Consider the following 144,179-nt stretch of genomic DNA (forward strand, 5'->3'; position numbering starts at 1 on the left):
CTCCCCTTAGTGTGACACATAATCCCATTATGCATACAGTTCAAAATATACTTTTACACAACTTTCATAACTTTAAAACCATACATCACATTCACATAAAAATACAAATTCACAATCAATCCATTCGGGGGAACAACATACTCAAAAATTGCATGAATCAGACCAGGGGTTCAAAAGTTAGTAAAAGTATCTTTTGGGCCCTGGCTTGCAGCATGGCAAAATCTGGCTCAAACAGAAGAAAAACATCCCCACAATGCATCCCGGTTTCCTCCCTTCTGCCCTGGCGATAATTGGAGATTAATCCAATTATCCAGGACTAGAGGCAGACTCCATTAACCACATGGTTGCAAAACGACATAAAACACTTTAAAATACATGAAGTCACATTTTACACATAACACACAGACATTTCACATATCCCCAGATAGCTCAGGTCTGAGTGCACATTATTAGGTGAATGGCACTCAGACCAACCGAATACAGTTTAATCGCCATAGAGCCAAAGTCTTTAATCACACGAATAGGCTCCATGGCATAGCTATCTGGGTTACCACAGCTCACACAGGGCAAGTACCAAATGACCCCACTGTATTTAAAGGGCCAGAATGAGTGACATACACTCTGGTATGGCCGCATACAGTTTTTAAAGGGCCCAATCTCCCAGGGCCATAGACCAAAGGCAGCAGGCGGGCAGCCAGGCTTCTCCAATGCAATGTGGCGAGATTGCTCTCGTCACACATAGAATGTGACGGGAGATAAGAACCATTTGGCCCATCTAGTCTGTCCAATTTGTTAAAATACTTTGGGAGAAATAGGCCTTTTATGCACATAGAAAAATGTTGGCAAAAACAAAAAATGTTGCGTTTATAATTTTGTTTAGTGTGTATATATATATATATATATATATATATATATATACACTAAACAAAATTATATATATAATATTATGTTTTTAAAACAAGGGGCTTTACAGTTTATTTATTCTGACACCAAAACAATTAGTGCAATTAACATAATGCGCTAAAGTGAAATAATTTTCATATTCACAAAAGACAATCAATTATTCTCATGGCAATACCCCAACTCTTTCTTCGTCACATGATGGTAATTGCACAATATATTTACTGTGTTTACAAAGGTGTTTTGAGTAGTGTACACCTAACAAAGGGCATTAATGGAACACATCAAGCACCATAATGGGTTACTCCAGTGGTTATGGTGTCAAGAGTGCCCTGGCACCCTCTCGTAGTCAAACTCTTTTAGAATGGTTTGACAGCTTACCCACATTCCCTAGGCACAAAGCTGCATCCAGCTTCTCATGCAGCAGAAACCAGATGTCTTCATTGAGCTAAGCATGATTGATACAGTACCGTACTCATCTGACACTCTCAGCCAGTGTGTAGCTCAGTGAGAGCAACTGGATTCTCTTGCAATGAGAATCCACAAGCAGGACTACACCCTTGAGCCTCTAATACAATTTTGCAGACTAACCTGGGAGAGTTCTAGTGGACTCCTGGCCCTGGCACCATAACCACTATGGCAGACTGTAATAGTTATAGTGGCTGGAGTGTTTTTTTAAATTATTACTATCAGTATTCAGTGTTCAGCAGGAAAATAGGTCTGGATTGTGTAAAAATGAATTCTGGAGGAAAAGAAAATGTAATGGAGTTCCTTCTTCGTGACTGAAATATCTTACATGGCAGGAAGTTACAAATCATATATCTGTATGAACTAAATATAACCTAGTACAGTTTACATTTTAGCTCAGTTGAGTTTGACTTCATAAATATGACAGTTTAGCGGTATGTGGGGCAGTGGACAATGTGTTGTTAGGGGAACAAAGTAGGTATAACTTTATTTGCAATCAAACATCCTTATGTTTCATGGATTTATTGCAGACATCTGTGATTTAAAAATATGGGCATCTGACTCAAAATGAATGTATTTTTTCTTTTGAATTTAGTTATTCTTTAACATTTAAGAATTTTAATAATTTGGAAAAAACTTAAAACACTTGCATTTTAAAATCTTGCTATAATGCTGTAAAAATTGCTACTTACTTTGCAATTAAAAATTTTGTTATTTTGAGTCTTTTACGTAGAGAATGCTAAAGAAAACATACAAGAAATGTAAAAAAACAATTGTTCCCAGAAAGTGGCTAGGGACTTCTCGTGAGGATATTGGTGAATCTGTAGCTTCATAGGGCAAGTGCTTAAATTAGGCACACCTCTTTGTTAAAATATTCAGCACTCCCTTTTATTGGATGACAATTAGCAAAGATATGTGCCTAATTTAAGCACTTTTCACTGCCACACTCACCCTATTACATTAAACACTAATCATTTGACGTTCATCCCAAATCCTTTCACACTCACCCCCAACTCTCTCATTCACCCCCCCTCGCCTTTTCACACTGACCCTGCCACAGTCACAGTCACCCTGAAGACAGTCATCATTCACACACAAAGTCATGAAATACAGCATCACCCTAAACACAATGCACAAAGACCACAAGCAGCTAACCCAGACACACATGGCCCCAGACAAACAATGGGGTGGACAGGGATGGGGGCTATTAAACCCTCAGTAACCATGGATGTATCAGGAACGTCCGACAAAAAACGGTCCTTTAGGACAGCAGACATACCTGCTACGTCCGCGGGGGAATTACGGCGCTGGAAGCGACCATGATCGCAGACTAACCTGGGAGGATTCCAGGGGACTCCTGGCCCTGGCACCATAACCATCATTGCCTCCAACTGCTCTTATGGTATTGCAACGATGTCTCGATGTTGAGGCATTGCTGCAATACCCCCTCACTGCCGATGGCCACCAAAGAATACCGGGTGATCGCTTCGAAGGGTCGAGGCACTCAGTAAATATAAAAGAATACTTACAAAATAATTTAAGTTAAAAAAAATAATTAACTCCTACCCTCCCTCTCTCTCCCTATGTACTTACTGATCACCGCCGTTCTCCCGCCAGCGATAGATTTTCTTCTTAGGGGGTCTGTCTGAGCTTTCCAATTTAGGACCCCGAGGGGACGTGTGATCGCTCTACAAGAGCGGTCACATGGCCGCAATAGGTGTCCACAGTGCTGCCAGCTGAACTGACAAAAAGTAAAAAAAAAAAAAAAATGGTAATAAAGTAAATATATATATATATATATATATATATATTCAGAAATACATACACACACAATATCACTGTATATACTCGAGTATAAGCCGAGTTTTTTGGCACATTTTTTGTGCTGAAAAAGCCCCCCTTGGCTTATACTTGAGTCAGTGTCTTTATTATGGCAACTTACATTGCCATAATACAGACCAGGTCCTGTTGGGGGATGGCAGCAAGCTGTTACTTACCTTTGTAGCAGCTCCGGTCAGCTCTCTTGTAAGTCTCGCGAGACCCGCGGCCGCCAGAGCGTTGCCACGGGTTACCGTGGCAATGCTCCGTGCGGCACGCAGACCACGAGACTTACACTGTGAGAGGAAGGGAACGGAGGTTCTACAAAGGTAAATAACAGCTTGCCCCCCCCTGCGCAGTATACACCACTGGACCACCAGGGAATCATATAGCCCCCCTCACTGGCCAGGTATCAAGCAGGGAGGGGGGACAAGAAAAAAACATTAAACAATTAAATGTTATAATATTAAAATAAAAATAAAATAATTTTAAAATAAAAAAATATTAAAAATAATAAAAAAGCCCTCCCCCTCACCCAGTTTACACACACTACACTAACACACACACTCTGCATTATATACACACACACTCTGCATTAAATACACACACTGCATTCATACAAACACACACTGCATTCATTATATACACACTACATTCATACAAACACACACTGCATTCACTATATACACACACAGTGCATTCACACAAACACACACATTCTGCCTTCATTATATACACACACTACACACACTGCATTCATTAGATACACACACTGCACAAACACACACTCTGCATTCATTATATACACACACTACACAAACACACACTGCATTCATTATATACACACACTGTAAATAAATATTCAATTAATGTAATTTTATAGCAATCTAATTTTATTTAGAAATTTACCAGTAGCTGCTTCATTTCCCACCCTAGGCTTATACTCGAGTCAAAATAAAAATGTTCCCAATTTTTTGTGGCAAAATTAGGTGCCTCGGCTTATATTCGGGTCAACTTATACTCGAGTATATATGGTATATCTATATATAATATGTATATATATATCTTATATATAACGCCACACTAAGTGTATTTTTTTATTAATATATACATATATTAATATAAAAATACACAGAGTAAAATTACACACACACACACACACATATATATATATATATTAACTATATTATAAAAAATAAATAATAATAAAAAATAAATAAAAAACTAAAAATAATTTAAAAAAAGTATATATATGTAATTTTATTCTAACTGTATTTTAATATTAATATATATATTTATATATATATATTTATATCAAAATACACTTAGAATGGAATTCCAGGGTCATGTGATCACATCGCCGCAACAGGAGTCTGGGAGCTGCAAGCAGGGGGGCTGTATGAGCTGTCAGACAGTCCCCCAGGCTGGTAAATAGTAATATATATATATTACTATTTATGACATATATATGTATAATATATTATAAAATGCTCTAATTATAATATATTATACATATATAGGAAATAAAAGAGTGTGTGTGTGTGTGTGTATACACACACATACACACGTATTATTATGTGTGTGTGTGTGTGTGTATATATATTATTATTATTATTATTATCAGGGATTCCTGACAGATATCAGTGTTACAATGTAACTTGCATTCATTTTGAAAACAAAATGGTTTGTAAATGGTTTGTAAATAGCATAGTGCTACTTGTACTTATAGCCCTATAACTTTCCAAAAAAAAAAAGCTAAGAACATGTTAACATTGGGCATTTCTAAACTCAGGACAAAATTTTGAAACTATTTAGCATGGGTATTTTTGGGCAGTTGTAGATGCGTAACAGATTGTGGGGATCAAAGTTAGAAAAAGTGTGTTTTTCATCATATTTTATCATTTATTTTATAGTAAATGATATGATATGATGCAAATAATGGTATCTTTAGAAAGAACATTTAATGGCGAGAAAAATGGTACATAATATGTGAGGGTACAGTTAATGAGTAAGAGAAAAATTACAGCTAAACACAAACACTGCAGAAATGTAAAAAGAGCCCTGTTCCTTAACGGTAAGAAAATTGAAAAACGGTCTAGTCACTAAGGGGTTGATGAAATTCCCCTCAATGGTTAGTAGGTGGAGACAGGGGGAAGGGGTGGGGAGAATCTAATGACCCACCCTAGCCCTCCCCCACGAGCAACTGGTTGGGGCTCTAAAAATAATTAAAAGGGGGGGCTTTGATATGCCATTCTCCATCCAGTGTTGCTAGGGGTCCTCTAGCCACCCCCTCAAATTAAATTAAATCTACCTACCCCCTCACCTTATACTGAGGGGACATTAAACTAAAAAGGGCAAAACAAATTCCAAAATATATGACACGATTCTTGAAATTAAAAACTACAGAAAATAATTCACACAAAAAAGCAAGAGAGAAAAAAAAGATGCAATAAAATAAATCCAATTGTGTAGCGGGAAAATACGTTATAACGGCAAGTTTAGTCACATCGCTCTTAAGTGCATGCTCCTTTGGTATATGAACTCCACTATTGATGCACACATTTATACTTATTTGCAATACAGTGAATGGTGGTAAATTGCAAAATGTAGGCTGCAATAGTTGTTATAGAAAAAAATTGAATTACTGCTGTAGTTACAGCTTAGCTAATTCAACCTACATTTTGCAATTTTGTTTTATTAGTTTTATTATCATTTGCCAAAAGTGAGAGTAAGCCACAAAGTGTTTTTGAAGAGATCTGGTGTTCTTTTTATGGTATTTACAACCATTTTTTTTTAAGTGAAAAAGACTGTACTACAAAATTGATGTAGTATACACAAATATTTTTCTCCCAATATTCAACACCCCAAAAAAGTTATAATATGCTGCTTTGCATTTGGAACTATAGTTATTCAAAGTAGATTTTTAAAGGAACAATCTAGATACCTAAACCACTTCATCAAAAGAGTCCAGTGGCATTATCCCATTGTTCAATGTCAAAGCCTTTTCAATCAGTTTGAGATGAAATGTAAGTCCTGGCTAGGCATGACTGTTCCTCGCTCACTGGTGGGTATGGCTAATGAAAGGTTATACTACATTAGCCACAACTATTTATAGCATCAATCAGCAGTAGTGATTATCTCAGCCTATCACTGCCATCACTGGTCAGGCTCATGCAGAAGCATTAATCTAAGCAATATAGTAGCACCACACTACATACAGCAGTGGCTTTTGATGCATTCAGCATCAAACAGAGTGAAATGGTTGACATACAGTGGAATGCGTCAGGGAACTCCAGTCATTAAAGCCAGTTCAATAAGACAAAGTAGTTATGGTGGATAGAGTGTGCATTTAAGTTGTTTTCTGCCTGCAACATAAATTTTAGTCCTGACGTGACATCTACTCTCTGGACACAACATGTAGAAATGTCTGGGGGGTTATAACTTTCTAAAGTACCATTTTTAGTTAAAAAGTTTAACTGAAGACTATGTCTTAAAAAAATAAAAGGCACCAGTAAAGCCATGTAACTACATCCTAACAAAAATAAAATGGTGGTTAAGATAATAATGAAGATTGCCCTGGGTTTTATTAAACCAATATTCACATCTAAGGCCAGTGCTTTCGAGTCAAAAAGCAACATAAGTTGAATAGTCAGAATAGCCTAAGGGGCTTCTCTCACCTAAACATACACACATTACAAGGATGCTACTGGGACTAATTGATACCCTATGCAAAAAAAAAAAACATACTCACTCAATTTTAAACATGTACATATAAAGATGTAGCATTTCTATACAGCCCAATACGGGAAACAAATCCCACATTAGAGGAAGGAAGGGGCTGCAGATAAGGGGGGAAAGAATAGGAGGAGAGAGGAGTAAAGGATATTCCAGCGCCAAGTTGCAAGAGGGTAACATTTTATAAAAAGACTCAGGTATTTTAGGAACCAGAGCTGTTAATCTGTCCTTGTTCGTGGTGTCAGTAACCTTAAAAAAGCATTGGTAGGTCCTAAGTTCCACTATGACCCTACATGCCATGAACCCTAACGGGAAAGTGAATTTGATTTCTGGAGACTCCTGGCAGATGGTATACAGGGCCCCAGTTCACTGCTTTGCCCGGAGACCTGTAATGCTGTTAAGATGGCCGTGCCTGTCACTAACTTTATTCCTGTTACAAAAAGGCCAGAGAAATGCCAAAACGTTTCCGCTAACTCCAGTGTAATTAAAGATCCACTAAACTTCATAACCGGATAAAAAACACCTGTTAAGCAATTCAAGTATGCAAGCACATGTCAAAGTGGCACAAGTGCCAGCTTAGCACTGAAATTAAATACGAACCTACACAATAAAATACAACTGCAAATAAAACAATATAATATAGAGAATTGCAAAGGATTCCCATGTAGTAAAAATGGAACCCAAACAAACAGAGAGGGCTTAGGTAAATTGGAATACTTCTACAACTTCTAACATACTCTTAGATTTGGTAGTACCTATAATGCAACCACCTCAGTAATTGCTTCATTGACACTACATTCATAGGTGGAACATCTCATGTAGATGTGGATTTCCAGCTAGTTATGAACTCTACATTTCTGCATACACATTTCTCTACCTCTACAATTAGTGCATGAAGTGTGTTATCAATCTAATTACTGTATCATATAACTCTGTTCAGTCTGCACAAGATCTTTGCCACTTTGCCCCTTCCAGTACCTCCTCCCTTTCATATCCTTCACAATTCTCATCCATCACAGAGAATTCTCATTCTCTTTCAACAGTGCTATTAAACTGTACTTTTTCCACGCAATTTACCATGTCCCTGACGAGCCCCCAGAGCCTTAGCATTATATACAGTACATCTATCCATCTGTTTATTTATATGACAGATCTGGCAGTTTTCACCTGTTAATTCTTCCTGACTGCAAAGAAAAAATAACATGTGACAAACAGCAGAAATGTCTAATGGGCAGGTTCCATTCAAAATAACTTTTCTCTGTATGTGTTGTATTGCAATAAGTAGATATATGTATGCAATAGATCCAGTGCATCTCTTGGCTCTATTGTGGCAGTTATCTTAAAGTTCGGTTTTGTTAGAAGCACATTTCCCCCGACCAAAAAGAGTTCATAAGTCAAATTTCAGTGTATTCACTTACTCCGAAATCATGTACAAAGGTTAGGTACCTAAAAAAAAATGCATTATGGGTGGCCTGTGTGCTCGGACAATTCACAAAGTGTGAGCACCTATTCTCAACATACATGGAAGTTAAAACGATATGATGCAATGATGCAGAAATGATGCAATGTAGTTTCCTTATTTAAAACCCATTTTGTTTAGTAGTGCCTTTAAATAGTTTTAATTTGGCCCAACAGTGCATAGTTCCACATTTCGTTGTCTGCTTGTTTTTTTAGCTAACTTGTCCTTATGTTGGTATTCTTGACTTGATGGCTTAACTAATCATTATTGACTAATTCGGGTGTACTTTGATTTAGGTTTGTCTCTGACTATGATTAATTTCACAACAGAAGAAAGCCGACTACTCAATGCAGGTGTAATTGTAAAGAGAACTAAAAAAACTGTCAGGATTACTAGTTGATCCAGCACGCAGAAATATTATCACACCAAGGACTAACATCTTACCGGACCTTTAAAATGATCGGACTTAACGTACCAAAGAATAGTCAAAATACTTACCGAGGTCAGAGATACAGAATGAGACACAACGATGAGGGAAAGCCAAAAAGTCAAGGATACCAAACTTCAACCTCAGGAAGCTAAGTTATTCGTTCCCTCTGTTATACGAACTTTTTCTCTCAAAGACTCCTGAGCACTCATCCTTAGGTCTGCTCTCAAGTCCTCCAATCAATTCTGCTGTAACCTGCCCACTAAACTTTCAGGCTCCAGCTGATAACGTATCCTGCTAGCTTAAAACCTTATTCAATTCACTGTTGTTTAAATCTTCATTATAGCTTCATTCAATTAACTTAGTTCTTGCAAAAGCAAGTATACTTGATTGCACTAAGGAAGCCGCTTACCAATATTGAAGTATTTAAAGATACAGTACCTATATTCTCCTTCAACCAAAATAATTAATGATACAGTAGCCGTATTTCTTATATTGAATTGCCAGTTCCTATATTACTCTCTATAAATCTAATTCTACATCTAAATCCAAGAAATCTGCAGTTGAGCTCCATCTCAATCTATGTAAACGTGACAGCCACACTGCACTAATCATCTCCTCATGGAGATACATTATCCCAAGGAGATGCATTATCTAAGGAGAGCATTATACATCTTCATGCTGTGGGTGAAGACTATGAACATTGCAGGACCAACATGCCTCTGGTGGTTGTCTGAGTGAGGCCACTAGTGGTCCTTAAAAAACAATGTAAAAACTAAATGTATTTTCATAGAAAATACAGTGTTTACATTGCTGAGACTGCAGAGTCAGTGGTACTGGTGCTTACAGTGTCCCTTTAAGAAACACTGGCTATGTAACTGCTTTTTTAATCTTACTTATCTTATTTGGATAGTCTAGATGTTTTCAGTATGAAAAAATAAACCGCAACACATTTGCTAAACCTCTTAACATTGTTGGTTTGAAAGGTTGAACCACTACATTAATTCACAGAAAGGGTGTTTTCTCTCTAGCTACGTTATCTCAAACGGTAGTTTTTAGGGGGTGTACATTTAAATGTCAAAAGTGTAAGTGTTACACATAACTCTGACATATAAGAATGATTATTAAGCTACTGAAAACACATCCGAGGAGAAGGTGCTTATTTGCTTTGATGGTAAGAGTAATGTCAGTCGAAGGGTTATGGAAAGGGAGGGTTACAAATAGTGTACAAAAAGCAGAAAAGGCTTTACCAAGCATTAAAAATACACATACAGTAGTGTGAGTGCACAGAACGATTGGAGTTAAGATTTAGGAGAACAAGGCTTTCAAGGGGAAGTGGTGAATCTTTTACACAGATTTTATTGGTTTTCCTATTCATAGAATTTTTTTTAAAATGACTACACAATTTGAATGCCTTCTGAATTGCTTCTCAGTCATAAATCAATGGCTGAGAAAACTAGGACATGAGTATATATAGGGCTTTGTGTATTTAACGTTTGTAAATACATATTTATTTTATCCTTTATTGAATGCAAAATAAACCATTTTCAATGTAAATTAAGCTTTTTATGTTATTTTTTGTTTAATATTGTATTTTAACCATTAGATTTAGCCCAGTCATCTGGAGAAAAGAATTTCAGACAATAAACTTAGTGATTTGATATACAGTGTCAATTTACTGCCAGTTATAAGGCTTAGCTGCTAAAAGTTATAGCAGTCAAATATAGGGGAAATAGAAAAAAAAGTTATTAAATTCTCTATACTGATTTCAAGATGGTATTAAAATTATACAAAATATCAGCTAAAATTTCTGCCTGACTTGTACAATTTATTTTTTTGTACAATTTATTTTTTTGTACAATTTATTTTTTTTGTACAATTTATTTTGCCCTTCAGTTCTTGAAAGGCAATATAAACCTGTTATTAAAACAGCCCTATACATGCACGCTAGAGTAATCCTAGTAGAGCTTCTGAAGAGAGTGATATGACTCTGTCATCTGATGAAGTAATGATGCCAATGTTTCAGAGGATCACAACTGGTAAATATTTATCTGATCAAGAAAGAGTTAAATGTTAAAAAACAGAAATACGAAGTATGTATTAAATCCATAACAGGCCAACCCTACATCCTCTTGATGTCTAACAGGTAGAGGATGGTCAGAGAATCGACAAGTCCTATCACAGATGTCCAAAGCCAGAGAAGAAAATGGTGTGTTGCATCAAGCTAGAAGGAATAAAACAGAAAAAAATGTGAAAGTATGGGAGCATTCACCAGTAAGGTTATGCACGATAAACACAACATTAAGCAACGTAGCAAGTCATGCAACATAAAAAATGCAGAGAATCACAAAGATGTAATCGTCAGCATGGGAGTGCAGATGAAAATAAGAGGTCCGAATTGTGGATTCCCACGACCAGTCCTCCGCAGAAAAAATGTCGGAAAGAGTGCTCAGTGATTAAAAAGCAGATGAAGCCACAATACCTCAAACAGAGTAGGCATCCAATGATTCCTCAATGCCAGCCAAGTAGAGAAGTCAATGGATGCACTGAGCCACAGTGGTGGTTGAGACAGACTTCAAAAGACCGAAAGAGTACCTGAGTGAGAGGACTGAAGAGAGGATGTAGGCATCAGGTAAGTGCAAACACAGCGAGCCACGCACAATTTAGGAAATGAAAAAATAGAAAAGGGTCAGTGCTAATAAAAATAGAAATAGAAGTAAAGTAGGCAGCGGCCCAGCAGAAGGTAACCCTCAAACCCTCTGAAGAGAGAACATGTGACACAAAAAATTACAGGAAAAGGGCCGCGCCAAGAGGTAAATGGTAAAAATAATATTAACAATACAATACTTAGTATAAACAAGTAGGACAATACAGTTTGTGTGGTCTCACTGAGACAGTGGGACTAAAGTTCTGGTAAAATCACCGAAGATAAAATCCAAAAATATTTAAGGTAAATGTCTATATAAGGTGTTTGTTTTGGGTGTAGTGTCCTCAATGTCTTTAGTGGTCCAACCGTCCCGCGTGTACGTAAAACAAAAGCGAGGAAAACCAGTGGTGCAGTATGTACAAGCCAGTATAGGTAAAATAAACAGATATGTGCAGTCAACTCACATTTAGAAGAGCTATAGCCAGCTCAGGTGCGGAGAGCGTACAGCGGTATAATCCCTGCTTTAAAGGATATGTTATTGGAGTCCTCCAGAGGGATGGTGTCCAACACTCAGGAGAAGGATATATAAAAGACAACTAATAATGCTCTCAGTAGAGTAAAATATGCAGTGAACATAAATAAAAATGTACTCACAAGTGAAGTGTAGACCAACTGCACTGTGGTGTGAGCGTTGGTGGTATGATCCCCACCTCGGATATACTTTGAGTCACACAGGGGTAAAAGGAAGCCAGGTAAAACAAATTCCAAATATAAAAATGTGTATTAAAAAGATGATTGGCACAAAACTGTAACCAAAAAGGCTTTAAAAAAAAAAAAATACACAATCAAAATAACCATAACGCGTTTCGCCACTAGGGCTTTTTCAAATGGGATAGGATTTAAGACCTGGCTGCTCAGAGTTTATATAGGTATCTAAGCAATTAAAATTGGTGCCAAAAAGACATCATAGATCAGCAGCCAATGAAATGAAAGAATATAAACACACATAAATGTTGAGGAAAGACATAATATAAGGATTATAATTGTAACTGTTTCTGAAATAATCATAAAGGATTGTGCCTAGTATTAATCAAATATAGCTGGTCATGTTACTCACGAGTATCTGACGTCATCAATGCAATATATCTTAGGAGCTGTAGTCTGAGGCAGGGAATGTGCATCACGGACAGGGGAGGTGAGTCACATGACTCCCAGAAAGATTAATAGGATATTAAGTGATACATCTTGCATCTTTGGGATTGTAGTCCCAATAACGATATAAATATGAAATAAATAAATAAACCCCAGACATCTTGTAGGCAGCTATTTAATATAGTAATATAGGTGGGCGGTGAATAGAAATATGGGGAAATGATGCAGATTGCATCTGGTTCATTATAGAGAGGAAAGAATGAACAGGGACATAAAAATGATAAGAGGAATGTATGTGATAAAAATATATATCAAGATTATAAATCTAACAAATAAATAGAGAACAGTAATGGATAAGAGGACATATAGACAACATATAAAAATACAGAAATGTTAAACTACTGAGAGACAATCATGTATAATAAAACTTTAAAGGGGACCATAAAAGCAAAGATATAAACCGAATAAAAACCGAATTTAAAGGGAAAAAGATCATAAAAGGTTCTGCAAGTCAAAATCAGCATTTAGGCCATTGGGGCAAGGGTCTACAAATTAAAAACCCACTCCATTTCCAATCTGTCCGAAATGTTTTTAATATTTCCACCAATTTGAATTTCTACTTAAACATGGTTGGGAATTTTGTAATTTAGGTACTGTTCCAAAGATCATTTAGACAGTTTTGTCAGTGTTTCGGAAAAACAATTAGGGTATTGCTCACTACACAGCGCTTAGGTGGTATTTTCGTCTGAGTTTGCAGAGTAGTAGGCATGTAAGAGATCATACACTATTCCTGCAGGAAGCTCAAGGGGACTTGCAGCAACCCCTAGGTCAGTAAAGGAGGTGAAATGTGGCAGTTTTACAAGAGTCTTCCCTTTACCTGCATATTTTTTGAAGAGAAGGCGTCCAGTAGAGACGTAAAAAGCGGTCAGTTCACAGTTTAATTTAGTGTGTTTCTTTTGTTCTCCCCATAAACATGTATTTCTGACCCTTTAGTGTTAAAACCACCATCACTGCCCCAGAAAGCACCTCTAGCAGCCATCTGAGGAGTGGCCAGTGGAGATATCACTAGGCTGTAATGTAAACACTGCATTTTCTCTGAAAAGACTGTGTATACTGCAAAAAGGAATGATTCTACTCACCAGTACAAATATAATAAACTGTAGTTGTTCTGGTGACTTTATTGTCCCTTTAAGTTCTTTTGAGTGCTGTGCTGCTAATCTGGTTGAATTTTTAGAATCGGAGGGACATTGCTGCCCGCACTGTGAACTTGGAGCACATTTACTGCCAAGGTAGAGTGAGTAATTTGTTTCCTGCTTTAGTGACATTTTGTATACCCATTTTCATTTGTGTTCAACAAAAAAAAATTCCCCCTTATTTGGAGTAGTGGCCCACACTTTTATTTTGCTTTATTCCATGAAGTGCAGAAACCCCTAGGACGGGAAGGGAGGTGAAACATGACAGTTTCACCATATACATCATATATTTCTGTTTTCCTGCATCAGAGCACTTATCCTCGAACGGCATTTGCATGCAGAGGAGGAATGCTCAGAATCTGAAGTAGTGCGCTTACTTTGGGGTGTCGATGAGGATTTTGGCCAGGAATTAGCAAGGGTTGACTGAAGCAATTGCTTGAATGTCTCAGGTATGACAGTGTCATCCTCAGCCATAATAGAGGAGAAGCTAAGATGGAAGAGAACAGACCGTTGTTTGTGAAGTAGGTGCAAATAGCCATATAAGACAATAGCCATAGGTAAACTGTCGGAAATAATGAGAAAAGGTTGGCCACACCCATTCACACCTCAGTTAGGAGGGTCACACCTACAGGATATCACTAAAACTCTCAGGGTATAAAGTAGTAGTATGCTGGATAACCCACAATTCTAACCCTAAAGGATGATCACTGAAATAAGTGGGTTAGTAGAATAAGGTGGCATACAGGTAAACTAGGTGGTTGGGTCACGCCCTGTGGGACTACATATAAAAGGTGCAGTGATATATGCTTTTAATGTATGTAACCAAAGTGGAAGGATCCTCCAAGATACATATCATATGTAAAGATAAAAGAGAATAATATCCAAAGTAACAGTAGAATGGGGTTCACCCAGGTCATAATACAGTAGACAAATAATGATAACATTACAGTCATATAAAATACATTCAGTATATCCAGAAGTAATCTATAAATAGTATGCCAAACAGGGTTCCCTGAAAGACAATATATAGTCCCAGAAAGATCCTGTAAGAAAACCCACATATCGAGATTATATATATATATATATATATATATAATAGAAGGTAGTGTCAGGAAGCAGCGCCTATAGTAGTCTTCTCAGGCTCGGTGAAATATAGGGGAAAAGGGAGAAGAAACTGATATAGTGTAGTATGTTGGATTGCTTGATTGTGATAAATAAAGAAAAATATTGCACTTACAATTTTCAGGAGCTTATATTCAGCTTCAGATATATGCGCCTGGACGGTACAATCCCCGTCTAAGAATATGATGATGGTCCTGGTATACTCTCAGTGGCTTCTTTGGGGTCAGGGTGTTCTGATGTCAGTGCCACAAACCTTGTGGCAAACATTGTGTCACTGACATCAGAACACCCTGACCCCAAAGAAGCCACTAAGAGTATACCAGGACCATCATCATATTGTCAGGGGTGGCGGTCCGGTGCCCGGGACCCAGACACTGTCCGGGCGGCGGAGCGTGGACCAGGACCCAGTATGCCTGATATTCAGAGTAGGAGTCACAGTGTGGAGGTGGATTAGCAGGGTCTGGTGCAGGGTAACCGCACGCCCCCTGGTGTTGAGCACCAGCGATTGTGCAGCCACATACCAGGAACCTGATGCAGCTTAACCCCTTAAGGACACATGACATGTGTGACATGTCATGATTCTCTTTTATTCCAGAAGTTTGGTCCTTAAGGGGTTAAGCGGATCCCAGGAACTAGGAAATTAAGCAGACCTCCCAGAAGCTAAATAGGGAGGCTCTGCAGCAAGATTGTATCCAGTACAGAAACAAGGCAAGCCTAGAGATAGACACCAAACATGGAAACAAGACAGTACTAATAGAACCCAGAACCAGATAAGGATAGTAAGCTAAACCCAGAACATGTACACAAGACATGAGGGAAACATGAACATAACATGGGCATGACTGGACAGGACTGTACATGGACTGGGTATACAAACTAGAACAAGACAAGATAAGATAGGCAAAACAAGAGGAGAAATAACTAAGCACTATATATGAAAATCATGGGGATTTAGTCACATTATATGATCATATATTGCATAAGCCTGCCAACAACACCAATGTACCCCATATCTGGCAGGTCCTACACTGCCTAATGTTCGCTAAAACAACTAAAGAAGACATATATAGCACTTACCTGCAAGAATATACAGAAGCCTTAAGCAGCTGCCTGCAGGGACTCTGAAACAAAAAGGAATGATGGAAAACAAACGGGTGTGGCAACATAAAACAAACATTTAAATGAATCCAAGAGACTGGGAAATCCAGGGACGGAATATAAGAATGAACCCAGAAACCCAGCATAAAGAAAACCAGACATAGAATAGAAAACCAAAAAAACAAGAAAAACTAAACAAGAATTGTAAAAAGAGTACTGGATACCAGAAGCCATTGTCAGAATGATCTGCAGCGAGGAACAGGATATGACACATATCCTTAGACGGGGATTGTACCGTCCAGGCGCATATATCTGGAGCTGAATATAAGCTCCTGAAAATTGTAAGTGCAATATTTTTCTTTATTTATCACTATCAAGCAATCCAACATACTACACTATATGCGAGTCTTCTCCCTTTTCCCCTATATTTCACCGAGCCTGAGAAGACTACTATAGGTGCTGCTTCCTGACACTACCTTCTATACCTACCATTCCGCCAGAAAAGAAGAGACTCTGGTTCCAGGGAACTACTAGCAGCCATATTACAAGCACTGATACATTCCATCCCCCACTTTCTTACACACATATATATATATATATATATATATATATATATATATATATATATATACATATATATATAAGTACACAAGTACACTCACTTTAATTATAGTATTCCGGTGTATGACAGGGATCGCTAGTGAAGTCTTGCTAACAAAATGGCTGATGCAAGATTGCAGTCAGCGCAAGTAATGGAAAACGGAGGGAAGAGGTGAAAGCGCGCCGAAAGTGTGCTGAAAATGAAGGATGAGGCCCTGAGGCAGTCAAAGATAAAAGGGGGATAAAAGAGAGAAACACCTGACCAAACTACCAAGTCCAGGGAAAAAGTTACAGATCAGATGTGAGAGTAGAAGTCTAGTAGGAAACTAGGGAGCATACATAAAAAAGAAAAGAAGGGCAAATGTAAAAATCGTAGGAAAGAGTGTGCATCTAGAGAATAGTCAATAATGACCAAAACAAGGACAATAATAATAAATAAAATAAACAAACAGATAAGAAGAGGGGGTAGCGCTTTGGTGTACTTCTTGAGGTAGGGGTGTTTCCAGATGCAGTAGAATAAGTGGATACAGAAAATATAGCAAAATATAGTGTAGTATATCCTGTAACAATTAAAAATAAGTAATTGCACTCATAGTTTGTAGAGCTAAGTTAGCTCTATCTAAATGCGCCTAGGCGGTATATTCCCTGCCTAAGGATATGTGGTGTCTTCTTACCTTAAAGTACCATAGTGCAAAGAACCTTCAACTGTATACAGTAGGTCAGGATTATATCAGCCCCGCCTTATGGGCTCACTGGCTTGTTGGTAAGTAGGCCATATATGCAAAACACAGAATACAATATATGGTGTTCACAAATGCAAATATATGTTTAATAAAAAAAAAAAAAAGGAGAGGTACTTACAAGTATGGAGTAAATTGTATTGTTCACTACACAATGCTCAGGTAGTATTTTCCCCTCCAAAGGAATATGTGGCCCGAGGCTCTGCAAACAATCAGGGTAAAGTCCAATAAAGTTTAAAATATTAACTACTTTATAACCAACTGCAAAAGCTCCTTCATATACAACACTATTATGATGCTTGACGAATTACACATACCCAAGAATGCTCTTATACACACTATTCCCAAGTGCATAACTCATACTCTCGCATTGTCGGATTCTACATACACGGATCCGCACTCTCCCAAATCGCACGGTGTGAGATAGGTAACATCACTTTGTCTGACCATGCCCCGGTCACTCTGGAATTTAAAGATCGATATGAATTCCAACATATGTACCCGGAGGCTTAATGAGACCTTACTACGAAACTCCACTTTCGCACAAGAACTACAGACTAAACTCACTAACTATTTCACAGATAACACCACACCAGGACTGTCTTCTTGCAAGATCTGGGCAGCACACAAAGCTGTAATAAAGGGAGAACTTATATGACAGGCATCCTTCCTACGAATGAAAGTGCATGAATCACTCCATCAGTGGCAATCTGAGTTGTATTGTCTTACCATTCAGAACCAAACTACACTGTGACGAAAACCACTTCGCCACTGGGTTTTGGAGAGGGCTACTTACCTCTTGACTATGGCCCCTGTGACTTATTTGGTTCTAAGGCACTATTTCCGCCTACTTGGATTTTTACCAGCATCACTTCGACCTTTCAAAGTGATTCAAAATGGTACTTCGAATAGTTGAACACCCGAAGTACCGGACCACCCATAATTGGAAGTGTGCTGCTTGTTAACCTCCCAGAAGTTGTGGTTAACCGCAGCTTAATTGACAAACGGCTGGGTGGTCGCCGTTCGTATAGTTGAACATGTGGCGGCGGCCATCTTGATTAGTCAAACGTGGTCAGCTGTGTTTTGCTGTTGAGTTTATGGAACTAAAATTGGACACTCGATGGCATGAACACCGCTGGGATTTCCACCTCCAGTTAAGTTCGACTAAATCCCCACGAACAGAGCGCCGTTCGGTAGAAGTAATCTACCAAACACACTTCAACACTGACTTTGTGCACAAACGGTCCCATTCGACTAATCGAAGTGCACTTTACTTATTGGAAATAGACCGGCCCCACAGCCTAATTCTCTGGAACTGTTTTGGGCATGAAAACCATGCGTGCGGTCGGTCGGTCAAAAGGAATTTCCAGGAATTTTCTGAACTCCTGCTCTGATCTGGGTGATTTTTGGATATGTTGGTCACCCAGATCAGGGCTATCAGGGGATATAACATTTATGGGGATATGTGATGTTTTTGGGTGGCTTTCTGTACTTTGTGAAAAACATCTCAATTATCTCCCAAGTAGAGGGGAAGGATTGTGTGCTTTATGTCGGAGTGTCAGACATTGTACATTGTTTTTATTGGTTTGTACATCTTGTAATTCGGTGCTTCATCAGGTCCAGGGGGTGTTCCCCTGGCCTGAGGAATTGTATAAAAATCCAACCTGGCCCATTAAACTGGGAGACCTTCTTACCCTCAACTCGCAGCCTTGTCTCGTGTTGTAGGGAACTGCTATATCACTGCAAGGGATTGCTATGATTATTATACTCCCTTGGATAATCACTAGCTCTTGTAAGAGCTGTTCCTGCTATGCTCTCTGAAGGAAGAGAGGTTCCCCCACTGGAGCCTGGAGTCTTGTCGTAGGTCCAGGGTGGCTAGGAGACGGCGAGACCCCAAAGAAAGCCGCGGCGGTTCATGGGGTCTGCAGTGCTTATGGTGTTTGGAGCGGTGCTGATGGTCCTTGGTGAGAACTAGGAGCATCGATTGACACAGCTCATACACCGTCAAGCTTCAGAACAAATGGGACACAATCTCAAAAGACTAAAACTTAAATATTACACACAGGGGAACAACGCAAGCAAATTGCTAGCATCACGCTTCAAAACCAGGCAAGCTAACCAGAAATTGCCATATTTACTTTCAAAAAAGGGGACATAAATCATGATCCTTAAAGCTATTAGTAATGAATTTGCAGGGTATTATGTAGACTTATACAAACTTAAACACCATGCGAATTCCCATCAGCAGGTAGACGAGACCATGAACACATATCATAACAGTAGCCTGCCCGTCCTCACTCCCCAGCAAAAGGCAGATCTTATGACACCTCTCTCTGTTGAAGAGGTCCTAGCAGTGTTAAAAAACCCTACCGACCAGGAAGTCCCCAGGCCTTTTGCAAAATCTTAGCCCCACATCTAGTGCAACTGTTTACAGTGAAGGACTGTCTGTGCTCTAATCAAGACTGATCCAAAGCTGCACCTATACAAAGCACACATGTCGTAAACCCTACCTTTGACTATCGAGTATGTACGGAGGGAGGATGTACCAATGTACATCAATTATTTCAGGTCAAACATATCCAATCGATCTCCGACCTACAAAATAAATTTCATCTCCCAAATAGAGCGATTTTTTTTACTATTTACAGAGCAAGTCTCTACTAACTGATGATGCCTAACAAGGGTAAAACGATCGTCTGGGGTTGCTGTGTCTCTGGTGCAGAGGGAACTTCAGATTTGGACTGCCCATATGGGTGGGACCAGTCTGATATGCTTCAGATATGTTCTCTCTGTAATGGCACATGAGCTAAAATCAGCTTGAGTTCTGAGCGGGGACCCACCGAAGGGCAGGCTATTTCAGTTTCTGTCCCTTCTCAGAATACTCTTGCGACGTGTTTTTTGCTCTCCATAGGTCTCTACTAACCACCACCTTCCGACACTACACTAGTTTGGTCCCCCTATCGAAATTTAAAACAGCATGCCTAGCCCCAGCTAAACCTAAAAAACGTATTTCTATGATATATGTAAAGGCTTGGCCAGCAGTTGTGGGAGGGGCATGTTACCCTACTTAAACCCCCTACTTACCTTCCTCCGTCCCGTACATTTCTTTAGCGATTCGCATGTCGCTATTTCCGGTCGCCATTACCTCCCTTTTAGTGATGTCCCGAACGGTTCGCTGGCGAATAGTTCCAGGCGAACATAGCTTTTTCGCGTTCGCCATGGATGGCAAACATATGCGATGTTCGGTCCGCCCCCTATTCGTCGTCATTGATTAAACTTTGACTGCTGACTGTGTAACCTCACAGTCAGCAGACACATTCCATCCAATCAGCAGCAGACCCTCCCTCCCAGACCCTCCCACCTCCTGGACAGCATCCATTTTAGATTCATTCTGAAGCTGCATTCTTAGTGAGAGGAGGGACAGTCTGCTGCTGCTGATTTAATAGGGAAATCGATAGCTAGGCTAGTGTATTCAGTGTTCACTACAGTTCTGAAGGACTCATCTGATCTCTGCTGTAAGGACAGCACCCAAAAAGTAGCCCTTTTTAGGGCTAGAACATCAGTCTGCTTTTTTTTTTTCCTGTGTAATCTAATTGCAGTTGCCTGCCTGCCAGCGTGTGTGTCAGGCTCACAGCGTATACTGTGCCCACTTGTCCAGTGCCACCACTCATATCTGGTGTCACAATAGCTTGCATTTAAAAAAAACAAACACTTTTTTGACTGTAATATAATAGCAGTCAGTTTCCTTCACACATGTGCGTTTCAGGGCCTGCCAGGGCACAGTGTCACACCAGTGCAACTCATATCTGGTGTAACAGTAGTATACATTTAAAAAAAAAACTAGAAATTTGACTGTAAAATAATAGCAGTCAGTTTCCTTCACACGTGTGCGTTCCAGGGCCTGCCAGCGCACAGTGCAACTCATATCTGGTGTAACAGTAGTGTACATTTAAAATAAAACTAGAAATTTGACTGTGAAATAATAGCAGTCAGTTTCCTTCACACGTGTGCGTTTCAGGGTCTGCCAGGGCACAGTGTCACACCAGTGCAACTTATATCTGGTGTAACAGCAGTGTACATTTAAAAAAAAACAACACTTTTTTGACTGTAATATAATAGCAGTCAGTTTCCTTCACACGTGTGCGTTTCAGGGCCTGCCAGGGCACAGTGTCACACCAGTGCAACTTATATCTGGTGTAACAGTAGTGTACATTAAAAAAAAAACTAGAAATTTGACTGTGAAATAATAGCAGTCAGTTTCCTTCACACGTGTGCGTTTCAGGGCCTGCCAGGGCACAGTGCAACTCATATATGGTGTAACAGTAGTGTACATTTAAAAAAAAAAAACTAGAAATTTGACTGTGAAATAATAGCAGTCAGTTTCCTTCACACGTGTGCGTTTCAGGGCCTGCCAGGGCACAGTGTCACACCAGTGCAACTCATATCTGGTGTAACAGTAGTGTACATTTTAAAAAAAAAACTTTTTTGACTGTGAAATAATAGCATTCAGTTTCTTTCATGCGTGTGCGTTTCAGGGCCTGCCAGGGCACAGTGTCACACCAGTGCAACTCATATCTGGTGTAACAGTAGTGTACATTTAAAAAAAAAATACAATTTTGATTGTATAGCAGTTAGTTGTCTGCAAGCGTGTGTGTCAGGCCTACAGCGTCTACTCTGCCAACTTCTGCCAGTGCACAGTGCCACTCATATCTGTTGTCACAGTAGCTTGCACGCATAGTACCACTAATCGAAAAAAATGACAGGCAGAGGCAGGCCACCCCGCAGGGGCCGTCGTGGTCGTGGTGCTGTGATTCCCTTTTGCCCTAGAATAATGCCCAGTTTTCAGAAGCCACGTACCCTGAACTTGACAAGTTCTGAGGACATAGTTGACTGGCTAACAGAGGACACCCAATCTTGTACAGCCTCCGCTCGGAACCTTGACGCACCAGCTTAGCTTCAGGCACCTCTCAAGATACCACTCACCCGCCTGCCGCCACCACCAAAACTAGCACCACAGCCGCTTTACTTGGTATGTCAGAGGAGTTATTCACACACCCGTTTGAAGAAATGAGTGATGCGCAACCATTATTGCTAGAGGATGTAGATAACAGGGATATGTCTCAGGCAGGCAGCATTAAACACATGGAGGTACGGTGTGATGATGATGATGTTGTACCCGCTGCTGCTTCCTTTTCTGAGTTGTCAGATACAAGCGAAGCGGTTGATGATGACGATGCGTCCATGGATGTCACGTGGGTGCCCGCTCGGCAAGAAGAAGAACAGGGCGAAAGTTCAGATGGGGAGACAGAGAGGAGGAGGAGACGAGTTGGAAGCAGGGGGGGGGTCGTCGCAAGGAGCTAGTGGCACAGTCAGACAGCATGCATCGGCACCTGGGGTCAGCCCGACAGCACGCCAATCAACGCATGCTGTGTCCACCACCAGAATGCCGTCATTGCAGAGCTCAGCAGTGTGGAATTTTTTTTGTGTGTCTGCCTCTGACAACAGCGATGCCATTTGCAACCTGTGCCAAAGGAAACTGAGTCGTGGGAGGTCCAACACCCACCTAGGTACAACTGCTTTGCGTAGGCACATGATCTCACATCACAAACGCCTATGGGATCAACACATGAGTACAAGCAGCACGCCTACTCTAAGCCGCCATCCTCCTCCTGGTCCAGCATCTTCAGCCACATCAACCACTGCTGTCCTCCTTGCCCCCTTTCAACCATCCGCCACTCCGTCTCCTGCCTTGAGCAGTTCCCGCTCATCTGCCCACAGTCATGTGTCTGTCAAGGACATGTTTGAGCGTAAGAAGCCAATGTCACCAAGTCACCCCCTTGCCCAGCGTCTGACAGCTGGCTTGTCCGAACTATTAGCCCGCCAGCTTTTACTATACAAGCTTGTGGAGTCTGAGGCGTTCCAAAAATTTGTAGCTATTGGGACACCGCAGTGGAAGGTACCCGGCCAAAATTTCTTTGCACAAAAGGCAATCCCCAACCAGTACTCGATTGTGCAAAAGGAAGTAATGGCATGTCTGGCACACAGTGTTGGAGCAAGGGTCCATCTGACCACTGATACCTGGTCTGCAAAGCATGGTCAGGGCACGTATATCACCTACACTGCGCATTGGGTAAACCTGCTGACGGCTGCCAAGCATGGAATGCATGGCTCTGCAGAGGAGTTGGTGACACCGCCACGACTTGCAGGCAGGCCTGCTGCCACCTCCTCTACTCCTCCTACTCCGTCCTCTTCCATAACCTCCTCGGCTGAGTCCTCTGCTGCTGCTGCGTCTTGCTCCACATCAACGGCACCCCCCAGCTCCCCAGGTACTATTCCACATCCCGGATACGGCAGTGTCACGCCGTCTTGGGGTTGACTTGCCTGAAAGCAGAGAGTCACACCGGACCAGCACTCCTGTCCACCCTGAACGCACAGGTGGATCAGTGGCTGACTCCGCACCAACTGGAGATCGGCAAAGTGGTTTGTGACAACGGAAGAAATTTGTTGGCGGCATTGAATTTGGGCAAGTTGACACATGTGCCGTGCATGGCACATGTGTGTAATCTAATCGTACAACGCTTTGTGCATAAGTACCCAGGCTTACAGAACGTCCTGAAGCAGACCAGGAAGGTATGTGGCCATTTCAGGCGTTCTTACATGGCCATGGCGCACTTTTCAGATATCCAGCGGCGAAACAACATGCCAGTGAGGCGCTTGATTTGCGACAGCCCGACACGTTGGAATTCAACACTCCTAATGTTCGACCGCCTGCTCCAACAAGAAAAAGACGTTAACGAGTATTTGTATGACCGGGGTGCTAGGACAGCCTCTGCGGAGCAGGGAATTTTTTTGCAACGTTACTGGACGCTCATGCGCAATGCCTGTAGGCTCATGCGTCCTTTTGAGGAGGTGACAAACCTAGTAAGTTGCACCGAAGGCACCATCAGCGACATCATACCATTTGTTTTCTTCCTGGGGCGTGCCCTGCGAAGAGTGCTGGATCAGGCCGTAGATGAGCGTGAAGAGGAAGAGTTGTGGTCACCATCACCACCAGAAACAGCCTTATCAGCATCGCTTGCTGGACCTGCGGCAATGCTGGAAGAGGATTGTGAGGAAGAGGAGTCAGAGGAGGAATGTGGCATTGAGGAGGAGGAGGAAGACTAACCACAACAGGCATCCCAGGGTGCTCGTTGTCACCTATCTGGTACCCATGGTGTTGTACGTGGCTGGGGGGAAGAACATACCTTCAGTGAGATCACTGATCACGAGGAACGGGACATGATTAGCTCGGCATCCAACCTTGTGCAAATGGGGTCTTTCATGCTGTCGTGCCTGTTGAGGGACCCTCGTATAAAAAGGCTGAAGGAGAACAACCTGTACTGGGTGTCCACGCTACTAGACCCCCGGTGTAAGCAGAAAGTCTCTGAAATGTTACCGAATTACCGCAAGCCGGGAAAGGATGCAGCAGTTCCAAAATAAATTAAAAAGTATGCTTTACACAGCGTATAAGGGTGATGTCACAGGACAATGTGAATCTAACAGGGGAAGAGGTGAAAGTAATCCTCCTCCTCCCACGACCACACCGGCAAGGACAGGACGCTTTACAGACGTCTTGTTGATGGAGGACATGCAGAGCTTTTTAAGTCCTACGCATCGCCACAGCCCTTCGGGGTCCACCCTCAGAGAACAACTCGACCAACAGGTAGCAGACTACCTCGCCTTAACTGCAGATATCGACACTCTGAGGAGCGATGAACCCCTTGACTACTGGGTGTGCAGGCTTGTCCTGTAGCCTGAGCTATCCCAATTTGCGATTGAACTTCTGGCCTGCCCCGCTTCAAGTGTCCTGTCAGAAAGGACCTTCAGTGCAGCAGGAGGTATTGTCACTGAGAAGAGAAGTCGCCTAGGTCAAAAAAGTCTAGATTACCTCACCTTTATTAAGATGAATGAGGGATGGATCCCGAAGGGACTGACAGTGGGCGATACATTCGACTAAAAAAGGCCTGATGAGGGGGACTACTTAACACACCACTCCTATCTGGTGGTACATTAGATTACACGCGCAGTGCCCCAAATTTGAAGTAGGAGGACCAACCAAGCATATTTTTCCATCTCCCGGTTCCTAAAATCGATGCCATATACACGTCCCCTGATAGGGGACGTAACAGGGTTTAAACTGATAAGAATAGTACTACTTAACACACCTTATAAGAACGCAGAGAGAGGCAACGCAGAGAGAGGAGTCTGAAGAAGAGGAGTCAGAGGAGGAAGGTGGCTTTGAGGAGGTGGAAGACCAAACACAGCAGGCGTCCCAAGGGGTTTGTTGTCACCTTTCGGGGACCCTTGGTGTTGTACGTGGCTGGGTGGAGGAAGAGACATCAGTGAGGACAAGGAACGGGACATGGCTAGCTTGGTATCCAACCTTGTGCAAATGGGGAGTTTGCGGTTGTGCAAAAGGACTGTTTGTGGTTGTTTGCGGTGCGTTAAACGGGGAGTTTGGTCTGTCACTGTGAAGCGGGCGTAACCCTTACACTACCTGATCGATACAACATCATACCTGATGTTTTAAAGCATGTTATTCCAAATAATTTAGGAATGTTAGATGATTTATGCCCTTTATGGATTAAAACCAGACTCTGCATCAACTATGTAATTTTCCATGGGAGTTTTGCCATGGATCCCCCTCCGGCATGCCACAGTCCAGGTGTTAGTCCCCTTGAAACAACTTTTCCATCACTATTGTGGCCAGAAAGAGTCCCTGTGGGTTTTAAAATTCGCCTGCCTTTAGACGTCTATGGCGGTTCGCCTGTTTTCGCCCGGTTCGCCCGGAAAATGTTATGTTCGCGACATCACTACTCCCTTTACCTGGTCCTCGTGGCTTCATTGCCTGGCCTGCTGTCTCCCTGCTGTTCATCTGTCCAAGGTCCTTCTGGGCTCTCTTCTGGCTTTCGTGGTGTCCCTGGCGCTCCAAGCCTCCACTGTCCGTCCAGCCGACACTCCGTTTTTGTGAGTTACTTACCCTGACGCTGCGCCGCGGTCGCTGTCCCACGGCGTCTTCGCGGTTGGGTCTATCCCCTCTCAAATCCTTTCGCATGTTTTTTTTTTTCTCTCATGTTGGGTTGCCGGTTCGGGTGTTGGTTTTGTTTTTCCCCTCGTTCCTCTTGTTGGTGTGTTTTCGTGTAGTTTTTTTATTTTTTTTTTACTGCGAATGGCCCGCTGGTTCCCTGCACGAAAGCCCGCTGGCTTTCGTGCAGTTTTGGTCACTACTGTGCCCTGCTACATGCCTCGCTTGTCTCAGTACGGGAGTTTTTGTTATTGCTGGCAGCTAATGGGGGTTTGCAAACCGTCTAGTATTTGTTTAAACAAACTGGAATTAATCAAGCATAAGTTTCCTTATTTTGCTAGATAGTTATTTAGGGGGGGTCTCCAAACCATGCATAAATGTATGTTTGGGACCGGCCTCAGTCCTTGTTGTCTCAAATAAAGTAGGAGCTGGTATGTAGTCGTACCTTAGATTTTATTAATACTGCAGCAGGCTGATGGCAGTTCGCCATCAGGGTAACTCCTTCATGCTTGTTTCCAGCAAGGACTGGGAGGGCCGGCTGCAATTACCCGCCTGGATCAGAAATTCCAGTTCTTTTACATTGCTGCCGGTTCTCCTAGGCTTGATAGCCTAGCCTACACAATATCCGGTTCTTGAAGTGGGCTTTTGTAGCACCTTGCAAAACGAACATTTCTCATACCTGGATGTCTCTACCTTTTTGACTTCATTGTTAATTCTTCCTTTACCGGTCCCTAAACAATGCTTACAATTAGAGAGGTCCCGAACAGTTCGCCGGGAGCTTGTTTGCGGTCGCCGCGGCGGGCGAACATATGCGATGTTTGGTCCGCCCCTATTCGTCATGGAGGTGGGAGGGTCTGAGAGGGAGGGTCTGCTGCTGATTGGCTGGAATAGGTCTGCTGACTGTGAGGTACAGGGTCAAAGTTTACTCAATGATGACGAATAGGGGGCGGACCGAACATTGCATATGTTCGCCCGCCGCGGCGACTGCAAACAAGCTATGTTCGCCAGTGAATAGTTCCTGGCAAACTGTTCGGGACATCTCTACTTACAATACATCAGTACATGAACACAGTTTTGTTTTCCCTTTATGTATGAACCGTTGTCATGGTGTGTGGATGGAAGATTCTGACAACCCAATTTTCACACTCCCACTCAAAAAAAAAAAAAAAAGTATAAATTGGGGGAATATATATATTGAAGATACCCGGTGTATCGCGTTCGGGTTTCTTTTTTTTTTTTTTTTTACTGCTATGTCAATGCGCGGTCTTAAGCTGCATAATTACCGTTATAGAGCGGTTTTCGGTCCCGTTGCGGAGTCAGACCTGCGTTTCACTACACCATGCTCATGCTTCATCATTTTCCGGATGGAACGATATGTGTTTTTGTTCCCGGGCCCGCAATCTGGCCCTCATTAGGCTCGTTGGGCTATACACACATACGCGCGTTCTATTTCCTTTTTTTCTTTCCATGCGTACTCCCTACAGCCTGACCACCTGGTCTCCGATGGGCTCACTCTGCCCTCCAGTTACAGTCGACCTTATGATTTTCCTCATACCCCCGCATCATTTTCATCACACAGTACGTACCCTCTCTCACTCATTACTTTCCCCTCTTAGTTTGCTGTTGCTTGCTGTCAGGGTCTTAGGTGTCCAATAGTTGTAATTCCCCCTGGCTGCTTTGCCTTAGGTTAGTGGTCCCGCGAGGCCAACACCCATCCTCATACTCGGAGGTACAATGCCCCTCGGGCCAAATCATAGTTAGTGGCCTCGCACTGTGGCATAGAGAGGGCCTCATCTGTCACTCCCATTCTATCTTATGCTTAACTGACACTGTGAGGTCAACACCCCGCCACAACATTCAGTGGCCACGTTATCCCCTCACGCCAACTCATAGATAGAGCTTCTCACGCCGCTTGGCATCTAGCAGGGCCTCACCTGTCACCAATCCTAGTTTTAATTGTTTCGCCTTTTTTGGCATTAGCTAGTCTGCCGGCACACAGTTGGTTCTATACGCTGCTTCTTCGCTTCCTTTTCTTACTCCTGACAGCCTGACTACCTGGACTCTGACGTGCTTGCCTGCACTCCAGTTCCGGTCTGCCCCACGGTACTCACATGTAAACCCCACACATTTTCGACACACGTTCCTCAGATACATCCTTTTTCTCACTCCCTTCCCTCCCCTCTTAGTTAGCTGTGGCTGGCTGTCAGGGTCCTAGGTGTCCACTAGTTGTAATTCCCTGGCTTCTTCGCCTTAGGTTAGTGGTCCCGCGAGGTCAACACCCATCCTCATACTCGGAGGTACAACGCCCCTCGGGCCAAATCATAGTTAGTCGCCTCGCATTGTGGCATAGAGAGGGCCTCACATGTCACTCCCATTCTATCTTTTGTTTAACTGTCACCGAGAGGCCAACACCCCGCCACAACGTTCAGTGGCCACGTTACCCCCTCGCGCCAACGCATAGATAGAGCCTCTCACGCCACTTGGCATCTAGCAGGGCCTCACCTGTCACCAAACCTAGTTTTAATTGTTTCACCTTTTTGGCATTAGCTAGTATGCCAGCGCACACACTCACACACACACACACACTCATTGAGTCGCTTATGCACTGTTTACTCATTTTTGGGTTTTTTCTTGCAGGTCTCCGCTGCCAGGCACTGGCGTGGTATTTGTTCGCCCCCTGTTTGTCTTTGCTACTGTTGTTTATGGGGTGGTTCCAGATGGCATTTATCAGGTACTGACCTGTACATCTCTGCTGCACGAACAGATAGTTTGCCAGCCAAGAGTGGTACCCAATCCTCATGGCTGATATTATGCAGGTGCTACAATCTTTCAAAATCTTGGAGAAAGCTGTCTATTTCCTCCTCCGTGTCTGAGAATGTTTTGAATGCATTGTATGGTATCTTGGGCTTACCCTCTTGGTTGGTGAACATTCCTGGGGATCCTTGCCTGTATTGTCGGTCTGCTAGTCGTGGCTGGTTTGCCTGCTGCTCTCTGGTCAGCATGTATGCCTGTGCTTCTGCCATCACCCTGGTCACTGTTTCATCTGAGGGAGTTCCACTGTAAAATGCGATTCTTATCCTTACTTCCCTCTGGAATTCCTTTTCATCAATAGCTGGTAGAGGTGTAGCACTGCTGGCTCGGTCTCCCTCCATTAATTTGGCGATAAGACTAGCTTTTGCTTTATTGCTGGCTACCTTACCCCTTGCTTCCAAAATCTCTTTTAATATTGTTCATTTGAGAACAGAGTAATTTGTCTCCATTTGCCTTCCATTCATGCTGTTGCTTTCCACTGAATCGTGTCTTCCTTCTGCTGTAAAATATGGATCCCGTCAATGCCAACCAATTGTAGCAGAGCTGCAATGCTGAGATTGAATATCTCCGCTGTAATCCTCTGGAGTTGGAAGGGAAGCGCTGGTTAGTATATATAGCCCATTCCCCCAGTACTGGACGACACCCAGTTCTGGGAGTCAACTGATTTTTATTAGCCCACACACAGCTTTTTGTGCACAACCCCATAGTATGGAGTCTCCAGGACACGTTGACAGAGAATTTTCACAAGATGCACTGGGTCTGAGATGTAATTGAGCTGGGAATTTTAGATTACTTAATTATCTCTCAGTTACATTAAATGTATACTTTTTATAAAACACCCCAAAAACATGATGAAACAGTACAGGAACCCCACAATTCTATATCACCGAATAGCCTGAATCTGAGTGCACAAAATATCCGAAAAGCGCTCAGATTGGTTTGGTGGAACGCGATCGCTATTTATGAGAAGATTTCACCTGGGGGGACCACACAAGTTCTGTTCGGTTACCGAACAGGGGGATCCAGAATTGTTCGCAAGAACTCAATATGGGTACAAGCAACCCCAGGGACTTGTGCCAGGTCCGCCACACAAGCAACCATGCTTTATGCATAAAAATATATAAATACAAGTAACTCTTTCAAACACCATAAAAAATAAAGTAAATAAATAATAAAATAAAAAAATAAAAATATATTAATTTAAGTGTCTATTTGGTTGCACTAATTTAAATACCAACAATATGTAAATTGACATATTTCCATTTGATCAATAGAGGGCACTGGAGAGTTATCAAACTAACAATGCATAGTTTGTAAATCGATTGCTACGATCACACATACATAATTTCCTTTTCTGGTTTCCCAATAAATCCTGAGAAGTTACCAACTATAGTAGACTGGCCCCTTTCACAGGGCCTTAGAGCTATCCAAAGATTAATTGCACATTATTATTACAGGTTCATTATGGAGTTTTCCTCCTTTTTTTTTATTGTGTATTTTTTTTTTTTTTTAATTCTTTATTTTTGTTGTGCAAGTTGTACATTTTGCTTGAATAGCCACAACAGCTAGGTCAAGCGCATTCGTAACAAGTATAACATTAGCATGACATTTGCTATTACTGCACACTTTTAAGTTATGTAGATTAAACATTAAGGAAAACAGGAGCTTGTAAATTAAAAGATGTTACGACAGCTGTGTCATGTGTGTTTATTATATTTGTGCCACGTCTATGTGTCACTGATAAGGACTGTCTTCTAGTGCCAGGTGTTAGTGGAACTTAGAGAGGGACAGTGACTAGGAGGTTTATATGAAAGCTCCACCCAGTTGGTGGCGTTATCTAAGGCGGAGGTGCCGCGGTGAGCGCTGTACGCTGAGCGTACCTTATCAATAACCGCTCTCAGAGAGTGTGCTATCATGGGGTAGGGGAAAAGTACCCATGTTGGTCCGGGTGCGTGGGAATTATCGTAGTCGGCCGTCAGAGGGGTTGGTAGATTAGGTTTGGGATAGGTCGTAACTTAGCCCAGGCCAACATATGTACTTAGTCAGGAGCGTAGTGCCCAGGACGGCGTATAATACAACTCCTCGTCTTTGAGCCAAAGCCTGCCGTGTGTTGTTAGGAGTTGGGGGGGGGGGGGAGGTGATATATTGGAGCCAGCTTTCCGGGCCATCCCGGTAATTGTATTGTTAGGGACAAAAATGAAAAACCAAAGATAAACATGAACATATTAAGTAAAACATTTTGAAACTGTGAGCCTTGCTAGACTGGCGGTGGTGGTTCACGGGTTTTCCTCCCTCTGTGCGCCCCCTGACCTGGAATGAACGGAACAATGTTGGCTGGGTCCCATGTCGTTGTGGCTGAAGGGGGGTTATGTAGTCCCAGTTTTGCCATCACAGTGTCCATCTCCGATATGGCGTTGACTCTGTATTCAGCATCCTGGTGTTGTACTATGAGTACATGAGCAGGTCCCCAGTGGTACGTCGTCCCTCTGGCCGCCAGTGCAGTCGTCAGTGGGCGAAGGGATTTCCGCCATTGCAGGGTGGTGCGGGATAAGTCAGCATAAAATGTGATGTCCATGCCCTCGAAGCTGTAGGGACTTTTCCCTTTAATGGCGCCCATGAGCGCAGCTTTATCTTGCCCATTCAGTAGTTTGACCAGGAGGTCCCCGGTAGCGGTGCCAGTGAGTTGTGGTGGCTTGGGTAGCCGAAACATGCCCTCCAGCTGTATCCCTTTTGCTTGCTTGGCGGGCAGCAGGGTTGCAAACAGCCTGCGGAGAAAGTGAGGTAGCTCTGCCTGGGTCAGGGAGTCAGCTATGCCTCGGATTTTAATGTGTTTCCATCTTCGTTTGTCCTCCATGGCAGCTAGTTGGTGGGACAGTGCAGTGTGAGCTGTGGTAAGTTCCCTCACCTGTGTCTGGAGGTCCGCCACCTGGGTAGTGTGAGCTTGGGTGAGTTGTTCAACGGTGGTTAAACGGGCTGTAAACTCCCTGACATCTTCTCTCACCTGGGATATTTCGGTCGAGAGAGACTGGCGCAAGCCTGCGAGGAGCGAGGTGAGTATCTCCGTGGTCACCGGGTGTCCCCCTGCCGGCTGGCTTGGCTTTGCCGGCTCTCGGTGTTCTAGAGCCTCCGGGCAGAGTAGCGGGAAATCATCCGTGCTATCGGAGTATTCGTCCATGTCGGCCGCCATCTTGGGCCCCACGGCTCCATGCGGCCTTCGGAAAAGTTCGCTTATATCTGTGGATTGCCGCGGCCGATCAGGTCGCAATTTTTTCGTTTTCTTCCCCATTGGTGTTGGGGTGCCGTAATGCATTTTGCAGAGCAGTAGGCCGCTATTTTAGTCAATTTTGGAGGTGTTTAATGATCCGAACGTCGGAGAGCTGCAGAGATGCGACTGATCGGGTCGAGTGCTGGCTCCACCCCCTTATTGTGTATTTTAAAAATATATTATTTGCTATATATTTCTACCTCACTGAAGTCTGTATTTGAAGCAGAGCAGATGGTTCTGGATGTGCAGTTGGTATTAGCCCGCCAGAAATCGAAGGAGGCACTTTCATGCTCTGGTACATCTTCTTCTTGTGAGTGTAATCATACATCAATGTTATATTTTATGTCCTAAATATTACACCACCGTTGTGCATTCTCCATTATGTCTCCAACTATTACACTATCGTTGTGCATTGTTTTAGATTACAGCTGTATCTCCTATTAATTTGGTATACTATCCTCTCACCCAGGGCCGGACTGGGGATACAAAGCAGCCCTGGGAAAAAAAAATCAGTGCCAGCCCCTTAAGTCATTGCGCCATATATTGCCGTATGTAATATGTAAGGCAATGTCTTGCCACCCCAGATGGTTGAGTAATATATATATATATATATATATATATATTACTCAACCATCTGGGGTGGCAAGACATTGCCTTACATATTACATACGGCAATATATGGCTTTTTCTAATATATAATACTCTAAAAGGAACAATATTATATATTAGAAAAAGCCATATATTGCCGTATGTAATATGTAAGGCAATGTCTTGCCACCCCAGATGGTTGAGTAATATATATATATATATATATATATATATATATATATTACTCAACCATCTGGGGTGGCAAGACATTGCCTTACATATTACATACGGCAATATATGGCTTTTTCTAATATATAATATTGTTCCTTTTAGAGTAAAACGTTTAATTATACATTAAGCATACTCACATGCAGTGTTTACATTGCTTCCTAGTGACACCTCTAGTGACAGTCACTAGAGGTGCTTCCTGTGTCAGTGCTGCACAGCATGATTGCACAGTGTGCAGCACCTACTATCAGGGCCTTTGCAGCCAATCCTATGGCAGAGCATTGGATTGGCTCAGATCATCATGCTTGATGATCTCAGCCATAGAGGCAGGGCCAGTCGAGGGGAGGCCAGCACGGCGTGGGGAGAAAAAAAAGGTGAGTAAAAACACTTTTTAAATACACACAGATACACCATGACACAGACACACACACCATGACACAGACACACACACACCATGACACAGACACACACACACCATGACACAGACACACACACACCATGACACAGACACACACACAATGACACACACACACAATGACACACACACACCATGACACAGACACACAATGACACAGACACACACCATGACACATACACACACACCATGACACAGACACACACATAATGACACATACACACACACCATGACACAGACACACACACACACACACAATGACACAGACACACACACCATGACACAGACACACAATGACACAGACACACACACAATGACACAGACACACACACACCATGACACATACACACACACACCATGACACATACACTGACAGAATTACACATTTTACCTGTGGGTGACCGGCTGGGTGGGCCAGTGGCCGCTGGCTGGGGGAGGTCTGCTGGCAGTCGCAGGGGGAGCAGGCTGTTCTGTCTCTGTTCCCCGCCCTCGCGCGGAGCTTAATGAGACTCGGGCAGAGACAGAACAGCCTGCTCCCCCTGCGGCGCCAGCAGACCTCCCCCAGCCAGCGGCCGCCAGAAGACCTCCCCCAGCCAGCGGCCGCCAGCAGACCTCCCCAGCCAGCGGCCGCCAGAAGACCCGGGAAATTTCCTCTCTCCTGTGCCAGTTCCTGAATGCCCCTTGTCCCACCTTTACATGTCCCACCTTTAAATGCCTGAAAGTAATAATTATACTCACCAGAACAACTACATTAAGCTGTAGTTGTTGTGGTGACTATAGTGTCCCTTTAAGGTAGGGGAAGAGGGGTTTGGGGGACCTTCCTGTGTAGTGTGTTCAATTGGGGATAGGGTGCAGTATATTAAATTGGGGGAGGGAGAAGGTAGTATATTAACTTGGAGGAGGGAGGGGGCAGTATTTTAATTTGGAGGAGGGAGGGGGCCAGTATATTCATTTGGAGGAGGGAAGTGGGTAGTATATTAATTTGGAGGAGGGAGGGGGACAGTGTATTAGAGTGGTAGGAGAGGGGCAGTTTATTCGAGTGGTGGGAGGGTGTTAAATTAGAGGGAGGGTAGTGTCTTAAATTGGGGGAGACAGGCTGTGTATTACATTAGGGGAGGGAGGGGCAGTATACTAATTTGGAGGAGGGAGGGGGCAGTATATTAATTTGGAAAAAGCTGTATATTAATTTGGAACAGTGAGAGGGGGCAGTGTATTAAGGTGTAGCAAGGGGCCAACTTTTTGGAGAGGACACAGAGCTGTATATTCTGGATAGACAAACATAGTAGGATGGGTCTGCCCAACAATGTTGGTATACATGTTGTTATGAAGCAATAATGTCTTCTCCAGAATAGCTAGGATCTGTCCCCAGTAATACTGTAAAACGGCTAAATGAAATTCAATGCAGGCATCCTTTGTTAGCAAAGGAAGTCAGAAGGACTGCAGGATGAAATCAATAGTTATTGAGAAATGGGTTGTGACCAGATGTATCATGGTCAGCATTGTTACGAGTGAATTCAGCTCAGGAAAGCAGGTCTGCCCAGTTGTCCTGCAGGTTAGACACAATACAACACAGGTATTGTTCTAATTAGCACGCTCAGCAACTCTATTAATTTGTAGGTGATATGCTGAGGAAAAAGGCAGAGAAATAACCATCAGAGACAATGACCTGGGGAATGTCATTCAACCTCTTGTAAATATCTTGGCTAATTCAGCTGATGACGGTAGATCAGAAAGAGGTATAAAATGGGTCAACCTAGAAAAATTGATTCACCATCATCAGAATAACTGTATTTACCCTTGATGGTGGTAGATCAAACATAAAGTAATTAGAAAGATGAGTCCACGGCTTGTAAGATTTAGGTAATGGATGTAACAGCCCACTCAGGGGGTTGTTGAGAAGGTTTAGCCTGAGCCCAAGTTTTACTGACTGGAATGTTTTCCTTGACCTCCTTCCTCATAAAGACCACCAAAAGGCATGAGAGACTAATTTATGTGTCTTGTTAACCCCCACATGCCCTGCTGATTTTTTATGATGAAGGAAGGTAAGTACAGTTAGTCTATCCTCCACAGGAACAAATAGCTTACCATTGGGCAGGTCAGATGGGGCTTTAACGTGGGCTCTTTGTATTTTGTCTACTAGTTCACTGGATAAGACTGTCCTGCTCATAGCTACTATCCTATATCGTGAGAGAGACATCTTTATCTTCAGTTTCAGTGTTTTCAAGTTGCCTGGAAAGAGATTAGGCTTTTACATTTTTTATTCCCAGGTCTGCACATGACGTAATTTAATTGAGTCAACATTTGCTTTCTGGAATTCAAATGCTTAACAACACAGATGTAAGACTTATTTTTGTGATGTGTTATTATCAACACTAGTACATAGGATTCCTCCAGAAGAGGAAGTTTCCATCTCAAGGACAAAATGTCTTAGATGGATCCAATTGTACCAGTATGGTGGCAGAAGAAAAATATGTATTTAAGGTTTCAATGGCTTGTTTAGCTTCAGTGGTCCAGAATTTAGCGTCTTCCCCCTTTTAAGTCATACTTGTTATGGGTACACCCACTTTAAAAATCCCTGAATTAATCATCTATAATAGTTTGTGAAACCAATAAATCTCTGAATCGATTTGAGACTTATTGGTAGAGACCAGTCAAGAATTAACTTTAGTTTGTCTGGATCCATTTGTAATCCATATCCAGACATATTGTACCCTAGAAGATACACTGTAGTCTGGTCAAACAGACACTTTTATAGCTTGCAATAAAGTCCATTCGCTAGTAGTGTCAGTAGAATTGCACGGACACGAGAGTAGTGTGTCTGTAGGTCTGAGGAATGGATGGGAACGTCATCAAAATAAACTATTAAGAAGGTATGCAAATAATCTCTCAAATCCTATTCCTTAAACTAATTAATACAGAGATTATGAGCACAGAGCCAGGAAAGCCAGGACAAGTAGAAGAGGAAATAACCTGGAGTAGTGCCTACATGGTTAAAGTGATAACCTTGGATTAATTAATGGTCTACCATCTATGGCTTCAATGGCCAAGGGTGTTTACCTTTCTAAAATGGGGATGTTACACTTCTCTACAAAGGAAGAGTCTATAAAGTATTCAACAGCTCCAGAGTCTATCAAAGTGCTAGTATGGAAACAACATTATCCCAACCTAAAGTGTATGAGGCACTGGGGGGCCTTTTATGGGACATGGAAAAAACACCCAAGAAAGGCCCCTCTCGAATATGATTTAAGTGCAGGAGGTTTCCGCAATGGACAGTTGTTCCTAATATGTCCCTTCTTCCCAAATTGCATACAAAGTCTGAGTCTTTATAACTTCTCTGCATTAGACAGACCCAACTGCTAAATTCTGGAGAGGCTCAGACAAATTAAATGTTGGTTCTAATCAAACTAATGGTTTGCACACTTTCTCATTCGTTTCATACAGCCTGTTATCGATATCTGAAATGAAAAAAAGTGAGGTCCTCCAGGGAAGATCTCTGGCAGCAACCTAATCTAGTAAAGTGTCAGATAAACTCTCATTAAAAGCACAGACCAAAGCACTGTTTCAGGTTGTCTCAGAAGTTAAAGTATGATTTTGTATGGTGTACTCTGCAACTGGTCTGGAATCCTACTTTATCTTCATGAGTTTTCTTCCAGTACTTGTAGCTCTACAGGCGGACTAAATATATGCTTGAATATGGCAAAGAAACTGAGGAAGTCATACATGAGGGTATCATCATGTTCCTACAAGGGATTCATCCCAGCTAGAGCATTTCCTTCTAACAAGTTAATGATAATGCCAATCTTGGCTCTATCTGAAGGAAAGGTCTTAGGAACCATTTAAAAATGCATTTTTACTTAATTTAAAAAAAAAACTGCACTGGGCAGAGCCTACTCAAAAACAAGCAGGTGGGGTAAGGTGCATGGATGGACCTGGCACAGAAATGGACAACGATGTAATCTAGGCAACCATATGAGGACACTGCTTCTCAGGCTGGAAACACGCAGCAAGTTAAGAATAGTCTAAAGTGACTGTGCAAACACTTCCAAATCTCCCACATGTGTTTTGTAAAAAGCAAACTGCTGACCTAGGTTTGCAGGGTCCATGGCCCTGTCATAATGTGATGGCTAACCTAACCCTAAAATGCACACCTAGTCAGAGACAGGACAGAAGTGCGTACCAGTCATGAGAATTACTGGTCTAGCACTAAGGATAAACGACAAAGTGGAGTTGTGAACAAGTCAAGGTCAAGGAGCACAGTAAGACACAAGACCCGGCTTTGTCCTTACATTTTTTTCTTGTACTTTCTGATTCATGTATTCTATTTTTTAAAACGTATTTGTTATTTGCTTTTAGTCGTGGAATGTATTTAGACAGTTTAGAGCTGATATTTCTAAGGTCCAGTAATACACCTGTCTATATCCTTTCTTACTGTGACCTTGGTTAGGTTTCTAAATCTTGTTGAGGATCCTTCCGTATCCTGACAATTGTCAGAGGAACCATTTTCTCGCCATTTTGTCGCTTATTTCCCCACTTGTGCTTTTTGGTGATTAAACACATTTTTATATAAACTGTAATGGTTATCTAGACGACCAGTTAACGAAATTCATGATTTATAACTTTCAAATTATTTATCACCTACCTTCATACTCCCAAAATTTTACAGACTGATTGCTAAGATTATAAATGTGTATTGCTAACACTATAGTGCCCTGTTACCAATCTAAGTGCACCCAGCCTGAAAGCAAAATCTTTTATTTACCCTTCCTCTCTTGCAGCACAGGTCTCAGCGCGGTTTTCTCAAATGTATGACTGAGATCATCAAGACTGATTGGCTGAGTCAATCCAAAGCTTTCCCATAGGAAATTAGAGAAAAAAGCTAGTGTGCATCTTCTTATTATTCTGACCCTTACTGCAGAGTAGGTAAATAGGAGTTTTTAATGCTCATCACAGAAATATATGCCCCACATCATTTCCATTGACATGCATACCTGCAATGTGCCTGTTTGTGAAGGTGGCCTGTTATCTTAGCACATAAGCATGTCAGGAAGCTGATGGTGTCAATAAAATAATAAACGATTAATAAAACTACAAATTCCATAAACCCTGCTGAACATAAATTTAGGAATAAGATCAGATTGTTGGGGGCCGAGAGAAATAGTAGGCAATCCGCTAACATCAGGCGCAACTGTGACAATGAGGAATCCCAAATGATCCTCATCTACCCACCACACATCAGGCAAACAAGCTGGGGGTAAATCGAGCGCTCTGACAAAATATTTAAAAGATAACGTTGAACAACAGGCCGAGGCACCAGGCCCCAACATGGCGCCAGACTCACCTCCAGACTTTCTCTCCTCTATCCAGCCCAGCTAGTTTTGTGGGATCGATACTCACCCTTGACCAGGACATAAGGGATACTATAAAAAAAATCTCCCTTCCAGGCAGGATCTTGCCACGATGTTACAAAATCTTGAAATGTTATTTCAGATCAAAATGGACACCATATCGACGGACATCAAACACATGGGCGACAGGGTTAAGAGCCTGGAGGACGACAGAGACCTCATCCATACACAATTACATCAACTTCAACCTCACTGGAAGCACAAAACTCCCAGATGTCAGCGATGTACAGGTCCCTGAACAACCTTGATAACTGTGGGGAGGCGCAACAACCTCCAAATCAAGGGCACCCCCGAAAGAGACCAAGAAGATCTCCATGCCACACTACAGGATCGCTTTAATCTGATCCTCAACAGAGCCACAGCTGAGACGATACTATTCGACAGAGCACTCCGATCAAGAGGCAGAAGCACCACAGGATGTAATCTGCAGGCTTCACTATTTCAGAGTAAAGGAGGATATCCTCCAAACAGTTAGATATACAACACAGCCCATGCTCTTCCACGGTACTCTAATACAAATATTCCCTGATCTTTCCTGGATGACCCTTCAGGCAAGAAGGGCGCTAAGGCCTATCACGGATCAACTCTGTACGACAAATATACCATACTGGTGGGGCTTCCCCCTGGCCCTAACAGCCTCCAACAATTGCATCTCCACCACCCTGTCCTTAGTCAAGAAAGTGGCTGTATTCACGCAAGCAATGGGTATTCCGGAGGTCCAGTTGTCAGATATGTACGAACCACATATATAGACAATAGAATGGCTCTACAGTGAGAGAGAAATAGAACTCATAGTGTAATATCATAAGTACACCATATACTTAAGTCACCTGCACCTTTTCTTAGTGTATCTTAAGTGTTATTGTTTAATATCGAGATCTGTTTAAAGGAATACTATATGGTCGGGAATGCAAACATGTATTCCTGACCTTATAGTGTTAAAACCACCATCAAGCCGCTAGCTCTCCCTAAATATACTGCAGGTTTATTGGCCCTGATCTGCCTGCTTGGCTGACATCATCAGAAGTGATTCCCTGAGCCAACCACAATGCTTTCCTATAGGATTGGCTGAGACTGTAAAGGAGACCGATCAGGGGCAGAGCCAGCAGAAGTCAAACACAGCCCTGGCCAATTGGCATCTCCTCACAGAAATGCATTGAATCAATGCACCTCAATGAGAAAAGTTCAGTGTCTCCATGCAGAGATGTCAGTGCTGCACAAAGCACCTTTAGTAGCCATCTGGGTAGTGGTCAGTGGAGTTATACCTAGGCTGTAATGTTAACATTGCTTTTTTACTGCAAAAACCTGAAGGGAATGATTTGTCACAGCGCTGGTGGTTCATATAAGCATGACTGCGCCTGATCAATGCGGTCACGCAGATACTTCCACCACAATGAAGTCCCTGATCAGCGCGGTCGCACAGAGGAGGGAGAAAGGTTCTCACCTGGATCGCGGCGGATTGCCGCCCGATCCTCGTGTAAAACGGGTCCCGGCTGATGCAGCGTTCTAAGGGACGACGGCTGCTGCGGTCCCGTTCTTACCGATACATTACACAATTACGCATGCGTGTGATGTCACGCTGTAGACGCACACGCACGTTTTGGGGTCAAAGGCCACATACTGACCAATCACAGAATTTAAACCCTGTAATGCCTTTTCTTGTGCCCTGTCGTGGTTTCCACTTGTTGGTTGTCAGAGAGCGCATTCTTGGAAATATTTTCTGGTGTTTGACTTTGGCTTGAATTTGACTTTCCCTACTTCTGGTATCCTGACATTTGGCTAGTATATTTTTTCCTCTTTCTGTATCCCTGATCCCGGCTTGTTTATAGACCTCTCTTTTATGTTAAGTCCGGCCATTCTAAGGCTCAGTATTTGTTGTTTGTGTTATCATAGTTTTGCGTGTTGGATCATACAGTAGTCGTGACATGAGTATACTCAGCAGAACAAATACAATAAGCTGTAGTTGTTCTGGTGACTATAGTGTCTCTTTAACACTCTTTTGTTCAATGGGTGTAAATGAGTTTGATCATCTTTTATCAGGCTTTTGTTATTGTCTTTTATATTTTCTTTACATTTGTTTAGGTTCCTGATTAACCTTTTTACTAGACATTTTTTGCAAAATGATTAAGGGAGAAAAAAATTGCTCTGTTTCTCGTTTGTTACAGTAAATTTATTAGTCCCATTAGTTATTTATCTAGGTTTCTTTGTTTTCTTCGGAGATAAGTGATTATAATATCACTCAGCCAGTTCAAATTTTGTCTCTAACTTATACTGTTTCTTTGTATAACAGGGGATAATTCTAACTTTATAACAGCAGTAAGGGATTCTTTTATAAATACAGGAGAACCGTTCACATCACTCTGTTTTATTTTCCACTTCTCTACAATTGTATCTTCTTTTTGTGTCTCCTTTAATTCATTTTGATGTTGTTAATGATTATGTTCACTCATTTTTCCCCTTTTCTTGTTTATTTAGTTTCATCTCCTTTTTTCCCTTTTCTTTCCCCTGCCTTTTATAAATAGGCAAATAGAAAAAGAAAAAGTCACTCACCGTTATAGTACTTTGATTTTCTTTTGCTTTGCGACTTCACCTTCAGCTAATCTTCATCTTCTTTTCCATCAGACCCTCAGTCTCTTTCCTGGGATACAAATGTTAAGGTTCTTGTCCACACTCTCTATGTATTTCATCCACTACCGTTAAATCACTGCGATCAGCTCTAGGACTCTGCTTCTCATGGACCATTTCTATGGCGCTAATAATTTCCTGTTTTTTCAAAACAAAGGTTATCACCTGGGTCTCTAGGCGGCACACTCCCCCCACTAGAGTAGGACTAAACCCTGCAAGGTAATTATTGCAGTTTAGAAAAACTGCAATAATTACACTTGCAGGGTTAAGGGTGATGGGACTTGGCACCCAGAACACTCCAATGGGCAGAAGTGGTCTGGTTGCCTAGAGTGTCCCCTTAATTATTAATCTTCACCCTTTTTAATGCAGCTCTCCGTGTCAATGCGTCTTAGTATGTTCTGCAGTGAGTCGTATTTCTTGACCGTCGTTTCTCGTTAGTTTTAGGGTCTCCTTCATGTCTCTCCTGCTCATCTCATCCAGCCTTCAACCGTGCGGTGAAGCACACGTAACGTCTGTCACTACGTCATCCCTCATCCCCTCAGTATGACATGGAGACACCCATTTACAAACAATTAAGCCCCATAGTGCATGATGGCCTCCCATTGAGAAAAATGCATTAGAAACCCATACATGTTTCTAATATCTCTATACCTAAATACCACCTCTAAACATATGTATGTTTCTAATGCATATTTCACAATGGGAGTCCAGTGATAGGCTGAGACCTTACACGGTTTAACTCATTAAAGAAGGACAGCACCCAATACCTCCAGGTAACATAAGAACTTCATTGAGATGTTCACATTAACATAGCCCCCAATCATACATCATTTATTACAAAGATACGAGATGTATTCAATGTACACTTTTGAGATATTAACAAACATCACATATGATCCGGCTCATTTTCTCATATTTGCTTTGCTTGAGACGACTTCCCTAAGCAGAGCGAATCTTCATTATGGCACCGAAACACTGGCTTTATTGCCAGCATGCTGGCATCTGAACGAGTGATGTCCATTATTCAATTCCTATAATCCCTAGCTAAAGCAAGCACTGTGGATGCTAGACTTAGAGAGCAAGACTACGGCCTATGGGAGGTGTCTTCTGCTTTCCCTGTCACATAATGAGGCTCTGTTAATCCCCCCCACACCGCCTAAGAAATAGCATTTTACAAATATAAAATATTTATGAAATGATCACATTGACTACACTGGAATTTCACTTGAATTCTTATGCAGTCAAAAGATATCATAAGACAAAGTAGGGACGTCTCTTATGTATTTTTCCTATGATTGACAAAAAGGCAGAGCTGCCGCTGTCAAACTTTGTCAACGGCTTAGGGAAAAAAGGCTTTATCTGTGAAGACTCCCATGGACTTGCGAAATCCTCCGTAGACATTAGTGTTGTACTCTCGCATTGTGGTGGAATCTCGGTAAAAATGAATTTAGTAGGCCGAGATTACCACGTGGCATGTATACGTGCATATACTGGTGTATCGGTCGGTTGGTTGCACGTGGCAAAGATACAATCAGTAGTGTACGGAGCATGTGCGAGAATACAGGATGTAGTATTCCCCTCCTCCATTGTGCTGGGCAAGCCATGTGGTCAAACAGGAAGTTAGTTCTTGTTCGATTGATTGGGTAAGAGTATGTGTGGGTGGAGCTTATTATGGGAGGAGTTACATGCTTATATAAGGAGCCTACACTATTGTCCGGGGCTCAGAACTTGTGGTATTTTGGTGACATTAGTCCCTCTGAGTCCCGTTCGGTGAATCGAATAAAGAATCTCTTCCTTCCTGAAGAAACCTGTGTCCATCTCTCTGTGCTTGGCTTCCGTCAGTTTCTCCGGTATCAGCAGATGCACAAGAGTACAGCACTGACAATGGGCTCCTGGAAGATGAAGCACCAGGTGCTGAAGAGATTACCACGGAAGAAGATGGCGTTGTGGTGAAGATAAGTTCAAATACTTAAAACTCACCTTTCCCTGCAACCCATAGCCACTGAACTGCAAGATGCAAGTCACCAAATATGCTAAAAACGCCAAAAAATTATTGATTAACAGGTGATTGATTAACAGGTAGGAAAAAAAAAACTTTTTTTAAACAGTTATTTTTTTAATTAAATATCAAAAATCAATAAATATTGATTTGCTAAAAATGTTGGTAACACAATGTATAGACAGAACAAAAAGACTTTTTTTTTTTTTTTAGATATAGCTGTTAGTATGATGTCAGGTAACTTTCAAAGGTTCCCTCTTTTTTAGAAGTTGAATCAGTTTTTTGTTTCTGTTTATGCTGCCCTAGCCACATCTCCCATGGCTGTGATTCATACAGTCTGCATGAAAAAAATGGTTTCATTATCAATCAGATGTAACTTACTTTTTTTTTTTTTTTTTTTTTTTTTAAATTCTTTATTTTTGTTGTGCAAGGTAATACATTAGGCTTACTTAGCCACAACAGCAGTTGTAAGCGTTAACATACAATGATGCAAACATGGCATAGGAAAATACGGCACAAATTTTAGTTTTTGTTGAGATAAAACATAGATAACATATTGACATAACACTTAAGGGCTTTCCTGTCTGGTATGCACTCTTTCTTTAAGAAGGTAATACAATAAAAATTGACTGTTGCTAGGTTAAGGTGAGTGGGTACATGCTAGTGAGGCTATACACATTAAGCTTCGTTATGGTAAGATCCAGTAGTACGGTTTGCGAGCGTTGTCATGCAAAGAGTTAACAATAAAAATGAATTGAGACAATTAAGCATATACTTAGCGGGCGCGTACATGCTAATGTCCGGGTACCCCCTGTCGTTTATCGTAGCGATAAGATAACTCGGTAACGTTATTCTGAGTAAACATCTGCTAGTAAAATTTTTATTTAATTAAGCTCAGCGTCGTGTGTGTAATCTCGTTACCTCTACTGGGCATTTTCCCTACCAAGAAATACAGTATGGGTTTGTTTATAGTGAGGAGAGTTCAGGCCTAGATAGTGGGCCCGTGAGTAGGGGTCACTAAGGCAGATAGGATCTGGCTGTTAGTGCTCAGGCATGCTAAGACATTGTTTGGTGTGCCCGATTTATAAAAGCCTGCTCAGTTAAAGCAATCTGCACATACTTAGGCATTTATAGGCAAGAATGAAAGTAAAAATAAATCATGTAGAACTATATATAAAAACAAAAGCTGAACGATTGCCATAGACCTGTGTGAAGGAAAAGTAATGAAATTGAGTTAGTGGCCAGTACGGCCTAGCAGTCCTCTGGGAGCTCTCAAGTGGTGGCTACAGTCTGTGCAGCGCTGGCGGGTCCCCCCGGAACGAAGGGCTTGGAGGTAGCCGGGTTCCATCTGTGTGGCTTGTAGGTTGTGTGGCGTCGCTGTATGGCATCCGTCGGTAATCCCAAGGCAGGGAGGTGGGTCTCCGCTTCCTGTAGGTCCGCTATGAGATAAGTGGCGTCTCCGTGGTATATTTGCAATTTGTGCGGTGAGCGCCACCTATATTTAACATCCCGTTCGCGGAGCAAGGTGGTAAAAGGCCTCAAAGTGGAGCGCCAGGCCATAGTCCCCTTGGAGAAGTCTGAAAAGAATGACAATGACATGTCCTCAAAGCTATACGGTGCGGTACCCCTGCTTGCGGCCATTACTGTTTCTTTGTCTAGTCGTTTCTGGAATCTTATTATCAGGTCCCTGGTTGCTGATGGTGGGGCCGTTGGTGGCTTAGGGAGCCTAAACACGCCGTCAAGGCCTATCCCTTTGGCCTGTTTTGGCGGCAGTATCGTAGTTAATAGGCGCCGCACAAGGTGAGGGAGCTCAGAGTCCGGGACGGAGTCGACGATGCCCCTAACCTTAAGATTCTGGGCGCGTCGGGAGTCCTCCATAGCAGCCATGGCCTGCTCCATTTTCACTTGTTTTTGGTGTAGTATATTCATCTCCTGTCGGAGTGCGGCCACTTGCCCAGTGTGCGTGTTGGTGGTCTGCTCCACTGTTTCCATGCGGTCAGTGAGGCCCTTTATGTCCCTCCTCATGCCTGCCACGTCCTCTTGGATATTCTGGCGGAGCTCTGCCAGCAGCTCCCTCATTTCAGCTTTGGTGACTGGGGCCGAGTCAAGTGGCGTGGCAGGTTTCGGATCGGGTTTCCCCGGTGCCCTTGTCATGGGCTGGTATAGCTCCTCTGGCTCAGAGAGTAATTCGTCGGAGTCCTCGATGCCCTCCATGTAGGCGGCCATTTCTGGTTCGTGAGCGCCATGTGCTCGCCTCCACAAGTCTCCTATGCTGGCGCCTGGCCGAGGTAGGTCAGGCTTAGGCTTCTTACTTTTCCTACCCATGTTTGCTTCCTACGTGGATAGGTAGGGTGACTTTGTTTGGGGGGTGATTTTTCAATATTTAGGGTTTTAAAGTCGATTTCGCCGGGAGCTCTCTGAGGATGCGACCTGTCGGTTCAGTAGCTGGCTCCGCCCCCGTAACTTACTTTTAATGTTTTTATTTTTTGTTCTGTAAATTGAACTTTAATCACACACAAGATGCTCCTGCATAGTCTAGCAAGCTATTAACAGAACAGGAGATACGAAATTCTAAATGAAACATAATTTTCAATAAAGGAAGTGTAAACATTAGATGACTCTTTACAGGAAGTGTTAAGGAAGGCTGTGTAAGTCACGTGCAATTTAACTACCAAATAGCAGAAAACTGAGCAATGAGACAGCAGGGGCATGATCTATTCACCAAAACTGCTTAATTAAGATAAAGTTGTTTTGGTGATTATAGTGTCCCTTTCATTTCCATTGTACGCATAGACAGTCAGACAGGGCATGAAAATAAATACATTAATTAATAAAACCAATATAATAATTTCTAGTGAGAATTAAAATAGCAAACCTGCTCATCTATCCTGTCTGCATATATGTCACAAGTTATATTTCCTCTTCACACTACACCTTGCCCATGTGATGTATGGAGTCAGTTGTTGGGACTAAAAGTGCTAACACAAGCAATATCAATCAATGAAATAGAAATGCCAGTTAAAATGAGAATGGCACGAAAGGGGGAAGAGACTCTTACAGCCACAGACATCTCCGAAGCCCCCACACTCCTCGCCAAACTAGGCTTATCAGGGGACACCCCCCACAGACCCAGCGACCAGCCGACGACATCGGCGACTCACCAATGGGACGTGACAAAGACCAAGCCGTTCACCCCAATGGGGGCCAAACCGGCGACAGCAGCTAACAGCGGGCAGTGAAAGGCCGGCACCACTAGACAGCAAAAAAACGGGACTCACCCAAGCTGATCAACCCCTGACTCGGTCCAGTGACCATTGCAATCACTGTTTAATCTTTATTGTTGGTTCTTTTTCAAAAATTTTCGATTCCTTTTTTTTTTATCTCTCCCGCCTCATATCTAATGTCATGCAGTAACTTTACAATTTAAGGCCCATTGAGCCCAACCATAGGCCAAACTCACTACGGCCACAACTGGCCTTAGGCCAGAGCCTTAAGCCCCACCCCCACCACCATCGATATCCCGCAATTAACAATCAGAATATCCATGGAGATGAAATGCAACCCTTGCGGCCATTATTTCACAAACCACGATTTTACTTTGGGCCAGCCTGCACTAATTATCCTTACTATTCACTCTTTAAACCACACTAAATATTATGTTTATGCATGCTATATACATTACTAATTATAAGTTACTGGCTTGTTAGTTTTCGAAAGTATAAAATGTGCACGATTTTCTTTTGTCTGATTTCTGGAGAACCAGGTCGACCATTTAGCCAGATTGTTTAATGACTAACATTGTTCCTCTTATCGAACAGATCTAGAAGCCTTGCTTTAATAATTGTAAGTTTGCTGACTTGACTCCCTGCAGATGTTGTTTGCTAGACGTGAACTACACCCCCACCCATATGCGTACAGGTAGCATATTGCTTATTCATTTGAACCCGAATCTCACAGTCACTCCTATACCTAGGGTGTGCAAGAGGAAAGTCCCTGACCTATAGGCAATTCAAAAGTTGTGAATCCAACCCTGTGTTATGGATGACACCTAACCGCATGAAACTTGTAGCCTCCTATTTAACTTACGTATGTTACAGTAGGTAACCTAGCTAGGTCTTCCTATGCATAATAGATATAAAGTACAGCTTAACGCGAACGTGATTTATGTCTATCCTTACTGTCCCAGCGTACAGTCACCCTAACTTTTAAGCCATGTTGAACGACGTACTAATTAATCAATACCCAAACACTGATATCTCGACTCGTTATACCTTACTATTTTAAAAATTATATGCAAATTCAACAAGCCACAACGTTGTTATATTATGTGAATGAAACTTGAGCGTGCGGATGCCGTTGTGGCAATACAGGCACTGTTGTAACTACCTGCATATCAAAAATAAAGAATTAAAAAAAAAAAAAAAATGAGAATGGCAACTCGTCACACAGAAAGCAATATATCGCTGCAGGACCCAGGATTGGTTCTCTGGCTGGCATCCACTGTCAGGCATGTTACCCTTAACAAAGATGGCGGGAGCGAGTTTTACGCTCCGCGACGTAGAAGCGCCCAGGCATCCATGCCTCCATGCCTCCCAGTGCCCTGGCCGCTGTGTGTAGGCACACGGTGTCTGTAGTCGGGTTGTATCCGGTGCTGCCGTTACACTGCCGGTCGGCTGCTTTGACCCCATGGATGTCAGTCCGAGGGCTCCATGCACCCAGGCAGCGTTGTGTTTCCGGGCTGAGGCCGACAGCCGCCCCTCCTCCCGCTGTCATCTTCCCCCGCCCCTCACGTGTTTGCCGGGTGTCAGTGAGTTGCGCTGCCCGGTGCCGCTCTGTCTGCTCCGGTGTGTGATTTGCAGCCATGCTTCTCTCCGCCGTGCTGCACACCTACTCCCTGCGCTACATGCTGCCGGCCGCTCTCATGCTGGGCACGGCGCCCACCTACCTGCTGGCATGGGGCTGCTGGAGGGCCCTGAGCACCATCCTGCCCCAGAGACTCTACTGGAGGGGGGACGACCGGCTGTACACCATGTACCAGAGCATGGTGCTCTTCTTCTTCCAGCACTACACCGGAGTGCAGGTCAGGGCTCCACGGGAGGCAGGGGGGTGTCAGCAGCTCAGACAGGCCCCCATAGCACTGTGTAGGGGTCTGGGGTGATAACCAGGGGCTATTGCAGTGTCTGAGTCTAGAATTGGTTCACTTATACGGGGGCAGTGATCATCAATATTGGATGAATGGGCTCATAGCTCAATAATTAATCATCGAAAATATCTAACTTTATTAACGGTCATAATTTTATTAAAACTCTCAGTAAACTGTATTAATAGTTTTTTTTTTTTGTTTTTTTTTTTTATGGAGTAGGAATTGTGAGTGAATATTTTACCCCCCAGTTCACAAAATGGTCAAAACATATATAATATAAGGCTCCTCTTCTTTCTTTTTTTTTTTTTGGTTCAGTTAAACTTCATAATCCAAACCGTGCCAGTTCCCATTCAAACTTTTTGTGTCAGTGGTAGATGGCAATAGACTACACTTTTGGTCGATAGGATGCCTTGTAGTTGTACTATCATTGTACAGTAGCAGTTGTCATATCCATGTATAGTGTTCATGACCTTGGGCTATAGCCCAACCCATTGATTATGGCATCTGAAGGTATTCTAGAATCTAGAGTGTCCTTGCTTGCCAAGTATGAACATGTGCTTGTGGCCATCTGTGTAGTGTTTTCCTGGACATAGATATTTTTTTAGGCTGTATGTTAAGCTAAATCTTATTTAAAGAAATTCCATGACATACAAAGGAGTGACTGTAACTGCCATATTCATCAAGGAAGAACGTGGGCAATTATGGGGCAAAGTGCTATTATACAGAGCAGGAAGAACATTTGGAACTGTATTGCAGATACTGCACGTGCAAATTAAAGTAGTACAAATAAAATGAATGAAATGTGAACAAACCGTGCTGCAAGATTTTATTTTATCTCAAAAATACAAGTAATCTTACCTCTAAAATTAATTATACGGTGAGACTTATTTGCTCTACCAACACAAACTTTAAACATTGTTCACTGGTTACTAAAACATATTCTAAAGCTTTTCAGCTTGCATTAGGGGGTTCCCAATTTTTAAAAGTGCTAATTTAAACAGAAAGTGACACTTTTTTTTTTTTTTTATAAAGTGGATTCCATCCTCCTAGCTGTCGGGAGAGCCGCCAGGATGGCGTTCTTCCTGTCTGCTTTGTTCTAAAGCACATAGAGAAGTTTCTCCTGGAGAAGTCTTGGTGGCAATGCGTCTCTGTGTGAAATGATATAATTGTGGTGCATTCACCAAGTGCTTCTACAGACAGGAACATTGGATTGGCTGAGAGATCATCAGTACTAATGTGGAGCAAAGCTGCTGCAAGAGTCTGTCTCATCGTTGGATTAGGGGTAAGTAACATCTTATTTGAGTCGGGTGGAGAGTGCAGTAATCTAAAGGGGCCCACTAAACTTTCCCAGTGTTACAGGAAAATGTAATGCATCAGAACTAGTGAAGCTCACTGTAGTGGTTATAATGCCAGGAGTGTCCTATCACTCTCCCAAAGTAAGTAGTCAGTCCTTTTTGAGAACAGCTTAAAGGGACACAATAGTCGCCAAAACAACTTTAGTTTAATGAAGCAGTTGTGATGTATAAATCAATCTTCCTGAGCACTTCCTTTATTGCACAGTCTGTTTGATTTCAAATGTATTCATAGCTTGGTAGACCTTCCAGGAGCCACTGTATATGACTACATTTTTTCCACACAGGCTGTGTCAGTCACAGCCTATGGACTGAAACAAAATTTAACTCCTAAATGGCAGAGAATTGAGCAATAAGACTTCAGAGTCGTAATTTATACACAAAAACTGCATAATTAAGCTAAACGTTTTTTGGGGGACTATAATGTACCTTTAAAAACTGTTTGACAACTTATTTGATTCCTGCTGCTGGCTCCCCTGCTCTTGCAAGTAGTTTCTGTTAACTGTACTGAAGTAACCATCTCTTTGTAGAGTTGCACGTATTGACTAAGTGTGTCATTTGAGTGCTGCAAGTGAGCATGGCTGAGCTTAGCTAAGTGGCATGAGCTTCCAGTAGAAAGAGAGGAGGTTATGAGGCCTAGGTAAATTATCACACTGCTTTTAAATGTTTTGACTGCTTTGGAAACGTGCCAGTGCACTTCTGGAACTGGAAGCATTACAGTAGGCTGTAGTAGTTATGACATTCTGGACACGAACACGATGAATTTAATTTTATTAAAGGTACACTATAGCGTTAGGATTACAAATGTGTATTCCTAAAGCTGTAATGACCTTTTGGCCATTTAGGTTCTGGCTCCCACCTGCAAGAAGTAAAAAAAGGGTGTTTCACTTGCCTTTTTTCCCTTGCAACACAAGTTTCTGCAGGGAAGCTCCGTCTCATTGTTTGAGATCACTGGTCTTGGACAACCTAGTGCTTTCTCGCAGGTAAGCCATGGGTATCTTGTGTGCACAAGCAGCGAATGAAGCACTTATGGTGACTGAGTGACCGTTACTAGAGGCAATCAAAACATTGCTTTTCTGATATTTTTTACTTGCTGGGATTTATTTTGTGTGTGTGTGTGTGTGTGTGTATATTTGGTTTGTGTAACATGTTTTTTTCAACCCACTAGCGACCACATGGTGGTCATGCAGTGCAGGACCTTAACACCTGTTGACAGCATAGACCGTTATGCATTAAAAGTTCCTGCAGGCTTAAATAAATGTTGCTACTATGGAGCCTTGGGTATAATTTGGATTACTGAGGGTCCCCTCTGTCAGTTACTGACAGGCCCTCCTGTAAAAGCTACAAAACTCAAATTAATACCAGCAACAGCATACACTCCGTGCGGCAGCCCAGTTCTCCCACAATTAACTTATTTTAATGATCTTTGATTCAGTCAGGTGCTTCTCATAGAAGCCTAATCTGCTTGTACAGATATAATGCTTCTCTATGATAAGCATGAGTTGTGTGTGTGATGACTGAATGGGAGGTCCTAAGGAAACAATGCCTCTAGTGTCTGTCAGTCTTACAGCCACCCAGTGTGTGTTTTCTAAAAAAGGTAAACATTGCTGTTTCTCAAAAAACATTGTTTATTGTGTTTTTTTTGTTTTTTTATTATTATTAAAGTAACACTCCAAGCACAATTACTTCAACAGAAAAAATAAATATATATATTTTTTTTATATCATGTGTTATTTAAATTAATGGATAAGCAACACTTTAGCAGGAAAGGGTTTGAAATGGCAGTAAAACACTAGTGATAAAAGAGGAACTCCCTTATCTTCCCCAAGATATACCTAAACACAGAAAGTACACACCGGTTGTGCAGAATACCATATAAAAGCTTTATACAGTCCGCAATATTCTTGTGTTCCAGATTCCAGTAACTTAGGGCTTGGCTCTACAGGCACATAAAACAAAAGTGGAGATTTAGTGCAAAGGGGTGATAATAAAAGCGTACTTGAAGAATGCTCACTCACATTTGTTAGATGGATATTCCACAAATCCTAAAAAGGAAAATAGTGTAATACTGGAATTTTTTTTGTATAAAATATAAAAAAGTGAAAATACACAAATAAAAAAAGCTTGTAACCCAAGTGTTTCAGGCGTCTGGTGGTATGATCCCCACCAAGTGGATATACGTAGACAATTAGGCTTCTTAATCTCGAATTACATGTAATTAAAAAGAAAGCAACATGGTGTACTCCATAAAAACTTAAAACCTTGAGAGGTGAAATTGTACTCACAAAAAAAAGTATCCTCTGCTCAAGATGACCAGCGCTGGTGGAGGAATTGATGATTCTCAACCCTGAGGTAGTGTCTTTTCCAAGTGTCAGGGCCTGAAGGAATGCTTAAAACATGGTCCTCAAACTCCAGCCCCCCTGATGTTGCTGAACTACAACTCCCATGATTCTTTGAATTACATAGATAGCCAGAGAATCATGGGAGTTGTAGTTCAGCAACATCCGGGGGGGCGGAGTTTGAGGACCCATGGCTTAAAACATAAAAAGTCATATATCTGCAAGTATATGGCCAAACCCAGCGATAAAGTTTAGCCAAAATTACTTGATTAGATATCATTAAAAACAAATGTAAAAAACAGCAACAGGTTTCACCAGCAATGGCTTTATCAACATTCTACACTATATTTTATCATTTGTTTATCTGTGCCTGTGGACCTAGCCCCATCTTACTGGAAGACGAGAATTGTGTGGATTGTATAAATTGGACTATTACTTCTTTTATATCATAATTGGCAATACTTGTGTGTTTTTGCTGTTGTTCTTACGATGGCTTCTACAGCCTGATGGGTTATGATGCCATTATGGCCCTGGCACCCTCCCAATGCAAGTAAAGCCATTTGTAAGTGGTTTGACAGTTTACCTGGGGTTTGCTGTTTGCTGTAGTGGTTGGAATGTTCTTACATGCTTAATAATTTGGTTTTTGGTGTCCCTTTAAGAATAGATTGATGGAACAACCTGTGTTTAGACCACATTATCCCAGTTTGCATAGTAAAATAAATGTTCATCCCCCCCCCCCCCCCCCCAAAGAGTCTTGGTGAAAGAGTTACTCCAAGACCATGACCACTTCTGTTATTTGAAATGGTCATGGTGCTTGAAGTTTGTATATGCAACATTTTGCTGTGAAATGCTGCACATAAGGAGTTTAACCCATTTGCTACCGGGGGTGTAACTAAACCTCAGGCAATGTCTTTAGCCAGGCCAGAACAGAATTCTGGGCTGGCTAATGTAAATTATGTCTATATTTGTATGCACAAAGGGTCATTAATTGGCAGTGAGTGATCAGCTGACGCTCTGTGTGCCAATGAATGGCCAATGAGCTTAGCTTCTTCATCTGTGCAAAAGCTGGATGCACTTCTCCCGGTAGTAAGGAGCCTCATTGCCTAACGGGATCCATGTAAGACAGGGCTTGACAAATATGCTTTGAATCTAGGAGCCAGCTAAAAAAAACTAGGAGCCATGTTTTTTTTTAAACTTGCAAAGCATTATTTTCAATGAAAAAATGCAATTCTTAAAGAGCCGCTATAGTCACCAGAACCACTACAGTTTAATGTAGTGGTGATGTCTATAGCCTGTCCCAGCATGCTTTTCAAAGTGAACACAGACTTTTTAGAGAAAAGGCAGTGTTTACATTGCTGCCTAGTGATACCTCTAGTGGCAGCCACTCAGACATCCACTAAAGTGCTTCCTACATTCAGCGCCTCTACGCTCTGCATGGAGGCGCTGAACATTCCCCATAGAGATGCATTGATTCTTTAGGAGGAGATGCTGATTGGCGAAGCGTTTTTCAGCATGTGTGCAATTGTTTCTCAGTGCTTTCCAACCAGCCGTGGGGAGACCAGTACGATGTGGGGAAAAAAAAGGTGAGTATTATCATTCCCATGTGATCGGATGGGGGAGGGGGTTCAACTAAACACATACATTGACAGATGCACACATACAGACACATGTACTGACAGACCCACACAAACACATCATTTGTTTTAATGCAATTCTATTCAAAAGTGAAGGCAGGTGGGGGGCGGGGCCTGACCGCCGGCGGGATCAGACGTGCTTCGTCTGAGCTCCCGCTCCAGGGCCCAACAGATGGCGCAAATTGAAGGCAAACTGGGACCACCAAGCCACGCCAAATCCGCACTGGCCCCCAGGAGCTGGGGCAAATCGGGGAAACTGATTACCCAGGTGCCGACAGTAACCCGACTGGGGCCCGGAGCTGGATGGAGCTTGAGCCGGGTTGAGACGGCCGCTCTCTCGGGTCTCCGGCCGGGGTCGTGCTTCCCCCCCCCTCTGGACCGGGGGGGGGGGTCATCCCGGTCTGCAAGGGCATCAAGCAGTGGGTCACCTCGGGGCCTAGTCACCCGCCCTGGCGAGAAATGTTCACCGGCGACAATCAACAAAATGGCCGCCGCACACCAGCCATGTGCGAGAGCTGCTGGACCGATCAAGCTGAGTGGGGGGAAACCATCACCAGACCACCAGGATAGCTTAACCCAGGCCTCTGCTGCAGAACTAAGCTGGCAAGACTAAGGTACAGGCTGTGAGCAAGTATTAAGGGGAATCCACAAAACGGGACCCTATTGAACCGCCCCTATACAGCAGATCCACAGAGGTCCCTAGACCCTAGCACTGCCAAACCTGACAAGACAAGTCAGAGGGAACAGCGAGACACCCACCCTGCATCCTGCTAGACATGATTCACCCTACCTGCCCTGTCCCACGAAACCACGACTACCGCTACAAGCCAACGAACAGCGCAGGACAACTAACAACTGCACCACCAGGTCACAAGCAGCACTCACCAGGCAAACGCAGAGCAGCAAGAGCCACAGGAGACCCTCCCGCTGGCCAGCCTCGGTGCCGACGCAAGCACAGACGACCCCACAAACCCTGCTCAACTTAAGTGGACTCATGCAACTTTGCTCGAACCCAGGGACATTGAACTATGCTCACTCATAGTATTACTAACTTCAACTGTGCTCAGCCAGACGCACTGCATTACACCCACACAGCATGCTTGACACACTATATTAAGCGAGGAAAACAATCTAGAATGCCACACTAGCAAACATTAGGGCTCAGGCACCCACTTTGACTCATGACAAGCGTCACCAAACTTAACCCTAATGTACAAACGTATAAAACATTGAATTTGAGGCATTCCAATATGCTAACACGTTCACACTAGAGCCAATCACTCAGTGCCCAGGGCACACACGTCAGTATAGATAACCTGCTAAGCTATGGAGATTTTCTCAACTACTGACAAATAACACTCTACTAGTACTATCTGTTTGATGTTTGGTATTACACCTTAAAAAATGTGCACAGTTACTCATGCCATTACATTGTATTTACCTGTCAACTAAATTCCTGGCGATAGCTATTGTGGCATGGCCAGAAAAATGTTATCTGTATAATCTATGCACACAAAAATAAAGAATTAAAAAAAAAAAAAAAAAGTGAAGGCAGGTGGCTGGCTGTGAAAATTGTGGAGCTATGATCTCTGCTCCCTCGTGGCCTGCTTAGTAATGCTGGCATAACTAAGCGGCTCGCGAGGGAGAAGAGCAGGGAGATCGTCTGTAGGTCGACTGCAACGGAGCTATGATTTCCCTGCTTTTTTTCCCTCGTGCGCCGCTTAGTGATTCCGGAATATGTCGCTCTGGTCCCGGAATTACTAAGCGATACACCAGGGAGAAGAGTAGGGAGATCACATCTCCCTCACCATCGGCCTACAGAACGTGCAGCCGACCGGCCACCAAAATTCCTGGTTGCCCTGGCGTCTGGAATTTGTTGAGCCCTGATGTAAGATGGCAAGCCATTGCAAGTTAGGCTGTAGTGGTTATGATGGTTGGTGTAACCTTTTAAGACTACAGAAGTTCTGGTCAGCATGTACATAACTCCAATTTTCAAAAGACTATATCAAAGACTATTGTTTTGTTTTAATGAATGACTGACTGTATCAGTATAAGCCCTGGTCAGCATCATTGTTTAAATCCTAGATAGCAGTATTGAAAAAATAAAATGCAGTTCAATAATATAAACACAAATGGAACAAGCAGAAAGCACATTTATCTTGTTCAAGGACATATACTGAATATATAATGATTAATAGCTGCTATAAAATTACATATAACATTTTCTGTACCTTTTGAGCATTCTGTAGACCATTTTATCTTCCTCATGATCATTTTTTCAATATATTCATTAAAATAACTTTTAACCGCTTATTTTGACATCAAATTTGCTATTCTTTGTCAGTTCTCCACAATCCCCCGGTTTATTGAACACCCTAGTATTTTAGGGTATGCAGGGTCCTGTTCACGATTTGTATTTTAATTTTTTTTAAAAACGCATTTGGAAAGTGTAAAAGCTTTTAAATTCCTTAGTGTATGTTTTAGTATTAGAAACCAATGTGTTCTATTAAACAAAAAAAAATCAATGTGTCAATGTGTTTAAAATTGTGCACTCAGAAATTGTCAGGGTTAGTTACATTTTTTTTTTGTGGGGTAGGGATAGCAATGCTACTCACATCCGTTGGTATTTTTATACAAAGAAGTCTACTCAAATAATGTTTTTTCATCTTGCCATTTATAGTATGATTAGCAATGCTATCAGCAGTCATTATCAGAGGGAAAAATGTCAACTGATGTTTGTATAAAGACACACCTGTTACAGTGTATATACTTTTAAGGAAAGGCATTTCTTTTAAACGTAATTAAAGTGTTAGTAGTAAGCACATCATATATGGACATGGGTCTAAAATCTCTCTCTCTCTAAGCTGGAGAGAAGCTGGAGCCCAATGTTTCCATTTGGATTGATGTTGGTCTGGAACAAAGGAGGTGGTCACTTATTATTTCTGTAGGTACCCCTTAACTCCACCCCTGGGCAAGACTTGGTAATCCACAGGGTATATATCCAATGATTTGGAGGGGTGTGAGTGTACTTGCTTGGGGCCAAAGATCTAATTTTGAGTGAGTCACCATCATCCTTCCTTGCCAGAGACACCCTAGGCAGAAGTTGTACTTTGAAAACCTAAGACTTCTGTATTTTATCCTTTTTGTTTTTATATGTTGTTGGTGTAAATAATTTGTTTATCATATATTGTTATATGCACTGTGACTATATTTTGCTCATAATAAACATTCATTTATTAAGTTCTGCCTTTGTCTGGTTAAGAATCACGTTACCTGAAGAGACTAATTAGTATTTTTGCAATTCCTTAAATATTGTGCTAAGTAATATTTGGTGGGTTTTATTATTGATTTACCTGGGGGACCAAGGCAACCCATTTATAAATTGTCTTGGTGGTGGCAGCGTTAAAATAGTAATAGTTTTATTATTATTATTATGTTTAAGTGTGGGTGGTGTTAAAAGGGGGATTTTGTCATTATTTCCAGTCTAGTGCAGACAAATAGTGAACTTTAACTGTCTCGCACACAAATGTGTTGTATCTTAAAAGAGATTTCGTCCTTGAGGGGTTAAACATAGCCTAAAAGTTTTGCTTCCCTTATTTCTCAGTTTGTTTTATAATTTATAATTTCTTAAAGGGACAGTCTAAACACCAGAACCACAGCTTAATGTTAAAGGCACTCCTTAGATGGCCACTGGAGGGTCTTCCTGGCTCAGGGCTGCACAGTAAGCAGCTCTGCATGGACACGCTGAATTTTCCTTATAGAGATGCATTGGTTTAATGCATCTCTATGAGGAGTTGTTGATTATCATACCACCCCTGTCGTCTTTCCTCCAAGCTATACATATTAAGGTCCTTTAACCTTTCCTTGTAAGTTTTATCCTGCAATCCATGAACCAGTTTAGTAGCCCTTCTCTGAACTCTCTCTAAAGTATCACTATCCTTCTGGAGATATGGTCTCCAGTACTACGTACAATACTCCAAGTGAGGTCTCACCAGTGTTCTGTACAATGGTATGAGCATTTCCCTCTTTCTACTGCTAATACCTCTTCCTATACAACCAAGCATTCTGCTAGCATTTCCTGCTGCTCTATTACATTGTCTGCCTATCTTTAAGTCATCAGAAATAATCACCCCTAAATCCCTTTCCTCCGATGTTGAGGTTAGGACTCTATCAAATATTCTGTAGTCTGCCCTTGGGTTTTTACATCCAAGATGCATCATCTTGCACTTATCCACATTAAATATCAGTTGCCACAACTCTGACAATTTTTCTAGTTTACCTAAATCATTTGGCTTATCCCTCCTGGAACATCAACCCTATTAAATATCTTACTTAGTATCATTGGCAAAAAGACACACCTTACCATCAAGACCTTCTGCAATATCACTAATAAAAAATATTAAAGAGAATGGGTCCAAGTACAGATCCCTGAGGTACCCCACTGATGACAATCCCATGTTTCGAATATACTCCATTGACTACAACCATCTGTTGCCTGTCACTCAGCTACTGCCTTACCCATTCAACAATATTGGAATACAAACTTAAAGATTGCAGTTTATTGATAAGCCTTCTATGTGCAACAGTGTCAAAAGCCTTACTGAAATCTAGATAATGTTGTGGTTATGGAGCAAAGATTACATGTTCCTGCAGTACATGTTTCTATTCCTATGTTAGTGTTCCATTACTCCTGCACTGTTAACAGCCTACTATATCCTACCTGTGAAGAGTGGATAAAAAATTATGTCAAAATAAATAAAAAATGTTTAATATTAATTAGATTTCCTTTAATAAAATACTTTTGGTGGAATAATCTAAATATAGTGTTCTATTTATAGGCCAAAGGTTATTCAGCATGAAATATGGATTAGTTATGTAGCATGACGCTGCATATTTATGCAACATTTACATTTTTGGTAAATTAATTCCATTAATCCAAGTTAGTTAAACTTGTGTCTGTAGAGATAACATGCAAATTTTTCATAAGCTGAAGTTGTTTTGTTGCTTAAGGGATCCCTTTACCTCCTTATAGGGATACTATAATGCCAGTAATACAAAATTGGATTCCTGGCACTTTAGCTTCCCATGCAATCCCCCTTTCTCACGCTCACTCCTCCCCCATGCGGTAAGTAAAGGGCTAAAAACCCTTTAATTATTTACCTGATCCCAGCGCCAAGCAGTGCCCGCCACGAGCGGGTGCTAATACGCATGCACGGCAAATGCCACACACATTAGACCTTCCCATAGGAAAGCATTGATTCAATGCTTTCCTATGGGGAAAAATCTGGTGCTGCATGTTCTCATGCAGAGCATGAGGATGTCCAGCATCAGATACCAGACCAAAGGTCCGTTTCGATTCAGGAAACCCTCTAGTGGCTCTCATAGGCAGACTCGAACTGCAATGTTTAACATTGCAGCACTAAGTGCATAAGGGACACTTCGCTCAGACCACTTCACCCAGACAATTGTAGGGGTGCCTACAGTGTCCCTTTAAGGATAGAGGCACTTTTCCAACTTCTGAACCAAAACAAAATGTAGAATTTGTGAAATTCGTTTGTACCACTGTAATTTATGGATTTCCCTTTAAGTATGCCCATACACATTATATAGGACAGAGCGAGTTACTTTCAATATGGTAACAGAACATTAAATAAGATGTTAAAAAAAACTGGGGGAAGCGGCACTTTATCATAGTTTTGCTTATAAGAATTGTTATACATCAAGTGCAACTAAAGAAAAATAACTCAAATTAGGTTAACATATCAGTCCTAATTGTTAAATACCTCAAGACTAGGATCTAAATAAATTGTTGTTAGTTCATTCTAACCCTATACCAACTCTACCCCTAATCCTATGCTTTCTCGATCTCAACCCTTACACCTATCCTACCCCTGCCCTAACCCTACCCTACACCAACTCTAATGGTAACCCTAACTCAGAGTCTGCTGATGTCCATGCTGACTTCAGCAGAGGAATTTTCAAGCTCACACTATGTTGCAACAGGAGAAACGTGTTTAGAAAATGTCCAGCACTAGCAAAGAATAAAGTGTTGGGCAAAAAGATGGTGGATTTCCATTAGCTGCAGATGCCAGTTCTACTGCTAATGAAAGGTACATTTTAGGAATTACAAAATATTTTTTTTCTTTTAAAGGGACACTTTTCTTTTTTGGGAAGCATTGCATTTTTTTATTTTTTTTAATATGTATAATGTATTCAAAAATTAGGCAATAAAAATAGAAAGGTGCTTACATTTGACAGCAGTATGATTTGCCAAGAACATAAAGTCACTCCGCTAATCATGATGCTCACTTCAAAGCGTACTCTAAGCACTGTCACTCGGTTTCTACTGCTGTGGACTCGATAGTGAGAACTTGGACTTACTCATGAGCATTTGTCTGCATAGAGGACATTGTTATTCCATAAATAAATATTTTGACGTTCTAGAAGACTGATGTAGGAATGAAGGTCACTCAGTAATTTTAGTTGGGCAAAGTAGAATGTGTAAATAAACTCTCACGACAAGGTCCCCTTTCCTATTACTTCTTTAATCATTGCCACAAACTCTAATTTATACTTTATTTATAAACTATTATCCCTTGCCAGACATTGCACATGTTGTATGGCACCCCGTATATAAATATATACATCTCTAGAGCATTGATTGTACTAACAGACTAAATGCCTATGTTCCTGCAGGCACGTCTGAGATTATTTTATTTATTTGGTGTTTTCTAGATTGTTTATGATCATAGCATTTGTAAGTAGGACATTTTACACCTCTAAAATCCAAACTACTATTTTGCTGAGAGGTTTTTTAGAGCAAAACCTCTTGTCTATTGATTAGTTTGTAACGCTTTGATCCTATTAATTGTTTTTATGTAATAGACTAATTGAGAACTGTGGTCTCCATATATTCTTATGTCAAGCAAGAAAACATAAAAACAAATTTCCTGTCGCTCATTTTCATGCAATAGTGCTAGTCCCTATCTGTGCTTATCTTGGCGTTTTCTCTTAACAGTTGATTTTTTGGTGGCCCCTCAGGCTTCCTTCTGACCTGATGGAATGTTGTATTATGCTTCATTGTATGATGTGCTAAAGCTGCAGGCTTCAGAATGTGACATTCAAGCCTATCAAGCATAGGAGAATGACTGACTCCAAGGTCACTGGTCAAGGCACCTTACACTTATCTCCCCTCATCAACCCACCTAACTTCAAAAAAGGTGCATTATGAGTGCTGTAAATAGGACAGGCATCTATAGGCAGGTGTTTACTCTCTAACCAGCAGATTTGGCAGTGGCTGTTATTATAAAAATACTTTTTTTGGGGGGGGGGCGGCTTTGGGTACTGTGACTGTAATTAAAGTTACGAGCTGAACAGATCATATTTTATAAAGTTTTATCTTTAAATCAACACTATAGCGTTAGGGTTACAAATTTGCATTCCTAATGCTATAGGCTCCCTGTCCCTCGTTATATGCAGGGCTTCCACTATGTGCAGTGTAAAAAAAAAAATTGGGAAAGGGAGGCATCCATATATACAGTGACAATCACTCCATTGTGAGCCTGATGTCTAGGTTTTTAAACCTGAGAAAATACTAGTTATTGGTTGTATAGCATTTTTCTCTAAAAAGAAATTGAAAATCTTCTTTTGTATGTAATTAAAAGAGAGCACATCCTGTCAGTCAGGCCGGGTACAGGAAACTGAAGCTCCTGTAGCGTTGCAGAGCGCTGCGGACCGCGGTACAAGAGAGAAAATGACACACACACACACCACAAACCCCAACCCCCCCTCCCCCCCACACTGGCATGTATATTTTATACATTAATCACTTAATAAAAATGCTCAGTCAACAGTAGGTTTGTGTAGAAATTGTTTTTTTTTTTTTTCAAACCGGTAAATGTACAGAATATTGGTATTTGTAAGTTATCAGCTATCGGCCTAAAAGTTCACAGATTATCTGTATTGCTATCGGCTCTATAAAAAAAAAAAATCAATATCGGTCGATCCCTAGTTAAAATACAAGCTTAGGCGGTGAGTGCACCCGGCGGGATCCCTCCCCATCCCCCCTCCTCCCTCCCCTCCCCCCCTCCTTACCCTAAAATCAGTTTTGGTTGGGAGCAACAGCCTACACGGTCATAAGCAAGACGCACCCTGTACACCAGAGGCAGCAGGTGAGCGTACCAGACACCTATTAACACGCGGTCAGATATGACCTACAGCAGTAGGCATACGCACAAACACTGCTCATAACAGGGCAAAGACGCACCAATGACACTCCGATCACAGGACAGAACAGTGCACGAGCGAGCCATGCAGTTAACTGGCATTTAGATAGGTAATCCACAGCGGTACACACCAAGGCAGAATGTCCAACGGGAAAAGGGCAAAAGAAGAGGGGTGAGATATACACTTGTACAGCCCGAAGAAACGGAACAATGTATGTCAACATTAAATTAAACAGTCACTTATTGCCTTTGTAACTGTAAAAATGACATGGTGCATGTGAAAATTGAAACGCTCCTTGCCTTAACTCAAAAATAAAGAATTAAAAAAAAAAAAAAAAAATACAAGCTTAGGTATTTATCATTTCTTACTTACTGTACTATTTGCAGTGACTGAATTAAAGAGGTTTTTTTTGTCAGTTTGGGGTACGTATTCAGTGGGAGAAACAAAAATTGCCTTGTTTTCCACTGGCTTACAGATTCCGATATAAGGTCTTCCTAAGTATAAAGGATTCACTATACATTCTACTTTCTTGTACTGATTATTATATATATGGTTTGTTTTTATTTTAGATCATCCTTTATGGAGATTTGCCAGAGAAAGAAAATGTTGTCTATATAGCCAATCACCAGTGTACAGGTTTGTATGATATTTACATTTTGTCACAATTGATTTGTTTCTGAAAGTCGCTTTGAGAATTTTTTTATTTATTTTATTTTATGAGAACTTTGTCTTCTTAGAGTAACTCTGCATATGTGTTTGTCTATTGCTGGATAGATTTAAAGAAAATATGTAGTACATTATTTTTCTATTAAAGGGACACTTTTCTTTTTTGTGTGTGAGGCATTGCAAGGTATTTTCTTAAATCTTTTTTATTATGTATAATGTGTTCAGAAAATAATGCAATAAAAATAGAAAGGTGCATATATTTGACAGCAGTAGGATCTGCCAAGAACTGGAAGCCACTCAGCTAATCCTGATACTCACTTCAAGCTCTATAATCGCTACAGCCTACTGCTAGCAAAGTAACACTGTAAATAGTTAAACTGTTTTTAGTGTGGTTTGATAACTTAATCAATAAACAGAAGAAACTGGTCAAATAGCCAGGAGCTGGTACTTAGAGCAAATAGGAATGGGCCTATTGTACAGCGCTACGGAATTTCCTGGAGCTATATAATAAAATAATAATATAGTGACAATAAAATAAAAAATGGAAGGCAAATGTGCAATATATACATCAAAAAACAATATGTATAACAAAAAAAAAACCACTAAAACAGCGTGAGGCACTAAATATGAATATGATGTGCCAATAATATAAAATGTTTAAATGTCTTAGGGATCATAAGCAAGGAAACATACAATGAAACATATAAAATAAAAGATGTAGCAAAACTGATGAATTTTGGATTTCACTTTAAACCATAAAGAGGTTGTAAACTGCAATGATACCACAAGTTACAAAGTCAACTAGAGATCCAACGATTATCTGTTTTGCTGATCTTATCGGCTGATATTCCTTTTTTTTTTTGTATCGGTATTGGCCGATAATCACCGGCAATACCGATAATGAGGCTGACCATCGCATCCATAAGGCGGCAAAAGCGGGCGCCTTAGGGCACACCAGGGAGATTGGTCGGAGTGACCGGCAGGAGGTTGGCGCACAGTGCTCCCTCCTGCGTGTGGACGCGGAAACTTATGTTTCCTGTACCCGGCCGGTGAGAAAGGCAGTGCTGAGAGAGCACTTCCTGTCAGTTAGGCCGGCTACAGGAGAGTGCGCACTGCTCTGCTCGGCAACGCTACCAGGAGACATGGGGAGCGGGAACCAAGGAGGGGAGAGACACACTGGGGACCAATGAGGGGAGAGAGAGAGGGGCACTGTGTAAGGGGGGGGGGGGGTGGTAGTAAGGAACACTATGGGACAGGGGAGAGGGGGAAAGAACACTATGGGACAGGGGAGGGGGGGTGGTAAGGAACACTATGGGACAGGGGAGGGGGGGTGGTAAGGAACACTATGGGACAGGGGAGGGGGGGAAAGAACACTATGGGACAGGGGAGGGGGGGAAAGAACACTATGGGGCAGGGGAGGGGGGGAAAGAACACTATGGGACAGGGGAGGGGGGTAAAGAACACTGTGGGACAGGGGAGGGGGGTAAAGAACACTGTGGGACAGGGGAGGGGGGTAAAGAACACTGGGACAGGGGAGGGGGGTAAAGAACACTATGGGACAGGGGAGGGGGTAAAGAACACTATGGGACAGGGGAGGGGGTAAAGAACACTATGGGACAGGGGAGGGGGGTAAAGAACACTATGGGACAGGGGAGGGGGGGAAAGAACACTATGGGACAGGGGAGGGGGGTAAAGAACACTATGGGACAGGGGAGGGGGGTAAAGAACACTGTGGGACAGGGGAGGGGGTAAAGAACACTGTGGGACAGGGGAGGGGGTAAAGAACACTGTGGGACAGGGGAGGGGGGTAAAGAACACTATGGGACAGGGGAGGGGGGTAAAGAACACTATGGGACAGGGGAGGGGGGGAAAGAAATCTGGGACAGGGGAGGGGGGTAAAGAACACTATGGTACAGGGGAGGGGGGTAAAGAACACTGGGACAGGGGAGGGGGGGAAAGAACACTGGGACAGGGGAGGGGGGGAAAGAACACTGGGACAGGGGAGGGGGGGAAAGAACACTGGGACAGGGGAGGGGGGGAAAGAACACTGGGACAGGGGAGGGGGGGAAAGAACACTGGGACAGGGGAGGGGGGGAAAGAACACTATGGGACAGGGGAGGGGGGGAAAGAACACTATGGGACAGGGGAGGGGGGGAAAGAACACTATGGGACAGGGGAGGGGGGGAAAGAACACTATGGGACAGGGGAGGGGGGGAAAGAACACTATGGGACAGGGGAGGGGGGGAAAGAACACTATGGGACAGGGGAGGGGGGGAAAGAACACTATGGGACAGGGGAGGGGGGGAAAGAACACTATGGGACAGGGGAGGGGGGGAAAGAACACTATGGGACAGGGGAGGGGGGGAAAGAACACTATGGGACAGGGGAGGGGGGGAAAGAACACTATGGGACAGGGGAGGGGGGGAAAGAACACTATGGGACAGGGGAGGGGGGGAAAGAACACTATGGGACAGGGGAGGGGGGGAAAGAACACTATGGGACAGGGGAGGGGGGAAAGAACACTATGGGACAGGGGAGGGGGGGAAAGAACACTATGGGACAGGGGAGGGGGGGAAAGAACACTATGGGACAGGGGAGGGGGGGGAAAGAACACTATGGGACAGGGGAGGGGGGGAAAGAACACTATGGGACAGGGGAGGGGGGGAAAGAACACTATGGGACAGGGGAGGGGGGGAAAGAACACTATGGGACAGGGGAGGGGGGGAAAGAACACTATGGGACAGGGGAGGGGGGGAAAGAACACTATGGGAGGGGAGGGGGGAAAGAACACTATGGGACGGGAGGGGGGGAAAGAACACTATGGGAGGGGGGGGGGGAAGAACACTATGGGACGGGGGGGGGAAACACTATGGGAGGGGGGGGGAAGAACACTATGGGACGGGGGGGGGGGGAAACACTATGGGAGGGGGGGGGAAGAACACTATGGGACGGGGGGGGGAACACTATGGGACGGGGGGGGGAAACACTATGGGACAGGGGAGGGGGGGAAACACTATGGGACAGGGGAGGGGGGGTGGTAAGGAACACTATGGGACAGGGGAGGGGGGTGGTAAGGAACACTATGGGACAGGGGAGGGGAGGTGGTAAGGAACACTATGGGACAGGGGAGGGGGGGTGGTAAGGAACACTATGGGGCAGGGGAGGGGCAGGGGGGGTGGTAAGGAACACTATGGGGCAGGGGAGGGGGTGGTAAGGAACACTATGGGACAGGGGAGGGGGTGGTAAGGAACACTATGGGACAGGGGAGGGGGGTGGTAAGGAACACTATGGGACAGGGGAGGGGGGGTGGTAAGGAACACTATGGGACAGGGGAGGGGAGGGGTGGGAAAGAACACTATGGGACATGGGAGGGGGTGGGAAAGAACACTATGGGACATGGGAGGGGGTGGGAAAGAACACTATGGGACAGGGGAGGGGGTGGGAAAGAACACTATGGGACAGGGGAGGGGGGGGTGGCAGTTTCTACCGCACATATTTACACATACAAACACACTGCATCCACTACACAAACACACACTGAATCCACTACCCACACTGCATCCACTACACAAACACACACACTGCATTTACTAATCAAATACTCTCACTGCATCCACTACACAAACATATAAATATTCTTGAAAACATAAAAAAAAAATCTGACTGGCATGTATATTTTGTGCATTTACCAAATAATTAATTTTAAAAAATTGGCAAAAACCAAATACTGTAAATGGACAGAATATCGGTAAGCTATTGGCCTGAAAGTTCAGAGTATCGGTATCGGCTCTAAAAAATCAATATCGGTCGATCCCTAAAGTAAACATCTATAAAGCTAGAACAGACAAAGAAATAGTGTGTACCATTCACACAACTATCTTTATTACATGAATCAAAAACACTCACAATGAAGTAGAATAAAAAAAATGCATTTCAGGGAACACCATCCCTACACATGTCTGGCTGTAATTCCACTCTCCTCTGTACCGCACGGAAAGAACAAGTGAGAGAGTAGGTTTAGCAACTTACCTGGATCCTTTTACAAGGGGCTTGGCCCCTATTTTTGGCTGCTGTTTGTAAGGACATGATGTGTGGTACCATAATACTAAATCTTTGATCTCCCTGGTCAGCCTCGGCCATCATACTCTAATGTTAATTTGCCGGTTTGCAGATAGTCAGTCCGGGCCTGGATGCACATTAACACCAGTATGATTTCTTGAGGGGAAGGTGAGAAAGAAACAGTGGACACATGCAGATGGAAAATGGGAAGAGGTTGTCTTAAAAGGGGAGATTGGTGATATTACAATTACTGGCAGGACAATGTCGGGGTATGAATGGAGAATTGAATAATTGTTGATGTGGAGATGTTAATAAGAGGATACGATATTAATGGACATGCAGGCATTCTTTAAAATCCCCTAGCATTGAAAGCATGTGAAAATGAGATTAGGTGCACTCCAGATGTTTTGCTAGCATTCTAATAATAAAATATAAATATAATAAAATAACTTCCATTATATAGGTTGAGGAAACAACTGACTAAATTACAATTTATTTTTTTCTTGACATATTATTCATGATGTTTTGCTGTCTTTACATGTTCTTTTCCTGTGCTCGAATAGTTGATTGGATCATTGCGGATATGATGGCTATACAGCAGAGGGCACTGGGTCATGTTCGATATGTTCTGAAGGATGGACTGAAATTTCTTCCTCTTTATGGATGGTATTTTTCACAGGTAATATTACTCCCAATATTCAGAAATTAGATCAGCCATAGAAATGTTGGGTATGGTTAAATTGTTATTTCAACAACATAACCTCTGCTACCGGCTGTTGCAAGGAGTAACCTGGTTTTGCAATGGTTTGCTCTTTTACCCGAGTCCCACCAGGCCCCGAGCTTCCAGATCTGCTAAGGGACATGAATCTAGATGCCAATCCCACCAGCCATTTGTTGGTTGATAGCATTAGTTGATCTTTGAATGAGCGTGTGTACATAGAAATATGCACGGAATTGACAGTAGGCATCCCAGAAATACACGCTACACTTTTTATCCCAGAAATCTTGGACATTCCAAGGTCGCTGCCAGTTTGAAAGACTGCACATAGAGACTCCCAGCACCATGACCACTTCAGAACATTGAAGGCACTCTTTAAAAATGAAACGTGTCCGATCAACAGACCTTGCTTGACCAAGTTTAATAATAGAAATGTAGTATGTGTGTGGTTTAAAAACTTTTTAATAGGAAGGGAAATGCTTACTATTCATTTGTACTACCGGAGAGGATGGGACTGGAGCAGTGGGACACACATAACACGTTCTTTGAAATTTCCTGTGAAAATGAAACGTGAGAAAACACAAACCAGTTGATTGACCAGAGGCTGGTGATAACATGGTTAAAGTGGCTTGGTCACCTTAAACTTACCTGTCACCTATTGTTTCTTCTTCCAGAATCTGTTCTTCTCCTTCATTTCCAATCTAGTTCTTAAAACATAAGACAAATTAGGGACTACTTTGTTTTTTCCTGTTCTTGACAATTGTGACAAAAGGGTGCAGCATTAGGCAAACTCCACTGCCTTTGTCCAAATAACTTTAAAAGCTTGCTTTAAGCTGAACCCTTTCTCAAGATTGTCATGTGTAGTAGTCCCTACTTTCTTATGTTTTAACCCCTTAAGGACCAAACTTCTGGAATAAAAGGGAATCATGACATGTCACACATGTCATGTGTCCTTAAGGGGTTAAAGAGACATCGATCAGAAATGAAGTAATTGCAGATTCTGAGGAAGAGAAAACAGAAGGAGAAAGTGAAGTTTGAGGTGACATTGACACTTTAAATGCAAATGTCAAAATGCTTTTCAATACCCTGGGGCTAGTGTGCTTTCTACAAATAAATACTGCTGTTTAGTGGTTTAGGATTCTGTAATTGATATTAGAGGTAGTCTCAGCAGGCCAATGGTTATTTTTAAAATTGTAATAATTGGGCTATATTTTGAATCATTTTTCATGCTTTTTCTGTTGCATAGAAATTACAAGAAGCAATATATTTTTGGAAAAATTGTATTATGTATACACCTGATATCAGAAGAAAGCCTGATTATTTCTCCTTTAAAAAAACAAACAAACAAAAATGATATGAATGTAGTTGTAGCTTAAAGACCGTATTTAGTTATGGTCAAATGAACACACAGCAGAAGTAGCTTTGTTTGACATATGCATGTTATCTCAGAAAAGTCTTGGTCATTAAAAGGCTAAAATGCATTCACTATTGAATGCGTTAAAGAATTTGACTAATTCAACCTCTAGTGCCTTTTCAAATCTACCTCTCAACTCTTAGACTGCCAAAAACCCCACCACTTGCCCACTTGATCCTGTCCCATCTCACCTCATCAGATCTCTCTCCCCTTGTCTTGTGCCTATCCTAACAAACATCTTTAACTGCTCTCTCTCTTCTGGCACTGTTCCTGCTGACCTTAAACATGCCACTGTAATACCTATCCTGAAAAAACCATCTCTTGACCCGTCCTCCCCCTCTAACTATCGTCCCATATCCCTGCTCCCTTACTCATCAAAGCTTTTGGAAAGACTTGTCTTTACCCGTGTGTCTCACTTCCTTAATTCCAACTCTCTCCTTGACCCTCTTCAGTCTGGCTTCCGCCCTCTCCACTCTACTGAGACCGCTCTTATCAAAGTGACTAATGACCTAATCTCCGCTAAATCCAAAGGTCACTACTCCATATTAATTCTCCTTGACCTCTCTGCTGCCTTTGACACAGTTGATCATGCTCTCCTCCTTCAAACTCTTCAATCACTCGGTCTCTGTGACTCTGTCCTCTCTTGGTTTTCCTCCTATCTCTCCCAACGCTCATTTAGTGTCTCCTTTTCCAAGGATACCTCCTCCCCTCGCCCTGTCTCGGTTGGAGTTCCCCAAGGCTCTGTCCTTGGTCCCCTTCTATTTTCTCTTTATACTGCCTCTCTTGGAAAACTTATTGCCTCTTTTGGATTCAACTACCACCTGTACGCTGATGACACTCAGATATACCTCTCCTCACCGGACCTCTCCCCGGCCGTCCTGCAACGTGTCACTGCTTGCCTCTCTTCCATCTCTGACTGGATGTCGTCACGCTTTCTCAAACTTAACCTCTCTAAAACTGAACCTCTCTAAAACTGAACTCCTTGTCTTTCCTCCTCCTAATACTGATCCTCCTCTCTCACTCTCCCTTCAAGTCAGTGATATCCACATGAGTCCATCCCTACAAGCGCGCTGTCTTGGCGTCATACTTGACTCTGGTCTCACCTTTGAGTCTCACATCCAGTTTGTTGCCAAGTCCTGTAGGTTCCAACTCAAAAACATAGCCCGCATCCGCCCCTTTCTTACGCAAGATGCTACCAAGGAGCTTGTCCATGCTCTAGTAATTTCCCGCATGGATTACTGTAACCCTCTCCTGATTGGTCTCCCCAAAATCCGTACTGCCCCGTTACAGTCTGTAATGAATGCTGCAGCTAGACTGATTTTCCTATCCAGTCGGTCCTCTCACACCTCGACCCTCTGCCAGTCCTTACATTGGCTCCCTGTATCCTATAGGAGTCAATTCAAAGTGCTAACCCATACATTTAAAGCACTGAACAATTCCAGCCCCTCTTATATCTCTTCACTGATCCAGAGGTATGCCCCTCCTCGTACCCTCCGCTCTGCCCGCGACCACCTCCTGACCGCTGCTCGCACCCGTACGGCCAACTCACGCTTGCAGGACCTCTCACGGGCGGCTCCTCTCCTATGGAATAACTTGCCTACTGCCATCAGACTCTCCCCTAGTCTTCAATAATTTAAGAAGGGCCTTAAATCCCATCTCTTCAGGAAAGCGTATGGCCTCCCAGAGTAATCTCTCCCTTACATACCTGTCTCTTGCTCTCCCATGGGATAGTGCTTTGCTCTCTCCTCCAGCTCTGCTTCACTCCTACTTGATATTTCCTATCCTAATGTTTCTAATACCCCACCTCCTATAGACTGTAAGCTTATTTGAGCAGGGTCCTCTTCAACCTATTATTCCTGTAAGTTTTCTTGTAATTGTCTTATTTATTGTTACATCCCCCCCCTCTCAAAATATTGTAAAGCGCTACGGAATCTGTTGGCGCTATATAAATGGCAATAATAATAATAATAATAATAATAAAAAAGGCTGCATATTTCTCTAGTTCTTATGTTACTGGCAATGTGCAATCTATATAATCCGTTTAGGTATAGAAAATACCAAACCATCTTACACCATTACAAAACTGTTGTTCGCTCCTTTTTTTTTTTTTCCCCTTTTCTTTTATCTTCTATATTAATATATCATCCTTTTATCACTGGTCATTGTGACATTTCTGCAAGCAAACATCAGTTTCCAGATAGTGCACAATGACCAATACTTTTGTGTAAAGAGCAAGGTTATAGTCTGGTTTTCTGACTTTTGTTGCTTAATCAAATACTGATCACTTACTAAATCTGCCTGGAAATATAAAACCTTTTCCTCACTGTGGACATCTACTCCCCATCCTCCACACACACATTAACACTGAACGCACAGAGCAGATAGCTAACATTGCCTACTCTCCAACCTGGCCACAGCAGCATGCTCAAAGCTGTAGAGCAAAGATAGGATGGGGGGACGGACTGTAAAACTAGTGAAAGGGATGAGATTGAGACAGCGTGGAATATGAAAGAGTGTGTATAGGCTTGAATTTAGACCTTTGGATTCATAGTATTAATACATTTAAATTTTATTTAACTGTTTTTGCTTTAATTAATTTTGCCGTTTCAAATCTATTCCATAAAGCCTCACTCACCATCATGTATTCTCTAGTTATGATTACCAGCCTCTAGAGGAACATATTTTATGGCAAGACAGGTGTCAGGATCGGGTCAGGGATCCAACACGCAGAGTACAAAGAGTAGCTGATACGTATACCGGTCCTTAGAATGGCCGGACTAACGTAGAACTACAATAGAATGGTCAGAGACAAGCCGAGGTCGAGGATAACAGAGGACAGGTAAGCGAGAGACAAGCCGGGTCAAGGATAACAGAAAGGCAGGAGAGTAAACAACAAAGCCGGGTCAGAACCAAAAGACAAGTGAATCACAAAGCACTGTGTGACTAGGCGGACTAGAACCACGACAGGGCAATGAGTGAATGAGAGAACCACCGTTAAGTATCCTGGCTAGGGAGAGGGGACACGCCTCCGGCGAGTCCTGATTCGTCTCCCGAGATTTGAGTGGCAGGATGTTTCGGGTTAGCGTCATGACGTCTACCTCCGGTCCTTCTGTTATAAAAGGAAGTGACTCCCTCGCGGCCGGCGTTAGCAAGACCGAGTGAACCGCGGGAGACCGAGGAGACATGGCGTCCGGACGGATAACCTTCTAAGTCTCTACCTCTCTCAGAGGTAGAGACTCCAGGTACCCTGACAGTACCCCCCCCCCTCAGATACGCCCACCGGGCGGAAGGAGCCGGGGCGAGATGGAAAGCGGGAGTGAAATGCCCTGCGAAGACGAGGAGCATGAACATCCTCTTGTGGTACCCAACTCCTCTCCTCAGGACCATATCCCTTCCAGTCAACTAAATATTGTACTCGTCCCCGGGAGACACGAGAATCAATAATGGAGTTAACCTCATATTCCTCCTGACCCTCCACCTGAACAGGGCGCGGAGGGGCGATTGTGGAGGAGAATCTGTTACAGATTAGAGGTTTCAACAATGACACGTGAAAGGAGTTCGGGATGCGTAAAGTAGCTGGAAGAGCTAGACGGTATGCCACTGGGTTAATTCGAGTCAAGATCCTGTAGGGACCAATATAACGAGGAGCGAATTTCATGGAAGGAACTTTAAGACGAATATTCCTAGTGCTCAACCACACTCTATCGCCCGGAACAAAATTCGGAGCCGCCCTTCTACGTTTGTCAGCATGTTTCTTTACCAGTACAGAATTGTGTAGAAGAATCTGTCGAGTCTGATCCCACAACTTCCTCAAATTGGCCACATGGACATCAACCGACGGCACTCCTTGGGAAGGAGAAACCGGGGGAAGAATGGATGGATGAAAGCCATAGTTCATGAAGAAGGGACTTGAATGCGTGGAGTCACAAACGAGATTGTTGTGCGCAAACTCTGCCCAAGGAATCAAACCGACCCAATCGTCCTGGTGTTCGGAAACAAAACAACGTAGGTATTGCTCAATCTTCTGGTTAGTTCGTTCAGCAGCTCCGTTAGACTGAGGATGATAGGCGGACGAAAAATTCAATTTGATGCCTAATTGAGAACAGAACGACCTCCAAAAACGTGAAACAAATTGGGAGCCTCTATCAGAAGTGATCTCCGAAGGAATCCCATGCAAACGAAAAATCTCTTTAGCAAAGACCTCCGCCAATTCAGGAGAAGTCGGGAGTTTAGGCAAAGGTACGAAATGTGCCATCTTGGTAAACCTATCGACTACGGTGAGGATAACAGTGTGCTTTTTAGAAACCGGCAGATCCACAATAAAGTCCATTGCCACACAGGACCAAGGTTTGTCAGGAATCTCCAGCGGTTGTAGAAGGCCACAAGGAAGCGTATGCGGTAGTTTGGTTTTAGTACAGACCACACAAACCCCGATAAAATCCTTAATATCCTTCCGTAACGACGGCCACCAGAAATCCTTGGAGATCAAAGAATACGTCTTGCGAACACCCGGATGACCAGCCACCTTACTCTCGTGAAGACACTGTAAGAGCTCCAATTGAAGTTCAGGGGGAACGAAAAGTCTGGAAGCCGGAGTCAGTCTAGGTGCCAGATGCTGCAAGTTCCTTATCTGATCAAGTAGCGGGGAATGAACTTTGAGAGTAGTGTTAGCGATAATGTTACACTTGGGTACTATAGAGGACAAAACCGGCTCAGATACGGCAGCAGGTTCATATTGGCGAGATAAGGCGTCGGCTTTAGAATTCTTAGAACCTGGCCTATATGTGAGTACGTAGTTGAAGTGAGTGAGAAATATGGACCAACGAACCTGTCTAGATGATAGTCGTTTAGCCTCCCCAATATAGGATAAGTTTTTATGATCTGTCAAAATAGTAACAGGATGCAAAGTACCCTCCAATAAATGTCTCCACTCCTTCAAGGCCATTATAACCGCTAGTAGTTCCCTGTCACCAATGTCATATCTGCTTTCAGTACCGGACAATTTTTTGGAAAAGTATCCACAAGGATGTAATGGTTTATCTACCCCCAACCTTTGGGACAGAACAGCACCTATACCTGTCTCAGAAGCGTCAACTTCGAGTAGGAAAGGTAGAGTAGTATCAGGGTGAACTAAAATTGGTGCGGAAGCAAACAGCTCTTTGAGTGTCTCAAAAGCCCGAAGAGCTTCAGTAGACCAATTCTTAGTCTCAGCCCCTTGTTTGGTCATGTTGGTGATGGGAGCAATGATAGAGGAGTATCCCTTAATGAAACGTCTGTAGTAATTAGAGAAACCAATGAATCTCTGGATAGCCTTGAGACCCTGAGGTAAAGGCCAGTCTAATATGGATTGGAGCTTCTCCGGATCCATTTCAAACCCTTCCCCAGAAATCACATAACCAAGAAACGTAGTTTGGGATTGGTCAAAGCTGCATTTCTCTAGTTTGCAGTACAAGCCATGCTGAAGAAGTTTGTGTAAAACCCTCCTGACTTGTCTGTGGTGAGTCTCAATATCCCTGGAATGTATAAGAATATCATCAAGGTATACAATTACACAGTCATCTTGAAACTCCCTAAGAACCTCATTAATAAGGTCCTGAAATACTGCCGGAGCATTGCAGAGACCAAAAGGCATTACAGTATACTCATAGTGCCCATATCGAGTATTGAATGCAGTTTTCCACTCGTCACCGTCGTGGATTCTCACCAAATTATAAGCACCTCTAAGGTCTAACTTAGTGAAAATTTTAGAACTTTTTAATCGGTCAAAAAGCTCGGTGATCAAGGGAATCGGATAAACATTTCTGATGGTTATCTTGTTATTTATTTACAGTGTGTGTGTATGAATGCAGTGTGTGTAAGTGCAGTGTGTGTGTTGCAGAGCCTTGGTGGGGGGTGGGCATTTTTATTATTATTTTTTTAATTATTTTAATTTTTTTGTTTTGTTTTATTAATTCTTTTTATTATTAATTTTTATTTTATTATTTTTTTAAATATTATTTATTATTATTATTTATATATTTTATTTTTTCGTCCCCCCTCCCTGCTTGATACATGGCAGGGAGGGGGGCTCTCATTCCCTGGTGGTCCAGTGGCATTGGCCGTTCAGTGGAGGGGGCTGTCAGAGAGCGCTTACCTCTCCCGCAGCTCCTGTCAGCTCCCTCCTCCTCCGCGCCGGTCCGGTCAGCTCCCCTGTCAGCTCCCAGTGTAAGTCTCGCGAGAGCCGCACTATGACCCCGCGGCTCTCGCAAGACTTACACTGGGAGCTGACAGAGGTGCTGACCGGACCGGCGCGGAGGAGAAGGGAGCTGACAGGAGCTGCAGGAGAGGTAAGTAAACGCTCTCTGCCAGCCCCCACAGCCCCATTGTCTGTATTATGGCAATGTAAATTGCCATAATACAGACATTGACTCGAGTATAAGACGAGTTGGGGGTTTTCAGCACAAAAAATGTGCTGAAAAACTCGTCTTATACTCGAGTATATACGGTAATCATATCCTAAACAATATAGGTTTATTTGATTATTTTCTGTGATACATTTTTAGGATTTTGTCCTCTTTACCGAACTATGTGCTAAATTTGATATTATTTATTTTTATCCTTGTTGGTGGGCTAACCTTCTGGTCGAACCACAGTTATTTTATACACTTTTTATTCCCTACATACTTAGTTCATTTAGCTAGCACTACAAATATTTACCGCGGCTCCCGGCATCTTGCCAGACCGTTCAGCCACTCTGTTTTCCCTGCACACTGTTTGTTTGTTTCCCTCTTTGGTCTCCAGAGAGACGCGTCCCGCCCGTTTTCTGTTCGTGGCCATCTCGTACAAAATTCCCGCGCTTTCTAACTCACGCCATCTTGTCGGGCATCCCTGGGTTGTTTTGTGCGACTGATCGTTTTGGCTCTTCACCGCCACCCCCTCTAGCCTCTATACTAAGGATGACCCCCTATAGTCACTAATACAGGGTAACCCCCTACAATGATTACACAGGTCATACCTGCCTTTGATTCTGGACATCTTACTGTCCTTTTACATTGGGTGAACCCCATTAGTATCAATTGTGGATGAACCCCACTTTTATTTCAGGATAATCTTTGTATTCATTATTCTGTGAGCTATATACTGTATAAGTGCACTGCCTCTTCTTTGTAAATAGTTTGTCTGCATATAAATGAAAAAATTAAAATTAAAAAAAATAGAATAAATATAATATATAAAAAAAATATTTTATATCGGTGACCCCACTGTTACTGTTATCCGTTACTACCAATATGTCTGATTTACCAGAACCAGCAGTCTCTGCTGAACTCAAGACATGGCTGTACAATGCCATCGCTGACTGCATAACCAAGGCTTTAGTGGCTTTCCGCGAGCAGACAGTGCCAGCCCCTACGGCAACTATTACTCAATTGTCAGACTCTGAGGATTCCAAAGGTTCAGATCGTGACAAAGCCCGTCTCGCAAACGCCCTTGGAAGGGTGATAGCGCTAACGCCGGTAAAGGCAAAGCACCTGCCAAAGCCCCAAGAGTTTCCTATTCTAAACCTAGGGAAGCTGTCATCCAACATGATTTTGATCCACTTGAGGGTTCAACCTCTAACTATCATCTTCAAGTTGTAGATAAATATTGTGCAGGGTACTCGAATGAGGATCTCCCACCTCATAAGAGTCCTTCCTCAAATTCCATTTGGAGTCTGACCTCATCCCTGATCCTAGTTCAGATGATACCCTATTAGATACCACTGGCCGCCCCTTATTTGACCCTAGATGTATTCGGTACCCCAGATCTGCCAAATGGACACCTCTGGACTGCATTGACAAATACTGCAGAATGTGGCTCCGTCGACCTCTAGAGAAGGAGGTGAGGGACAAATTAAGGGCAGAACGCCCACGACCCATCATCCCAGACAAGGTAGCAATTACACACAAATTTGACTGCTTTCTTGTTACTTTTCTGAATGTCAGGGAGAGATTCCCGTAAGGGTTTAGAATAAGGCCTGAAGGCCACTCAAGATAAACTTATGGATGTTGCGGACCCGCTCATCCATATTTTCTTATTGCAGACAAGGCTTTGACAGGTGGCACTTTTGACGCACATATGGTGCAAGAATGGGCACAAAAGGGCTTTATGCCTCTTAGGCAATGCCAATGTGTCCATCTCGACAGAACAGCAGAAGGCTGTCCTTTACAAAATTGATGCCAAGCTTGCCGAATTAGGCGTTAAAGAACTTGGTCCTGAGGCTCATGGGATTTTATTTGGAGGCAAGTTCATAAAAGAACTAAGTAAACATGTTTCCGTATTTACTACACTAACCAAAGCGCAGTCTTCCCTTCGCAAGGTATTTTGCACGCAACATTTTTCTTGGAGACCTGGTCGCTACAGAGGCCGAGCGACTGGCAGAGCCACCTTTACGGGCTACAGGCCTCGACCATCAGACACTTGGAACTCAGGCAGTACCCGTTTCCACCACAGGCAGTTTATCCCCTCTCGTGGAGCTATCCGAGAACGTGGATCTGCTTCCCTCCGCGGTCGCACTGCTACAGGTAATGAATCCCCCTTATTCTCATATACCTATTGCAGGCCAGTTAACCCTTTTTTCCCCAACTGTGGTCTTAACTCACCCGGGATCCTTCAGACGGTGTCCGGTTTCATCCTGGACTTCACAGACGATCCGATACAAACTTTTCCTCCTATCCCGATCAAAATATAATTGACAGACGAGTCGACTATACGGATCGAACTTGACAAACTTTTCACCAAGGGTGCTATCGATAGAGTTTTTGGCCCACAGGTCTTCATAAGCAACATGTTTTTGGTCAAGAAAAAATCAGGAGACTTTCGACCTGTTATCAATCTGAGAGATCTAAACAGGTTCATCACGTACTGACATTTCAAAATGGAGGGAATCAATTTGTTACGAGACCTACTCTGCGAGGGAGATTGGTTCTCCGGCTTTGATTTAAAGGATGCATACCTCACGGTACCAGTAACACCAGCCCATTGCTGCCTCCTTCAGTTTCGTTGGGAGGAGGAACTATGGCAATTCACTTGCCTTCCCTTCGGCCTATCTTCCGCACCCTGGTGTTTTACCAAACTAATAAAACCAGTAATGGCATTACTACGCTCCCAGGGAATTCGGTCCATCATATATCCTCCTCATGGCTCAGGACCAGAAGACGCTACAACTTCATACGCTCTTTGTTCATAGCTTTGTTACAGAACCTTGGCTTTGTGATCAATCTCCAGAAATCATCTCTCACTCTGTCTAAGATGGTGCATTTCCTTGGATTCCAGATAGATTCTGTTCAGGCAGTCCTACAACAAAGATCAAATCCATCAAAAAGGATATTCGGAGCTTGCTGGTGTCACCATACCTCTGCCTGCGGGATCTAGCCCGCATCATCTGCCTACTCTCTGCTTCAATACAAGCAATATTCCCTGCCCCGTTACACTACCGAGCACTACAGCGCCTGAAAACACGTTACTTACGATCAGCAGATCACGCACACAGACGAAGTATGGCTAGAACTCCACTGGTGGCTACATCATATGGAAGCTTGGAACAGGAGAGCCATCTTCGGATCCAAACCAGATTTCATTCTGGAGTCAGATGCAAGCCTTCTCGGATGGGGCGTGACTTTCTCAGAACATTCTACCGGAGTACTTTGGTCCCAATCGGAAAGAGAGCTTCATATCAATTGCCTCAAACTAATTGCAGGTTCCTTCGCAATCTGCAGTTTCGCCAAGGACGTCTACAATTGTTCCTTGGTCCTGAAGATGGACAATGTGTCAACGGTTCTCTATGTGAATCGTCTAGGAGGTTCCAAAACGAAGATGCTTTCAGACCTGACAAAAGAATTGTATCAGTTCTGCCTAGACAGGAATATCTCCCTTCGAGCGGAATATCTACCTGGATACGACAACCTCATCGCAGACTGGTTTTCCCGACACTGGAGAGATTCCAGCGATTGGCAACTGGACCCGCAAATCTTTCACCATCTGCATATCTGGCGGGTACCAGTCAACATGGATCTGTTTGCATCTTGCCTCAACCATCAGACGGACGCATTTTTCAGCTGGCTGTCAGATCCAGCGTGCCTTGCAGTCTATGCCTTCTTACAGACGTGGCCAACGTCCGGAGCGTATGCGTTCCCTCCATTTTCGATGATCCCACGGACACTACAGTATCTCAAAACTCAAGGCGTGAAGATAACTCTGCTGACCCCCTATAGCGAGCCCAATTTTCCCTGCTTCTACCAATTTCCTGCGATCTCCTCAGAGACCCGGCAGGCAACTTTCACCTGTTGGCACTTCGGGATCATCTCTGACTAGTGGCTTGTACCGTTTCAGGGGATCCTGGAATGTCCTCAGGCCTTTCGGCTACTGCTCAGGGACTCCTCTGGGACTCATGGGCCCCAGGAACTAGGCGCTGTTACCTCTCTGCATGGCGTCGCTGGAGTTGCTGCTGTTTGGAAAAGGACATTGATCCCTTTTCAACGTGTCTAACTAATATCAATTTCCTGTCATTTATTTTTGATCAGGGCAAATCCTACCGGTCTATGCACGTGTTTCGATCTGCTATTTCTGCAGCTCACATTCCTATTGACAATTCTTCAGTAGGCAAACATCCTTCTGTATGTAGACTCTTGCGTGTCATCCGCATCGCAAGGCCTCTGGCTCCTAAATATAGTCATTTCTGGGATGTGGCTCTCATGCTAGCATTCTTAGAATCTACACCAGACAACGAGGCGCTCTCTCTATGCCAGCTGTCAGCCAAATTGGCACTTCTTCTCTGTTTGGTCTCTTTCCGGAGAGTCTCCGACATCAGGGCATTTGGCTTTCATGCCCTCAATTTCACTCCAGAGGGGGTGAACTTCCACATCACTAGACGCACCAAGACCAATTCGTATACAGTGAGTTACCCTTATTTTCTGGAGAAACCCCTCCTCTGTTTAGCCTGCTGTGTAAGACACTACATCTCTTACACTATCCCTCTTAGAGCGCCTACTGGACTCCTCATTTTGTCTTATGTAAGACCACACAAGCCAGTGTCCTGCCCTACTATTGCTCGGTGGATTAAATGGCCTCTAGCTGACATTGATGCATCTTTTGGGGCTCACTCGGTTAGATGCGCTGACGCTTCTTCTGTATTTATGGCTGGAGGCTCCCTGGCGGAGATTTTATCCTCCACTGATTGGTCCAGGGAGTCTACTTTCCGTACTTTTTATTTTAGGCAATCTCCTCATGTTTCTTTATCCATGCTATCTACGCGTTAAAACAGCAATTATGAAGCCTCCTGTCTTGCCATAAAATTTGGGATTATTCTAACATTTAGTGACCGAATAATCTAAATTTTATTAAAGACAGAAGGCGAATATTTTCTCACCCGAAATACTTTTACCCACCCTTCTGGGTAAGTATTTCATTGTGCCTCCATTTCTAAAGGTGGCTAGTGTTCTCTTGGCTTGACCTCCTTATTGAACCTATACAGGTCATTTGATTTGTAACTTTGTTTTTCTTGCATTCAATTTGAACATTAGCTTTATTGCATTTTTAGTTTGGTTTTCTCTTGCCCAAGAGACCATACTTTCACGATATTTCTCTCTTTCCTTCTAGTGTGAAGATCTCTTGTCATCCCTATTTAAAGTCTCCTCCGCCTGTTGAGCACTGTTTTTCTCCTACTTGATCTTACATCATTATCTACTCCTAGTTCTCCTGTTCTTCGTTTACATGGTTGACTCTACAACTGTTCGGCTTCATCAAGAAAGAGGAGTTGGAAGGAGCCTGATGGCAGTTTATATTACTATGATGCATGCTGATTGGTTAAACTTTTTTAAACGGATTGTTAACTATTTCTTTGCTGGGAGTTTCAGTAAAGAAAAATAAGCAAATATTCACCTCCTGTCTTTAATAAAATTTAAATTATTCGGTTATTAAATGTTAGAATAATCCCGAAATTGTTTTTTGGCATAAACCACTATCAACTGATATATTGTCTTTTAATGTAATGAAAATGTAAGCTCACCCCTGCTTTCAAACAGTACAGGACGTTTCAATGGGTTATATTATTCATAGCATCAGGAAGGTGGAGGAGTGAATGGACTCCATTTCGATCTTATCATTACATTGGCATTCCAGAGATTGATAAAGATTATTGTGGATGTTTTAAGTATCTTTATTTCAGAAAGATGTGATTTATATTAACCGTGTTTGGGCTTTATGATAAAAGGTAGACCTTCTTTTTACGTTCTGTTGTCATTTTTAGTAAGCTGTATTGCTAGTAATGCTGTCAGGGTCCTAACAAATGCCTACAAGCAAGGTATTTGACTATTTTTATTTATTTATTTTGTCACATCTACTATATGTGAGAACTTTATTTTTAATTTGATTTTTTTGCTTTTATCTAACATTTCAGACCCTATGTGATATTTAAAAGAGACTCTAAAACTTTCTAAAGCTTTTTATTTCCTAAATATTTGTGTCAGGATAAACAAACAATGAAAAATAAAAAATGTCCCATCATTTACATTTTTAAATTTGTCTACAAAGCAATCTATACACAACATTGCTGTGTTATATGTTTATTCACATCCCTCAAAGCAAATATTATGCTAATATTTTTTTCCATCAAAAAAATGCTTGGCAGTGATGGGGTTAAATAATCGGGGGGTTTTTTTGTTTGTTTTTTACCACTTCACTACTGAGCACTTTTTGACTGAAGATTTTAATGTAACATTCTGTACACTTCAGTAGATCTACCTCCAAAACAAGTTTGCAAGCACTGTATTTTTGCTGCTTTTTTTGGCATATAAAAACACAGCTTGCAAAAGCTGCAGTTCTGCTGTCTGCAGCCTTTGCAACCCCTCCCATTTTTTTCCCCAGCACATCTGTGCCAGGGGATGCTCCAATCCGAGGCTTCTCATTGAGCATGCATGGGATTGTGGATTTCCTATGCTCTTCAATGCACTTTTATAAACTGTCACAAATATGACAAACTCCAGACACACAAAACACTTCAGCAAGTTGAGAACTTCAGACGTGAAGTGCTTTATGCATCTGGTATGTTGGATTGTGAAGAGAAAAAGAAAAAAAGAGCTTTTTAAAGTGAATATATATTTTTATATAAACAACTTCTGGCAGTGACCTCTGCCTAAACGAACAGCATAGTTTAGGCAGAGGTCAGTATGTTACTCTGTTCTCACTTGTGTGAATGGAGCTTTTACGCACAAATACTCTACCATAGATCCTTCATAGTAAGCTGTCAAAGATCTTGTTGGAGAAGATTTGGACTTGTAACAAGTACTGTACTTAGATGGGCATGGGTAAAGGACACCTTGGCAGGGAATGTCTTCGCTGTATAATATAAACAAGATCCTAGGTTGTTATGGTATTTGGTATGCCCATTTTCATAATATAACTTCTCTTGTCATTTTGATGATTTATATATGTTATTTTTATATAATGTTGCTGTCTTTTAAATGTAAAAATATGTAATTTTTGTGTCTCCCCCCTCCCATTTTATTTTTTTACTTTCTATTGAAATGCAATAATATAATACAAATTGTTTCCCACAGCATGGTGGTATTTATGTCAAAAGAAGTGCAAAATTCAATGAAAAAGCAATGAGAGAGAAGTTGCAGTGTCAGGTCAAAGCAGGAACTAAAGTAAGTGATTTGTAATGTTTTACATATTCTGTGTTTTCATTATAGATTCTATTTCAGCTGTCTAGTTTTATGAGTATATGCTAGATCCTTGACACTTTCCTTTTCTTTTTAAAGGGACACTATAGTCACCAGAACAACTACAGCTTAATGTAGTTGTTCTGGTGAGTATAATAGCTCCCTTCAGGCATTTTCATGGAAACACTGCCTTTTCAGAGACAGCATAAAGCATTTATAATCCTCACCTTAGTATATTGAAAATAAGCTTAGTTAAAAAAAAAATATAGAAATAAAGGGGACTGCAGAAAGAGACGATTTTGGGCATATCAATAGGGGAGAGGGAGTGACCGAGCCACTTTAAAAGACACTAGGCACGAGTAGGCACTGAAACTGCTTTATCTCATTGTAGTTGTTATAATGGCTGTTTTTAGTGTTAAACCGGTTTTAGTGTTTGTTTTAATACTAAACAAGAGTCCCTAGCAGCCAGTTTTCTCTGTGCTGCTTGGACTGAGGAAGCATTAGCCTGAGCAACAGTGAGCAGCGGTGATTGGCTGAGCGTTTTAGCCAACCACATTCAGCCTATTACTGGTATGATTAAGGTAGTGTATAATAATCTCTGCTGAAACCATCCCTTCAATGGGGGACCAGGCTGTTTGTGGCCAGAGAACATTATACCGTGTAAAAACCTCTTTAAAAATATGTAAAGGGACACTATAGTCACCAGAACAACTACAGCTTATTGAATTTGCTTTGGTGAGTATACCCTTCAGGCTTTTTGGAGTAAACATTGCCTTTTCAGATAAAATGCAGTGTTTACATTACAGCCTAGGGATACCTTCACTGGCCACTCTTCATATGGCTGCTAGAAATGCTTCCTGGGGCAGTGCTGCACGTTCTTTGGCAGAAACACTTAAAGTTCTCTGTATATGTATTCTTAAATTGCTATGTGTGTCAAAAAAAAAGCACAAATTATTTTTCTTTTAATTTGGCATAGATTGGTGGTAAAATGATTGCGTGAAAAGAGTCAAAATACCCCAAGTTTAATACCTTAGGTTGTCTTCTTTTAAAAAAATCTATACATGTGGAGGGTTGTTCAGGGATTCCTGACACATATTAGTGTCACAATGTAACTTGAAAAACTTTGAAAAAAACGTAACTTTGAAAAAAAAAAATGGTTTGGAAATAGCAAAGTGCTACTTGTACTTATTGCCCTATAACTTTCAAAAAAGTTAAGAACATGTTGACATTGGGTATTTCTAAACACAGGACAAAATTTAGAAACTATTTAGCGCGGGTGTTTTCTGGCGGTTGTAGATGCGTAACAGATTTTGGGGGCCACAGTTCGAAAAAGTGTTTGTTTTTTTTTCATATTTTATAAAATAAAAATGTATAGTAAATTAGATGATATGATGAAAATAATGGTATCTTTAGAAAGACCATTTGATGGCGAAAAAACAGTATGTAATATGTGTGGTTACAGTAAATGAGTAAGAGGATAATTACATTTAAACACAAACACCACAGACATGTAAAAACAGCCCTGGTCCCAAACGGTAAGAAAATTTAAAAGTGGTCTGGTCACTAAGAGGTCAAGCAGAAGTGCTTTAAGGCAGTGTTCCCCAACCCCCGACCGGTCCGCGGATCAAACGGTACCGGGCCGCCCAGGGGTGTGCGAGCCTGCCGGCTAATGCAGGGCTGGCATTGCCCAAGTGCCAGCCCTGCAATGTGCCTGCGGACCGGAGGGGAGATCAGAGATCTCCCTCCCCGGTCCGCAGGCACGGTGCTGGCAGCCGGCAGGGGAGGGAGAGAGGACCCAGGAGCTCTTACCTGCAGCTCCTCCGGGTCCTCCTCTCGCGAGATTTGGAGCGTTGCCGCGGTAACCACGGCAACGCTCCAAATCTCGCGAGAGTGAACTCTAGCCCTGTAACTGGGCTAGAGTTCATCTCACCACCACCGGACCACCAGGGAATCCCCACCGGACCACCAGGGACTAAGAAATGTCCCCCCTCCTCCCAGTAAAGGTAAGAAGGGAGGGGGGACATCAATATATTATATTTAATTAAATAAATAAAAAAAAGCCTCCCTACCCTCCTTACTCCCCATACACACACTGCCCCATACACACACTACACACACAGCCCTACAAACACTGCCCCATACACACACTACACACACTGCCCCATACACACACTACACACACAGCCCTACACACACTGCCCCCAAACACTGCCCCCATACACACACTACACACACTGCCCCCATACACACACTGCAAACACTGCCCCCATACACACACTACACACACTGCCCCACAAACACTGCCCCATACACACACTACACACACTGCCCCATACACACACTACACACACTGCCCCGCAAACACTGCCCCCCATACACACACCGCCCCAAACACACACACACTGCCACCCTCACATACACACTGCACCGCTCACACACACATACACACAATTTTGAGTCTATGTCTTTATGTGACTGTGTTTGTGATTTTCTGACTATGTATGTGTCTGCGTGTTTTTTTAATATATGTGACTGTTTTTTTTTTTTGTCTTATTAAATCAAAACAAGTGGGCCACGGAAAAATTATCAAATGTTTACCGGTCCGCGGCGATAAAAAGGTTGGGGAGCACTGCTTTAAGGAATAGTAGACATGAAACTATTTTTTTCAAACATATGTTAATATCAGATAACCTGTTTAGCAAAACTGAAATGGCATGGCTCTCTGACAGGAGAATGCAAAAAAAAAAAATGTTTGAATAGATGTGTCAAGTTAAAGTTCTGCATTAAAACAGGGCTATATCACAAAGAGTTGCTTACTAAAGTGAGAATTGTTAGGAATTCAAAGTTATGACACTTCTCACTTTAATTTATAACTCTGTCTGCTGTGTATGATAGAGCAGTATATGGTAATCCGTTCTTGTAATGTCTGTCAATTGGTAGACAGTTCTTTGTAGCAGAAATGCATAAAAGGCTGTGTATCCGTAAATGAGCAAAAACGGTGAGCAGCTATAGTCACAGCAGAGGGGAGATTATAAGGCCCCCAGATTTCGAGCAAAACTATTTATCCAATGCCAATGAGAAAAGTGTTCTAGGGCTGTTGATGATAGGTAAGGTTGAAAAGAATAAAAATAAATACAGATTCCAGCACGAAAAGAGAAATACATCTTCCAGCATTAAAAGTGAGCAAAAAATATTGGATATACACAGACCTTGGCCAGAATAGTGGGGCTATTGTCCAGCATTCCCCCTTTTTGAGAGGGGAGAGGTAAAAGACTGGAAACAGTGATGCTTTAAATCAGCCTTGTCACATTTGTGAGATTGGAGTGTACTGTCGTGGTGATGTAGAGGAAGGTAGATACATCTATCTGAAGCTGTTCTCTGAGGTCACTGCCATCCTCCTCCTTCAAATTCTTGCACTTCATCCACTGGGATCTGCATCAGTGCACGAGCGTACAACACTGATGTCTGTGGAGGATCCTGTGAGAGCCTCCCTAGATCAAGTCTTGTCAAGTTTTGTCAACTTCAGGCTTAACTATATGACAAAGTAGTCTCTATTTTGTCTTATCTTTTAAGTAAGTTGGAATTTAAATGTAAGTGTTATAGCTTATATCTGAATGAAATACTTAATATTTGTGTATGGTGACAGAGCCACTTTAAGGTATCTTATGGTGATAAACGGAATCAGCTTGTGAGGTGTACATTTCTCGCCAGTGGTCTTCATGCTGGCAAGTTGTAGAGGTAACTAATACTAGCCAGGTGTTTCCAGCATGTCGGGGGTTGTAGGTAGGTCAGTTTGCACTCCTTTTTTTTTTTCTTAGTTATAAGTTTAAGAGGTACAAGGAATTAGAAAGGTTGCACAATCAGTACAATGATATAACCGCATTGTTTACCCCTAGGAGCATGTCTCTCAATTATACTCAAACTTTGTACTTGTAACAGGTATGATTGTTGATATAGGGGTACAACATTTTTGGGATACCAGAGTTGGGTAGGACTGCAGTAGCATCGTTGTGGGACCATCCCTATTATTTGCGTAGCAAAGGTGTTCGTGTAGCAGTATTGTGTCATGTAAGAATGACAGAGATTCCAGCCAGTGTGTCATGTTCAGCCTGAGTGTTGTAGAGGTTAGGGTTGTTCAAGTTAGGTGGTGTCTTCATGCTGACTCCACAGACTCTAAGAGGTTATGTTGTTGTACAACATCAGTGTTTTCTGGTAGTGAGTCAGTATCTTTTGCTGCTTCATGGGGCAGTGGAGTGTTGGTTTCTGTGTACCCCGGTGCACATTTAAGTACAGATATAGTGATCTGGTCAGTAAAGTTTATCCTTTTGCACCGGCGAGATGAGGATCACCGACCGTTTAATGGCAAGCTCCGCCATTTTTTTTTAGAAAGACTCAAGGCTTTGAATTTGATCATTTGCAGGCCTACTTCGTTGGCTTTCTTGAGAAAAACGGTGGTTAGACAGGATATGAAGCTAATCCGTGTAAATTGAAAATATGTCCAGGTAACCCTCGAAAGGCCCAGTAGGCCTATAGCAGGAAGAAACAATCAAGAGTAGCAAAGTAGCAAACAGAGAATGCCTTGTATGATCTGGCAAAGCAGTTCTCAAGTGCCGGAGAGTTGTTGTAACTGGAGTCCAAAATAGCAACTGCTACTTTATATGCAGGTTTAACAGCTGCAGTGCAGCCAGTAAACTGTATTTCTGAAGGTGAACAACTTGGTAACAAAAATGTAGATTGCAGCAATGTGATACAGTGGAGTTCAAGGGCTCAGCCTCAATAATGATCAGTAAGAGCATTGGATTGGTCAAAATCAGAGTGGGGGCGGGGCCAAACGCTGTTTTAGCCAATCAGCACCTCCTCATAGAGATGCATTGAAAATTCAGTGTCCCCATGCAGAGCGTGGAGACTCTGAACGGTAGTGCTCCCTACTATGCAGCACTGAGCCAGGAAGCCCCTCCAGTGGCCATCTGAGGAGTGGCCACTTGGAGGTTTCCCTAGGGGGCAATGTAAACACTGCCTTTTCTCTGTTTGCATTAAAAGGCAAGGAGGCAATGATTGTACTTGACAAAACAACTACATTAGGCTGTAGTTGTTCTGGTGACTATAGTGTCCCTTTAACTATTAGAAATTTAGAACTATAAAGTATATTTTTATTTTTTATGTAGTGTTGATGACTATCTTGAAATACTCTTGGATTATTGTACTTTTGTACTTGTTATACTATAATAATTTATTTGGTTTGCTTATTTGATGCCTAATTTTGCTTGACAATATTTAGTATGTTCCAGTAGTTTTCTGCAATTATATACTCTCTGTATGTCATATTTGTTGGGATCTGGCTTTTACTATCATGGCAAAGTTAGTAATTTAATAGATAGCCTTTGCAACGATGGACTTTATATTTGTAGCCTTTGCAACGATGGACTTTATATTTGGCACTACTCAGTGTTGTGTAAAAATTAACTTTTGTTGTCTGTTACATAGTTACATAGCTGAATTGCATTTTATTTTTATTTTTTTAATTCTTCATTTTTTCGTGCTCAGTTATACGTTTAAGATACATTAGGCATTTCAGGAGGTTCTTAGATTTCAGGTATACAATGGTAGCAAGTTTTCATACATCATTTAAGGTTATCAGGATATACATTGAAATGCGTTTGGTAAACACATTTTTATTGTGGACATGTTCGGGGACAAGCCCAGAGCTAGCAGAAATTCAACAGGCTAGTGATTAATGTGTGCTGCGCTCCCGGGATACTACAGGTGTGAGGTGGGAAGTATGCTCCATTTTGGCTCAATAGGATGCAATGCTGCGTTGGAGCCTACCCGTGTGTGCTCTCAAGCTGGTTCCTATGTGCTTAGGAAATGCCAGGATGTGTGTGCCAAAGGGGCACCGTGTGTGGTGTGATGGCCATGCTTGTGTAAGTGTTGGCCAGTGCGGGTTCAAGGTAGTGGTCTGGCATGTTTAAGGTTACCCCTGACCTATGGGTTGGCGGGGGGGGGGGGGAGGTTATTTAAGAAGCCACTTGTCTCCAGCTAACATGAGGGTTGAAGGCCAGTTACTTGCTGGTCAAAAAGGGTGTTTAAGCCCCTTTGTAGTTGGGGGTTAGGGCTTCTTTTCGTGCGTTTGGTTTATGTTGTGTATAAAAGCATTAAAAAAATGAACACTTGGTTGAAATAAAAGTCAAAGCAAACATTTTAGTTGATCTGAATAGTCATTTGGCTGATCACAGTTGAGGATGTCTCAGTCCCTGATCAGGTTCAGGTATTCGGGGGCTGTAGACTCCTTGTCGCCGGTCCGATTGAGGTGCTGGGTCCCAGGTTGCATTTTGGTTTCCATTTGTAGAAGGATGTTGCCCCGGATGAAGTCCCAGTGCATTCAGAAAGGCAGAGGCTCCTATCGGGGGGGTGAGGTTGTGAGTGGTCCCAGAGTGATGGACAAGTAAGGAGTCGGTGTTACCCCATCTATATGGTACGTTAGCTTTGCGCAGGGTAGTCTTCAAAGGATTTACGCCGGAGTAATGTGGGTCTGGTGAGATCTTGAAAAAAGAGTTTTGCGTCCTCTAATTCTAGTGGTGTTTTACCTTTCAAGGCAGACATTATTTGAATCTTGTCGTGTATGGTTACACAGTGTAGGACGACATCCCTGGAGGTGTCGGGTGAGATGCGGACAGAGCTTGTTACACGATATATACCATCCAGTGTGATTTTCTTTGCCACTGTGTTTGACTTGATTGTTGTCAAGAGGCGCTGAGTGTAATGCGGCTTTTCTTCAGTGGTGATAGTGCTGGGTATGCCGCTGTTGGACGGAGTCCTTCAGGGTGGTCACATTGTTGTGGAAACTTGCTATGAGTCAGGCTCTGTTTTCAAACAAATACTACTCCTAGAGACCATATAGGTTTGGTGATTTTCCATGTATAAGCACTAGCCTCCTAGTTCTTCTACTTCAAATTTGAACTACAGCAAGTCTGATACTACATTAAGTTACAGGCAAGATCCATAACATCTTCTACCTGGGGGTGGTAGTATGTCAAATGTGCTATAGTTGAGAGCATACTGGTTTCATAGGGTATTTATCGAAGTTAGATCACAAGGTAAACCTACTGCAAACAAGGATAAGCCTATAGTTTTGCTACTCAAACAAGATCTGCTTAGGCTTATGTTACGAAGAATTTAGCAAAACTTGTATCATGTTCATAAGCCTTTTCTAGCAGTCTTCAAGCATTTGAGCTGTTTCACTGACAATTTAATCCCTAGATGAAAAGAAATGAATAAAGGATCTAAGTGTGGATTGGCATGCTCTATAGGGTTGCTCTGTGGTTTTGTGTATTTAAACCAGCAAAGCTGTCAGAAATCGGTGTCAAGGTTTGTTTGCAGTAGCTGAGATTAATCCAGATCGCTATTGGGAGTCACCAGATTTACATGCTCTTTGTACTGAATCAACTTTAGACTTGGGTGTTGCACCACTAAACTTTAAATTGTAGCCAAACAACCAAATCCAGGCTCAAGTAGCTGATCTGTTTAAAAAAAAAAAAAAAATATCCACAAGTTATCCTCTTATTTATGACCTTATATCTGGGCATTAGCCTTCAAGTAGCCCTCCTAATTTTTGCCAAATTGTTCCATTCCAACTGTTCCATATCCTTTTATAGACTGACATCTTGGGATGTATAGCTTTTGCAACTATTGAAAGGAAAGTGTCATAGTTTATTTTAAATAAAATACATGGGTGTATTATAGCATTTGTGAATATTATTTTGTATTGCATACATATATATAAGTAAATGGATTTCAGGGCATCTCCAGCCCTACTCTTACTCAATGGAGGACATCTTAAAAATACACTCTGAGCGGTTATCGAATGTTCATATTGTGCATAGCTTTGGCAGATGCTTTGTGTCAAACCAAATAATATGTAAAGATGTTTTTCCTGACAGAGCCAAGGTTGAGATAGGAGATGCTATGAAAATATAAATTGTCTTGTATGAATGGATTTAAATAATACATATAGAACCTATAATACAGACAATCTTTTTATATTCAGTTGTGAAAAAGGAAATTTCTATTCAAAGCAACTTGCCCACTTAAAAATACGTTTCAGTATTGTGGTATTAATCAAGGCCATCATTTATGTTTTTAACTTGGGTTTGTTTATATGAACTAAATTTGCGTTTTACTGTATTGTACAGTATATTTATGCACGTTTCATTTTTGTATTAACTGGATTAGGCAGAAAATATAATAAAGCAGGGAATGCTAGCAGAATGCTTGGTTGTATAGGGAGAGGTATTAGCAGTAGAAAGAGGGAAGTGCTCATGCCATTGTACAGAACACTGGTGAGACCTCACTTGGAGTATTGTACGCAGTACTGGAGACCGTATCTCCAGAAGGATATTGATACTTTAGAGAAGGGGTAGTCAACCTTTTTCTATCTACCGCCCACTAATGCATCTTTCTTGATGGGAAACATTTCCTTACCGCCCACCAGTTTTCGCGCAAGTGCAGAATATTTTTTAGAAAGGAGGGTGTTTTAAAAAAAAAAAAAAAAAAACATTTTAAAAAAATGTACGTACATTTATCTTTTTATTTCTAATTTATGCATGTTTATAATGTTTTTAACTTTATACAGTTTATTGAGAAAATAATAAAGTAAATTGAAATTACCTTTAACTAGTTATTAATGAGATCCTTGAGGTTGATGCTGCGAGACTAAATATTTGATATCTGGTTCGATTTTCGTAAGGAACAAACAAAGATCTTTTGGTGATATTCAGACAACGTATCTGTTTGCTCATAATATGATTTCTCATCTGTACATCAGCTTCCCTCCTCAATTCCCCCTCCCCACCCTTTTTTTCCCCTCTTTTCTATTTTTTTTTTTACCTTCCTTATAGCAATGCCCTGCAGGAAGGCTGAGCTAAGTATCCCACTTACTATTATTAGCCAACAACAGTTCTCTCCTCTTCCTTTTTATATTTTTTATTTTCCTTCTTTCTCCTTTTTACAAGTACTCTGCTCCTTCTTTCTCCGCTTCTTCAAGTACTCTGCTCCTACTCCTCCTTTATTTTATCCCCTTTTTTCTATTTTTTTTTTTATCCCCCCTTTTTTTTAATGCTTTTCTTTTACCTTCCTTATGGCAACATACAAAAGTAAGGCTGAGCTAGTTAGCCCACTTATTATTATTATTATTACTATTATTATTATTATTATTAGCCAACAACAATTCTCTCCTTGTCCTGCCTATAACTTTTCTTTCTCATATTTTACAACTGCTCTGCTCCGCTTCTGCCTGTCCCTGCTATCGTGCATCAGCTCCCACTCCTGTACCTTCCTCTTCCCACGTGTTACACGTTTGCACGCGCATGCACGCATTCTCGTGTTTGCACGAGTTTGCGCGCGTTCGCACTTTCATGTGTGCACGCCCGCCCGCCCAATGTCTCAAAAGGAGGATTAGCTAGCATTTTAGCTCGTTGGGCCGCCGAAACCCCTACCACCCATCTGGAATCCTGAAACGCCCACCAGTGGGCTGTAGGGACCAGGTTGACGGCCCATGCCTTAGAGAGAGTTCATAGAAGAGCTACTAAGCTTGTTCATGGATTGCAGGATAACTTACCAGGAAATGTTAAAGGATCTTAACATGTATAGCTTGGAGGAAAGATGAAACGGGGGGATATGATAGAAACATTTAAATACATAAAGGGAATCAACACAGTTAAGGAGGAGACTGTATGTAAAAAGAAGGAAGGATATCTCAACAAGAGGGCATAGTCTTAAATTAGAGAGTCAAGGGTATAATTATATCAGGAAGTATTTCCTTACCTAGAGGGTATTGGATGCATGGAATAGCCTTCCAGCTGAAGTGGAGGTTAACACAGTAAAGGAGTTTAAGCATTCGTGGGATAGGCATAAGGCTGTCCTAGCTATAAGATAATGAACTAATGAAAGTATTTAGAAAGTTGGGCAGACTCGATGGCCGAATGGTTCTGCCGTCACTTTTTATGTCTGTGATAGAGGACTAGCATTTCCCTGGGAATAATGCTCAATGATACAATGTTACCCAAATGCAGCACCATTATTTGTTTGAGATTTCTTTTTGATAATGTTGACTATGATGAGGTCATATGGTACAGGTAAAATTGTTTAACATATGTTTTCAGTAGATCTGAGTTAAAGGGACAAATTCTGCCCATTGGAGTGGTCTGGGTGCCAACTCCCATAATCCTTAACCCTGCAAGTGTAATTATTGCAGTTTTTATAAACTGCAATAATTACCTTGCACGGTTAAGTCCTCCTCTAGTGGCTGTCTATCAGACAGCAATTAGAGGGACTTACAGCTTCTTAGAACACGAAAAGTGCATTGGGACCTCCAGCGTCACTGGAATCCCCATAGGAAAGCATTGAATAATTTTCCTTTGTTTTGATCTAATGCGCGTTAGGGCTTTTCTCCCCCCACCCCCCTGTCTGCTGACATATTTGTATGTTTGTTTACAGCTGTGCAACAGCATACATTCACCATTTCAGTCCCATTACCAAACATTTGTTAATATGTCAAGTTAGTTGGACATTAGTTACATGCAAAAGCACGTTTCCTTAAAATAAATGCGCTCTTTTACTTTGAAGCCCTACAAGCGTGAGGTCATCAGTTCAGGGAAACGAATGAATACAAGGTGTTAGAGAACTTAAGAAAACTTACCGTATATACTCGAGTATAAGCCGAGTTTTTCAGCACATTTTTTGTGCTGAAAAACCCCAACTCGGCTTATACTCGAGTCATAGTCTGTATTATGGCAATTTGCATTGCCATAATACAGACTGGTGGTCCAGTGTCATTGGTAGTTCAGTGGGGGGGAGAGGGGGGCTGGCAGAGCTGTACTTACCTTTCCTGCAGCTCCTGTCAGCTCCCTCCTCCTCCGCGCCGTCCGTTCAGCACCTCGGTCAGCTCCCAGTGTAAGTCTCGCGAGAGCCGCGGCTCTCGCGAGACTTACACTGGGAGCTGACAGAGGGAGCTGCACAGACCGCGCGGAGGAGGAGAGAGCTGACAGGAGCTGCAGGAAAGGTAAGTACAGCTCTGCCAGCCCCCCTCTCCCCCCCACTGAACTACCAATGACACTGGACCACCAGGGAAGGAGCACCCCTCCCTGCTATGTATCAAGCAGGGAGGGGGGACGAAAAAAAATAATAATAATAATTAAATAATAATATAAAAAAAAATAAAAATAATAATAATTAATAATATATTAAATGCCCACCCCCACCAACACATACACAAACACACACTGCATCACACACACTGCATCACACACTCACACTTCATTCATATACACACACTGCACATACACACACTGCACTCACACACACTGCATTCATACACACACTGCACTCACACACACTGCACTCACACACACTGCACACACACACTGCATTCATACACACACTGCACTCACACACACTGCACTCATACACACACTGCATTCATACACACACTGCATTCATACACACACTGCATTCATACACACACTGCATTCATACACACACTGCACACACACTGCACTCACACACACTGCACTCACACACACTGCACTCACACACACTGCACTCACACACACTGCACTCACACACACTGCACTCACACACACTGCACTCACACACACTGCACTCACACACACTGCACTCATACACACACTGCACTCATACACACACTGCACTCATACACACACTGCACTCACACACACTGCACTCACACACACTGCACTCACACACACTGCACTCACACACACTGCACTCACACACACTGCATTCATACACACACTGCACTCATACACACACTGCACTCATACACACACTGCACTCACACACACTGCACTCACACACACTGCACTCACACACACTCACACTTCATTCATACACACACACTGCACTCACAGACACTGCACTCACAGGCACTGCACTCACAGGCACTGCACTCACATACACTGCACTCACATACACTGCACTCACAGACACTGCACTCACAGACACTGCACTCACAGACACTGCACTCACAGACACTGCACTCACAGACACACACACTGCATTCATTATATACACACACTGGAAATAAATATTCAATTAATATATACGCACACACACTGCACTCATACACATACACACACACACTGCACTCATACACGCACTGCACTCATACACGCACTGCACTCATACGCACTGCACTCATACGCACACACTGCATTCATTATATACACACACTGTAAATAAATATTCAATTAATATATTTTTTTTAGGATCTAATTTTATTTAGAAATTTACCAGTAGCTGCTGCATTTCCCACACTCGTCTTATACTCGAGTCAATAAGTTTTCCCAGTTTTTTGGGGTAAAATTAGGGGCCTCGGCTTATATTCGGGTCGGCTTATACTCTAGTATATACGGTAAATTAATTTTTTTTTTTTATTCAGTTGCAGATAACTTTTGCATTTTGTTGCATGAGACATTCTGATTAATTTTACGAATAAAACATATCAGACTTTTTCCTTGACTGGCATAAACACATGATGGTGGCACATCATAGAAATTGGCTAAGCTAAGGACTCTTGCATCCCTTAGAATTGCCATGTATTACTTTAAATTCTGGTGCATGAATGTACATTTATTTGATGAAGCCAGTAGACTTTCTAACATACAGGACATATTTTGTTTTCTTAAATTGCAAATGATTTATTGCAGGTAGTAAGTATGCAATGCTTTATTAATACATTGATTAAGATAAAGTAAATGTTCTGACCGTTTTACATATTTTACAGATGTATCTTGTGATTTTCCCTGAAGGCACTCGTTACAATCCAGACATCCCAAAGGTCATAGTTGACAGCCAAGCATTTGCCATGAAAGAAGGTAAAACTAACAATGGGAATTTGCATACAGAAGCTACAATAAAATGCATGCCTATTAACTCTTTTGAAATATGTATATCCCTGTCACCCAAACCTCATTCTATCTTGGCATTATTTATTTTCTACCCCAAGTGTGTTCAGTGTGTTTGGCTTCAGAGAACAATTTCTTAAAGCCATTGTTGCTGATTTTCAGTATACTTCTGCGTTAAATCATTTAAAGAGACACTATAGACACCCAGACCAGTCAATCTCATTGAAGTGGTCTGGATGCAGTGTTCCTGCTCCCTTAGCCCGTCAATGTAATACATTGCAGTTTTAGAGAAAATGTTTACATTGCAGTGTTAAGATTTCCTCTAGTCTTAACTCTGTGAAACAGCGCTGGACGTCCTCACGCTTTACATTGTCAAGCAATTGTCAATACCCCAAAGAAAAGCACAGTTGATGCTTTCCTATGGAGAGTCCTAGTGTGCTCGCGGCAGGTTCCCCCATCAGCTGATGGCACAGGAGGAATGCGACCCAGCACCGAGGGACATCTGTGCTGGAATCGGGTGAGTTTTTTTTAACCCTTTAATGGACGGTGGTATCGGGGCGGTACAGAGTTAGAGCAACATTATAGTGTTAGGAATACATGTTTGTATTCTTAACACTAAAGTGTTCCTTTAATATTCAGGAATGTGACCGGATGTTTTCTCAAAGAGCATAAGATGGAGTCAAAGCAGATCTTTCCACATCATTAGACACAAAAGTAGAAAAAAAAATGTATGCATTCAGGAAGCCATATTGAAAAACATAATTCAGAGATGACGGAGAGACACCCTTTGTAGGCCTACATGTATTTGCCATGACTTAACATACATTAAGAAGCATGTAAACTTATCCTCAGACAACCTTCCGATGACAGTAATGGATTAGTAGCTCAGTCACAGTTTAGAACAAAAACATGTCTACATCTGTTTAATATTACTGATTTCATATCTAGGTGAAATAAGCTTTTGAGGATTTAAAAACACCATTCCCACGACTGTAAACTCTCAGCTTGGTGTCTGATACCCTCAGCAGGCCATGGCTTTTGACTTAACCAAACTAGCCGCCCAGTGATTCAGTAATGGTCTTCATTTATCGGAGTCTTAAAGCTGCAGTCATTTATAGGCTTTTGGGCTATTTTAAGGACTTCTTTCAATTCTTCTTAGAAAGTGGTTGACTTAATTCCAGGCAATAATGCATTTTTGTTTCTTTTTACTGAAAACTCATGCTGTCATGTTGGCGCAACATACGATAAAGACTCACAGGCAGATTCGATTTTCTCACAGGATCCTTAAACTCTACAGATGCACAAAAATACATTCTCATAAAAAAACACAAAACTGCAGCTTTTTTTCAGTTCTTATGATGATTGAGCAGGACCTTTTTATCAGGACATTGTACTTCTAAATTGCATAATGCTCAGAAACCCAGTAATATCATGGATTTAGACCTCTGTGTTATAAAAGTGCTGCATGTGATCAATCCCTGCAGTAGAGATCTGAATATTTTAAAATTATAGAGTTGTACATGGTTAAAGGAATACTAGAAATGCCAAGAATGCAATTATGTATTCCTGGCACTATAGCCCCTCTGCCAGCCCCCTCCCTCACGCACTTCCCACCCCTGTTTGTTAAAGGGTTAAAAACCCTTTATTTACATACCTTATCCCAGCACTGATGTCCCTTGGTGCTGGGTCACTGCTCCACCTCCTCTGACGGTGCTTAATAAGGAGGCACTAATGCACATACGCATCAAGCACTGCACGCATTAGAATCTCCCCACAAGAAAGCAGTGACTCAATAATTTCCTATAGGGCAAAAATCTGACGCTTGATGTCCTCATGCAGAGCGTGAGGACATCCAGCATCAGATACAGGATCAAAGGTCTGTTTGGATGCAGGAAGGGCGTCCAGTGGCTGTCTCCAAGACTTAAGGCAGACTTAAAGGACCACTCTAGGCACCCAGACCACTTCAGCTTAATGAAGTGGTCTGGGTGCCAGGTCCTTCTAGGGTTAACCCATTTTTTCATAAACATAGCAGTTTCAGAGAAACTGCTATGTTTGTGAATGGGTTAAGCCTTCCCCTATTTCCTCTAGTGGCTGTCTCATTGACAGCCGCTAGAGGCGCTTGCTTGATTCTCACTGTGATTTTCACAGTGAGAGCACGCCAGCGTCCATAGGAAAGCATTATGAATGCTTTCCTATGTGACCGGCTGAATGCGCGCAGCTCTTGCCGCTCGTGCGCATTCAGCCGACGGGGAGGAGGATCGGAGGAGGAGAGCTCCCCGCCCATCGCTGGAAAAAGGTAAGTTTTAAACACTTTCCCCTTTCCAGAGCCGGCGCGGGAGGGGGTCCCTGAGGGTGGGGGCACCCTCAGGGCACTCTCGTGCCAGGAAAACGAGTATGTTTTCCTGGCACTAGAGTGGTCCTTTAATGCAGCAATGTAAACATGCTTCAATGAGCTGAAGTGGTCTGGGTGCCTATAGTGTCCCTTTAAGCTTCTACTTCATTCAGTTACTTCACCCTAGCCCTAACTAGTCTGTGGTATTTTCATTTTTATTTCTGAACATTGTGATTATTAAGCCTTACCACTGCTGAGTATTATATAATTTTTAAAAATGGGACCAGACTGTGTCCATGCAACCCCATATGCAGCAAACAGCAATGCACTCTGTTTTCTGACTACTTTCTATCATGGCCAGCATTAGATTTTTCAGCAATTGGAGCTACAGTAGCTCTTCTGTGTGATTGGACCAGAAGGGCTAGTCTTCGTTCCCCACATGCTTCAACAATGATCCTTGAGTGCCCATGACCTCGATGTCGATTTAGCCTTCTGGCACCGCTTTTGGTAGTTACTAACCACTGCATACAGAACATCCCATGAGACTTGACATTTTGCAGATGCTCTGACTAGTCATCTACTCATTACTATATGGCCCTTGTCAGTCACTCAGGCCTTTTGCCCATTTCACCTGCTTTCAACACAAGCAATGAAATAACTGACTGCTCACTTGCCGCCTAATATGTCCCCCACCTTTACAGGTGTCGGTGTAAAAATATAATCAATGTTTTTTACTTCGCCGGTCAGTGATTTTAATGTTGTGGCCTATCAGTGTACAGACTGGATTATGTTTAGCATAGTGTTTGGTCTGATCTTTGCAAAAGATATTATCCTGTGTGGATTAGTTGTAAGGTATCCTACAAAGCTATAACATCAAAAGGGTTTTAACTAGAGCCTTTCTGCAATTCCATGCAGTCCATGCTTCCCTGACTGTTAAAGGAATAATATAGTCACCGAGACCACTTCATTGAGATGGATGCTGGGTGTAGTGCTTCTGGGCCCTTAACCCTACAATGTAAAACATTATGTCTGGGTGTCCTCCTGTTATAATGTGATAATGTGATAATGTTATAATGTTGATTTGTAGTTCAGATCGCTTAGTGGTGTCGGTGGCTGATCTGTTGCATACCTTTTTGATAAGGAGGTCTTTTTCAGTATGGTGATGTATCTAAAATGGCAGGCTCACAGTGCCACATTTTGCAAAACATTTATAGGTGCTCGGAGTGTCCCTTTAAGTCCACCTGTAGTGACAGTCAGTTTGACAGCCACCAGAGGCACTTCCGCTGCACTGACGGAATAAAACTCAGTCACGTGACACAGAAGCCCAATAGAAAAGCATTGATTCAAGTGCTGAACACTATAGCATTGGGTATTGGGTATTCCTCGTGCTATAGTGTTCCTTTGAGAAATCTGGCTTGGCTGTATATTGTCTGAGGCTTCCAAGTATTACAATGATATGTGATACATTTCTATAATAACAAAAACCAGAGAAATAGGTGCGCGATAATTTAAAGTGCAAAATTATTTACCAGCAATCAGTGCAAATGTACAGTGAAATAACAGATTGCAATGTTTCGTGTAGAAAACACTCTTATTCACATATATAACAATCTGTGTCAGTAATCAACTCTTTAGTGCAGAAATGTCCAAATGTGCAAACTTCAAAAACCACTTAAAGTGATATTGTGCATAAAAATTGCGACTTACGCTAGCAGCTAATGTTCAGATAAATCTCTGCAAACTCCGCCTCCTGGAAGTATCCCGACCGCGAATACAACTGCATTAGGAACGTGCACGAACACTTTTTTGCCGGCCGGCAACTGCACGCGTCCATAAACAGGATCGTTTTGCCAGAAGGGACCCGGGTGATATCTAATTCATTTTAATCTGTCTTCAATAAAGGCTGTTCACTTAATTTCACTGGCCAGAGTGGAAGTCTTTTTACTTGGGCTATCTAAGTTAGAGCAGACTCATCTGCTCTATGTTTGTAAGTGTATTTCTTATCTCACCCAGAATTTTTGCTATTTGTATTTTACAGTATTACACTATATATGCTTTTTGTTCCTTTTATGTTCCTATATTTGGAGATGAGATTTATCTGAACATTAGCTGCTAGCGTAAGTCGCAATTTTTATGCACAATATCACTTTAAGTGGATTTTGAAGTTTGCACATTTGGACATTTCTGCACTAAAGAGTTGATTACTGACACAGATTGTTATATATGTGAATAAGAGTGTTTTCTACACGAAACATTGCAATCTATGTTATTTCACTGTACATTTGCACGGATTGCTGCTAAATAATTGTGCAATTTAAATTATAGCGCACCTATTTTTCTAGTTTTTGTTACTATTTGAGTTTTTGGGGGCTAACACACTGTATAGGTGCTGCTTCGTTTTAAGATATTTAATTTATTTATTTTTTAGAACTGTTATTCTCAATTGAAAGCGCATTTTTTCACTTGTTTTACTGTGTTTATACATTTCTATAAGTAAAGATTTCCTTTTTCTAGGTCTTCCAGTATTGAAACATGTGTTGACTCCGCGTGTGAAGGCCACCCATGTTGCAATTGACGCGATGCAGAACCACCTTGATGCTGTCTACGATGTCACGGTAGCATATGAAAGAACTACAAACCAAGAAGGACAAAGGAAAGAGGCTCCGTCAATGACAGGTATTCCATATATATATATATATATTTCTAGTCAATAAATGCTTGCAGGTATGTGTCAACAGTTCTGAGCTAGACAAGTTCTATTTTATTTGCTATAAATCCTTTGGTTGAAGCTGTTAAAACTTGGATTGATCTCAAGTAAGATGTAATGCGCTGCGTGTCGGTGCCAAATACCATCCCAAGCGTGCAATTTATATTGTCACACAACTGTCTTATATCCTTATCATGTAAATTTATTAGTGCTATTAAACTGCTTTATAAAAATGCAGCCTTTGGAAATCTTTTTTCAGTTCGTAATATATACTTAGTGATGGTTACCACATTACGCTTTTGTTTAGGGGAGCTGGATACCTTTGGCAAGGCTTGGATCCAGGGGAACTCCTGGGGCAAACAGTCATTCAGCCATGTCCATGAATCTGCCACGTTTTGGTCACTGGGGTTAATCTTGATTATTATTTTTTTAACCCTCAAGGGCTAAATAATTGTATTGTTTTATTTTTTTTCAATTTATTTTACATTTTGTGATTTCGATAGCTGGTGTGGGTAGCAGTGGGAAATTCAGACATTTAGTGTTAGGATAGTTAGGGGTTAAAAAAAAAAGTTTAAACAAAGCAAAATTTTTTTTTAAGGTAGTTTAGGTGTTAAAGTTCAATCTGAAAATGCTTAGAACCGAGGAGGATTATAAAATTTTAACGGCCAATTCCAAGACTACAGCACCTCAGTGAGTGACACAGGTGACTGTGAATATGTGCCTGAGCTAGAAACAAGCACTGATTTCCCTGACGCTACCCAAAACGCATATGACTAGATTCCCCATTCCAATGATTTTACCCCCTGAAATCCCTATCTTTTCTGCACCTCCAGGCATACAGACTGGCATGACCAGATATGGCCCAATCCCTATGATAAGCAGTTTCTTACCCAGAACCGTGAATCATTTACTGCCAGGAAAGTAGCATGGTACCACACCAGTTTGACTGAATTAAAACAATATTAACGGGGATCATAAGGAATTATCTATTATTAGCTTGTATTGGAAAAATAATCCTATTTGCTATACCCCAATTGTTTCACAAACTATGAAGAGATGCAGATATGAAACATGACTCCATTTTATACATTTTAACGATAGCAGCGTGTGCTTACAAAGAACTAATCCAAAGTTTTAGTATTATTTATAAAGCGCCAACAAATTCTGTAGCGCTGTGCAATAGGTGGACTAACAGAGATGTATTTGCAACAAGACAATTTGGACACACAGGAACAGCGAGTGTTGAGCTCCATTATATACATCTATGAAAATGCTCTCTTAATAAGCTGATATTCTCATGCCTCTTATATGGCACTTTAACTCCCAGATTGAGCAGTGAGACTGTAGGACAGGCATGTCAAACTCAAAGGCTAAGACAGGCCAAATAAACACGTTTACTCGGCCTATCACAGTGGGCTGGCCTATCACAGTGGGCTAATTCTCCCACCCATGTAGCTGGCAATACCCTTGACCTAATCTTCACTTATGCATGTACAGTATCTAATATCTGCAACACTCCATTTCCTCTCTCTGATCACCACCTCTTATCATTTGCTCTCATGTACCCCCTCAGCCTAACCCCCCTCAACTCAGGAGGGACCTTAATTCTCTTGATCTCCAGCAGTTATCGGCTGATATTGATTCACAACTGCTGTCCATCCCTTCCCTCCCCTGTCCTTCTGGCCATCTCCACATATAACACTACCCTCACCTCTGCCTTGAACGCTGCAGCACCACTCCAAACAAGCACCTCGAGGAGGACCCGCCCCCAACCGTGGCATACTAAATCAACACACTACCTTCAAAGATGCTCCCGTTGTGCTGAACGCTCCTGGAGGAAGTCTCGCACCCAGTCAGACTTTATCCATTATAGATTCATAGTGCGTTCATACAGCGCAGCCCTTGCCAAACAGTCCTACTTTTCCTCTCTCATTAGTTCATGCTCCCGCAATCCCAGGCGTCTCTTTGACACCTTTAATTCTCTTCGCCCTGCTGTGGCTTATCAAAATGCCTGTTCTAGCCTACGTCCCCCCAAGTTAAACCAAAATAGAAGTAAATAAAGTATATACAATAGTAACGAGTCACAGAGTCTCCATAGTATTAAAAACTCCTAAGATGCTGGACATAAATTAACTTGGCATCGGTAGGTCCCCAAAGAGGTGAGCGGAGGGTAAGAGACCGACGCCAGTAATGTGTCAACGTGTGTCCAGAGCCCCTGACGTGCGCGTTTCACCAGTGAAGCTCATCAGAGGGGATCCGTATCTCTTTTGAAGTAAAACATGTTTGTTTTTTGTTTTTGTTTTTAAAGACTAGGTCATATATAGCCAAGAATGCGCTCTTCCTCTAATAAACTCTTTACACTTCAGTTTTGTTTTTCCTTTATATAACTAAAATCTTGAAAAAAACTGCTTATTCACTTTGAAAGGCTGTGAGATATATGTATGCATATATAATTTTAATGCCTAGTATTTATAAAGCACTAGCATATTCTGCAGTGCTGTCCAATTAGGAAAAAAGACAGTACAACATATACAACCAAAACAAAGGTAAAGAGTGCCCTGCCCATGATTAGAGATTTAGCCATTCAAGCCATTTAAGATTCTAGTTTGTTATAAAGCCCATGAGCTTACGATCAACCCCCCTTCCCCCCCCAAAAAAAATTATATCGGGAGCCTGTTTGTACTACTTCCTGTGGGTGGTGTTTTGTTTGTTTTTTGTTGTTTTTTTATTTTTTTATTTAGTGTTTTTGGCTTTGTGTTTATATTTTGCAAATAAAAGGTATAGCACAGTAATATTCTTTCTTATATAAGATGTGAAGATTGTTTTGTAAATGAGGCTATGTAATCTAACATGATATAAGCTTTTTGATTGCACACGTTCTTCTATATCCCATGTTAAACACAAAGCCTCAAGCTCCCTTTTTTTCCCCCTTTTATTTAAGACTGCTCTAATAACCGCTCCGGTTAATCACAGAATAAATCTCTGCACCCCTCCCCAGGCAAAACGAAAATAAAGAGGCTGTAACAAGCCGTGCCTCTCAAAAAGTTAAACATTTTATTCTTTTATTAGATATATGTAAAAACATCACACCAAAACATTAATTTTTTTTCTCATACTTTAGAAGATGAATGTTGGACAATCTCTGAAACTTTTTTTAAAGCAACTGTGTGGTTGTGACTAAATGCTATGCCCTGTGCTGGCTACATTGAAACGTAATTTTCTTAGTCTTAATTGCGTAATCCCAATGGGAATCCTACTGATGCAAGATTACGTGCCTAGATCTATCACTGGTCTCCAGAGTCTTCGTAGACAGAACCCAGCTGTGTTTACCCAGTGCCAGCCATGTACATACAGTGCTTTTGTTCCTGATTGTAGCGATGTGCTGCATCCTCATTTATATTAGTAACATGAAACAGGAATAGGAGTTTCACAATTTTTACCCATAGCAAATCATAAGCTTTACGTGAATAGGATCGGCTAGACTGTTGTTACCGAGTGCTACCCTAATTAATCATAGCTCATTTGTGCTCTGCACTCAAAAAGAATCTGCTAATAGCAAAGATTGCAAAGTGCCTTTGCTAATTCATTTCAAGTGGTGGAAATTGTTATATTCTTTTAGCGTTACATTACATTTTCATATATCAGTGAGCGCCTGTGTATTTATAAGTATAATACCCATGTGATAGCTGGAACTGTCAGATAGGAACTTTCATGTTCTTTTCCACCCACAGGGACCATATTCGCTAGACTCATGCATGAATAGGCAACCTTCGACACTCCAGATGTTGTGGACTTTATCTCCCCTGATGCTTTGCCACTGTTATGGTTCTTACAGCATTATGGGAGATAAAGTCCACAACATCTGGAGTACCAAAGGTTGCCTACTACTGAGTATAGGTTTGTTGAGGATGGTGCATTAAGCCTGTCTGCCTAGTAGCTTTAATCTAGCATATCCCGTAGACCTTCTACAGTGCCCTGATTTTGGCACCCTTGGTTAATACGCGCAAAGAATTCTTTGAAAATTTGTCTCTATTGTTTAATATTTTGATTTAAAAAAAAAAACAAACAAACAAAAAAGCCCCAAAATACTCTGCTTTCATGGAGAGCATATATTTTTTGGTGGAGATAAACCTGTGTTGTGTGTTCAATTGTTTAACCCATTAAGGACGGCGGGCGTTCTATGCCGTCCTTAAGGAGCCGAGCCTAAACGCTGGCGGGCGGCATAGAACGTCTCTGCCGTCCACCCATCTTACCCGATCCGTCAGTTTGGAGTAAAGAGTTGAGAGTAGTCAAAATCCGTTCCGTGTCCAGGGAGTAAAGAGTTTAGCAAGGTTGGTTTGGTGGTTCAGAGGTTCAGTACTCAGCTTGGTAACACACGGTGCTCAGACGGCACTTGGTAACAAAACTAAATAACTTTGACTGAGCACTTGAGATTACCTACAGCTTTCATTTAACACCGTAATCATGACATTCTGTAGTTGATACACACCATTACTTACAATGATAAAATAAATATATTTTATTAAAGGGACACTGCACTGTCCAAATACAAAAATAAATAACACTGTTTAGTAGATATATCCCCTGTGAAATTCTGCATGCATTTAATTATATAAAAAAAATGGTTCTCATCTGCTGCCCTTGCAAGCTCTCCCCATCTAACCCCACCCAGACTTTCTGTGACTGTCCAATCACAGACTTCCTAATGCAGCTCCATGAGAAGTCTTTGCAAGAGGTAATTGCCATCTCTTGAGTTCAGCTCCACTGATCTAACAAAACCAGGAAGTTACAGGACTGTAACTTGTAAACCATGTGAGTGTAACAAGATAAATTTATAAAAGTGCTAATTTCTATTAAAGAAAAAAAAAGTTGCACTCTTTACACATAAAGCACTTAAAGCCCTCTCCCTCCCACCCCCCATCCCAAGTTGCTGAAGGGGTTAAAACCCCTTCAGTGACTTACCTTTATCCAGCGCCGATTTCCCTCGGCGCTGGTTCAGGGTCCACCCACGCTCCTCCCGGAGTGTCCCTTTAGGCATGCTGAAGTGGTTAATGGGTCTGGAGTGTGATTTTTAACTCTGATTTATCCTCATTTGATGCTCACGAACAGCTTCTATATGGATGAGGAAACTACTGATTTCTCAGTCGTGGCCAAAGAAATGGGGACCAAAAGTTCCTTTCTCCTTTAATCATGTGAGGTGGCAAATAGTTATTGAAGGTTCACATTAGCAGCACGTGGCTTTTAACAATAAATGATTCGATGGGATGGTCCTAAATTGCTCTTCCAATCCCTGTCCTGTATACATTTCCAATGTTGGTATGGCACCATAACCATCTTTAAACTCTACTATAAAGAAAGAAAATGGTGAACATGTTTGGGTTTCATATCTATTTAGAAAATAAAATCATGATTTTGTAATAACGAAGACATATTGTCCAAGGGGTGTAATTTTATTTTTGGAAGACTATTTTAGACAAACTTGTCCTCTGGAATTGTGCAGTGGATAACAGACACTAGATAATATGGCAATCTGTTTTGTGACATTGTGTGAATAAAATGGTTTTGTTATGATGAGAAATTGAGTAGGATTGGTTTTGTCTGTATAATGTGCAGAAACGGGTTCAGAGCTTTGTGCTCACGCACTGATAGAAATGTATACATTTGTTTTATCTCCCTTAACTGCATTTCTTTAAACACATACTAGTTTATTCTAGTTTTGCCTTGTGAGATCTAGAGAATGAAAACATTGTCAGGGTTATTAACTTAGATTTCAAGGTGAATTTCACATTCAGGGTAAAGAAAGATAGCTGCAATGAAAAAATTTACTATTTTGCCTTTAAAGGAACACTATAGCGTTAGATATACAAATATGTTTTCCTAACGCTATAGAGCGACTAGGGCCCAGTTCCGTGGCGAATAAATCCCTCGGCACTGGTGACCTCTCCTCCTCCATCGACGTCTGCTCCCGAGTGGCGCGCATTCAAACCTGCCCATAGGAAAACATTACTCAATGCTTTCCTATGTGGATCTTTTTTGACGCTGGAGGTCTGTGAGGAGGTCCAGCGTCAAATAAATGTGATTTACTCAGTGTAAATCGTGGAAGCGACCTCTAGTGGTTGTCAGGGAGACAGCCACTAGAGGCTGGATTAACCCTGCAGTGTAAACATAGCAGTTTCTCTGAAACTGCTATGTGTCAGCTGCAGGGTTAAAACTAGGGGGATCTGGCACTCAAACCACTTCATTGAGGTTAAGTGGTTTGGGTGCCTATAGTGGTCCTTTAAATTCGACATTCATTTAGAATTCTCCACTTTAGTCAATAACCCTTTATGTGTCAAATAACTTTTAAAGTAAAAGTAAGTAGTTGTTTCCCTGTCTCGCCTACCTCCCTTCAGAGATGTAAAAAGAGGGGTATGAGAGGCAGAGGCAAGGAAAGTATGGTCAGGAGGTGGTGCCAGCTCCACCGAGGGCTTGTACCCGCTAATAAATTTATAGAAAGAACAGAAGGAGTCTCCCCTAGGGGAGATCTGCTGCTGTCAAATTGTAGAATAAAACAACTTATATAGAAAGCTAACCCGCTAGTCCTAGAAGGTGTGGCAAATATATAGGAGGGACAAAATTAATAAGAAGCAGGAGTATATGCTTCTCATTAGCTTAACAGGTGTCCTTTGTAGAAAAATACGGTATATAAAATAAAAAAATGTCTTTATTAGGTCCTTTTAAAATAAAGTAAACAAAGGAGTACTGTATTGAATCTCCCCCAATTATGGCTAATGATATGAAACAATAGTGATACTTCACTTATTATATATTGAAGCCATGAGCAGGGGGGGATCCCTTTAAATCTATAGGTTTAGGCAAGAGCCTGCGCAGGATAGAGTGATGCTTGGATCCAATATGTAGATATAGAGATGTGTTGCACCTAAATCACTCTGGTGACATAGGTGTATATTTCACATAAATCAGCATTAACTCTTAAATATAGGCTTCTATCCAGGAGAGATTAGCTTGAAAAGAAATTCTCTAAGCTAGTCCCTGATTCTCCTGTAACACCTTCAAGGGTGTTCTGTGCTAAGCCTAACTAATGCGGTTTTTAAATGCTTAAAAAGCAGATTTGTTTAAAAGGAAACCGTTTTTTTCCCCTCTCTGAAGAATGCACAAGAGTTCTTCACTAAACTAAGAATTGTGGAGAACTAACCAGGTATACTGCATGTTTTTGACCACAATAGAAGCGTTGAACAATCTTTCAAATTGTGGTGGTTTGTTCTAACATTTTCACTTTCAATATCCATTCCTACATAACTGTTTTCAGTGAATAACCATGTTGGAGTGAAGGTCACAGATAGCATTCTGATATTTAATGCCTCAAATCTGGCAGAACTGTCCCTATTGGAGACTAGCTTCTCTGAGACTTCAGAGAATGTCCCTAAAGATTACTGAAAATCATACACTACATCCCCATATTAAATGACTGGCGTTAGCATTTGTTGCACAATCTGCTTCCTTATCGCGGGGCTTAGGCAGGATTTGTTTCTGTATAGGGCACCTATTTTTGGATAAAGTTTTGATGAGAGTTTTTCAATGTGGAGGCCAAAAGATAGATTGGGGTCTAGCAACATACTTAGATTTCTAAAAGAGTGAACTGCAGTCAGTGTACTATTTGATTTTGTTTTGATGCATAGCTCTGAATTTTTTAATTTAAGTAATTTAGGTACCGTTCCAAAGATCATTGTGACAGTTTTGTCCGTGTTTAGGTAAAGTTTGTTATCCACAATCCACTTTTCTACCTCTGCAAACTGGTTTTGGAGCACATCCTCAAGCTGCTGTAAATTTAGTTTGCGTAGATTACTGTGTTGTATGTGTACATGTGTACAGTTGAGGCTTTGCAGATGTTAGGTAGATTATTCATGAATAATGTTACTAGTAGGGAGCAGAGTATGGAGCGTTGGGGAACACCACATGTGCGGTCAGAAATGGACACATATTGCAATCACTCTGATGCATATGGCTAAAACCAGGTTAGCGGATAGTTGCCAATACCTGAGTTTTTAAGTTTTTGCAATAGAATGACATGGTCTACCGTGTCAAAGGCTTTGGCAAGATCAAAGAAAATAGCTCCGGTTGGTTCTCCTTGTTCCATGCCATTTTGGTTGTCGTTGCAAACTTTTAAGAGGGCAGTTGTAGTTGAGTGATTTGGACGAAAGCGTGATTGATCAGAGGTCAGATAGTTGGATTGTTGCACTAGTTTTTCATTTTTAGATTATTATGGTGTTTATTAATGACACTAACAGACACAAGTCTTAAATTTAATATCTCTACATAAGGTCTTTGTAAATTTAGCTGTGCCTGATCTGCATTTGTAATCGCTTTTGAGATTGCTTGTCATTCATTAGCTTAGCTATCAATGCAGTGGCACAACCAAGCAAGTAATTATTAAAGGCATTTGCTTTTAATGCAGGGTTGTCTTGTCCATTTTGACAGCGGAGGGTTGGGAGTGGATTGTGGTGGTTTGTATGTTACTTTTGATTTTACAGAAGTTTCTTGGGTTTGATATGTTACCTTTTACCTTTTCATTGAAATATTGGGCCTTAGCCATTTTTGTTTGTTTTGTGCATGCACTTCGCTTTTGTCTGTATGCACAGTGATTTTTCATGACACTTGAACTTTGACCACAAAAAAAATATCTCTAAACTGGTACATTTGAATGAGGTCAGACCTCCGATAAGTTACAGCAACTGAGCAGGTGTTTAACCCCTTAAGGACACATGACATGTGTGACATGTCATGATTCCCTTTTATTCCAGAAGTTTAAAAAAAGAGAGATAGTAGGCGCTCGCTATAGTGATCAGGCAGCAGTATACAGAACAAGGATTCCCCAACCTTGTGAGTGAATAATAGAAAGAAGGAGGGCGTATACCGCGCCTATTTGTTTAAATTAAAATATACAGAAAATACATACATATGTTCTTGGATTTTCCAATAAATCGTGACCTCAAAAAAAATTAAGACAAAAAATAATAGTGCAATACAGCAAATTTTATCTTAAAAATAAGTGATTAGTAACTATGTACAGTCCACTCACATGGAGATGAGCTATAACAGAGCTCTACTGTGAAGCGCTTGGACTGTACAATCCCCGTCTTTGGATTTGTAGTAGTTGCCACAGATGTTCTCAATATGCCATGTGCGTAGTTGGTATAAAAAACAGAAAGATAACAGCAATATGGTGAAGTAAGTACCGATGGTATAATAGATAATAAATGGTATTGTACTTACACTTTCCAGAGCATGTGACCTGCTCTGGTGTAAACAGCTTGGGTGGTATGATCCCCACCAAGGATATACAGGATACCAGGAAATGAAGATAGTAAGTCTAAAAAGTAACTTAGAAGTATACTTTAATATATATAAACAAAACAATGGTTAATAAAATGTAAATATAAAATATAGTCCCACTTAAGTGAAGTGGGACTATATTTTATATTTACATTTTATTAACCATTGTTTTGTTTATATATATTAAAGTATACTTCTAAGTTACTTTTTAGACTTACTATCTTCATTTCCTGGTATCCTGTATATCCTTGGTGGGGATCATACCACCCAAGCTGTTTACACCAGAGCAGGTCACATGCTCTGGAAAGTGTAAGTACAATACCATTTATTATCTATTATACCATCGGTACTTACTTCACCATATTGCTGTTATCTTTCTGTTTTTTATACCAACTACGCACATGGCATATTGAGAACATCTGTGGCAACTACTACAAATCCAAAGACGGGGATTGTACCGTCCAAGCGCTTCACAGTAGAGCTCTGTTATAGCTCATCTCCATGTGAGTGGACTGTACATAGTTACTAATCACTTATTTTTAAGATAAAATTTGCTGTATTGCACTATTATTTTTTGTCTTAATTTTTTTTGAGGTCACGATTTATTGGAAAATCCAAGAACATATGTATGTATTTTCTGTATATTTTAATTTAAACAAATAGGCGCGGTATACGCCCTCCTTCTTTCTATTATTCCAGAAGTTTGGTCCTTAAGGGGTTAATAATTTGTTTTCCAATTTGAGGTGTGTGCTTGTGGGGGTAGTGATGTGAACATGATCGGAGTGAGAAAAGGGTTACCAAGAATATGAGGTAGAGGTATGTATAGGAGGGGTGGAGATGAAAAGTTGAAAAAATGATTTATTCAATACAAATACTAGTAAATAATATATGGCATTGATTTGGAATATGAAAGTGGAAGTTTTTGTTCCTTCTAACTAAATGCATTGGAATTCAGGCATTGGTGATGGCTTGTCAATGTTGTTTTTTTCTATATGAAAACTCAACCGCAATCTTTGCTTTCACTAAATTGTATGACTTTCTCCTGTAAAATATACATTAATGTATTTTTTTTTTCTGCCAGAGTTTTTGTGCAAGGAATGCCCAAGGATTCATATTGTTTTTGAACGCGTTGATGTAAAAGATATTCCGAAAGAACAGATATTCATGAGACGATGGCTTCATGAACGTTTTGAAATTAAGGATAAGTATGTTTTAGTTTTTTTGTTATCATTGGTATTTTTAATTTCATTCATCATTCAGATGGATTAAAGGGACATGCCTACTTCCTACTTAGCTTATGATTCAAAATACTCCACTTTCCCTGCATGTTTTGTCTGTGAGCCCGCATACAGGGAAACTCTGCTACCTTCTTCCTGTCCTAACTAGTACAGGAACTCACAGCTTTGTACAAGAGAGACAGTATTGTACTTCTAAATGTGCACTTTTTAAAAAGAAATATTTATTTTTTGTTGCTTAAAGCTTTGCGAATGGTCTCTCCCGAATGGAGCTAACACGTATTTTACTCACCAATTCTCCCATGTCACTGTGGGAAGCATTCAGTACCTCCATGCAGAGTGTGGAGAGGCTGAACATAGATACTTCACGGATATAGAAGGCATCTCTGGTGGCCATCTGAGTGACTGCCACTAGAGGTGTTATTAGGTAGCAATGTAAACAAAAAAAGCCTGCATGGACAGTCTATAGACACCAGATTCACTACATTAAGCTTTAGTGGTTCTGCTGAATATAGTGTCCATTTACATTTGTACAAATGTGTTGTTTTTTTTTTTTTTTTTTTTTTTTTTACTGCAATTATTTCAGATTTAGGACACTGGGTGTGTGCATTTACATATGCTGTTATTTATGTGTGTGTATATATTTATATATAGTGTGTTTGTATATGTTTAGATATATGTATATTATTATTATTATATATATTTATTTATTTTTACTAGATTGCTATCAGAATTTTACGAAGCCACAGACCCGGAAAAAAGGAACAAGTTTCCTGGAGAAGGAAAACCTGCCAAGCTCAGTTTGAAGAGAACCGTGCCTTCCTTATTACTCTTAACTGGAGTGACAGCAGGCATGCTTTATACTGAAACAGGAAGAAAGATTTATATAAACACGTGGATTTACGGGACATTAATTGGTTGCCTGTGGGTTAGCATCAAATCCTAACTAAACTGTTCATTTCAAATTTGCTGCATATTATACCAAAACATTTTTTTTTCTTTTCTAATTAAAAATGTGTAAATACTGCCTTACTTGTGATTACATTAGATGAAATTGAATATATGACTGATGCAGGACTTATTAGTCAAGGAATCAAGCACTGTTGAATTTGCTAGCAATTTCACACCTAGAAAGGTGACTTTACACACACCCCCCAACAGAAATAAAAGTACAAACCTTTTTCATTACATAAGTTGCATATACACATTTATTTTAATCCCTTTAACCCCTTAAGGACCAAACTTCTGGAATAAAAGGGATTCATGACGTGTCACACACGTCATGTGTCCTTAAGGGGTTAAGGACAGGGCCTGCTCTACCGGTAGTCAGAAGGGTAAACTACATTTATTTAATTGTGCCTTTTTCTTTGTTTACCCCTCTCTCCTTTTACATCTCAAAACGTGTTTTGATTTCACATGCCAAGAATTATAAAACATTGATTAACATCTTACCAGAGTCAGGAAAAATGCATCCAATTAATTGGATCTGTGGTGCTAAATCACACATGTAAGTAATGCATGTCTGTTGGTTTCTGACTTTTTTTTTTTGTTTGTTTTTTTTTTTGCATGTTTAATGTTATATATTATTCTTAATCAAGATGCTTTGATTTCTCTTTTTTTTTTTTTTTTTGTCTTCTGTGTTAGTTGTTTAGTGCATTTGTGCCATACATATAATATATTATCATATTATTATTGTTTATATTTATGGTGCTATTGCATATGTTTGCCATTGCACTGCCGTAATATATGCTTTTGAAAATCCAAGGAAACGCTGAAGCATGTGCCTCTTCTTTTGTGCTTAATTTATAAATGGATATCTTTCTTGTTGGTGTCTTGTGTTAACCATATATACATTTATGGAGTCGTTTAAAATAGTAGTTCTTAGAAAAGTCACTTACCGGACTCTGCTCATGCAGGATCCAAGTTTAAATTTATGTTCAGACTTATTTAATTGACCCTTTAATACACCTTTGTTCCGCCAAGTATAAGGAATACTGTCCTGTTTCAGTTTGAGTACCTCATGAGTCCTAGATTTTCATAATACTTGTTACAGTAATTCCCATTTTGTGTTAAACGTAAGTGCACATAAGTGCCAAGTTGTGTTTAAGAGAAATTCCATGCACCGTGACAACTATGGCTCCTTTACGTGGACATGCTGCTAGGCCCAGAGGATTCCATGGCACCTTAAGCCCACCATTTCAGCTGCAGATGTGTAAAGATTCACTTGTTTTTTTATAATACGTCCAAATATTTGTTTGTGAGAACACGTGCATACATACATATGCAATGAGAAGCTGTGAGCACAGGGAAGGTTTCCACAGCTCTTTTGGGACATGCAGATCAATGTTTACCATTTCGGACTGGCACCCGTAACCAGTGCAATGCCTCTCATGCTATATAAATATTTGGATGGAGATGGTTGGTGGGCTAGGTCATAGGATTCCAGGGAATCCTACAGTTATTGCTGTACCGCTTGACAAAAGCCAATGGAACTGCACACTTTAATAAAATTGATATGGTTTTATTTGTTTGTTTATTGTTATACATATTATTAATTTTATTTCTTTTACCCATGCAAATTTAGCTATGTATTCTTATTTTAGCAACTGTTGTATGATACACTTACAAAATATTCAGAGGATTAACAACACAAAAATAGACATTAATGAACCGTACAGTTTTTAGTGCATTATGTTGAGAATATAATATTGATAATGCATTATTGTATACATCCTTGTCCAGCAGGAGTTTATTGGAAGTTTAGTTTATCCCCCCAGCTGCAGTTCTAGGATAATTGGAACTGCCCATTAAGCTGATGGTACCAATACTGTGGGATCACCCTGTTCACAGTTTGGTTTGCAATTTTGTTTACTGGATTGTTTCCAGCAATCTGATCAGATTGCGCTGTCTCCAGGAGAGAAAAAAAAAATATTCATACCAGCTGCCCTTGCCGCATTAGCATATTGCACACACAAGCTAGTCAGGAGAAAGGAAACAAATTCCCAATTTGATGTCTGAGAATCAGAGGGGCAGGCCTAGTGGTGCAGTGTTTGGTTTTGTGCAAATTTTTGTTAGTCATTTAAATAGTATATTGTGGTGAATTTGTAGCCACATTTAATTAAATGGATACATTCAGCACCTCTGCTATTTTTCTTACATTATTATTTTGGTTTAGAACAGGGGTAGGCAACCTTTAAATAGTACTGTGCCAAAACAAGATCTTTGAGTCCCTCGGTGTGCTGGTCGTATTTTTATTTTTATTTTATTGTGGTGTGTTTGTCTTATTGTGCTTGTGTTATTACAAAGCTGCAGTTGCTTTGTAATGTTGTATTTGTGCATATGTTGGCTGTTATATTGTATATGTTCAGTATTAGTTTGTGGAATTGTGTGTGTGTGTTTGGTGGTGTGTACATGTGTGGGGCTGCTTATGGTATTTCATCTGAGAGGCTGCTTGTGGGGTTGTGTTTATGTATGTGGATTGTCAGTGGTGTGGTGTTTGTGTGTGCTGTTTGTATCATTTGTATGAGGGAGTGCTACTTCTGCAATTCTGTGTAAATCTTGCAATGTGGTTAGCTTACCTGGGGTCCAGTGAGGACTGCGCTGACCAGATACAGGTCAAGGGCAATAGCTGCGACAGCCTGCTCTACTCCAGTGTGGATTCCCGTTCACTAGCGTGTGGTGGAAGTGATCTGAGATCAATTCCTCTACGTGCTGCAATGTGGAAATTGAGGATTGTCCCTAATCACATGCAATCACCGCTCGGTTTGCACTAGCAGATATTTAACCCCTTAAGGCCCAAACTTCTGGAATACAAGGGAATCATGACATGTCACACATGTCATGTGTCCTTAAGGCGTTAAAGTGCCAATGGGACTCCTTATAGGCCAAAACCTGTTTAAATGTGGCATCCTTGAGTGCCGTACATGGTACACGTGCCATAGGTTGCTGACCCCTGGCTTAGAATTTATGGTTTGTTTTTCAGTTCCCCGTCATGTACTGTTTGGGGAATAACACCTTAATCCTTATGATTAACCTGATTTTAATAAATCCAAACAGTGCCTCCCTAGAAATTACATTTGTAATGTTGTAATTGAAAAGGTTGAAAGGGATTATTAATGTATCTTTGTGTGTGTGTGTGTGTATATGTATATATATATATATATATATATAAATATATATATAAAATACCTGATTATTGCAGTATTCAAATGATAACTTTTTTTTATTGTACTAACATAATTTTTTTATTTACTTATTATGTTAGACCAATAAAAAAAAGAAAAAAGGTATCATTGCATATTGCAATAATCAGGTATTTTGGCATCTTGTCTGCTGAGCTAATACGGCTAATCAAATCTACATTATATATATATATATATATATATATATCATTTGATTTTAAAAAAATTTCCTACATCAGAATGTTAGGAAGGATGCGCTTGCAATTTTGTATGTCCCTTAATGGATTGTACCTATAACGTATTTGTGTTTAAAGGACCACTATAACAACTTCATCTACATGAAGTTGTATTAGTGCCTACAGTTGTCTCCCCGCTGTCTAATGGCCATAAATCTAAATATTTTACAAATTAGAAGGCTATACTGTTCCTTTAAGGCAATATTTCACATGCCACTAAACCAATTGATGTTTCTACATTCAACATGTTACCAATGTTAAAATGATAACACCCAATCATAAATAAAAATCTAAATAAAATGGTAATACACCATTTTTAACAATACAAAAAAAACAAATAGATACAATTGTATCCTTGTGTACATATATAAAGGACACAAAACAGTTTTTGTTGTAGTTTGTTGTTTTTTTTTGCGCTCATACTTGGTGCTCGTTTGCAGTCGTGGACAGATGAGTTATCTGCTGCACTTAAATTGCAATAGATTATATTTTTTATTTGAAATAAAATATTACATGAATCATACCCCCTGTACGTTAATACTTAATATTACCTCATTTTTGGTGCATCTGTGTAGGGACAACCTTCTTTAAAGTGGAGTTGTCATTTTTATTGAAAATGACCCATTTCCCTCAACACAATAAGTAGTACAGAGAAAATAAAGGGGCGCTGAAGGGGGAGGAAGGGGTTAATCCCTTACCTCTTTTCCAGCGCCGGGCTCCCTCAGCGCTGGGACTCTCCTCCCTCTTCTTCCGTCATTGGCTGAATGCGCATGCGTGGCAAGAGCCACGCGCTCATTCAGCCAGTCTCATTGGAAAGCATTTACAATGCTTTCCTATGGACGCTGGCGTCTTCTCACTGTGAAAATCACAGTGAGAAGTGCCTCTAGCGGCTGTCAATGAGACAGCCACTAGAGGCTGGATTAACCCTATTATAAACATAGCCGTTTCTCTGAAACTGCTATGTTTATAGAAGAAAGGGTTAACCCTAGCTGGACCTGGCACCCAGACCACTTCATTAAGCTGAAGTGGTCTGGGTGCCTATAGTGGTCCTTTAAGCTGTAAAAATCCTGCCACTTCCCAGGGTTACTTATAACATGTATTTAACAAATATGTGTTAGTTCGAGAGATAAATCCACACACTTGATTCTGCATTGGGTGCATCCATAATGGCTATATCTCAGCCCATTGTTATAAGCTCTACCCTTTGCATGTGGCAGCATAGAGAAAGCAAACAGAGAAAAGAAAGAATTAAACAAAGTTGGAAATTTATCATACTGTTCTAAAAAAAAGGGTCTTTTTATTTTGGATTCTAATCTGGCCAAATTTATTAAGTTTTAAAATGGTCTACAAAATCAGCAACTTTTCTCTACCTAAATTTTGCTATTTTTTTTTTGTAGAGATATCACGTTCAGAAATACCTCCCAAATTTCCAGTGGAGGAAATAGAATTTTCTGGTGAAACAATTATTGAAAAGATTGTTATATATGTGTTGCGTCGCTGAAAGGCTGACATATATAAAAAAAAAAAATTTTTTTTAATTACAAGTATGGCACAAAGGTGACAGAAAAAAAAAAAGAAAGAAATTGCACCGAAAAAGGGGTTAAAACTGTATTTGATACTTTATTTTACAAATCCCCCAATATCTCTATTTCTCCTAATTTGCTACCTGTGACCCAGTTGTGCCTGGACTAAACTGGACAATGTATTTTTGCTAAATATTTAAAGTATATTTTTTAAAAGAAAAGTTTTTAAAAAATCACATGTAAAACAAACATGGCGTTGAATGTTTTTCAACAGTATACTTTCCATAGATGTCATGGTTTGCCCTTAGCTCTTCTTTTGGTCAAGCACACCTTACACCAAACCAAAGTTATGTATTTACTCAGCTAGACGTGACAAATCTTGATGTCATACAGTTTCCAGCTCCTCAAAGACATGTTTGGTTTTTTCCCAATCCATGGCCATTGGTCAAGTAAATAATGTTTCTAGCCAAAGAAGAATTAACAATGCAATGAAAGAGGTATTTATTGATATGTACACATTACAAATAATTAAGTTTACAGTATTTAATCACTTACAGGGCTCAAGTAGCTAAACTGGAAGCCTAACTGACTTTTCCAGGTCACCTAAAAATTTAAATTCTTTCTGAATTACCAATAGTACTTACTTTAGGAAATAAACCCCTATTATGTCACATGCTATGAGATATATATATATATATATATATATGTGTGTGTGTGTAGTCTGATTCAGTGGGATGTTGTGGTACTTAAAACACAAGTTACATGTGTAATGGGTAGGAGAAAGATTAATGTGTAAATTTGATGCTTTCAGATAAAGAAATATCCCTTGTGTTTATTAGTACTTTGATCTATCCCTAACCTCTATAATCAGGAGTAAAAAGGGAGTTGTAGTTGATACCCTGTGGAATGCAGGAGGTTGCCCATTTCTACCCTACAATCAGTCTTTGCAATTATTGAATATTGAGGAGTCCTTTTCATGCTAGAGAAAGAGGCCTCTCCTCGGAATGCGATTGTAGGGTCCTTCCAGTCTACATTTTTGTTATCTAGCAAAGTCATCTCATTTTATTTATGAAGATGTATTTTGAGGTTTTTTTTATTGTTTGGAGAGGAACTGCAAGTGTCACGTAATGTATGAGCAATATGAATGAATAAATCCTATTCAGGCATTATATATCAGTCTGGTTTACCCAAAATCAGATTTGACATGCGTTTATGTGTATAATATTACACCTAGCTGTGATAAATGTTTCATTGTATTTGTATCTCATATGTGATCTAAATGTTTACATAAGGTGTCAGTTCTATGTAGTTTTGCTACTGTGGCCTTTTGGTTTTCCTTCCACTAGTCATGTCTGGTTTAAATAGCCCAGTTCTATTCCCATGCTTTTAGTAGTTCAGAATTTGCCTCCCAAGGAGGTTAAGTTGCGATTAACTTACACAATAACCCACAAAAACATTTGCAACGGAAGGTACATAATGTCAGAGTTGGATCTGTGACATTTGCAGTAGGTTAACATAAAACATTGTTTTGTATAAAACCTAAAATTAATGCCCTAGAAAGTGGAAGCTAGAATTAAAGAGCAAATATTCATCATGGGTCCTATGGACTTTCAGTTTGAATGATATAAATCCTTTTCATGGTGTGTGCACTTTAATTTGTTTGCTTGACATAAAAAATATATGCACAATAGGAGCAATCATTTTAGGAACAGACCATTTGCAAAAACATATAAAATTTTACACTTTGCAATAGTATATGTGATTACGAAACAAGTGAGTTTACTATACTATTATATTTCATTTCTTAAACCTTTAAGTCTATGCCATATAGTTTAAATTTTGCGCTTGAGTTTATCTTGCCATTAATCTTACCACTTGTATAGCCATAATTATTTTGCTGTGTACACGTCTGATGTTGTTTTATACATAATAAACTATTCTTCTTGCATATTGCTTGTGTTTTGTAGTTTGTTTATAGTTTTACCATATTTTGGCATCTAAAAGGAATTTCTGCTTCTACATTTACACAGCTAACATGAGGCTAATATGGTGAAGGTATATGCATTAAATACAGCACACTCCTTCCATGCATTACAAAGAGAATGTATTACAAAAAAAAATCAAAATTCAAGTAAATACATGTAGAAAGGAATTATTTGAAGAAAATACCTGGTACCAATGGACATCATTGCTGTCCCTTCTCACTTTACCACTGGACTCACATTTACTTGAGTCGGAGGATTTGTGAGCATGTGTGCGTGTAATCCTCAATTAAGTGAAATGTATCTGTTACAGTGATGTTTCCTGCAGCTCATTAACAAGAAAATACTAAGATACCCATTTGTGCAAATTAATGTTATTCATGTCAACGAGGTGGCAAGTGGTGTCCCTCAGGGGTCTGTTCTGGGACCCCTTCTATTTAACATGTTTATAAATGATCTTGAAGACAGCAGAAAGTCATGTTTCAGTGTTTGCAGATGACACAAAACCTTGTAAAATATTACAATGTGAGCAAGATATTGCTTTGCTGCAGAGGGATTTAGATAGACAGGGAGACTGGGCACTCAAATGGCAGATAAAATTTAATGATGAAAAATGCAAAGTTATGCACTTCGGCGTAAAGAATACACAAGCAACGTATACCCTTATTGGAAGTGAATTAGGGATAACAACACACGAAAAGGACTTGGGAATTGTTATAGACAACAAACTATGCAACAATGTGCAATGTCAATCAGCAGTGGCCAAGGCCAGTAAGGTATTGTCATGCATGAAAAAGGGCATTCATTCTCGGGACGAGAATATCATTTTGCCTCTTTATAAATCACTGGTAAGACCACATATTGAATATGCTGTGCAATTTTGGGCACCTGTTCTAAAGAAGGATATTATGGCACTAGAAAAAGTGCAGAGGCGGGCTACAAAATTAATAAAAGGAATGGAAAATATCAGCTAGGAAGAAAGGTTAACAAATTTAAACCTATTTAGTTTAGAAAAACGTCACCTGAGAGGGGATATGATAACATTATACAAATATATTCGGGGCCAATACAAACCATTGTGTGGAAATCTATTCACAAACCGGACTTTACATAGGACACGAGGCCATGCGTTAAGACTAGAAGAAAAAAGGTTCCGTCTAAGGCAAAGGAAAGGTTTTTTTACTGTAAGAACAATCAGGATGTGGAATTCTCTGCCTGAAGAAGTGGTTTTATCAGAGTCCATGCAGATGTTCAAACAGCTACTGGATGCATACTTGCAAAAACAGAATATTCAAGGATATAATCTTTCAATGTATGGTAATAACTGCTTGATCCAAGGATAAATCTGACTGACATTCTGGGGTCAAGAAGGAATTTTTCTTCCTAGCTTGTTGCAAAATTGTGCTTCAAACTGGGTTTTTTTTTTGCCTTCTTTTGGATCAACAGCAAAAAACAAATGTGAGGAAGGCTGAACTTAATGGACGCAAGTCTCTTTTCAGCTATGTAACTATGATATCCCTGTCCAAAGGTAAATAAAAAACATAGACAAGGGTTGTGTTTGTTAGAAAACATAATGCACCACTGTAATGCAAAATGTTTTTTATGAGCTTTTCATTTCTCTATAGCTATGCTTTTAAAAGTATTGTTTGTTTAAAAAAAAAAGTGCACCTATCATCAATCCAACATTGTCTTTAATTGTTACTGTTATTTTCTATCTGCAAACCATATGAATACGTTTGTCTTACAGAACAAGAAGTAATGAGGGCCGTGCTCAAACAAATTTACAATTTAAAAGAATTGTAGATATTTTTTTATATTAAATATTTTTGGTGACCTTTGTTTATCTTTGGGAACAATGGGCACACTGCATCATTTGGGATCATCCTCTCTTGCACAGTGGAAAGCTGAGAGGAACAATGCTGAGAGGAACTAGTTGTCACTAGTTACAGAAATATACTGTTATTCAAGATTTGAAAATTGAGAATCATTTCAAAGATCATCTTTAAAAGTATTAAATCTTCAGTAATTACAGCTAATTTGATCGGTTTGATTAAAATATAAATCTCTCAAAAATGTTACTTACAAATGGTTTACCTAATTCAATTTTTAACGTGATGACAGTTCCATTTTATGAATATAGGTTTATTCAGAGACAATATCATACACACTGAGGGATACTTCCACACTATTCCTGTTATTTGATGTTCTTGTTTAAAGGTTTACTCCAAGCACCATGACCACTTCAGTAACTTGAAGTGGTCATGGGGCCAGGAGTCTTTATGTGCAACATTTCACTGAGAAATGCTGCACATAGTAAGTTTAACCTCTTTGCTACTGGAGGTATAACTCCACCTCCAGTAGTGTCATAGGGCATTATCAAAATGAGTTCTTTGCTGGCTAATATTAGTTCCATGCAAAGTTTGATGCATATACACTCATTCATTGGTAATAGTGTCCAGATGTCATATACCTGCCTACAGATGAGACCTGGCAGAACCAGATAGGAAAGCAAATTATTTACAGTCTGTGTACATAATATGTATGGAGTTCGACAGTTCATTGGTATTTCAGGTGGATCCACCACTGAATAATTCTTTATATTAGGCAGAACCAGGTAGGAAAGCAAAACATTGTAAAACTGTTTGCCCCGTTACCAGGGAACGGTGCCACGGTACTCCTACCATTATAACCACTACATACACGTATATTGCAACAAGCATATTTCAAAATAATAATGTCTATAAATTATTCACCCTCAAAATTATTTACAACAGATTGCAATGTGTACCCTGAAAAATTATATAACCTTCGAGTCCTTAAAGGAACTTTCAGCTTGTAGTGTCCTTTCAAGGGACCTTAACCATATGTTAAGTCCGTTGTTATAATAAGCAGATATAGGCATATCTGAAACTTTAATTTACATAAAGCATCTGAAGAAATGTCCTCTATTGCCGGTCAAATACAACCATTAATTCTGACAGCCCACAGATAATATAAAACATATTAATGTTTTCTCTGGCAACAAAACTTGAAATTAAGTATATTATTGTTTTTAATTCATCAAAAGGACCACTTCATCTTAATGAGGTGGTTTTGGTGCATCAAAGCTGCCCCTTTTAATTTGGCAATGTGAAACCTTGTCATTTCTAAGCAAATGAGAAGCATTTGATTGGCAGAGCACATATGCCACTATTTCCCTACTAATTCTCTATAACAAGCATTGGATTGTACTAAAGTCAGCAGAACTGACAACTTCATTGAAGATAGAGAGGCTATACCAAGAAGAAAATACCTGCTTTAGATTACAAACAATTAAAAACTAATTAAAACCAAACATGACACTTTGAAATAAAGCCAAACAGTTTAATCTTCAGTTCATCAGACCAGATAGCCTTGGGTTTATACAGTTAGAGAGCCCTTTAGGTACCTTTTCCAAACTCAAAGTGGACTTTTGTGTGTCTTGCAGTAAAGGGAGGCTCTTGTCTGGCCAGTTTGCCATAAAGCTGTTGCTGTGATGGTTGTCCTTCTGCACGTTTCTTCCATCTTCACACGTGATCTCTGCAGCTCTGCCAGCTTTGACCATCACCTTGCTTTGGCCCTGCTTCATTGATTGTTGAGTTTGAACAGTTCTAATGTGAACAGCTCTAGAAAGAGTCCTGGTTGTACCAGACTTTTCCATGTAATAATTATGAAGGCCACTGTGTTCTTTGAAACCTTCAATATATAGCCCAATAAATTGTGGCCTTTTCTGGATGTGTGTTTTAACACAATCTGGTCTCTGTTTAAATAAATCTGAAAAATGTAAAGCTATCCTGTAGTACTGTTAAATTATTAACTCTTTTTGATTCTAGTTTTGTGTATTTCATATTGGCTTTTTTGGGGGGGGGGGGGAGGGGGGGACAAAAGATTCATATAGAGCAACTATTTTATTTGACCTTAAGATTGTTTACACGTCACATCCCATTATGCAGGACTCATTGGTTACTCTTGATGACAAGCCTGGAATGTTCAGGGCACATTCATATGGCTGGATTTTCACTTGTCCATGGGTTCTGGTGGGCTAGGGAAAGTGAGTTACACTTACTCTTGAGTTATACTTAAAGGGACACTATAGTCACCAGAACAACTACAGCTTATTAAATTTGTTCTGGTGAGTAGAATCATTACCTTCAGGCTTTTTGCTGTAAACACTGTCTTTTCAGAGAAAATGCAGTGTTTACATTACAGCCTAGTGAACTTCACTGGCCACTCCTCGAATGGCTGTTAGAGATCCTTCCTGGGTCATGGCTGCCTAAAATGCATCCAAAAATTCAGTGTCTCCTCCCTCTGCATGCAGACCCTGAACTTTCCTCATAGAGATTCATTGATTCAATTCATCTCTATGAGGAGATGCTGATTGGCCAGGGCTGTGTTTGAATCATGCTGGCTCTGCCCCTGCTCTGCCTTCTTGTCAGTCTCAGCCAATCCTATGGGGAAGCACTGTGATTGGCTCAGGCTACCACTTCTGATGATGTCAGCAGACTGCTTGGTTTTTTAGGCAAACATCATGCAGAGTTACAGCTTCAGGCTTGAATACAGTAAGATTTTGCTATATTTATGGAGGCATGAGGGGCCCAGGGGGGCTAGATGGGGGTTTTAACACTATAGGGTCAGAAATACATGTTTGTGCTCCTGACCCTATAGTGATCCTTTAACTGAACTTGTCCTCTGCAGTTGTCGCCATGATTTTCTGTTCAGTGCTCTTTAGTTCCTAGTGCTGCAGCTACCAGGAGCCGATGTTAGAGTTGTACTCTTGCTCATGCACCAATATCCCACGAAATTGCAGGATCCTTCACCAGCCTTGACTCTGCCTTTTTGTCAAGCGGACGAAAAATACTGAGTATATCTTGTCTCAGTATATCTTTTGATTGGGTTGTAATTTCAGTGAAATTACAGCACAGTCAATGTGAGTATTTCATAAAGCTTTTATTTTTATTAAATACTAATTTTGGAGAGCAGCTGTGGTGCGGTGTGACAGAGCCTCTTTAAAGAACATTACACTTAATTTACGTTGCAAAAGTCTTCTAATTTATAAGGTAAATAGATCTCTGGAGCACGTTATTTAAATATTTATTTTGTGAACTCTTTCCCCTTTCTAAACAGTGAATATGCCAACTAAACAATTCTGTTGATTTGTAAAGCAAAATTCAGTTTAGCCTATCAAGCCAAATTTACTCATGAATTTTGATAAATGGAATGCACATCACTCACTTTTGAAATCAATGGGTGGGCAAGGAATAGCTAAATTAACTCTGCCACTTCCTGGTCTTTATACAGTAGGGGGAAAAATTATTTGACCCCCTGCTGATTTTGAACATTTGCCCACTGACAAATAAATTATCCGTCTATAATTTTAATGGTAAGTGTATTTTAACATTGAGAGACAGAATAATAAAAAAAAAAAGAAATCCAGAAAAACGCATGTCAAAAAAGTTATGCATCAATTTATAACTTTTTTTGACATGCGTTTTTCTTGATTTGTTTGTTTGTTATTCACTCTCTCACTGTTAAAATACACCTACCATTAAAATTATTGACTGATCGTTTCTTTGTCAGTGGGCAAACGTAAAAAATCAGCAGGAGATCAAATACTTTTTTTCCCTCTCTGTAGATACGTATTAGCAGCAAACAAGGAAATGTCTTGCAATTTTATTAATCTCTTGCATTGTAATCAGGGCCGGCGCTTCCTATAAGGCAAACTAGGCAGCCGCCTAGGGCGCCATATAGGAGGGGGCCCCTGCGCCCCCATCGCCAGCCCTTTAAATGCCACAGCCGCCTGAGCGCTCTGTAGAGAGCGCTCAGACGGCTACCGCACTGCCTCACCTCCCCTTCCCTGTAGCGTGGCCGAGCTCCTCTGCGGTCCGCGACCCGGTCGGACTAACAGGAAGTGCACACTCTCAGTGTGCACTTCCTGTCAGTCCGGCCGGGTCACGGACCGGAGAGGAGCTCGGCCACGCTACAGGGGAGGGGAGGAGAAGATTGGAGGGGAGGGGGGGGGAGTGTATTACAGGGAGGGAGGGGGGAGAGTATTACAGGGAGGGAGGGGGGGAGAGTATTACTGGGAGGGGGGAGAATATTAGAGGGAGGGGGGAGAGTATTACAGGGAGGGGGGGGAGAGTATTACAGGTAGGGAGGGAGGGAGGGGGGAGAATATTAGAGGGAGGGGGGAGAGTATTACAGGGAGGGAGGGGGAGAATATTACAGGGAGGGAGGGAGAGTATTACAGGGAGGGAGGGAGGGGGAGAATATTAGAGGGAGGTGGGGGAGAGTATTACAGGGAGGGAGGGGGAGAGTATTACAGGGAGGGGGAGGGGAGAATATTACAGGGAGGGAGGGAGAGTATTACACGGAGGGAGGGAGAGTATTACAGGGAGGGAGGGGGAGTATTACAGGGAGGGAGGGGGGGAGAATATTACAGGGAGGGAGAGAGAGTATTACAGGGAGGGAGGGGGGGAGAATATTACAGGGAGGGAGAGAGAGTATTACAGGGAGGGAGGGGGAAGAGTATTACATGGAGGGAGGGGGGAAGAATATTACAGGGAGGGAGGAAGGGGGGAGAATATTACAGGGAGGGAGGGGGAAGAGTATTACAGGGAGGGTTGGGGGGGAGAGTATTACAGGGAGGGAGGGGGAAGAATATTACAGGGAGGGAGGGGGAGTGAAGAAAATTACAGGGAGGGAGGGGGGAGAAGATTACAGGGAGGGAGGGGGAGAAGATAACAAGGAGGGAGGGGGAGTGGAGAAGATTGGAGGGAGAAGAAGAGAAGATTACAGGGAATGAGGGGGGAGTGGAGAAGATTGGAGGGAGGGGGGAGAAGAAGAGAAGATTACAGGGAGGGGGAGAAGAAGAGAAGATTAGGGGGAGGAGAAGAGATTACAGGGAGGGAAGGGGGGAGAAGAAAAGAAAATTACAGGGGGGAGGGAGAAGATTACAGGGAGGGGGGAGAAGAAGAGAAGATTACAGGGGGGAGAAAAAGAGATTACAGGGACGGGGGGAGAAGAAGAGGAGAACACAGGGAGGGGGAAGAAGTGGAGAACACAGGGAGGGGGGAATAAGAGGAGAACACGGGGGAGAAGAAGAGGAGAACACGGGGGAGATGAGAACAGAGGGAGGGAGGTTGAGGAGAACGTGGGGAGGGAGAGACCACTAAAGGAGGGAAGGGGAGGTGGAGAGACCACTAGGGGAGGGGGGTGAGGAGAGACCGCTAAGAGAGCGGGGTGGGAGAGGGGGGGGGACAGCAAATCTTTCTTTTGCCTAGGGCGGCAAAAATCCTTGCACCAGCCCTGATTGTAATGCATTTTCTCCTGTTTTGTTGCTATTAACCAAATTGGTCTTTCCAACCTGAACTACAATATGATTTTGGCAAAATCCAAAGTGTCGTTTTAATAGCCATATGGAAAAGATTTTAGTGTTGTTTCATATTTTCTCTTATCATTTATGAACTGACCACTTATAGAATGTTTAGACACAGAGATTAGTTTTACAGCTTAGTCTGAAATGCATTATGCTATTTATCAGAGCTACAGATAAGTAAGAATTTATGAACCATGGTCATTCTCAAATATGTTCTAAAATTTATTTTACCCATTTATTATTATAGGAAGAAACATGAAAATTAGTAAAATGGTCAGTGAGGCACTTTTTAAAAATTTAGAATCTCATTATACATATTTATTGATTGTAGTGAGAATTCAAGGTGAATTTAAAGAGAATTTGCAAACGTTTTTTTCATTGACAAAGTTGCCAAACAGGAAACATAACTGACTTTTTACAATTCAGCTATTTTGGTCTTACATTTGAAAACCACTTTGAATATACTTGTACTGCTCACTTTAGTGAATAACCCTGATATAGTTTTGTATAATATGCATGCGTGTTTTATGGCTTGATCAAGACACCTAGCATGTTAAAACATTGACAATTTGTGTTTTATGGCTGAAGGTGTCTGTCATTATATCAAAACCTTTAACTTGAAAAAAATGATGATTGATAAAGTCTGGAGTATAGAGCCGAGATGTTGCTTTAAGCTGTAATAAAGTCTGCTTACTATAACCTCTTCGAATGCTCAGGAATCTTTTTTATTTAGACGCATTGCTTTTGCTTCTTGCCAGCCTGGCCTGGATGAACCTTAGTTGCATGGATTACATTTATAAACGTGTGTGTTCTTAGATCGCATAATATAGCAAAACTTGACAATGGTTATATATATAGAGCAACTATTTTATTTGACCTTAAGATTGTTTACACGTCACATCCCATTATGCAGGACTCATTGGTTACTCTTGATGACAAGCCTGGAATGTTCAGGGCACATTCATATGGCTGGATTTTCACTTGTCCATGGGTTCTGGTGGGCTAGGGAAAGTGAGTTACACTTACTCTTGAGTTATACTTAAAGGGACACTATAGTCACCAGAACAACTACAGCTTATTAAATTTGTTCTGGTGAGTAGAATCATTACCTTCAGGCTTTTTGCTGTAAACACTGTCTTTTCAGAGAAAATGCAGTGTTTACATTACAGCCTAGTGAACTTCACTGGCCACTCCTCGAATGGCTGTTAGAGATCCTTCCTGGGTCATGGCTGCCTAAAATGCATCCAAAAATTCAGTGTCTCCTCCCTCTGCATGCAGACCCTGAACTTTCCTCATAGAGATTCATTGATTCAATTCATCTCTATGAGGAGATGCTGATTGGCCAGGGCTGTGTTTGAATCATGCTGGCTCTGCCCCTGCTCTGCCTTCTTGTCAGTCTCAGCCAATCCTATGGGGAAGCACTGTGATTGGCTCAGGCTACCACTTCTGATGATGTCAGCAGACTGCTTGGTTTTTTAGGCAAACATCATGCAGAGTTACAGCTTCAGGCTTGAATACAGTAAGATTTTGCTATATTTATGGAGGCATGAGGGGCCCAGGGGGGCTAGATGGGGGTTTTAACACTATAGGGTCAGAAATACATGTTTGTGCTCCTGACCCTATAGTGATCCTTTAACTGAACTTGTCCTCTGCAGTTGTCGCCATGATTTTCTGTTCAGTGCTCTTTAGTTCCTAGTGCTGCAGCTACCAGGAGCCGATGTTAGAGTTGTACTCTTGCTCATGCACCAATATCCCACGAAATTGCAGGATCCTTCACCAGCCTTGACTCTGCCTTTTTGTCAAGCGGACGAAAAATACTGAGTATATCTTGTCTCAGTATATCTTTTGATTGGGTTGTAATTTCAGTGAAATTACAGCACAGTCAATGTGAGTATTTCATAAAGCTTTTATTTTTATTAAATACTAATTTTGGAGAGCAGCTGTGGTGCGGTGTGACAGAGCCTCTTTAAAGAACATTACACTTAATTTACGTTGCAAAAGTCTTCTAATTTATAAGGTAAATAGATCTCTGGAGCACGTTATTTAAATATTTATTTTGTGAACTCTTTCCCCTTTCTAAACAGTGAATATGCCAACTAAACAATTCTGTTGATTTGTAAAGCAAAATTCAGTTTAGCCTATCAAGCCAAATTTACTCATGAATTTTGATAAATGGAATGCACATCACTCACTTTTGAAATCAATGGGTGGGCAAGGAATAGCTAAATTAACTCTGCCACTTCCTGGTCTTTATACAGTAGGGGGAAAAATTATTTGACCCCCTGCTGATTTTGAACATTTGCCCACTGACAAATAAATTATCCGTCTATAATTTTAATGGTAAGTGTATTTTAACATTGAGAGACAGAATAATAAAAAAAAAAAGAAATCCAGAAAAACGCATGTCAAAAAAGTTATGCATCAATTTATAACTTTTTTTGACATGCGTTTTTCTTGATTTGTTTGTTTGTTATTCACTCTCTCACTGTTAAAATACACCTACCATTAAAATTATTGACTGATCGTTTCTTTGTCAGTGGGCAAACGTAAAAAATCAGCAGGAGATCAAATACTTTTTTTCCCTCTCTGTAGATACGTATTAGCAGCAAACAAGGAAATGTCTTGCAATTTTATTAATCTCTTGCATTGTAATCAGGGCCGGCGCTTCCTATAAGGCAAACTAGGCAGCCGCCTAGGGCGCCATATAGGAGGGGGCCCCTGCGCCCCCATCGCCAGCCCTTTAAATGCCACAGCCGCCTGAGCGCTCTGTAGAGAGCGCTCAGACGGCTACCGCACTGCCTCACCTCCCCTTCCCTGTAGCGTGGCCGAGCTCCTCTGCGGTCCGCGACCCGGTCGGACTAACAGGAAGTGCACACTCTCAGTGTGCACTTCCTGTCAGTCCGGCCGGGTCACGGACCGGAGAGGAGCTCGGCCACGCTACAGGGGAGGTGAGGAGAAGATTGGAGGGGAGGGGGGGGGAGTGTATTACAGGGAGGGAGGGGGGAGAGTATTACAGGGAGGGAGGGGGGGAGAGTATTACTGGGAGGGGGGAGAATATTAGAGGGAGGGGGGAGAGTATTACAGGGAGGGGGGGAGAGTATTACAGGTAGGGAGGGAGGGAGGGGGGAGAATATTAGAGGGAGGGGGGAGAGTATTACAGGGAGGGAGGGGGAGAATATTACAGGGAGGGAGGGAGAGTATTACAGGGAGGGAGGGAGGGGGAGAATATTAGAGGGAGGTGGGGGAGAGTATTACAGGGAGGGAGGGGGAGAGTATTACAGGGAGGGGGAGGGGAGAATATTACAGGGAGGGAGGGAGAGTATTACACGGAGGGAGGGAGAGTATTACAGGGAGGGAGGGGGAGTATTACAGGGAGGGAGGGGGGGAGAATATTACAGGGAGGGAGAGAGAGTATTACAGGGAGGGAGGGGGGGAGAATATTACAGGGAGGGAGAGAGAGTATTACAGGGAGGGAGGGGGGAAGAGTATTACATGGAGGGAGGGGGGAAGAATATTACAGGGAGGGAGGAAGGGGGGAGAATATTACAGGGAGGGAGGGGGAAGAGTATTACAGGGAGGGTTGGGGGGGAGAGTATTACAGGGAGGGAGGGGGAAGAATATTACAGGGAGGGAGGGGGAGTGAAGAAAATTACAGGGAGGGAGGGGGGAGAAGATTACAGGGAGGGAGGGGGAGAAGATAACAAGGAGGGAGGGGGAGTGGAGAAGATTGGAGGGAGAAGAAGAGAAGATTACAGGGAATGAGGGGGGAGTGGAGAAGATTGGAGGGAGGGGGGAGAAGAAGAGAAGATTACAGGGAGGGGGAGAAGAAGAGAAGATTAGGGGGAGGAGAAGAGATTACAGGGAGGGAAGGGGGGAGAAGAAAAGAAAATTACAGGGGGGAGGGAGAAGATTACAGGGAGGGGGGAGAAGAAGAGAAGATTACAGGGGGGAGAAAAAGAGATTACAGGGACGGGGGGAGAAGAAGAGGAGAACACAGGGAGGGGGAAGAAGTGGAGAACACAGGGAGGGGGGAATAAGAGGAGAACACGGGGGAGAAGAAGAGGAGAACACGGGGGAGATGAGAACAGAGGGAGGGAGGTTGAGGAGAACGTGGGGAGGGAGAGACCACTAAAGGAGGGAAGGGGAGGTGGAGAGACCACTAGGGGAGGGGGGTGAGGAGAGACCGCTAAGAGAGCGGGGTGGGAGAGGGGGGGGGACAGCAAATCTTTCTTTTGCCTAGGGCGGCAAAAATCCTTGCACCAGCCCTGATTGTAATGCATTTTCTCCTGTTTTGTTGCTATTAACCAAATTGGTCTTTCCAACCTGAACTACAATATGATTTTGGCAAAATCCAAAGTGTCGTTTTAATAGCCATATGGAAAAGATTTTAGTGTTGTTTCATATTTTCTCTTATCATTTATGAACTGACCACTTATAGAATGTTTAGACACAGAGATTAGTTTTACAGCTTAGTCTGAAATGCATTATGCTATTTATCAGAGCTACAGATAAGTAAGAATTTATGAACCATGGTCATTCTCAAATATGTTCTAAAATTTATTTTACCCATTTATTATTATAGGAAGAAACATGAAAATTAGTAAAATGGTCAGTGAGGCACTTTTTAAAAATTTAGAATCTCATTATACATATTTATTGATTGTAGTGAGAATTCAAGGTGAATTTAAAGAGAATTTGCAAACGTTTTTTTCATTGACAAAGTTGCCAAACAGGAAACATAACTGACTTTTTACAATTCAGCTATTTTGGTCTTACATTTGAAAACCACTTTGAATATACTTGTACTGCTCACTTTAGTGAATAACCCTGATATAGTTTTGTATAATATGCATGCGTGTTTTATGGCTTGATCAAGACACCTAGCATGTTAAAACATTGACAATTTGTGTTTTATGGCTGAAGGTGTCTGTCATTATTTCAAAACCTTTAACTTGAAAAAAATGATGATTGATAAAGTCTGGAGTATAGAGCCGAGATGTTGCTTTAAGCTGTAATAAAGTCTGCTTACTATAACCTCTTCGAATGCTCAGGAATCTTTTTTATTTAGACGCATTGCTTTTGCTTCTTGCCAGCCTGGCCTGGATGAACCTTAGTTGCATGGATTACATTTATAAACGTGTGTGTTCTTAGATCGCATAATATAGCAAAACTTGACAATGGTTATATATTTTTGTTTAATATATTTATATTAAGAGATTGAGCTTACAAGGTACAGCAAAACATAAGAAATAGATGATAATAGGCAAGTGATAGTCACATACACTGATCACTACAGCTTTAAAACCACTGACAGGTGAAGTGAATAACATTGATTATATTGTTACAATGACACATGTCAAGGGTGTCAAGGGTGTGGATATATTAGACAACAAGTGAACAGTCATTTCTTGAATTTTATGTGTTGGAATCAGGAAAAATGGGCAAGGGAAAAATCTGAGCGCCTTTGACATGGATCAAAAAGTGATGGATAGATGACTGAGTCACATCATCTCCAAAATGGCAGGTGTGGAGTGTTCCTGGTATGCAGTGGTTAGTACCTACCAAAAGTGGTACAAGGAAGAACAACCAGTGAACTGACGTCAGGATCATAGATGCCCAAAGCTCATTGATGCATGTGGGATTCAAAGGTCTGGTCCGATCACACAGATGTGCAACTGTAGCTCAAATTGCTGAAGAACGTAATGCTGGTCATGATACAAAGGTGTCAGAAAACACAGTGCATCACCGACAATGGGTACGTGAGCATCAGAAATTGACTATAGAGTAATGGAAGAATGTTGCCTGTTCTGATGTATCACATTTTCTTTTAGATCAGATGGATGGCCGGGTGTGGGTGCGTCATTAACCTGGTTAAGAGATGGCAGCAGGATGCACTATAAAAAGAAGGCAGGCCGGTGTAGGCAGCTCTAGGCAATGTTTTGCTAGGAAACCTTGGGTCCTGGCATTCATGTGGAGGTTCCTTTGGTATGTACCACCTACCTAGAGATTGTTGCAGACCACATACACCCCTTCACGGCAATGGTGTTCCCTGATGGCAGTGATCTTTTTTAGCAGGATAATGCAGCATCACATAATTTGAGTGAAACTATTTTTTAATTTCAGATTTTCATCCATTTAAATACACACACTCACTGGCCCATACACTCATTGACAGACACACACTCACTGATACAGACACACTCACGCATACATATTCTCTCACACACTCACAATATAATTATATTGTTAGTTATATTTAGTCCACCCAGCCTCCCTACCTTTGAGAGAGCTGGTATTGTTACAGGGGAAGTAACAGGAACAAACTGCAGAAGCCACATGTAGAAATATGGACATAGGTCTTCAGAAAGTAAAAGGCCTTTATTCACATACCGATCGGGTCTCAGATGAACTCCTGTTCCAAAAATATCTGAGAGGCAGAAAGCATTGTGTACAGGACTTTTGTTAAAAGCATATTCCCTCCCATACAGTATAACCCCTCCTATATTCCTCAGACCAATCAGCACACAGGATATACAGTATCTCCTTATATGGCAGACCACATGGCTTGTTGAAGACAAAGGATTTTACTATCCACTTCCACACATGCTCAGTATGCTGATGACTCATCCAACTGTTTGTAACCAGATACTAATTAGCATATGCCATGTGGAGATCTCGGCCTACTAAATTTTGACCATGCTGGATTCCCATCACATTGTGGACCCTTTCTGCTTCTCCCTCAGTTTATAGGGTGGCTCTTCCTGCACTGCTCCCACGTGGGTCATTTAGTGACTCCAGGGCCCGGAGTGACATCATATCCCGCCTCCTAGAATTACCATAGAGCGCGTGAGATAGCAGTGCTGGAAGATCATGAAAATTACAGCTCCCTCGCTGCCCATGCTCAGTCCCCCTCCAGCCTCAGTATATTTTGTCAGAGTAGGCACCTGCTGTCCGCAGAAGCAGGTGCCTAATCTGCCTTAGTACACAGTTGGCTGTCTCTTGGAGGGCCCTAACGTGGGCGCTCATGGGATCCCCTGACAGGCAGATCACAGAGGAGAAGGACCACCCAAGACTTTGGACGGGTATCACTAGCACTTTTTAACTTTTATTTTATAGTTTTAATAAAGTGTATTTTATGTGATCTTGAACCCAGCGGTCCATTACTGTTTCATGCTCCTACTATTCAAGAAGGGAAGTGCTCCCCTTAAAGGGACTCTATAGTCACCATATAAAAGCAAGAAAGACAGGTCCCCCAGCCTTCCTTCTTGCTTTTATATGAACTTTCATTCATTAAAAAAAAAAAAAATCGGTGTTTTTATATTAAAAACTTACCTCCGTTCCAGCGCCGAGCTCCCCGCTAGGCCGCGCCCCCTTTTTCGTCAAAATGACGAAATCGCGGGGCCCAATGGGACGGCTTCGCGCTGGACCAATCGCGTTCTTCATAGAGCGGCATTGAATGCCGCCCTATGAAGAACCTGAGCGCTTTACCGCGCATGTGCGCGGAATGCGCGTTCGCGAGCTGAGCTGTCTGACTGACAGCTCAGCTCGCTTTCTAAAATTATCAATAATAATTTAGGGCCCCCACCCGCCCTGTGCGGCGGGTGGGGGCCCTAAAATTATCAATGAGGGGGGGGGACCTACTGTCCCCCCCCCGGCCCCCACCCCTGTGCGGCGGGTGGGGGCCCTAAAATTATCAATGAGGGGGGGACCTACTGTCCCCCCCCGGCCCCCACCCCTGTGCGGCGGGTGGGGGCCCTAAAATTATCAATGAGGGGGGGGACCTACTGTCCCCCCCCCGGCCCCCACCCCTGTGCGGCGGGTGGGGGCCCTAGAATTATCAATGAGGGGGGGACCTACTGTCCCCCCCCGGCCCCCACCCCTGTGCGGCGGGTGGGGGCCCTAAAATTATCAATGAGGGGGGGACCTACTGTCCCCCCCCGGCCCCCACCCCTGTGCGGCGGGTGGGGGCCCTAAAATTATCAATGAGGGGGGGACCTACTGTCCCCCCCCCGGCCCCCACCCCTGAGCGGCGGGTGGGGGCCCTACAATTATCAATGAGGGGGGGGACCTACTGCCCCCCCCCCGGCCCCCACCCCTGAGCGGCGGGTGGGGGCCCTAAAATTATCAATAAGGGGGGGGGACCTACTGTCCCCCCCCCCGGCCCCCACCCCTGAGCGGCGGGTGGGGGCCCTAAAATTATCAATAAGGGGGGGGGACCTACTGTCCCCCCCCCCCGGCCCCCACCCCTGAGCGGCGGGTGGGGGCCCTAAAATTATCAATAAGGGGGGGGGACCTATTGTCCCCCCCCCGGCCCCCACCCCTGAGCGGTGGGTGGGGGCCCTAAATACAAAGGGGGGGGGGGACCCTAGTTAACCCTCCCCCCCCCAAAAAAAAATATCTCCCTACCTACCCCCCTCACCCTAAAAATAATGAGGGGGGACCATTAACTAAAAACCTGTAAAAAAATGAGATAAAATCAACTTACCATTCGATGTTTTCTTTCTTCTAAAATCTTCTTTCTTCAGCCCCCAAAAAGGCCAAATAAAAATCCATAATAACCGACGCAATTAAAAAAAAAAAAAAAAAACCGAGCGCAAAAAAAAATAATCCATCTTCACCCAAGGAGGGCTCCGCGCAGACTGAGCTCCGCAGGGCGGGGGAAGGCTTATAAAGCCTTGCCCCGCCCTGCAATTAGGCTAAGAACACTCTGATTGGTGGGTTTAAGCCAATCAGAGTGCTCTTTGTCATTTTACAAGCGTGGGAAAGTTCTTTGGAATTTTCCCACGCTTGTAAAATGACACAGAGCACTGTGATTGGATGGATTTCAAGCCATCCAATCACAGTGCTCTGTGTCATTTTACAAGCGTGGGAAAGTTCTTTGGAATTTTCCCACGCTTGTAAAATGACAAAGAGCACTGTGATTGGATGGATTTCAAGCCATCCAATCACCGTGCTCTGTGTCATTTTACAAGCGTGGGAAAGTTCTTTGGAATTTTCCCACGCTTGTAAAATGACACAGAGCAATGTGATTGGATGGCTTGAAATCCATCCAATCACAGTGCTCTGTCATTTTACAAGCGTGGGAAAATTCCAAAGAACTTTCCCACGCTTGTAAAATGACAAAGAGCACTGTGATTGGATGGATTTCAAGCCATCCAATCACATTGCTCTGTGTCATTTTACAAGCGTGGGAAAATTCCAAAGAACTTTCCCACGCTTGTAAAATGACAAAGAGCACTCTGATTGGCTTAAACCCACCAATCAGAGTGTTCTTAGCCTAATTGCAGGGCGGGGCAAGGCTTTATAAGCCTTCCCCCGCCCTGCGGAGCTCAGTCTGCGCGGAGCCCTCCATGGGTGAAGATGGATTATTTTTTTTGCGCTCGGGTTTTTTTTTTTTTTTTTTTTTTATTGCGTCGGTTATTATGGATTTTTATTTGGCCTTTTTTGGGGCTGAAGAAAGAAGATTTTAGAAGAAAGAAAACATCGAATGGTAAGTTGTTTTTATCTTATTTTTTTTTTTCTTTACAGGTTTTTAGTTAAAGGGTCCCCCCTCATTATTTTTAGGGTGAGGGGGTAGGTAGGGAGATAAGTTTTTTTTTTTTTGGGGGGGGGGGGGGAGAGGGTTAACTAGGGTCCCCACCCCCTTTGTATTTAGGGCCCCCACCCACCGCTCAGGGGTGGGGGCCGGGGGGGGACAATAGGTCCCCCCCTATTGATAATTTTAGGGCCCCCACCCACCGCTCAGGGGTGGGGGCCGGGGGGGGGCAGTAGGTCCCCCCCCTTATTGTGAATTTTAGGGCCCCCACCCGCCGCACAGGGGTGGGGGCCGGGGGGGGACAGTAGGTCCCCCCCCTATTGTGAATTTTAGGGCCCCCACCCACCGCTCAGGGGTGGGGGCCGGGGGGGGGGGCAGTAGGTCCCCCCCCTTATTGTGAATTTTAGGGCCCCCACCCACCGCTCAGGGGTGGGGGCCGGGGGGGGGGCAGTAGGCCCCCCCCTTATTGTGAATTTTAGGGCCCCCACCCGCCGCACAGGGGTGGGGGTGGGGGCCGGGGGGGGGCAGTATGTCCCCCCCTTATTTTTTATTTTAAGGCCCCCACCCACCGCACAGGGGTGGGGGCCGGGGGGGGACAATAGGTCCCCCCTTATTGATAATTTTAGTGCCCCCACCCGCCGCACAGGGGTGGGGGCCGGGGGGGCAGTATGTGCCACCCTTATTTTTAGGGCCCCCACTCACCGCTCAGGGGTGGGGGCCGGGGGGGGGGGGGGGAGGAGAGTAGGTCCGTCCCCCCCCTCCCTTCAACCACTATTGTGGCCAGACAGCATCCCTGTGGGTTCGGGCTTCAGCTGTCAGCTGAAGCCACGCCCACAGCAGTGCTGACAGGCTGTCAGCACACAAAGCGCGTTCACAGTGCTTTGTGTGCTGATAGCCCGTCTGATGCATTCACCCAGAATGCATCGGACGAGAGGCCTTTTTAGGGCCTCTGAACTCGGAAGTCCCTCTGGTGGCCGTCTGATTGACTGCAACAAGAGGTGTTCCAAGCTTCCAATGTAAACACTGCATTTTCTCAGAAAATACAGTGCTTACAAGAAAAAGGCTCCGGGTAGCTGTAGCACTCACCTAAACAACCTCATTAAGCTGAAGTTGTTCAGGTGACTATAGTGTCCCTTTAAAGGCACATATACTGGCTCCCTATAAGGTGAGCTACATTGTGTTCCTATTAGCTACAGGTGATACTCGAAAAATTAGAATATCATGCAAAAGTTCGTTTATTTCAGTAATGCAACGTAAAAGGGGAAACTAATATATGAGATAGACGCATCTCAGTAAATTAGAATATTGTGAAAAGGTGCAATATTCTAGTCTCACAGTGTCCCACTCTAATCAGCTAAGTAAGCCATAACACCTGCAAAGGGTTTCTGAGCCTTTAAATGGTCTCTCAGTCTGGTTCAGTAGGAATCACAATCATAGGGAAGACTGCTGACCTGACAGTTGTGCAGAAAACCATCATTGACACCCTCCTTAAGCAGGGAAAGCCTCAAAAGGGAATTTTCGGATGGAAGTTGGATGTTCCCAAAGTGCTGTATCAAAGCACATTAATAGAAAGTTATGTGGAAGGGAATAGTGCGGAAGAAAAAGGTGCACAAGCAGCAGGGATGACCACAGCCTGGAGAGAATTGTCAGGAAAAGGCCATTCAAAAGTGTTGGGGACTTTCACAAGGAGTGGACTGAGACATGGAGTGGACATGGACTTCAGATGTCGTAATCCTCTTGTCAAGCTGCTCCTGAACAACAAACAACGTCAGAAGCGTCTTACCTGGGCTAAAGAAAAACAGACCTGGTCTGTTGCTCACTGGTCCAAAGTCCTCTTTTCTAATGAGAGCAACTATTGCATCTCATTTGGAAACCAATGACCCAGAGTCTGGAGGAAGAATCGAGAGGCACACACTGCAAGATGCTTGAAGTCCAATGTCAAGTTTCCACAGTCTGTGTTGATTTGGGGAGCACATCGCACTTATGACAAATCACGGCTTGAACTATCTTGCTTTGCATGTAATGCGTCCTTCTCATATATTGGTTTCCCATTTTACGTTGCATTACTGAAATAAATGAACTTTTGCATTCTATTCTAATTTTTCGAGTATCACCTGTACTTTAGCAATTCTGCACCAGGATATTCTGTTTCTCTTTTTGCCTCCCTACTTTGAGGAAGATTTGGCCAGGAGTCCAGAGAGGGTTTGGTATTACCCAATATACCTCCATCTAAGTGATTTGAGCCTATCCATATGTGGCTCTGTACCATGTGAGTGTGGTCCATATTTTTCTATACACCACACTGTTGGGCTTAACATACTTCACTATTGTATACTGATTTTTTTCCCTTTTAGGGAATTTTGTTATTATACACTTTCCCCAGATTGTATAGGGGTAAGCGCATTCTGCTGTAGCGCTCCACTAAGTGAACTTTCTGGTGTTGTGTCCCACCTGGGTCACCTGTTTGTTAAGCTCTCAGAGGGTCCGAGCGCACTCATGACCTTTTTTCCTGGTATTCCGCCACATTGATCTGCACTAAACATTAAAGGAACAATGTAACATTAAAATTACAAACATTCCTAATGTATTCCTAACATTACAGTCTTTTCCTATCTATTTATATAACCCCTACTCCTTAATAAGCAAAATAATAATTTTTTACTTACCTTTAGTCCCCTTGCAGAGATTATCATCTTCTATGATCTCAGCTAATCCAATGCTTGTCTTAGGGAGGCAATTGGGGAGGCTAGTGCTGCACTGCACCAAGCAGAAGCTGCTTATTGACATACATTGATATAATGCATCTCTATGGGCTGCGTTCAGTATCTATACGCAGAGTACTAAGATGCAAAATGCTGCACCAGGAAGAGCCTCTAGTGGCTGTCTCTAAGGCACAATGTGTGTGATTAAAACATATTGTGAAAGCTTGTCATGATGTGATTTAGCAGCAGAAAGGGACATAATCCTTCTCATGCTGCAATGCATAAGAAAATCCTTCTACTGACATCAGGGGTTCGATAGGGTTAGTTTGTGTTAGTGTCTAGAATTACAGTTACAGTTAGTAGTTAGTGTTAGTGTAAATGTAAGGGTTTAGCATTACAGTTAGCAATGGCTGCTCTCTAATTAGGCGAGATAGGTGGCCCTGCGCTCTCTGGAGCCTTGCAACTGCTTCATTCACCTTAGGGCCCAACACCAGGAGGGGGCCTGGCACCTTGACCTGTGTGACACCGAGTGCATTCCCCTCCAATCTGTTTGACCAAAGGAGAGAGCCCAGCTCCTCCGGCCTGGAGCTCCACCGGGTGCAGAGTTGCGGACAGTGCAGTAGGTGTTTCACAATCTCCTGCCAATCAGAGCGTTGCAGTGGGTTGCGGTGGCAACGCTCTGACACTTCAAGTGCTTATGCTCACAAGACAACCACATGGTCTGCCGCTCTGCACTCAATGGAGCTGCAGAACGTATTACAACCTGGGTATTAATAATTTTTTTTTTTTTTTTTTTTTTTTAAAGGTATTGCAGTGTGGGGAGGCTGGTCATTAAAACAGAGTCTCCTCACATGGTCACCCCTGTTATGGACATATGCAAATACAAAAAAGATTTTAGCATGAAAAGTTGTATTTCTTAAACTGTGTACTTGTCTTTAAAAGATTTAGCAAACTGACAATTTGCTAGAAATAGAACATATGGATTCTCATACAATGTTTCTTTAATTACCTCTTACCAAGAGTCAGTGAATATGATGTTTAGACTTTTAGATGCCATCTTGTCCTAGGTTAGTGTGACACCAGATCAGGGCATTGCCCATGATATGTCCAACCTTACGTTTTTGTAAAAACATAGATAAGATGTCTAGGTTGAATAGCCTGACTAAGATATACCAATGAGAAATGACCATGTTAATTTAATGGTCAAGCTAACATGATCTAATTGAAAATCTAGCGTATAAAGTATTTTGGATGAAGAGACGCTGCTCAATTTTATCAAGACTGAGAGGTTGACTTGTTCAAGAGGGTATGTTATTCCATTTTACTGATATTTCAAATATATACTTAAATCTCTGCTGTAAATTATTATTATAATAGATTATTCAATTATTATCTGTCCTTATTTATATTTAATAAAATATTTTAAAAGACAAACCTTTATTGCTTCTAAGACAATCCATATTTTTATTTTGTTCTCAATTATTTATGTTTTTAAATAGAGAAACTCTTATTAACCCCTTAACCCCTTAAGGAAGGAGGGCATGCAATGCCGTCCTTGGGGACCCGGCTCTAAATGGCTATCGCGGTGGGGGGACTCACCTGGCATCCCGGGGAGTCCTCCTGCAGCCGTTCCGGCCCTCCTGGGCAATGTGATCGCGAGGTATTACAAGATATATATATATATAGATAGATAGATAGATAGATAGATAGATGAAACCAGGGGGCTGCACTCACTTAAACATGCATAACTGGGGTGCTGCTGGGGGCCAATTTATACAATACACAAGATCCAGCGCACTCACCTATTCACTAAACAGCAACTTCAATGTTGAAAGATTTTATTTGTTTTTTTTAAAACACCTAATGTAGGCAAAAATAATGCGGGTTTAGTTACATTATATGATCGTACATTGCATAAGCCTGCCACAACGTCAATGTACCCCATCTTTGGCAGGTCCTACACAAACAGCCTAATGTCTGCTCTTATGAGATTAACCCACTTACTTGGGGAAACAATTCCATCTGGGGCTATCTGCAGTATAAGGCTAAATAGGGCCCTGGGATGAGGCACCTGTGACAGGGAGGGGTGCAAAACCAAGGAGTTGGCTAGACTCCCAAATATATATATGAAACCAGGGGGCTGCACTCACCTGAACATAGCTTATGCAATGTATAATCATATAATGTAACTAAACCCCCATTATTTTTGCCTAGATTAGGTGTTTTTAAAAAACTAATAAAATCTGTCAACATTGAAGTTGCTGTTTAGTGGATAGGTGAGAGCGCTAGATCTTGTGTCAAGCTCAATTTATATCATGTGACAGTCGCCATGGTGTCCATGGTGTCCATGGTGTCCATATTTGCAAATGCTATGCAGTTACGGAGTATTTTTAAAAAGTGAGCCAATAAAATGCACCATAGACGGTGTTCTATGACTCTTAAAAACCATTGCGGAGGCATAGAACACATCAACAATTTCAAGCCCTGAAATACTTACCCCAGCGAAACGTTTCGGTGGACTGCGTGACAACCCACCTGTACGGCCTTCTGTAGGTAACCTGGTTTCAGGGTGAAAAGCTGTGTTGGCCTTGTGCATAATATATCTTGTGGCATAAAGGCAAACCTTGTCAACTCTTGACTGTTTCCAAGTGGTTTTGAGAGATTATACAATTTAAAAAAAAAAAAAATTTCTGACAGTCTTCAGATCTCTTTTTTAAACAAAATTGCTTATTTATTGCTGTTCATGGAAGAGAGGAATAGTTGTTGTATGACAAAGATTACTAGTTACTGACATACATTACTGCAACTCCTTTAAGGTACTTTTAGTATCTTGGTGGCTTATCTATGGAATATTACCCATTACCTCGTTATCAGTTTCAGATTAAGGTACTAAGGTTTGTAATGCTTTATTAATGCGATCTTAATTTTACTTTTAAAGAAACACGCCACACTCCTCTGATCTCCCCTGCCAGCCTCGACCCGAGTTCATCGCAGTCCACCAGCATTTGCCCTGACACCAAAAGAAAACACACATTGTTCAAATGCATTAAAATGCATCTTATCCTAGACATTCCATATAAGCCAGAATTCTTTTGTGGTTATATATTTTTGACGTTCCAGTTATTATTTTTTTTTTATATGTACAGTCTGGAAACGGGTATTACATCTGTATGGTTGTTAACTGTTTTTTGTTTTTTCTTGACTTATTTAAATTCATTTGTATATTATATCATTGAAATATGTATTATATTTATTATTTTCCATTTTGTATTTGACATAACTTCACTTTGAATAAATATTCTTTATGAGTAAAATATTATTTTGTTTTCTTGGAAATGGTTTTAAAGGAATTCCATAACTTACAGATGAAACACATCTCAGTCTCATAAAATGTCCATCATATTTTGCAAGTGGATCAACTGACTGTTCATGCATAGCAGATTGTATGTGTAACTGTATATATATATATATACATATATATATATATATACCCTGTCTTACTTATTTTATCCATCTATTGTATTCCTCTTTACCTCCATTTCATACCCCACTCTTACTTTGTTATATGTTTGTTAAAGGGACACTATAGTCACAAGAAAAACAACAGCTTAATGTAGTTGTTCTGGTGAGTATAGTATGTCCCTGCAGACTTTTTGCTCTAAACAGTGTGTTAAACTTGCTGCCTAGGGACATCTCCAGTGGCAGCCAGGATCAGTGCTGCACAACATGCAGCACTGACATTCAGCATCTCCATGCTCTGCAGAGATGCATTGATTCACTGCTTCATAATGAGGAGATGCTGATTGGCCAGTGCAGCGTTTGGCTCTGCCCTTGACCCAGCCTCCTTGGCTGACCTCAGAATTGATGATATCAGCCAATCTATGCCTTCCAATTCTGATGATGTCAGCCAAAGATACAGATCAGGGACTGGGCCAGCACAGGCAGACCAGCCAGGCACTGGAATAAAGGTGATCATTTACTCCATTTAAGGGTGGCGAGGTGGGGCATGGGACCCTAATAGTGTTTTTAACACTTTATGGTGAAGAATACAAGTTTGTATTTCTGACCCTAAAGTGTTCCTTTCATTTTGTTAGTGTAACAGTTACTGACAAAAATGGAAACAAAGTTTGCCCAGACCAAAGTGTACCGAAAACAATAAAAAATGTACTTTTAATAATTAATTAAAATCAGTAATAGTGAGGAAGTGAGTAGGAGTTGTACAGACTCACTTAAACAGAGGTACCTTAATGAGTGCTGGATAAAGCACAATATTGTCTAAAGTAACAGTGTTGCAATATGTTCCATAGAAAGAATCGTTACTCTTGCTGACGGAGACTAGAAAGAGTGTGTCTCCTGCAGCTTCACCATAGTGAAATTATTGAGCACTTTCCGGTGCTGACAGAGACCTATGACTATGTGTCTCATGCAGCAATAGGGGAGTGAGTCAAAGGTTATGCAGACTCCCTTAAAAAGAGGTATCTTTGTGAGTGCAAAGATAAAATCCTGTGCTGTCTTAAAGCCACAGTGTTGCTAATTAAATATAACTGCCCTGATAGTAAGAAATAGCAGTTACTGCACTTAAAGTCTTGTTAATTTATGATCACCATTCATGACTTTCACCTATCTGATCTCTCCCACTACCTTATCCCTTAAACCTTGAAATCTCACATTTCTTTCCTCTACTTTGATCCTTGATTATTTTTTCTCACCTCAATATCTGCATGCCTCTCCATCCACAACTGCGGTTTTATCTAACCCCAGACTCTCTCTTCTTACAGCCGGTGCTCCAAACAATAATATTACATTTTATTTTAGGATTAAGAGTAATCAAGGTAGCATTTCAGGAAGATCAATCAAAAATGTAAGGCATGTTCATGGCCACAAAATATGTTTATTTAGGTGACTGGCCCACCTCTGATCACACGGAAAGGTGTTTTACTGACTTTTTCCCAGAAAAGACAGTGTTTACATTAAAAAGGCCTGCTGGGACAGGATACAGACATCAGAAACCCTACATTAAGTAGCAGTTGAACAGCTTTGTTAGTTTAAAAAAAACCTGACTCTTAACTTTTTTAGCTGGCTCCTAGATTTAAAGCTAATTTGTCAAGCCTTGC

The 144,179-nt window shown here is 41.7% G+C and overlaps 1 protein-coding gene across 1 annotated transcript; it reads left to right on the top strand.

The window, feature by feature from the left end:
• Positions 1-48,358: 48,358 nt before the first annotated feature.
• On the top strand, positions 48,359-112,733 carry AGPAT5 (1-acylglycerol-3-phosphate O-acyltransferase 5). The gene is made up of 8 exons (XM_063441120.1): positions 48,359-48,839; positions 63,023-63,089; positions 67,742-67,857; positions 82,882-82,971; positions 95,786-95,876; positions 100,753-100,914; positions 111,360-111,483; positions 112,234-112,733. Exons 1-8 carry the CDS (start codon positions 48,621-48,623, stop codon positions 112,457-112,459), a joined length of 1,095 nt encoding a protein of 364 aa, XP_063297190.1. The 5' UTR covers positions 48,359-48,620; the 3' UTR covers positions 112,460-112,733.
• Positions 112,734-144,179: the final 31,446 nt, after the last annotated feature.

The sequence above is a fragment of the Pelobates fuscus genome, chromosome 2, assembly GCF_036172605.1.
Source record: "Pelobates fuscus isolate aPelFus1 chromosome 2, aPelFus1.pri, whole genome shotgun sequence".
Classification (NCBI taxonomy): domain Eukaryota; kingdom Metazoa; phylum Chordata; class Amphibia; order Anura; family Pelobatidae; genus Pelobates; species Pelobates fuscus.

Bases quoted from the DNA above. Each gene is read 5' to 3' on its own strand.
- AGPAT5 (XM_063441120.1), top strand. From the start codon at position 48,621: ATGCTTCTCTCCGCCGTGCTGCACACCTACTCCCTGCGCTACATGCTG. The intron at 48,840-63,022 runs GTCAGGGCTCCA...TTTTTATTTTAG, and splicing joins AGCACTACACCGGAGTGCAG to ATCATCCTTTATGGAGATTT. The intron at 63,090-67,741 runs GTTTGTATGATA...GTGCTCGAATAG, and splicing joins AGCCAATCACCAGTGTACAG to TTGATTGGATCATTGCGGAT.